The sequence below is a fragment of the Zea mays genome, chromosome 1 (genome assembly GCF_902167145.1).
Source record: "Zea mays cultivar B73 chromosome 1, Zm-B73-REFERENCE-NAM-5.0, whole genome shotgun sequence".
Classification (NCBI taxonomy): Eukaryota; Viridiplantae; Streptophyta; class Magnoliopsida; order Poales; family Poaceae; genus Zea; species Zea mays.
Genome location: NC_050096.1, coordinates 185,256,616 through 185,385,595, shown reverse-complemented (window position 1 = coordinate 185,385,595; position 128,980 = coordinate 185,256,616). Strand labels below are relative to the sequence as shown.

Sequence of the window (128,980 nt, the reverse complement as noted above, 5' to 3'; positions counted from 1 at the left end):
GTCTTGATAGAAGGTGAAAATTCGAGAGTGACGTGCGAGTGATTACAAGTCAGCGTGAACATACGGTGTTACTGTTCATCTATTTATAGACACAAGACGCAGCCCGTGTAAAATTACATCCATGCCCTTGACGTTTATTATTGACTAAGGGTAAACTATCGAGGACTAGATAGCCTTTTCCTCTCTAGGTCGGTTTCATCTTTCACTGCTAAGCCGAAGCTTCTCCACCCGTAGCTTCGGGACTGGTTCGTCCTTCTCCCAGATTGCGCCTTTCATATCATTCACACCTTCATCTCAAGGCCGAAGGTTCCTATGACAGTATATTATACTTGGAAAACATATTAGTCATGTTTTTGAGGATCTTCGGAAGATGAAGGCCCCCAACAGTAGCCCCTCGCAGTATTAATTTGTTCCTGCAATAACAAGTTCAGACTGCGATGCGAACGAAGGCCTTAAACCGAAGGTCCGAAAAAACACCTTCCCTTCGCTAGAATAGCGAAAATCAATGACAAATGGGACCCGCCAAATTGCAATGCTCTAGGCGTATAAATAGAAGCCCACAACGGCGGCATTTACTGCGCCATTTCTGTTCCTCGCGTTATTTTCACAAATTTTTAATTTCATTGCCCTCAGCTTTTGTTTGATTTTCAATCTTTCTAATATACTGGAATTTTGAAGAAATGTCTGAGGAGAAGAAGGTGTTTGAGTTGCCGAAGGTATCTGAAATGCCGAAGATGTCTGAAATGACGAAGGTGGTCGAGGAGAAGAAAGCTGTGGACCCTTTTATTGCTGTGTTTTACGAATCCATGGCAAAAACCAATATAGAAAAAATCACAAAAGAGATAATGGCAGATTTATCTGAAGATTCTGATGACAGTGATAAGTTTGATGTGGAAAGTGGAGATGAAGATTCTGAGGACCGGCCATGGTGACCAAGCCATACCATCTTCGGAAAATCAACTATTAAGCAAAGCCAAGTTGACGCCATGAGAGGAAGGTACTTTCGTGATACGTCTATTGTGAGGATTGGAGGAGATAGCACTGCCCCTGTTCCTGAAGAAAATAAAGTTGTTGTTTACCGAAGCTTTATGAAGGCAGGCCTTCGGTTCCCATTGAGTAAATTTGTGGTTTAAGTGTTGAAGATATTTCAGATATTTCTTCATCAAATTATTCCCAAAGCTATAATTAGGATGGGGATGTTTGTTTGGGCTGTAAGGAGCCAAGGGCTAGAACCAAGCGCAAAGTGCTTCTGCAATATGCACGAATTATTGTATGAGACGAAGGCTACCGGGAAAGAACAATATCACAACAACTTCGGTTGTTATAGATTTATTGCCCGTCCCAATGCAAGTTACCCTATTCCAACGTTTCGGATAAGTTGGCCCGGGACCTAGATGGAGGAATGGTTTTATGTGAAGAATAACTTGATTGAGAGGGAGGACACTAAGGAAATTATCCAGCACCCAATCTGGTCTCGCTTCGGCCTCGGAAGGCTGAGGGTGGCGATTAAAGATGATGACGAAGCATGCCAAAAAGCCTTCAGCACTGTCTGTGCTTTCATTGGCTCGAGGGACATAATTTAAGAGCATAGAGCCTATAGAGTGTGGCCACTTGTGGACAGCTGGGAGATGCCGAAGGAGACTACTGCTGAATCCAGCGAAGGTGGATTAGTTCGATTGAAATATACTTTCAGGTACAGAGAGAAGTTTGATGATCCAAATGATGACTGGTTGAACTGCATTGAAGCTACTAGCGACGAGTTGCTTGGGACATATACAAGGGCCGAAGATGATGCCTTGTCCTCAGCCTTCGGGGTTCGGGGCAAGAAAAGATTGAACAGGGTTTTTGATGCAATTGGCTTCATGTATCCTGACTACTGCTACCCCTTGAAAAAGCAAGGAAAAAAGAGAAAAAATGCCGCTTTGGCCACCCCAGCTGTGCCGAAGGGCAAGAAAATAAAGGTTTTGACCCACCGGCCTCGATATATTGAACCGGTTGTAGTGTCTGAATTTGGTAAAGGGACCTCCTCTACTGCCAAAGCAGAACAAGCTGCTCCCGCCGCCCAGAGTGCTGAAGGATCGATTGTGGTGCCGAAGGTGCCTACAGTCGGGCCAGACGAAGCCAAAGATGATGCGGCCAGAGAGCCAGAATTGGAAAAAATAGTGATGGTTCCAGAAATTCTGAGTCCACCGTCAGAGGTAGAATTGCTGAAGGTGCCAAAGGCTCCTACCGCAACTCCCAAGAGGAGGAGGATGGCTAGTGTACTAGACGCTATCATGGAGACCACAAAAGCCTTGACCCCTGCTCCTACTAAGAAAGTTGCCGAGGCTGTTACAATCCAGGCATAAGCCGAAGCTAGGACTTCAGTGCCTGCTGAGCCGAAGCCTGCCACAACTGAGCAGAGGGCCGAGGAATTTCCAGATACGTCATAGCTATGAAGGATATGGCCGAAAAAACCAGCTCCCCTGCTCCCGAAGCATCGTCTAAAGATCCTAACTATATCGTTCGACACGCTTCGGGGAAAAGATTGTGCAAAGAATAAATTTTTGAAGCCAAACACTGTGCCCGGGAGCTAAAATACCCGAAGGGGGCCTTAGTGTTTAACGGGACAGATGAAGATGATTTCTTGTACTGCCTCCCAGATAACAAAGAATTATCCGTCTGTCGGGAGATGGCCAGAAGCATGGGATTTCCGAAGCTTGAAGCTGGCCTCTGCGCCATGACGAAGGCTGACCTCGCGGACAGCCTCACATACAACAACCTGAAGGTATATAAGTGGAATTTGAAGTTTATGAACATGGGAACAAAGTCTTTTATTCTCACGCTAATCCTTTATTATTTCTTGTAGGGCTTGATCCTTAGCAATGCCCTAAGGGCGCAAAAGAATGTCGAAGACGAGAGCTGCTCTGCAGCTCTCAGCAACCTTTGATCAGAGGTCATTAGGCTGAGAAACGAAGCCACAGAGAAAGACAAAATTCTACTTTCATTGGTTAATGAAGCAAAGGAAGACGAAGCAAAATTCAAAATTCAAACTGAAGCATATAAAGCCGAAGCTGAAGATCTTCGTAAAAAAACTTGCCGAAGCCAATGAGAACTGCACGCTCGCACAGGCTAGCCAAGAGATTAGTGAATATTGGAAGAATAAGCTAGAGAAAAATGTTGAAGAGCTTTGCGAATCCAAGGAAAGATGTTTTGAAAAATCCTTGGATTGTGTGAAGAAATTAAAACTAGCTTTTCCAAAGTGGATGCTTATTCTTCCGAGGAAAATTTTATTCGAGGCGACCCTGAAGGCGTTACCGAGTGGATAGGCAGGGAAGCCGAAGCTTTCGAGGAAATCCTGAGCGATCGCGGGGACATTTGTGCTTTCTCCGGTGCTCGAGGGATTGCGGCTATTCTGGAGAAGGCTGGCTATGATCATGTCAAAGCTGCTGCCAAAGCTGAAGCTTCCTTTTCCATAGACAACATAAAGGATCCCTCGACCGAAGCTACTTCAGTGGGTGGAATATTTTATTCTGATGTTTGGGTGAACGGTGGCCGGGAATTGGCCAATGAAATAATAACGAAAAATGAAAAAGAAACCCATGAAGCCCGAGAAGAAGCTAAGCGAGCTGAAGAAGCTGCTGAACGCGAAAGACACATAGGTATTATTTTTGAACTTTAGCTTTGATGCTTATTTCGTGTCTTCAACCTAATAGTTTACCCATTACAGCTGAATTATCACTGTTGCCAGAGCCATACAACCCCCTGGCTGATCCGGTTATGAAAGAAGCATTAGATATAATGAGTGTTGCCAACTCCATTATTAACGAAGTTGTCGACAAACTGCTACACGAAGCTGCTGATAAAGTTCTCAAGGAAGATTAGGTTTTTATTGTAATAAAATTATGTATCGTTTGATGTATGGAACAATGAATTGAACATGTAAACTGTTGTAATATATTTCTTTGCGATGTATGAAATTTACGCACATACCACTTTTTGAGCCTTCAGTGAAAAAACACATTCCCTTCTTTTTATGCTTCGTAAAGAAAGAAGCCCCTTCTAGGGCAGATCTGATAGAATTGTCACCCGAAGTTTGCTTTGTGCCTTAGCATATTTTCATTCAACGAAGTGTTGCCGAAGATTTGCTTCGTGCCTTAGCATATTCTCATTCAACAAAGTGTTGCCGAAGATTTGCTTTGTATTCAATCTTTCTGTTGATGCGATATGATGTATGATGTGATGCTATGCTAAATGATACGATGATATAATGCAATGTGATGGTGATGTTTGAACACCCACACGTACGCCCACACTGGAACACGGAAGACTCTGCATCCCCTTAGGAACGTCTTTTGAGTCTTTAAACTCTGCATCCCCTTAGGAACGACTTTTGAGCTTCTTCACCTTCTATTTCGGTGGTATAAGTTCTGCATCCCCTTAGGAACAACTTTCGAACTTCTTCGCTTTATAGTTCGGCGGTATTTTGGCTCTGCATTCCCTTTAGAACGACTTTTGAGCAGAATACTTACTCTGCCCCGCCTTAGGAACGACTTTTTGTAGCTTCATCAATTTTTGGCTCTGCATTTCCTTAGGAACGACTTTTGAGCATAACACTTACTCTGCGCTCCCTTAGGAACGACTTTTGTAGTTTCGGAACTTTGCTTTGTTAAGAACAATTTTTGTAACTTCAGAACTTTTCTTCGCTTCCTTAAAAGCAATCTTTCGAGCTTCGGATATCTATGAGGAAGGCATATTTTTCTCACTTATGCCGGTACAATTATTAAAAGCAACTGAAATTAAGTCCATTACTTGTTTCTCATACAAAAAATAAAATGCATAAAGGGTAAAGATACATCAAAAGTAGGATATTTCTCAGTATATATGCTTCGATTCTGGCACAGTGCTGTTGACTGTACGAGCTTCAGACTCCTCTCGGAAGTCACGCTGTTGTTGAGCGTGCTGGTGCCCTTCTGGCTGCTGGCTTCGGGTGTGGGTAGGTGGCAATGGTGGCGGTAATAGGAGCTGAGGCCAGGAAGCTTGTGAATGACTTGTCAAAGCAACAGAAGCTATAGGTTGATTACCCATGTATTCTGGTATATAGGGAGAGTAGCATGAAGCAGTATGTAAGACCTGCTTCGGCTGATTCTACCGCGCCTCTGCTTTGGCAATCTCGTTCTACTTCTGAATGGTGACCTGGCATGTTCTTGTAGTGTGGCCCTTGTCTTCACCACAGAATAAACAATAGAGCTTTCTAGGTTGATCCCCATACCTTCCTCCGAAGCCCCTGCCGCCTCTGCCCCTTAGGGCTGGTGGCCTGAAAGAGCTTTGTTGTTGCCCTGAGGATTGTGAGGTATGTTGTGGCCTTTGAAGCTGGCTTCCTCTGTCATCACTCTGGCTAGAGTTGTGGATTGATCAGACATGCCTAGGGTGGATTCTGCCTCCGAAGCCCCTAGTCATCTCAGAAAACCTATAAGCTTCTTCCCTTCTCTGGCGGAAATCATTATAAGCCTGAATGTACTCATCCATCTTCTGAAGAAGCTTTTCCAGGGTCTGAGGGGGTTTCCTGGCAAAGTACTGAGCTGTAGGTCCTGGCCGAAGCCCTTTGATCATGGCCTCAATGACAATTTCATTGAGCACTGTGGGTGCTTGTGCTCTAAGACGCAAGAACCTTTGGACATACGCCTGAAGGTATTCCTCATGGTCTTGCGTGCACTGGAACAGAGCCTGGGCAGTAACTGGCTTTGTCTGAAACCCTTGAAAGCTAGTGATCAGCATGTCCTTCAGCTTCTGCCATGATGTGATTGTTCCTGGTTGGAGGGAAGAGTACCAAGTTTGTGCAACGTTTTTGACTACCATGACGAAGGATTTCACCATGACTACAGTGTTGCCCCCATATGAAGATATGGTTGCTTCGTAGCTCATTAAAAACTGCTTCGGGTCTGAGTGCCCATCATACATAGGGAGCTGGGGTGGCTTGTATGATGGGGGCCATGGTGTAGCCTGCAGTTCTGCTGACAGAGGAGAAGCATCATCAAAAGCCAAATTTCCATGATGGAAATCATCATACCATTCATCATCGTTGTAGGAATTGTCTTGACAAAGCTCTTTGTGTTGAGGTCTTCGGTCCTGGTCATCTTGGGTGAGATGACGCATTTCCTCAGCGACCTCATCAATATTCTTCTGAAGATCGGCTAGACGAAGCATCTTCTCCTTCTTCCTCTAGACCTGTTTATGAATGGCTTCGAGGTCCCTGATTTCTTGGTCTAGCTCCTCTTCCTGAGGTGTTGGACTTGCATCCTTCCTTTTTTGGCTTCTAGCTTCGCGTAGTGTTTCTTGGTTGACGTCCAGTGGCTGCAGTGCAGCCCCTGGCGCTAAAGACTTCTTCGGTGGCATGACGAAGGTCAAAGCTTGCTGAAGGTGGTCAAGTGAGTTCACCGGAGGTGGGCACCAATGTTGGCCACTTGTTCTCACTTGCTATGAATTAAGAACAAGGCAACACAAATGTTAATAATTAAAGACCTTCGTCCTTCGAAGCATTATCTCCGTTGGGATATAATGATCTTCAGACGAAGGTCATGAAGGACATACCTTCAGCATTTCAACATGTAATAACGAAATCATAAGCATATGAAAAATGGAAAGAACACAAATAATCATGTTAAATCATTATATTATTTATATTCTCATTATATAATCATAAACAGACATCAATGATATTGAATTACATTTGTACCTTCGTCTTGACAGAAGGTGAAAATTCGAGAGTGACGTGCGAGTGATTATAAGTCAGCGTGAACAGTACGGTGTTATTATTCATCTATTTATAGACACAGGACGCAGCCCGTGTAAAATTACATTCATGCCCATGACGTTTATTATTGACTAAGGGTAAACTATCGAGGACTAGACAACCTTTTCCTCTCTAGGTCGGTTTCATCTTTCACTGCTAAGCCGAAGCTTCTCCACCCGTAGCTTCGGGACTGGTTCGTCCTTGCAAGGAGAAAATTAGTGGCAATCTTAGCCTTGCAGCTCCTCCACTCCTATTCCCAACTATACCATTCTGATCCACCTGTACCTAGCTGCCTTTCTGTATATACACTACGTTGTAATTTACCATTATTAATACAAAATTTAAAGTAGGGGACCCCCTCCTGGTCTTTCAAAAAGGAGCGAGATGAGGCGGCGCTTGCGGGTGAGGCCGAGGTCGCGGCGGAAGTGGGAACGGAGGCAGCGCGCGCGGGTGGAGCGGGAAGGAGGCGCCGAGGAAGAGGGATTTGGGCAGCAGCCGTGGTGGATTAGGGTTCGGAAAATGGAGTCTCACTGCCACTCCCTATGTCATGGTTGGGGAAGACGAAAGAGAAGAAAGAGTCGTTTGATCCAGCTCGTGGATCGATCTGACGGCTCAGCGTTTCACCTACGACAGGCCCTACCTGTTTTCTTTATTATCCGAGGGGCTGACAAGGGGGACCTGCATGATCATTTAGGAGCTTGATTTGGGTGTTTGCTGCTGGAGTTGCTCTTAGACTATCTCTATTCCCTTATGAATGTCGCCTAGAGGGGGGTGAATAGGCGAAACCTGAAATTTATAACTTTAAGCAAGCACTAAGGTCGGGGGTTAGCGTTAGAATTTAATTCAAGTCGGAAAGAGAGGGAAAACAAATCAACCAATAAATATGGCGAGTGAACACGGTAATTTGTTTTACCGAGGTTCGGTTCTAAAGAACCTAGTCCCCGTTGAACAGGTCACAAAGACCAGGTCTATTTCAACCCTTTCCCTCTCTCAAACGGTCACTTAGACCGAGTGAGCCTTCTTCCTTAATGTCACGGGTCACTAAGACCACGCAAGGACCACCACACACTTGGTGTCTCTTGCCTCGCTTACAAAGCACTTGAGAGTAAGAGAAAGAAAATAAAAAAGGCCAAGCCAAGCAACAAGAGCAACAAAATAACACAAGAACACCCTCTCTCAAGTCCCTAATGGAATTGAGTTGATTTTGGAGACTAGGAGAGGATTCAATCTATTTGATGTGTCTTGGAGTGGAGTCTTTTGCTCTTGTATTGAATGCAATGTTTGGAATGCTTGGATGTATATGAATGAGGTGGTTGGGGTATTTATAGCCCCCAACCACTTCCATAGCCGTTGGGGAGGCTGTTGGCGATGGGCGTGCCGAACAGTCCAGTGCGCCACCGGACAGGTACTGTGCGTTGTCCGGTGCCCCGCCACGTCACCCAACCGTTAGACTTCGGAGCGAAGTCAACCGTTGGAGCTTTGTCTTCTTGCGGCACCGGACAGTCCGATGCCCCCTCTAACTTGCTGCTCTGACTTCTGCCGCAACACTATAGCTGCATGGTTCACTTGGCAGAGTCGACCGTTGCACGCAGATAGCCATTGCCCGCTAGCTCACCGGACAGTCCTGTGGCACAACGGACAGTCCGGTGAATTATATCGGAGCGTGCCTGTGTTTTCACGAGACCCAGCATTGATTTCAACGAAACTTATTCACCAGTTATGAGTGCAATAACATTCCGATATTTAATATCTTTGGCAGTACAAAATCGTTTATCTTTGCAGTTGATGGACGTAGTGACTACATATCTTTATGGGTCACTGGATTCTGATATATACTTGAAAGTTCCTGATGGAATAGATGTACCAAATCTAAAGGCAAAACGCAACATGTATTGCATTAAGTTGCAGAAGTCATTATATGGCTTAAAACAATCGGGCAGAATGTGGTACAACCGATTGAGTGAATTCCTTTTGCGTAAGGGATACACGAAAAATGATGATTGCTCGTGCATCTTCATCAAAAGATCCAAAGTGGGATGTCACACCCGGATTTAAGGGACAAAGCCGAATGCATCTCATACATGCGCCAAAAAAGACAACATATATAATAACAGAGTGTATAGAGATAAATGTCACAATATAATTAGAATACTTATTACATAGCGGAAGTCTACAAAATAAATATAACATTATATAAAATCCATCCTTGGCGCCAGAAAGTCAACTGGGAGATGCCACCTAGATCGAATCGAACTCCTCGATACGTGGCTCCACTTGAACCACCTGTTCTTCTCCTGTGGGGGGGTGTGAGACAGCAAGGGTGAGCTCATACATGTTCATCGTTCAACAAGTTGTGGGGAATAATGTGCATGAACTCACCAAAGGTGGGAGTTCATGTGATGTGTAAAGCTGATCAACAATAGAGGTTAAAGCTGAGCATTGATTTTAATAAGTTGGTCAATTTTTTGTTAGCAATTACTAAATGTAAGTAAATACCAAACCATAATAAATAATAATAGAACAAAATTAATAAATAACCCCATGCAAATGCAAATGACAAATTGAATTTAGGTTCCATAAATTAATCATGTGAGGGTCCGAGCCGCTCATGACCGTGAGCACGGCTAGTAACCAGTTTTACACTCTGCAGAGGTTACGCATCTTTACCCATAAGTCATGTTACCCATCTGCCAAGGGGTCATGAATCCCATACACCTCTACCGAGGAGGCGAGACAGGGTAACACTACGAGGCCTTTACAAAGTTCCACTAGCTTTAGAAAACCTGCTACAGTTTATAGGAAGCTCTAATGCAAGGATCACTCGCCTGACCGCCATCGCAGCAAAATCAACCCGTTTCTAAGGGGCAGAGCTGGGTGCATCGCATATGTGCGCCAGGATCTATTTCCACACATATGTTGACATCACAAGTGTAATATATCAAAAGAACAATGCATAAAAGTGTAAATAACGATTATATTAACATATTACACTTCGAACAGACATAATGTCTTAACCTTTATTCATCAAAGTACAGCAAAACATGGACATCCATCCATAGGAAGATGACCGGGGGTATCTGAAAGGGAATTAGGCTTACACCTATTTTCCTAATTGATTTTGGTGGTTGAATTGCCCAACACAAATAATTGGACTAACTAGTTTGCTCTAGTGTATAAGTTATACAGGTGTCAAAGGTTCACTCTTAGCCAATAAAAAGACCAAGTATTGGGTTCGACAAAAAGAGCAAAGGGACAACCAAAGGCACCTCTGGTCCGGCGCACCGGACTGTCCGGTGTGCCACCGGACAGTGTCCAGTGCACCAGAGGACTCCAAGTCAAACTCGTCACCTTCGGGAAAATCCGGAGGCGCTCCGCTATAATTCATCGGACTGTTCGGTGTACACCGGACAGTGTCCGGTGCTCCAAGGAACGGCACCTCAGGAACTCGCCAGCTTCGGGAATTCACAAAGGCTAGTCCGCTATAATTCACCGGACATGACCGGTGTGCACCGGACTGTCCGGTGTGAAAATGGAGCAACGGATATTTCGGCGCCAACGGCTACCTGCAGCGCATTAAATGCGCGCCAGCGCGCGTAGAAGTCAGGCACGCCCATACTGGCGCACCGGACAATCTACAGTACATGTCCGGTGCGCCACCGGACATCCAGGCGGGCCCAGAAGACAGAGCTCCAACGGTCAGAACCCAACGGCTTTGGTGACGTGGCTGGCGCACCGGACATGTCCGGTGTGCACCGGACTGTCCGGTGCACCATGCGACAGACAGCCGCACCAAACGGCTAGTTTGGTGGTTGGGGCTGTAAATACCCCCAACCACCCACCATTCATTGTATCCAAGTTTTCACACTTCCAACCACTTACAAGAGCTAGGCATTCAATTCTAGACACACTCAAGAGATCAAATCCTCTCCTAAATTCCACACAAAGTTTTAGTGACTAGTGAGAGAAGATTTGCTTGTGTTCTTTCGAGCTCTTGCGCTTGGATTGCTTTCTTCTTTCTTGATTCTTTCTTGCAATCAAACTCACTTGTAATTAAGGCAAGAGACACCAATCTTGTGGTGGTCCTTGTAGGAGCTGTGTGTTCCAAGTGATTGAGAAGAGAAAGCTCACTCGGTCCGAGGGACCGTTTGAGAGAGGGTAAGGGTTGAAAGAGACTCGGCCTTTGTGGCCTCCTCAACGGGGAGTAGGTTTGCGAGAACTGAACCTCGGTAAAACAAATCCGTGTGTCACACTCTTCATTCGCTTGCGATTTGTTTTGCGCCCTCTCTCTCGGACTTATTATTATTTCTAACGCTAACCCGGCTTGTAGTTGTGATTAATTTTGTAAAATTCAGTTTCACCCTATTCACCCCCCTCTAGGCGACTATCAATTGGTATCGGAGCCCGGTGCTTCATTAGAGCCTAACCTCTCGAAGTGATGTCGGGAGATCACGCCAAGAAGGAGATGGAGACCGGCGAAAAGCCCACTACAAGCCACGGGAAGACTTCATCGGAAGAGTCTCGCAACAAGAGGAAGGAGAAGAAAGACTCCTCCAAAGGGAAGGAGAAGAAGTCTTCTTCACACCACAAAGAGAAGAAGGAGAAATCCTCTTCCCACAAGCCGCATCGGAGTGGGGACAAGAAAAAAAGAATGAGGAAGGTGGTCTACTACGAGACCGATTCTTCATCGACATCCACCTCCGGCTCCAACGCGGCATCCGTCACTTCTAAGCGCCAAGAGCGCAAGAAGTATAGTAAGATCCCCCTACGCTACCCTCGCATTTCTAAACATACACCTTTACTTTCCGTCCCATTAGGCAAACCACCAACTTTTGATGGTGAGGATTACGCTAGGTGGAGTGATTTAATGCGATTTCATCTAACCTCGCTCCACAAAAGTATATGGGATGTTGTTGAGTTTGGTGCACAGGTACCATCCGTAGGGGATGAAGATTATGATGAGGATGAAGTGGCCCAAATCGAGCACTTCAACTCCCAAGCCACAACCATACTTCTCGCCTCTCTAAGTAGAGAGGAATATAACAAGGTGCAAGGGTTGAAGAGTGTGAAGGAGATTTGGGACTTACTCAAGACCGCACACGAAGGTGATGAACTCACCAAGATCACCAAGTGGGAAACGATCGAGGGGGAGCTCGGTCGCTTCCGTCTTCGCCAAGGGGAGGAGCCACAAGACATGTACAACCGGCTCAAAACCTTGGTGAACCAAGTGCGCAGCCTCGGGAGCAAAAAGTGGGATGACCACGAGGTGGTTAAGGTTATTCTAAGATCTCTTATTTTCCTTAACCCCACTCAAGTTCAATTAATTCGTGGCAACCCAAGATATACACTAATGACTCCCGAGGAAGTAATCGGGAATTTTGTGAGCTTTGAATTTATGATCAAGGGCTCATGGAAGATCAACGAGCTTGACGGCCCCTCCACGTCCGAAGCTCAACCGGTTGCATTCAAGGCGACGGAGGAGAAGAAGGAGGAGTCTACACCAAGTAGACAACCAATCGGCGCCTCCAAGCTCGACAATGAAGAGATGGCACTTGTCATCAAAAGCTTTCGCCAAATCCTCAAGCAAAGGAGGGGGAAGGATTACAAGCCCCGCTCCAAGAAGGTTTGCTACAAGTGTGGTAAGCACGGTCACTTTATAGCTAAATGTCCTATTTCTAGTGACAGTGACAGGGGTGACGACAAGAAAGGGAGAAGAAAGGAGAAGAAGAGATACTACAAGAAGAGGGGCGGCGATGCCCATGTTTGTCGGGAATGGGACTCCGACGAAAGCTCTAGCGACTCCTCCGACGACGAGGACGCCGCCAACATCGCCGTCACCAAGGGCCTTCTCTTCCCCAACGTCGACCACAAGTGCCTCATGGCAAAGGACGGCAAAAAGAAGGTTAAATCTAAATCCTCCACTAGATATGAATCCTCTAGTGATGAAAATGCTAGTGATGAGGAAGATAACTTGCGCACTCTCTTTGTCAACTTAAACATGCAACAAAAAGAGAAATTAAATGAATTAATTAGTGCTATCCATGAAAAGGATGATCTCTTGGACTCCCAAGAGGACTTCCTTATTAAAGAAAATAAGAAGCATGTTAAAGTTAAAAATGCTTATGCTCTAGAAGTTGAGAAATGTGAAAAATTATCTAGTGAGCTAAGCACTTGCCATGAGACAATAGATAACCTTAGAAATGAAAATGCTAGTTTAAATTCTAAGGTTGATTCTCATGTTTCTAATGTTTCAATTTCCAATCTTAGAAATAATAATGATGATTTGCTTGCTAAGATTGAAGAATTAAACATGTCTCTTGCTAGCCTTAGAAATGAGAATGAAAAATTGCTTGCTAAGGCTAAAGATTTTGATATTTGCAATGCTACTATTTCCGACCTTAGAACTAAGAATGATATATTGCATGCTAAGGTTGTAGAATTAAAATCTTGCAAACCCTCTACATCTACCGTTGAGCATACTACCATTTGTACTAGATGTAGAGATATTAACATTGATGCTATACATGATCACATGGCTTTAATTAAACAACAAAATGATCATATAGCAAAATTAGATGCTAAGATTGCTGAGCATAACTTAGAAAATGAAAATTTTAAATTTGCTAGAAGTATGCTCTATAGTGGGAGACGCCCTGGCATCAAGGATGGCATTGGTTTCCAACAGGGAGGCAATGTCAAACTTAGTGCCCCTCCTAAGAAATTGTCCAACTTTGTTAAGGGCAAGGCTCCCATGCCTCAGGATAATGAAGGTTACATTTTATACCCTGCCGGTTATCCCGAGGACAAAATTAGGAGAATTCATTCTAGGAAGTCTCACTCTGGCCCAAATCATGCTTTTATGTATGAGGGTGAGACATCTAGTTCTAGGCAACCAACCCGTGCTAAGTTGCCTAAGAAGAGAACTTCTAATGGATCAAATGATCATAACATTTCATTCAAAACTTTTGATGCATCCTATGTTTTGACTAACAAATCCGGCAAGGTAGTTGTTGTCACACCCGGATTTCGGGGCACCAAGACCCGGGCACGAACATAATCACCAGGTGTGCTGGGACCAAGTCTCACACATATGATGAATCATGGCACAGGATCGAATGTCACATCTTTACTACATAACAGGAGTTCTATACAAAATAAATAAATAATTACATTATAAGGAGACAACGGTCCAGCAACCCAAAGTTGACTGGGAGACGACGGCCTAGACCTCTCACGAACTCGTCACAGCATCCTCCATGCGCCACATCCTGCGGTACCTGTTCTTGACCTGTGGGGGGGTGAGACAGCAAGAGTGAGCTCACATACGTTCATTGCTCAACAAGTTGTGGGGAATAATGTGCATGAACTCGCCAAAGGTGGGAGCTCACGTGAAGTGTAAGGCTTACCAAAGAGGATGGTTAGAGATGAGCATTGCTTTTAAAGTTGGTCATAATTTTATTAGCAGTTACTAAGTATAAGTAAATACCAGCCCAATTAAGTAGTAGAACAAAAGTAACAACCTCACCTGCGATGCAATGCATATGACAAATTGAGTTTAGGTTCCATAATTTAATCATGTGAGTGTCCGAGCCGCTCATGACCGTGAGCACGGCTAGTATACCAGTTTTACACTCTGCAGAGGTTGCGCATCTTTACCCACAAGTCGTGTTACCCATTTGCCACGGAGTTGATCAGACTCCATACACCTCTACCGAGGAAGCGAGGCAGGGTACCACTACGAGGCCTTTACAAAGTTCCACTAGCTTCAGACTACCCGCTACAGTTTATAGGAAGCTCCAGTGCAGGGTTCTTGCCTGACCGCCATCGCAGCAAAATCAACCCAAGGACCTCCCTACACTGACCACTCCCCTACTGCCCTTGCCCCTTTCGGGTAAGGTAGTCCTCCACTAGCTTTCCTAGTTAATCAGCCAAGGGCGTCCCATTATACCCTTGTGGTAGCACTGTTTTCCCGGGTGGTTCTCCATGTTCCCATTAACATAATGATCTTATCATGAACATAAAATAATAAACAGATAATAACAAGTGTAATCATGAGTAGTAACTATCTCTATACCCAAATCCACATAAAGCAATAGCATGTACTACCCAAAAATGTAGTAGTAAAACCAGGGGTGAAACAAGGTATAAAGATAGTCAAAATCTAGGGTAACCTATTAGGTCCCATCAAAATTAACCTATGCAGATCATTATGATTAATAAGAACATGAATGGGTAAAAGAAGTGATAAGGGCACAACTTGCCTTCAATGAGCTCCTGCTCAGCTACTTCTACTTGTTGAACCTCAGGTTCCACAGTGGCTTGCTCGTCTACTCGCATCAACACAATACATACATAGCATAGCATAAATTAACATCACATCAAACATGCAAATGGAATATACAGTAATAAACTAGACATTAAAATATGATCACAGGAACTGGAATCATTAAATTTGGAGTTATAGATTTTAAGTTATGGATTTTCTAATGTTTTATGTGCTTAATGCAAGGTTAAGTGCTAGATAAATTTTAAATCATCTTTCATGTTAAAACAGAGACACTAATGGTTAGACAATAATATTATAAAAATTTAGGAACTGGAATGGACCAAATTGGAGTTCATATGAATTTTCTACAATTTAAACAAGTTCTTGCGATTAAATTTATACTAAAAACTATTTTCTAAATAGTTTTCCTGGTTTTATCAACTATCTGGACTGGGCCTCAAATACAGGGAAGCGCAGGGGTTTGCTCGCTAAATTCCCACAGACTCAGCCAGCCCCTGGATGGAGTGCGGGTTGATTCGTGTAAAGTTTGGGGTCTCTTTAGTAAAAGTGCAGGTCGAAGGGGTATCGCTTAATATCGGCCACCCGATCCACAACAGACGGCCCAGATTAGAAGTTGTATTCGCTGAACCGGTATGCAATCCAAGCCGCAGGATACGCGATCAACGGCCCAGATCCTCTCCTAATGTTATAAGCCGATAAGAGATCACGACCATTGAATCAAAGATCTAGGGTTCTCAACTTCTCTCAGCACAATTCGCCCCTGGCCGTTCATCTTGAGATTAGCGGCGCCAACACCTTCTTCTACCCTGAGCTCGCGCGACGATCAAGCCTTGGTCAGGCCCGACGAGCGGCAATCGGCGGAGCACTAAGCTACCGTTTGGAGCGCGACCCGAATCTACGCAGCATAGGAATGACGGCGAATTCCAAGGCCATAACCTTACCGCCGCAAGATGTGCAGGCCGAGTCGTCCACGGATGACCAGCGCGACGGAGGAGTCCGACCACGAGGAAGTACGACGCGGTGGTGAAGCACTCCCTCCGGCGAGCAATTGGCGGATTTCCTCGGCCCAAATCGCAACCCGCCGAAGACCCGAGCCGCTTACCCAGCTTCTGGTAGACCCACGCGGACACCCGCAGAGATCCGAGCAACGAAAACCACGACAAATCGCAGAGGCGGCTGCGAGACCGACGTGACTCGACCTACCCTCGGTTCAACGGCAATGAGGCTGGGCGACGAGGGATAGGAGGAACCGGTCCAAGGTCTTCCACTTTATAGTCACGGAGAGACGGTCCAAGGCGCCAGCAACGAACTCCACGATTGGCGCAGATGCTCCGAGCTCCGTGGAAGCCGTGACCGAGAAGAAGGAGACCGGCCGCTTGATGCCTGGCTACTGGGCCCCGCAAATCAGTGAGTCCGCGCGCCAGACTCGCAGTCCTCGCGCAGTTGGCTTAGCCCGCACGGATTTCGGCGGTCGTCGCAATTCGGTTGAGGTGAACGACGACTGGGTGGGATTGGGGATGACACTGCGGGTCCCACGCGGCAGTGAAATGAGCGAGGCGCGTGAAGAAATAGCGAACGATGGCTGACTGGGTGGACCACGATCCCAGTGAGGCGACCCAGTCGTAATGTGGGCGCGAGCAGACTGCTGCCAAGCGGGCCCCACGGTCAGGCGCACGCGACTTCCTCGGTTGGGCCGCGCGGCTGGCTTCATCTGGTGGGCCAAAAGATGAGGTATGGGCCCAGGTAAGCTTTCTTCTTTTTCTTTTGATTTTATTTTCTGTTTTCATTTGTTCTTAATTATTTTAAATCCAGATTTAGAATTCGAACTGAAGTGCAAATTTAAATTTATATTAACTATGCAATTTGGTCCTATCATCATGTGATGAAGTTATTTAATAATATTATTTTGTATTGTATCATCTTTCTTTCTTCCCTCCTTTCCTACCTTCATTTTCTTGGTTTCCAAAATTCATTCCTCACATTCATTGCTCAAGCATAAGTTGAGATGTTAGAATTTACTATTTCATTTCTTCATATATTTATTTTATTATTATTATTTTTCTTATACAGATTTTGGGTCTTACAGTTGTCAAGTTTGTTGGGGGCAAACACAAGGGCTCCAAGACTTGTGTTTGGGTACCCAAAGTTCTTGTTTCTAATGCCAAAGGACCCAAAACCGTTTGGGTACCTAAAGTCAAGAACTAAACTTGTTTTATAGGTTTATGCATCCGGGGGCTCAAGTTGGATACTCGACAGCGGGTGCACAAACCACATGACAGGGGAGAAAAAGATGTTCTCCTCATATGAGAAAAACCAAGATCCCCAACGAGCCATCACATTCGGGGATGGAAATCAAGGGTTGGTCAAAGGGTTGGGTAAAATTGCTATATCTCCTGACCATTCTATTTCCAATGTTTTTCTTGTAGATTCATTAGATTACAATTTGCTTTCAGTATCTCAATTATGCAAAATGGGTTACAACTGTCTTTTCACTGATATAGGTGTCACTGTCTTTAGAAGAAGTGATGATTCAATAGCATTTAAGGGAGTGTTGGAGGGTCAGCTATACTTGGTAGATTTTGATAGAGCTGAACTCGACACTTGCTTAATTGCTAAGACTAACATGGGTTGGCTCTGGCACCGCCGACTAGCCCATGTTGGGATGAAGAATCTTCACAAGCTTCTAAAGGGAGAACACATTTTAGGACTAACCAATGTTCATTTTGAGAAAGACAGGGTTTGTAGCGCATGCCAAGCAGGAAAGCAAGTTGGTGCTCATCATCCACACAAGAACGTCATGACGACCGATAGGCCACTGGAGCTCCTACACATGGATCTATTCGGCCCGATCGCTTACATAAGTATCGGCGGGAGTAAGTACTGTCTAGTTATTGTGGACGATTATTCTCGCTTCACTTGGGTATTCTTTTTGTAGGAAAAATCTCAAACCCAAGAGACCTTAAAGGGATTCTTGAGACGGGCTCAAAATGAGTTCGGCTTAAGGATCAAGAAAATAAGAAGCGACAACGGGACGGAGTTCAAGAACTCTCAAATTGAAGGCTTCCTTAAGGAGGAGGGCATCAAGCATGAGTTCTCCTCTCCCTACACGCCACAACAAAATGGTGTTGTAGAGAGAAAGAATAGAACTCTATTGGACATGGCAAGAACCATGCTTGATGAGTACAAGACTTCGAATCGGTTTTGGGCGAAGGCGGTCAACACAGCTTGCTATGCCATCAACCGGTTGTATCTACACCGAATCCTCAAGAAGACATCCTATGAACTCCTAACCGGTAAAAAGCCCAACATTTCATACTTTAGAGTCTTTGGTAGCAAATGCTTTATTCTTGTTAAAAGAGGTAGAAAATCTAAATTTGCTCCTAAGACCGTAGAAGGCTTTTTACTAGGATATGATTCAAACACAAGGGCATATAGAGTCTTTAACAAATCCTCCGGACAAGTTGAAGTTTCTTGTGACGTTGTGTTTGATGAGACTAACGACTCTCAAGTAGAGCAAGTTGATCTTGATGAGATAGGTATTGAACAGGCTTCGTGCATCGCACTAAGGAACATGTCCATTGGGGATGTGTGTCCTAAGTAATCCGAAGAGCCTCCACATGCACAAGATCAACCATCCTCCTCCACGCAAGCATCCCCACCAACTCAAAATGAGGATGAAGCTCAAGTTGATGAAGTAGAGGATCAAGCAAATGAGCCACCTCAAGATGACGTCAATGATCAAGGGGGAGATGCAAATGATCAAGACAAGGAGGATGAAGAACAAAGACCGTCACACCCAAGAGTCCACCAAGCAATCCAACGAGATCACCCCGTCGACACCATCCTCGGCGACATTCATAAGGGGGTAACCACTAGATCTCGTGTTGCACACTTTTGTGAGCATTACTCTTTTGTTTCCTCTATTGAGCCATACAGGATAGAGGAAGCACTTCAAGATTTGAATTGGGTGGTGGCGATGCAAGAGGAGCTCAACAACTTCACTAGGAATGAGGTATGACATTTAGTTCCACGTCCTAATCAAAATGTTGTAGGAACCAAATGGGTCTTCCGCAACAAACAAGACGAGCATGGTGTGGTGACAAGGAACAAAGCTCGACTTGTGGCCAAAGGATACTCCCAAGTCAAAGGTTTGGATTTCGGTGAAACCTATGCACCCGTAGCTAGGCTTGAGTCAATTCGAATATTATTGGCCTATGCTACTTACCATGGCTTCAAGCTTTACCAAATGGACGTGAAAAGTGCCTTCCTCAATGGACCAATCAAGGAAGAGGTCTATGTTGAGCAACCTCCCGACTTTGAAGATAATGAGTACCCTAACCATGTTTATAAACTCTCTAAGGCGCTTTATGGGCTCAAGCAAGCCCCAAGAGCATGGTATGAATGCCTTAGGGATTTTCTTTTAGATAATGGCTTCAAAGTCGGAAAGGCCGATCCTACTCTATTTACTAAAACTCTTGAGAATGACTTGTTTGTATGCCAAATTTATGTTGATGATATTATATTTGGGTCTACTAACGAGTCTACATGTGAAGAATTTAGTAGGATCATGACACGAAAATTCGAGATGTCAATGATGGGGGAGTTGAAGTATTTCTTAGGATTTCAAGTGAAGCAACTCCAAGAGGGCACCTTCCTTAGCCAAACGAAGTATACTCAAGACATTCTAAGCAAGTTCGGGATGAAGGATGCCAAACCCATCAAGACACCCATGGGAACCAATGGGCATCTCGACCTCGACGAAGGAGGTAAATCCGTTGATCAAAAGGTATACCGGTCGATGATTGGTTCTTTGCTATATTTATGTGCATCTCGACCGGATATTATGCTTTCCGTATGCATGTGTGCAAGATTCCAAGCCGACCCTAAGGAAGCTCACCTAAAGGTCGTAAAACGAATCTTGAGATATTTAGTTTACACTCCTAAGTTTGGGCTTTGGTATCCTAGGGGATCCACATTTGATTTGATTGGTTATTCGGATGCCGATTGGGCGGGGTGTAAAATCAATAGAAAGAGCACATCAGGGACTTGCCAGTTCTTAGGAAGATCCTTGGTGTCTTGGGCTTCAAAGAAGCAAAATTCCGTTGCTCTTTCTACCACCGAAGCCGAGTACATTGCCGCAGGACATTGTTGCGCGCAACTACTTTGGATGAGGCAAACCCTTAGGGACTACGGTTACAAATTAACCAAAGTTCCTCTTCTATGTGATAATGAGAGTGCAATCAAAATGGCGGATAATCCCGTCGAACATAGCCACACTAAACACATAGCCATTCGGTATCACTTTTTAAGGGATCACCAACAAAAGGGAGATATCGAGATTTCTTACATTAATACTAAAGATCAATTAGCCGATATCTTTACCAAGCCACTTAATGAACAAACTTTTAACAAACTTAGGCATGAGCTAAATATTCTTGATTCTAGGAACTTCTTTTGTTGATTTGCACACATAGCTCATTTATATACCTTTGATCATGTATCTTTCATATGCTATGACTAATATGTTTTCAAGTCTATTTCAAACCAAGTCATAGGTGTATTGAAAGGAAATTGGAGTCTTCGGCGAAGACAAAGGCTTCCACTCCGTAACTCATCCTTCGCCGTCACTCCGAGCAATTCTCCATCCTTGGGGGAGAGATCACTCTTCTACTTTGGTATATTCTTCACTTATTTATGACCAAAGGGGGAGAAAGTAATTCAAAGGGCTCTAATGACTCCGTTTTTGGTGATTCATGCCAAAGGGGGAGAAAGTATTAGCCCAAAGCAAAAGGACCGCACCACCACCTAATTTTAAAATGTTTTCAATTGGAAATTCCAAATTGGTACCCTATTGTGTTCAAAAGGGGGAGAAAGTAGTATTTCAAAATTGATATCTCAAAACCCTCTTGAACACTAAGAGGAGGATTTCATTTAGGGGGAGTTTTGTTTAAGTCAAAGGAAAAGCATTTGAAACAAGGGGAGAATTTCAAATCTTGAAAATGCTTCTCGAAATCTTATTCATTTACCTTTGACTATTTGCAAAAGAACTTTGAAAAGGATTTACAAAAGAATTTGCAAAAATAAAACTTGTGGTGCAAGCGTGGTCCAAAATATTAAAAATAAAGAAACAATCCATGCATATCTAGTAGGTAATATTTATTGGCTCAATTCTAAGTAACCTTTGCACTTACATTATGCAAGCTAGTTCAAATTATGCACTTCTATATTTGCTTTGGTTTGTGATGACATCAATCACCAAAAAGGGGGAGATTGAAAGGGAATTAGGCTTACACCTATTTTCCTAATTGATTTTGGTGGTTGAATTGCCCAACACAAATAATTGGACTAACTAGTTTGCTCTAGTGTATAAGTTATACAGGTGCCAAAGGTTCACTCTTAGCCAATAAAAAGACCAAGTATTGGGTTCGACAAAAAGAGCAAAGGGACAACCGAAGGCACCTCTGGTCCGGCGCACCGGACTGTCCGGTGCACCAGAGGACTCCAAGTCAAACTCGTCACCTTCGGGAAAATCCGGAGGCGCTCCGCTATAATTCACCGGACTGTCCGGTGTACACCGGATAGTGTCCGGTGCTCCAAGGAACGGCGCCTCAGGAACTCGCCAGCTTCGGGAATTCACAAAGGCTAGTCCGCTATAATTCACCGGACATGACCGGTGTGCACCGGACTGTCCGGTGTGACAACGGAGCAACAGATATTTCGGCGCCAACGGCTACCTGCAGCGCATTAAATGCGCGCCAGCGCGCATAGAACTCAGGCACGCCCATACTGGCGCACCGGACAATCTACAGTACATGTCCGGTGCGCCACCGGACATCCAGGCGGACCCAGAAGACAGAGCTCCAATGGTCAGAACCCAACAGCTTTGGTGATGTGGCTGGCGCACCGGACATGTCCGGTGTGCACCGGACTGTCCAGTGCACCATGCGACAGACAGCCCCACCAAACGGCTAGTTTGGTGGTTGGGGCTATAAATACCCCCAACCACCCACCATTCATTGTATCCAAGTTTTCACACTTCCAACCACTTACAAGAGCTAGGCATTCAATTCTAGACACACTTAAGAGATCAAATCCTCTCCTAAATTCCACACAAAGTTTTAGTGACTAGTGAGAGAAGATTTGCTTGTGTTCTTTCGAGCTCTTGCGCTTGGATTGCTTTCTTCTTTCTTGATTCTTTCTTGCAATCAAACTCACTTGTAATTGAGGCAAGAGACACCAATCTTGTGGTGGTCCTTGTAGGAGTTGTGTGTTCCAAGTGATTGAGAAGAGAAAGCTCACTCGGTCCGAGGGACCGTTTGAGAGAGGGTAAGGGTTGAAAGAGACCTGGCCTTTGTGGCCTCCTCAACGGGGAGTAGGTTTGCGAGAACCGAACCTCGGTAAAACAAATCCGCGTGTCACACTCTTCATTCGCTTGTGATTTGTTTTGCGCCCTCTCTCTCGGACTTATTATTATTTCTAACGCTAACCCGGCTTGTAGTTGTGATTAATTTTGTAAAATTCAGTTTCGCCCTATTCACCCCCTCTAGGCGACTATCAGTATCACTAGACTAGCATCCATGGAGTTCAGCATCATATCTTCATCTGCAAACTTCTGATCAAAATTAAGCAAGGGTGAGCTCACTTATGATTGGGGCTCAGCAAGTGGGGGAAAAACTAATGCAGGTTTAACAAGGCGAGGCTAAGGTTGAGCAGTAAGCATTTTAGTTGGTCAACATCTTATTAACAACACATGTCTTACTAATAAGTGTGAATCCCAATTATTCCCATTAAACAAAGGTATAAGAGTATATCAAAAACACTTAAGTGAAACCACTTAAGCAAACCATTAGCAGATCATTAGATCTCGATTTATTTCCATCTCCAAGTTCAATTATCATGTGAGGAGTCCAGGCTGCACATAACTGTGAGCACGACTGATATATCAGTTTTACACTTTGTAGAGGTGGCACATCTTTACCCATGAGTCGCGATTCCCTTCTAGCCCGGGTTAGCTAGACTCGTATTCACTTCCGAGGTGAATGGCCAGAGTCTCACTACGAGGCTTGTCCCTAGAGTCCTCATTACGCAAATGTTGGAAATGGTCAAACTGCATAAAGCACACCTAACGTACCAAACTATAGTCCAGACTGCAGGGTAAAGCTTTGGGAACTATGCCCGTATCCAATCTGACTGAGCCAGAACTATAAGCGCTTGCTAGATGCCCCCGTTCCGATCGACCACAACCAGCACCCAACATAAGACTTCCCTAGTTATTTAGCCAAGGGCGTCCCATACCACCCTCATGGTAGCACTGTTTTCCCGGGTGGTCACTCCATGTTCCAATTAATATGCAATAAACTTATTTAACCATCGGGTTAACAACAATAATGTGAACTTACCATTTGGAACATTAGTATCATAAACAGGAGTGACTGCATAAAGTTAAGTTGTAGCACTAGCATAGCTATGAAGGTAAAGTATAATACCCAAGTTTGATCAAGGAATATGGTAGAAAAGGTTAGGTGTATCCGAATAGGTAACCCATCAAATTATGCATATATATATGGAAGAATAAATTGTATTAAATGTATTGTTTGGGATCAAACAGAGTATGTAGAGGGATAAGTCCACTTGCCTTGTGTCGGCGTTTCGAGACCGGGGGGTCCCTAAGCCGACGAGTGAGTGTGCCGCGTGCCCCAGCCCAGATGGGTCGAGCGCGTGGGCGAGCGCGAAGGGGGGAAGCGAGGTGGCCGGAGACGGGCGTGAGAGAGGTGGAGATCCCGCGGCCTTCGTGTTCGTCCCGCGCCCATGTCGGGTGCGCTTGCAGTAGGGGGTTACAAGCGTCCACGCGGGTGAGGGAAGCGAGCGGCCCCAAGAGAGCGCCTGTCCCGTCCTCGTCCCCGCGCGGCCAACCTTCTCTAAGAAGGCCCTAGTCCTTCCTTTTATAGGCGTAAGGAGAGGATCCAGGTGTACAATGGGGGTGTAGCAGAGTGCTACGTGTCTAGCGGGGGAGAGCTAGTGCCCTAAGTACATGCCAATGTGGAAGCCGGAGAGATCTTGGCACCCAGCTGGTGTGGTGTCGTGGCTGTCGGAGGAGCAACGGAGCCTGGCGGAGGGACAGCTGTCGGAGCGGTTGGGTCCTTGCTGACGTCCCCCTGCTTCCGTAAGGAGTCTGAGAGCCGCCGTCGTCACAGGGCTAGCGGGGCGCCACCATTGCCTATCTGGCGGAGCTAGCCAGATGGGACACCAGTCTTGTTCTCTGCGGCCCGAGTCGGCTCGGGGTAGGGTGATGATGGCGCTTCCTGCTGACGTGGCGGGCCTATGCCCTAGGTCGGGCGATGTGGAGGCTCCTCCGAAGCCGAGGTCGAGTCTGTCTTCCATGGCCGAGGCCGAGCCCGAGCTCCTGGGTCGGGCGAGGCGGAGGTCGTTCGGCCGAGGCTAGGGCGGAGTCCGACCCCTGGGGTCGGGCGAAGCGGAGTTCGTCGTCTTCTGGGGCCTAGCCTGAGTCCGAGCCCCGGGTCGGGCGAAGCGGAGTTCGTCGTCTTCTGGGGCCTAGCCCGAGTCCGAGCCCTGGGTCGGGCGGAGCGGAGTTCGCCGTCTTCCGGGGCCTTAGCCCGAGTCCGAGCCCTGGGTCGGGCGGAGCGGAGTTCGTCGTCTTCCGGGGCCTTAGCCCGAGTCCGAGCCCTGGGTCGGGCGGAGCGGAGTTCGCCGTCTTCCGGGGCCTTAGCCCGAGTCCGAGCCCTGGGTCGGGCGGAGCGGAGTTCGCCGTCTTCCGGGGCCTTAGCCCGAGTCCGAGCCCTGGGTCGGGCGGAGCTTCCTATGGCGCCTTTGGCAAGGCCTGACTGCCTGTCAGTCTCACTCTGTCAAGTGGCACTGCAGTCGGAGTGGCGCAGGCGACGCTGTCCTTCTGTCAGACCGGTCAGTGGGGCGGCGAAGTGACGGCGGTCACTTCGGCTCTGCCGGAGGGCGCGCGTCAGGATAAAGGTGTCAGGCTACCTTTGCGTTAAATGCTCCTGCGACTCGGTCGGTCGGTGCGGCGATTTAGTCAGGGTTGCTTCTTAGCGAAGACAAGGCCTCGGGCGAGCCGGAGATGTGTCCGCCGTTAAAAGGGGGGCCTCGGGCGAGACGGAAACCCCTCGGGGTCGGCTGCCCTTGCCCGAGGCTAGGCTCGGGCGAGGCGTGATCGAGTCGCTCGTATGGACTGATCCCTGACTTAATCGGACCCATCAGGCCTCTGCAGCTTTATGCTGATGGGGGTTACCAGCTGAGAATTAGGCGTCTTGAGGGTACCCCTAATTATGGTCCCCGACAGTAGCCCCCGAGCCTCAAAGGGAGTGTTAGCACTCGCTTGGAGGCTTTCGTCGCACTTTTTTGCAAGGGGACCAGCCTTTCTCGGTTGCATTTTGTTCCGGTGGGTGCGCGCGAGCGCACCCGCCGGGTGTAGCCCCCGAGGCCTCGGAGGAGTGGTTTCACTCCTTCGAGGTCTTAATGCCTTGCGTAATGCTTCGGCTGGTCTGGTGGTTCCCTCATGCGAACTGGCCGTAGCCCGGGTGCACGGTCGGGGCCCAAGTTCTCGGGCTGGTATGTTGACGCTGTCAACGGTTCGGCCGGAGCCGGGTTTGCGAGAGCAGCCCCCGAGCCTCCGCACAGGGCGAGAGGGCGATCAGGGACAGACTCGGCTTTTTTACATACGCCCCTACGTCGCCTTTCTGCAAGGAGGAGGGGGGAGTGCGCCATGTTGCCCTCGATGGGCACCGAACATGGTGTCTCCGGTGAGCTGCAAGCGGGTAATCCGAGTGGACGTCCGTGCCCCGTTCGTTGGGGGTCGGCTAGGGGCCCAGAGGCACGCCCAAAAGTACCTGCGGGTGATCTGCCAGACCCGGTCCCCTGGCGACGGGGTCCGAGGGCTCGATGCCTCCCTCCGATGGGATTCCGTTACAAGATCGCTCCCGCTGGTCTCGGAAATGTCCTAGGGTACCTCGGGAGCGTAGCCCGAGCCTTGGTTATGTATCGAACGTACCCCTGGTCATCCCTCGCTCGGCGTCTGAGGCGACTGTGAACCCTTCGGGGGCCAGCCTTCGAACCCCTGATCAGTAATGGGCACGGAGCCCGAGTAGCCTGAGGCGGCCGTGGAACCCTTCGGGGGGCCGGCCTTCGAACCTCTGACCAGTAGTGGGTGTCGGGCCCACGTGATCTGAGGCGGCTGTTGAACCCCTCGGAGGGCCAGCCTTCGAACCTCTGATCAGTAGGGGGAGGCTCGGAGCCCGGTTCCTTCACAGGGAAGGATCCTTTTCGGGGTATCCCCCTTTCCCGGTCCCTGTTGCAGGAGATAGAGAAAGAGGAAAAAAGGAAAAGGATTCGAAATCGAACGATGTGGCATACCTTTTCTGGCGCGGTTGTTACGGCGAAGGCGAAGCGTCGCCCGCTGCTCCTGCCAGAAGCACCGCCTGTCCAGCCGCGGAGTTAATGCGACGGGGCGAGTAGTTGGCGGGGCGGCCGTTGCGCGTGCGCGAGCCGTTCGATGAACGGATCACGGGCGCGGTGTCTTCATGCCGTGAGAGGGGGTTCCCTTGCTGCCCCCGGATGGGACGTGAGCTTGGCTGACGACGTGACCGCTGCTCCCGCGCGCCTGCCACCGTCATTACTGTCGGCCCACTTTTGGCCGCGTTGGCCGCCGCGTCAGGCCGGCGCTACTGGGTCGCGCGTTGGGTCGCCTCGAGTCGCGGTATTGGTTCCGCAATCGAGGAGGCGCGGTGGTGGCGCAAGTGGCGGTGCAGTTGCTTGCATGCAGCATCCGGCGCGCCGGTTGCGCGACGCGTGGGCCTGGGCCTCCATGCTGGCGTGTCGGGAGTCGGAGAAGCGCATCCACTTGGCGCGGTTGCATGCCGCCTGCATGGCTGCTCGCCCCTTTCGCCCGTTGGTCTGGGCAAAAGTGGAGGGTCACTTGTAACCGCTGGGCGGTTGCGTGCACCACGCGCGGCGGTTTGGCTTCTTCTGCTCGGTGCCGGTCTGCATGACATGCGGGACCCAGCCCCCGCGCCGCAGGGGAGGGCTTTGGAGCGTGTTGGAGAAGACTCAGCCCATGACGGTTGGGGGCGCAAGCAGGGAGAGTTGCCTTTAAAAGGAGAGCGACCCCTTTCGGAAGGCGACCATGTCTTCTTCCTCCCTTATGCGTCGCGTCTTTCCACCTTCCAAGCCCCCGGATGGGGGGAACCCGCCGTCTTTTCGCCTCGTCGTCGGAGGGACGCAACTCCGTGGGAGTTGGTACCTTTCAGCCATCGTTCGGCTTCAAGGATTTTCATCATGCAGCCCGGCCGCACCCCTCCGCCGGCGGTCACCCAAGATGGTGACCTCCGGCTTGATGGTGGGGAAAGCGAGCCGGGCTGCGGCCTCTGCCCCTCCCTCGGCCTCAAGGATTTTCGTCATCCAGGCCAAGATGGAGGATGAGGCGAGTCGGAGTCGGCCCCTGCGTGGGCGGCGGCCCGCCCCTTCACTCAGTGGTCGGAGGGAAGGGGCGGTTGTCGTCCGTGGCGCTGGCAGCTGCACCGTGCCTGGCTCTCGGAGCGAGTGGCTTCGGAGCCGCTTGCGGCGCCGGCGTCTGCCACGGCAGCTGGAAGAGGTTCTTCCGCCGGCGAGATAGCCAAGGCAAGCCACGGACTGACCTCCAACTCTACGGCCTTCTGCCCGTCCTTGCCTCACAAGTTTTGGCATGGGCGGGGGCCTCCTGGCAGCAGCATCCGCCCTGAGGTCAGTGCTGCCGCTGTTCGGCCCCCCGGGGCAGAAGTCGTCGTCGCCGCCGCTGCTGGAGCAGGTGACGGCGTGCCGTTCGTCGGTCTTCTGTTGCTCCGCAGGCCCACCCCAATCGAGTGGGGTTGTTCGTACCTGCGGAGGGGGAACCGGAGTTCCGTTTGTAATGGCACTTCGAATGCCAGTGTTTTGTTCATTACGACTTTCGGGGCCTGAACATGTATGTAATTTTGGCACGGAGCCATGTTTTCTTATCATTTTTGAGCGCTAAGACTCGTCTATTGATTACCTGAACCGCTTCACCAAGCATGAGTCGCCCCGTGTCAAGGTGACGAGTGAGGTATCCGTATCCCGGAGGCGTAGGAGTCCCTCGGGTCGGTCGGCCTTGTTGTCCGAGGCTCCTCTAGCTTAGTTAAAGAGACCCCTCGGCCGCTCTTCGACGAGCCGAGGCCAGGGGTAGCGATATCAGTATGAACAGAGGCGGAGTCGGCTTGAAAATGAAACCTGGTTGGCCGGAGCCTAGCCGGGTTGTCCGTCAGCGGGACCGACGCCGGAGTTGATCAGCCGAGGCCTCAGGTCGGGCTGGCGCCCTTGGAAGATGGTCGACCGAGGCCCCAGGGGTGACCGACTGAGCCGCCTGCTCGGGCCGGATTCTCGGAGAAGTCCCTGGGGGCGATTGCCCGGGCGTGGTGATGACGTCGTCCTTCGGAGCGGAGAACCTCGGACCGCGTCGCCGTCCGAGGCTAGGTCGGGCCTCGCCGAAGGTGTCGTCGATGCCGAGGGTGTTGCAGCTCCCTTCCAGCGTGAAGACCCTTGCTTGCAGGATCAGATTGTCTTGTAGCGTGTGCCTTGTGCGGCCGCCGAGGCCAGAACACACACCCTCGCTGCGTTGTAAAGCTGCATCTCTTTTCCTCTTGTTTCGAGTATCTGGACTTTTTGTCGGTAACAGGGAGGTTTGTGCGAGCGAGAGTTGCTTCTCGCGGAAGGTGATGAGTGAGGTATCTGTATCCCGGAGGCGTGGGAGTCCCTCGGCTCGGTCGGCCTTGCCGCTTACGCGTACTTTCACCCGTCCATGAGGCCCTGTCACCGACTCGGTTGAGAAGGCTCGAAGGATCGCTTCGGCAGAAGGGCTTCCGAATGTAAAGACTTGTTCGATCCGCGGAGCCACTTTATCCGAACGCGAGTTACTTATCGCAGAAGGTGATGAGTGAGGTATCCGTATCCCGGAGGCGTAGGAGTCCCTCGGCTCGGTCAGCCTTGGCTGCTTACGTGTACTCCGTCGTTTCCAGGACCCACTTTTCGAAGTAGTCAAAAAGCACGAAAGATATTCTGGTAAAAGAGATCTTTTTTCGAGGAAAATTTTGACGCAGAGGGGGTTTCCCCCCTTTTAGCCCCCGAGGGAGGGTCGGGCTTTGCCGAGGCGAGGCCGACCCTTCCTTGATGACTAAACTTTGCGTGGGTGCGAGGTATATGAACAACTTGAAAACATCTTAAGGGTAAAAGCGACGTAGTTGTTGGATGTTCCAAGCGTTGCCGTAGACCTCGCCTTGACTGTTGGCCAGCTTGTACGTTCCGGGCTTCAGAACTTTGGCGATGACGAATGGCCCCTCCCAGGGGGGGCGTGAGCTTGTGCCTCCCTCGGGCGTCTTGCCGCAGCCGAAGCACCAGGTCGCCCACCTGGAGGTCTCGGGGTCGGACCCCTCGGGCGTGGTAGCGTCGCAGGGACTGCTGATACCGCGCCGAGTGTAGTAAGGCCCTGTCCCGAGCCTCTTCCAGCTGGTCCAGCGAGTCTTCTCGGCTAGCTTGGTTGCTTTGATCGTCGTATGCCCTCGTCCTCGGGGAGCCGTATTCCAGGTCAGTGGGCAAGACGGCCTCGGCCTCGTAGACCAGGAAGAACGGCGTGAAACCCTTGGCCCGGCTCGGCGTTGTCCTCAAGCTCCAGACCACCAAGGGGAGTTCCTTCATTCATCGCTTGCCGAACTTGTTGAGGTCGTTGTAAATCCGAGGCTTGAGCCCTTGCAGAATCATGTCGTTGGCACGCTCTACTTGCCCATTCGACATGGGATGAGCCACGGCGGCCCAGTCCACCTGGATGTGGTGATCCTCGCAAAAATCCAAGAATTTTCTGCCGGTGAACTGGGTGCCGTCGTCGGTGATGATGGAGTTTGGGACCCCGAAGCGATGGATGATGTTGGTGAAGAACGCCACCGCCTGCTCGGACCTGATGCTGTTCAGGGGTCGGACCTCGATCGACTTGGAGAATTTGTCGATGGCGACCAGCAGGTGCGTGTAGCCCCTGGGCGCCTTCTGCAGAGGGCCGACGAGGTCCAGACCCCACACAGCGAAGGGCCAGGTGGTGGGTATCGTCTGCAGAGCCTGAGCGGGCAGGTGGGTCTGCTTCGCATAGAATTGACACCCTTCGCAGGTGCGGACAATTCTAGTGGCATCGGCCACCGCCGTTGGCCAGTAGAAGCCTTGCCGGAAAGCATTCCCGACGAGGGCTCGGGGCGCTGCGTGATGGCCGCAAGCCCCCGAGTGTATCTCTTGCAGGAGTTCCTGACCTTCGGCGATGGAGATGCATCGCTGGAGGATGCCCGAGGGGCTGCGGTGGTAGAGCTCCTTCTCATCGCCCATCAAGACGAACGACTTGGCGCGTCGCGCTACCCACCGAGCCTCGGCTTAGTCGAGGGGTAGCTCTCCTTGGCGGAGATATTGCAGGTACGGGGTCTACCAATCTCGATCAGGCGTGGCCCCGCTCCGCTCTTCCTCGATGCGCAGCGCCTCGCCCTCAGGGGCCGAGGGTACCTCGGGCTGAACCGAGGACGCCTCGGGCTGGACCGAGGGTACCTCGAGCTGGACCGAGGGTGCCTCGGGTTCGGGCGTGTCGTTGATCTTGACGGAGAGTTGGTGCAGATCCTGGGCGAAGACGTCCGGGGGAACCGACGCTCGCCCCGAGGCTATTTTTGCCAGCTCGTCCGCAGTCTCGTTGTAGCGCCGAGCGATGTGGTTAAGCTCGAGCCCGTAGAACTTGTCTTCCAGGCGCCGAACCTCATCGCAGTAGGCCTCCATCTTCGGGTCGCGGCAGTGGGAGTTCTTCATGACTTGGTCGATGACGAGCTGCGAGTCGCCGCGAGCGTCGAGGCGTCGGACCCCTAGCTCGATGGCGATTCGCAATCCGTTGATCAGAGCTTCGTACTCAGCCACATTGTTGGACGCCGGGAAATGGAGGCGTAGCACGTAGCGTAGGTGTTTCCCGAGGGGCAAGATGAAGAGCAAGCCCGCGCCAGCTCCCGTCTTCATCAGCGACCCGTCGAAAAACATGGTCCAGAGCTCCGGTTGGATCGGAGCCGTCGGTAGCTGGGTGTCGACCCATTCGGCTACGAAGTCCGCCAATACCTGGGACTTGATGGCCTTCCGAGGCGCAAACGAGATGGTCTCGCCCATGATTTCCACCGCCCACTTCGCATTCCTGCCCGAGGCCTCTCGGCACTGGATGATCTCCCCCAGGGGGAAGGATGACACCACAGTTACCGGGTGAGACTCGAAGTAGTGTCGTAACTTCCGCCTCGTCAGGATCACTGCGTACAGCAGCTTCTGAACTTGTGGGTAGCGGATCTTGGTTTCGAACAGTACCTCGCTGACGAAGTAAACTGGCCTCTGAACGGGCAATGCATGCCCCTCTTCTTGCCTTTCGACCACAATCGCGGCGGTAACCACCTGAGTGGTCGCGGCGACGTAGACCAAGAGGGCTTCTCCATCAGCTGGGGGTACCAAGATAGGCGCCTTGGTGAGGAGCGCCTTCAGGTTCCCGAGAGCTTCCTTGGCCTCAGGGGTCCAAGTGAAGCACTCGGCCTTCCTTAAGAGGCGGTACAGAGGCAGGCCTCTTTCGCCGAGGCGTGAGATGAAACGGCTCAGGGCCGCGAGACATCCCATGACCCTCTGTACACCTTTTAAGTCCTTGATGGGCCCCATGCTGGTGATGGCTGCGATCTTCTCCGGGTTGGCTTCGATGCCCCGCTCGGAGACGATGAACCCCAGGAGCATGCCTCGGGGCACCCCGAAGACACACTTCTCGGGATTGAGCTTGACGCCCTTTGCCTTGAGACACCGGAATGTCACTTCAAGGTCGGAAAGGAGGTCGGAGGCTTTCCTTGTCTTGACTGCGATGTCATCGACGTAGGCCTCGACCGTACGACCGATGTGTTCGCCGAACACATGGTTCATGCACCGCTGGTACGTCGCACCCGCGTTCCTCAAACCGAACGGCATGGTGACATAGCAGTACATGCCGAAGGGCGTGATGAAAGAAGTCGCGAGCTGGTCGGACTCTTTCATCTTGATTTGATGATACCCTGAGTAGGCATCGAGGAAAGACAGGGTTTCGCACCCAGCAGTGGAATCCACGATTTGATCGATGCGAGGCAGAGGGTAGGGAACCTTCGGACATGCTTTGTTGAGACCAGTGTAGTCTACACACATCCGCCATTTCCCCCCTTTCTTTCTCACAAGCACCAGGTTGGCGAGCCATTCGGGATGGAACACCTCTTTGATGAACCCGGCTGCCATTAGCTTGTGGATCTCCTCGCCTATCGCTCTGCGCTTCTCCTCGTCGAATCGGCGCAGAGGCTGCCTGACGGGTCGGGCTCCGGCCCGAATATCCAACGAGTGCTCGGCGACATCCCTCGGTATGCCGGGCATGTCCGAGGGACTCCACGCAAAGACGTCGGCGTTTGCGCGGAGAAAGTCGACGAGCACTGCTTCCTATTTGGGGTCGAGCCCGGAACCGATCTGGATCTGCTTGGAGGTGTCGCCACTGTGGTCGAGGGGGACGGTCTTAGCCGTCTCCACTGGCTCGAAGTTGCCGGCATGGCGCTTCACGTCTGGCATCTCTTTGGAGAGGCTCTCCAGGTCGGCGAGGAGGGCCTCGGACTCGGCGAGGGCCTCGGCGTACTCCACGCACTCCACGTCGCATTCGAACGCGTGTTTGTATGTGGGGCCGACGGTGATGACCCCATTGGGTCCCGGCATCTTGAGCTTTAGGTAGGTGTAGTTGGGGACGGTCATGAACTTCGCGTAGCATGGCCTCCCCAATACCGCGTGGTAGGTTCCTCGGAACCCGACCACCTCGAATGTCAAAATCTCCCTTCGGAAGTTGGAGGGCGTCCCGAAGCAGACAGGAAGGTCGAGCCGTCCGAGGGGCTGGACGCGCTTCCCAGGAATGATCCCGTGGAAGGGCGCAGCGCCTGCTCGGACGGAGGACAGATCGACGCGCAGGAGCCTGAGGGTCTTGGCGTAGATGATGTTGAGGCAGCTGCCCCCATCCATCAGGACCTTGGTGAGCCTGACGTCGCCGACGATGGGGTCGACGACGAGCGGGTATTTCCCCGGGCTCGGCACGTGGTCGGGGTGGTCAGCTTGGTCGAAAGTGATGGGCTTGTCGGACCAGTCTAGGTAGACTGGCGCCGCCACCTTCACCGAGCAGACCTCCCGGCGCTCTTGCTTGCGATGCCGAGCCGAGGCATTCGCCGCATGCCCTCCGTAGATCATGAAGCAGTCGCGGACCTCGGGGAACTCTACTGCTTGGTGATCTTCCTTTTTGTCGTCGTCGCGGGCCCTGCCACCCTCTGCGGGTGGCCCGGCCTTGTGGAAGTGGCGCCGAAGCATGACGCACTCCTCGAGGGTGTGCTTGACGGGCCCCTGATGGTAGGGGCACGGCTCCTTGAGCATCTTGTCAAAGAGGTTAGCACCTCCGGGGGGCTTCCGAGGGTTCTTGTACTCGGCAGCGGCGACAAGGTCCGCGTCGGCGGTGTCGCGTTTCGCTTGCGACTTCTTCTTGCCTTTCTTCTTGGCGCCGCGCGGAGTAGACGCCTCGGGAGCCTCTTCCGACGGGCGGCCCTGGGGCTGCTTGTCCTTTCGGAAGATGGCCTCGACCGCCTCCTGGCCAGAGGAGAACTTGGTGGTGATGTCCATCAGCTCGCTCGCCCTGGTGGGGGTCTTGCGACCCAGCTTGCTCACCAGGTCGCAGCAGGTTGTGCCGGCAAGGAACGCGCTGATGACATCTGAGTCGGTGATGTTGGGCAGCTCGGTGCGCTGCTTCGAGAATCGCCGGATGTAGTCCCGAAGAGACTCTCCCGGCTGTTGCCGGCAGCTTCGGAGGTCCCAGGAATTCCCAGGGCGCACATACGTGCCCTAGAAATTGCCGGCGAAGGCTTGGGCTAAATCATCCCAGTTGGAGATCTGCCCCGGAGGCAGGTGCTCCAACCAGGCGCGAGCAGTATCGGAGAGGAACAGGGGGAGGTTGCGGATGATGAGGTTGTCGTCGTCCGTTCCACCCAGTTGGCAGGCCAGGCGGTAGTCCGCGAGCCACAATTCCGGCCTCGTTTCCCCCGAGTACTTTGTGATAGTAGCCGGGGGTCAGAAACGGGTCGGGAACGGTGCCCGCCGGATGGCCCGGCTGAAGGCCTGCGGACCGGGTGGTTCGGGCGAGGGACTCCGATCCTCCCCGCTGTCGTAGCGTCCCCCACGCCTGGGGTGGTAGCCTCGGCGCACCCTTTCGTCGAGGCGGGCTCGACGGTCGCGGTGATGGCGCTCGTTGCCGAGGTGGCCCGGGGCCGCAGGCGCGGTGTTGCGCGTGCGCCCGGTGTAGACCAAGGCTTCCCGCATGAATCGGGAAGTCGCGGCATGAGGTTCCGAGGGGTATCCCTGCCTTCGGGAGGCAGAGCTCTCGGCCCGTCGGGCCGCGGCGCCTTCCAGAAGATTCTTGAGCTCTCCCTGGATTCGCCGACCCTCGGTGGTGGATGGCTCTGGCATCGCGCGGAGGAGCATTGCTGCTGCAGCCAGGTTCTGGCCGACCCCACTAGATGTAGGTGGCGGCCTGACCCTGGCGACATCGGCGACGCGGTGCTGGAAACCCTGGGGCAGGTGACGTATTTCTCCGGCCGGGAGTTGGCCCGCCCATACCTGCCCGACGTCCCGGCGGATCGACTCGAGCGCTCCTGCTCCCTCGTCGAGCCTGGCCTGCGCCCCGCGGACTTGCTCGAGCTGTGGGTCGTGACCCCCCGCTGGAACGGGGACCACAGCTAGCTCCCGCGGGATGTCGGCGCGAGGCACCGGCCTAGGGAGATCACCGTCCTCCGGCATGCCGAGACGGTTGCCTTCGGAGGGATCCCCTAGCTTGACGTGGAAACATTCGCGGCCTGGGCCGCAGTCCTTGTCGTCAAGGCTGCGGCTACCGTCGGAACAGTCGGAGAGGCAGTAGTCACATGCGGTCATAAAGTCCCGCATGGCACTGGGGTTGCCAAATCCAGAGAAATCCCAGCAGATGTTGGGATCGTCATCTTCCTCGGACCCAGAGGGCCCGTAGGTCGAGACGTCCGTCAATCGGTCCCAAGGCGACCGCATACGAAACCCCAGAGGGGTTGCACTCGCCTCAACGAGAGCGCCCGCCAAAGCGAGGTCGCTAGGCGGGTTGAGGCCGAGTCGAAATAACGTAGGGTGGGAATTAGTCAGTACCTTTCGGTCGACGAGGAGCGACATAGTCACGTCGGGGGCTGATTGCGCCGTCGTCTTAGGTACGAGGGCGACGTCCTGCAGGCCCTCCGCGAGCGCGCTGGCGTCGTCCACTTGCTCGGGATTGGCGTGTCGCGGGGGGACGACGCTTGCCTCCGTCTCAAACGCGAGGTCGACGCCCGACGCGCCCCCCGTTGGGGCGCTGGGGACGTCGATTCGCTCGACAGCCGACGAAGCGCGGCCTCCCGCTCGGCCTTGGTTGCCCCGCCTCCTCCTCCGATGGCGGGGGAGAGGACGGGGCGAGCTCGAATGTTGTTCTTCCACCACACGGGGAAGATGTCGTCGATTCCGCCGCCGGCGGGCGGGTTGTCGGCCGCCATTGTCGTCGTCGCGCGGCGGTGGAAGGAGTATCATGTCGTAGCTGCCGTTGAGGGACATGAACTCAAGACTCCCGAAACGGAGCACCGTCCCAGGTTGGAGAGGTTGTTGGAGACTGCCCATCTGGAGCTTGACGGGAAACTGCTCGTCAACACGCAGCAGGCCCCTACCTGGCGCGCCAACTGTCGGCGTTTCGAGACCGGGGGGTCCCTAAGCCGACGAGTGAGTGTGTCGCGTGCCCCAGCCCAGATGGGTCGAGCGCGTGGGCAAGCGCGAAGGGGGGAAGCGAGGTGGCCGGAGACGGGGCGTGAGAGAGGTGGAGATCCCGCGGCCTTCGTGTTCGTCCCGCGCCCAGGTCGGGTGCGCTTGCAGTAGGGGGTTACAAGCGTCCACGCGGGTGAGGGAAGCGAGCGGCCCCAAGAGAGCGCCTGTCCCGTCCTCGTCTCCGCGCGGCCAACCTTCTCTAAGAAGGCCCTGGTCCTTCCTTTTATAGGCGTAAGGAGAGGATCCAGGTGTACAATGGGGGTGTAGCAGAGTGCTACGTGTCTAGCGGGGGAGAGCTAGTGCCCTAAGTACATGCCAATGTGGCAGCCGGAGAGATCTTGGCACCCAGCTGGTGTGGTGTCGTGGCTGTCGGAGGAGCAACGGAGCCTGGCGGAGGGACAGCTGTCGGAGCGGTTGGGTCCTTGCTGGCGTCCCCCTGCTTCCGTAAGGAGTCTGAGAGCCGTCGTCGTCACAGGGCTAGCGGGGCGCCACCATTGCCTATCTGGCGGAGCTAGCCAGATGGGACACCAGTCTTGTTCTCTGCGGCCCGAGTCGGCTCGGGGTAGGGTGATGATGGCGCTTCCTGCTGACGTGGCGGGCCTGTGCCCTAGGTCGGGCGACGTGGAGGCTCCTCCGAAGCCGAGGTCGAGTCTGTCTTCCATGGCCGAGGCCGAGCCCGAGCTCCTGGGTCGGGCGAGGCGGAGGTCGTTCGGCCGAGGCCAGGGCGGAGTCCGACCCCTGGGGTCGGGCGAAGCGGAGTTCGTCGTCTTCTGGGGCCTAGCCCGAGTCCGAGCCCCGGGTCGGGCGGAGCGGAGTTCGTCGTCTTCTGGGGCCTAGCCCGAGTCCGAGCCCTGGGTCGGGCGGAGCGGAGTTCGCCGTCTTCCGGGGCCTTAGCCCGAGTCCGAGCCCTGGGTCGGGCGGAGCGGAGTTCGTCGTCTTCCGGGGCCTTAGCCCGAGTCCGAGCCCTGGGTCGTGCGGAGCGGAGTTCGCCGTCTTCCGGGGCCTTAGCCCGAGTCCGAGCCCTGGGTCGGGCGGAGCGGAGTTCGCCGTCTTCCGGGGCCTTAGCCCGAGTCCGAGCCCTGGGTCGGGCGGAGCTTCCTATGGTGCCTTTAGCAAGGCCTGACTGCCTGTCAGTCTCACTCTGTCAAGTGGCACTGCAGTCGGAGTGGCGCAGGCGGCGCTGTCCTTCTGTCAGACCGGTCAGTGGGGCGGCGAAGTGACGGCGGTCACTTCGGCTCTGCCGGAGGGCGCGCGTCAGGATAAAGGTGTCAGGCTACCTTTGCGTTAAATGCTCCTGCGACTCGGTCGGTCGGTGCGGCGATTTAGTCAGGGTTGCTTCTTAGCAAAGACAAGGCCTCGGGCGAGCCGGAGATGTGTCCGCCGTTAAAAGGGGGGCCTCGGGCGAGACGGAAACCCCTCGGGGTCGGCTGCCCTTGCCCGAGGCTAGGCTCGGGCGAGGCGTGATCGAGTCGCTCGTATGGACTGATCCCTGACTTAATCGGACCCATCAGGCCTCTGCAGCTTTATGCTGATGGGGGTTACCAGCTGAGAATTAGGCGTCTTGAGGGTACCCCTAATTATGGTCCCCGGCACCTTGCTTATTGAAAACTTGGGATTCTTCCACGAAAAAGATCTTGATTCTTAACTACTGGATCAATCACTGAACATCACATAAACAAACAAGAAGAAACAAACAACACTCAATAACATACAACATTCACCATAGACAAAGCTAAAAAAACCATAATAAAAGAGCATTTGCTTTTCAAAAACATTACTTGCACGGGTTATAATAAAAAGGTATTCTTTAAAAATGTGTGATCTATACTTTATAAAACAAGACATGAGCTTAAAATATCTTAATTAAAATATACAAATATTTGATTCACCAATTTAATCTTTTATAAAACGTCATATGTGAAATGTCTAAGATTAAGGGTTTATAAGACGATAAAACACGTTATAACGATATTGAACCTTTTAGAAGAGATATAAGTTATATATCTAAGGTTAATGCGTTACGAAATACATTATTAATTTTAGAAGCATTATGGAACGTATTATAGATATTGTTAACCACTCACTTATGATAAATTAAGATATAAGTCTAAATAGGTTTTATGTGAAAAGGTCATTATTATTATTAAACACCTATTTATGGAAAGTTATGTTATATGCCTTAAATGAACTTTTATGTAAAAGACAATGAACAAACAACTATCTTTTAATTTCATTTGAAAACACATAGCCTATATTATTATATTCAAAGTCCATATATAAGGTAACATTTTAAGTTATAAAAGAACATAAACTCTTATTACTTTATTTTATCCTTTAGAAAAAACCAAGTGACTCGTATGTAATGTGGACTGAATTCTATGAAATCATTAATCATGCCATAAATCTAGTTAAGACAAATTGACTATAGGTTTGATAAATAAATTATGATAAAGGATAATTAATTTATTAATTATCTTTGATTCTATTATAGGAACAAATGATCTAATTCATTAGAAAGGAAGTTATGTATAAACTATCATTTTAGTTTATAAAAGCATTGACCCTTGTTATCTTTTAATTAAGGAAAATATAAATAATCTATTAATTGGACTTCTATTTTTTATTAAGAAACATATGGTCTACATATTCTTTTAAGTTTCTATTTAATACGGATATATTTAAACATCTATAACGAACCTTATTAAAAACATGATATCTATTAAAAAGGTCATTTTAAACTAGAAACAAATTGTCTAATTCTTTAGTAAGAAACCTATATTTATCAACATACTATCATTTTCTTTATTAGAAAAGTATGAGTGTCTAGTTAAGTCATTTTAATATTATTATAAATTCTACTTTTTCCTAGTGCGAATAACAATATATTTATGCATATAATCCTATAAAACTTTGATTATAAAACTAAATTATGAAGATAACTAAATAAATGTCTTTGTACTATTTTAACTAAAAAAGTGTGGTCTACTTTTCTTTTGATTTCTTATTTAGAAAAATTATATTCAAAGCAACTAAATTAACCATAATTTAAATCAAATTACAAGAATATAAAAATTATAGCAAACACTAATTCAAACTGCGCATCACATAATTTTTGAAGCTAATAAAAATATTCTTATTTCATTGAATTACAAATATTCAGTTAAACAAAATACAAACGCCACAGGATCTACGCGATATTAACTATAGACATCGAGGGGTAGCTCGCAAAATTAGAAGTTGTCTTCTACTAGCAGGGGCGCAGGCTTCCGGTGTTGTGGAGCGAGGAGTCGACGATGTTCGACGTCGCAGCAGGGGATCCCTGGTGCTGGCACGAGCGGGTCGAGGCGTGGGATATATCACAATCTAGTGACCCATAAAGATATACAGTCACTACGTCCATCAACTACAAAGATAAACGATTTTGTACTGCCAAAGATATTAAATATCGGAATGTTATTGCACTCATAAATGATGAATAAGTTTTGTTGAAATCAACGCTGGGTCTCGGGAAAACGCAGGCGCGCTCCGCTATAATTCACCAGACTGTCCGGTGTGCCACCGGACTGTCCTGTGAGCCAGCGGGCAACGGCTATCCGCGTGCAACGATCGACTCTGCCAAGTGAACAGTGCAGCTACAGTGTTGCGGCAGAGCAGCAAGTTAGAGGGGCACCGGACTGTCCGGTGTCGCAAGAAGACAAAGCTCCAACGGTCGACTTCGCTCTGAACCCTATCGGTTGGGTGACATGGCGGGGCACCGGACAGCGCACAGTACCTGTCCGGTGGCGCACTGGACTGTCCGGTGCGCCCATCGCCAGCAGCCTCCCCAACGACTATGGAAGTTGTAGGGGGCTATAAATACCCCCAACCACCTCATTCATATACATCCAAGCATTCCAAACATTGCATTCAATACAAGAGCAAAAGACTCCACTCCAAGACACATCAAATAGATTGAATCCTCTCATAGTCTTCAAAATCAACTCAATTCCATTAGGGACTTGAGAGAGGGTGTTCATGTGTTCTTTTGTTGCTCTTGTTGCTTGGCTTGGCCTTTTTTATTTTCTTTCTCTTACTCTCAAGTGCTTTGTAAGAGAGGCAAGAGACACCAAGTGTGTGGTGGTCCTTGCGGGGTCTTAGTGACCCGTGACATTAAGGAAGAAGGCTCACTCGGTCTAAGTGACCGTTTGAGAGAGGGAAAGGGTTGAAATAGACCCGGTCTTTGTGGCCTGCTCAACGGGGACTAGGTTCTTTGGAACCGAACCACGGTAAAACAAATCACCGTGTTCACTCGCCTTATTTCTTGGTTGATTTGTTTTCCCTTTCTTTCCGACTTGAATTAAATTCTAACGCTAACCCCCAACCTTAGTGCTTGCTTAAAGTTATAAATTTCAGGTTTCGCCTATTCACCCCCTCTAGGCGACTTTCATAAGGGAATAGAGATAGTCTAAGAGCAACTCCAGCAGCAAACACCCAAATCAAGCTCCTAAATGATCATGCAGGTCCCCCTTATCAGCCCCTCGGATAATAAAGAAAACAGGTAGGGCCTGTCGTAGGTGAAACGCTGAGCCGTCAGATTGATCCACGAGCTGGATCGAACGACTCTTTCTTCTCTTTCGTCTTCCCCAACCACGGCACAGGGAGTGGCAGCGAGACTCCATTTTTCGAACCCTAATCCACCACGGCTGCCGCCCAAATCCCTCTTCCTCGGCGCCTCCTTCCCGCTCCACCCGTGCGCGCCGCCTCCGTTCCCGCTTCTGCGACCTCGACCTCACCTGCAAGCGCCGCCTCATCGCTCTATTTTTTTGAAAGACCAGGAGGGGGGTCCCCTACTATAAATTTTATATTAATAATGGTAAATTACAACATATTGTATATACAGAAAGGCGGCTAGGTACAGGTGGATCAGAATGGTATAGTTGGGAATAGGAGTGGAGGAGCTGCAGGGCTAAGACTGCCACTGATTGAGCCAGTCTGAGATTGAATTGTCGTATTTCCCCTTGCTCTATGAATAACCAGAAGTAGTCCTTTGTGAATTCATTTTTGCATTGTTGAATTGTTGGGTTTTGGTTTTCAAATATCCATGCATTTCGACATTTCTAGATACTCCATGTCATGAGGATGATTATTTCCATGAAGAAAGGAACGTTAAGTTGTTGCTTGAGGTTAGCAGACGATTCTTCTGGTTGAGCAATTCTACGGGGGTTCATGCCAATGAAATTCCAACATGCTTTTGCAAAGTTACACCTAAGAAAAAGGTAGTAGAGAGTTTCCTCCTTTGCCAAATGTAGTTTCACATGTGTATGACTCTAGTTCTATGTTCTTCCGCCTCACCATATTCCTTGTGTTAAGTCTGTTTTTGAGTCACAACCAGTAAAAAAACTTTGTGCTTTGGCTGGCATTTGTTTTTCCATAGCCACTTATAAACAATATAAACATTGGAATGTCCCATTAAATGTCTGTAGGTCTTATGCGTTGAGTAAATATATGAACCCCATATGTATCGCCATCTATCCTTTGAGTTATTTATGGTGATCGGGTCCCATGTTTCGCTTAAGTCCAGATATTGCTCATAAGCTTGTTCAAAGAGGGGTAATTGAAATATTTGGAATAGGTGCTCTTTTTGTTTGACCTCCCCAATAGAGAGTTTTGTGTTGTTCGCGAAGGAGAATAATTCAGGGTATTGCTGATTAGGGATTCCACTAATCCATAGGTCATCCTAGAAGAGAATGGTTCTACCATTACCGATAATTGGATAGGCTAATCTCTTGTAATTATGTAGAAGATTTAGCAGACTTTTCCACCAAAAAGAGCCTATTCTCCTATGATCAGGTAATCTGCCAGACAAATAGTAATTATTCTAAATGATATTAACCCAAGGCAAATCATGATTGTTGTAGAACTTGTGGAGGTATTTAAGGAGAAGCGCTTCGTTCTGAGTTTCCAGCTTGAGAACTCCTAATCCTCCATTGCATTTCGGCTTAGTAATCATGAACCAAGCAATTAGAGTTTTTTTAGTTTGTGTCATTTCCTCTCTAAAGGCAATGTTTTTTGTAAATGTCAATCTGTTTGATGATAGAAGCTGGAATCTTGAGTGTACATATAAAGAAGGTTGGCAATGCTGAAAAAACTGAGTTTACCAACTACAGTCGTCCAGCTTGAGATAAGAATTTAGAGGAACAAGTTAATCTCCTTTCGATTCTGTGTATCAGGGGAAGAAAATGATGAAGTCCTGGCTTTGAAAGACCTAAAGGTAGACCAAGGTAGGTGAATGACATTGATCTGATCTGACAATTGAACGTTTTTAAGGGAATCTCCATTTTTTCAGAGTTAACGTTAATTGGATAGATGCTTGATTTGCTATAGTTCACTCTGAGACCTGATGATGCTGCAAATGTATTGAGGATGCCTTTTAGGAAAAATAAAAGCTCTGCATATTGGACAAAAATCTTCTCATCGCGCTCCTCAAGCGCTTTCCTGGCGTCTTCGAGGTTGTCGAGGAGGGCGTCTACTCCCCGCTGTCGTCGCTCCCCGCCTTGCTCTGCCGCGGCCGTGCCTCGCCGCCACAGGTCCACCGCTCGAGATCCCGGTCGACGCTCCGGCCTGATCTCCATTTTTGGCCTTCGGTTGGAGATCGGCACTTCTCGGTGATGTCCCTTTGGCTGCACGGCCACCCAATCGGGTGTTTGGGTCTTCGATTTGGGTCTGTAGCGTTGGAGATACCCCCTTCAAACTGCTGCCGGTCCGGAAGCCGTGCCTCCTAGCCGCCCACGCTCGCCGTCCGTGATCCGTTCTCGACTGTTGGTGCTCCGGACTCACAGGTCAGCCCGCGCCGCCCTCTTCTCTACATCCCCACCTTCGAGTTCCAGACTGCAGATTGATTTTCGTTGACACGTTGTTTGGTGCTTCATCTGCATCCTTTTTTTTTGCTGTTCTCTAGTCCATATTGATGGCTACATTATCATGGTGGATGGAATGGTCGGTGGAGAATGTTCGTGAGGCATTTTTCTCCTATTTCGGGGAAAATCAGCACGTGAGGTTGCCATCTACCCCAGTGATCCCCGTTCTAGTTTGAGAACACTTGTTTTTCAAAAAAGGGATTTGGCTCAGGATTGCCCATTTTTCATTCCAGGGTTTCTCTGAATTTGGAAGTTACCACTTAGCAGGTTTCCATACCAAGGCTCAATACAATCAAGTCCGTAGCGTCTACCGATTTCGCCATATCCCCATTTTACTTTTCTTTGAAACCAGGATTCCTTGTATAATTTGTTGATGATCCGAAGGTGCCCCTTCTTCATACATGTTTGCACCGGTTCAAGGGGACCCTTGGTGGCAGAGAGAGGCATCGCACCTGCTTTTCGCTGAGGTGCATTATTGCAAGTGGTGACGAAGATTTGATTGACCGCTTCAGAATTGACGCTACTTTCCATCGATTCACGGAGATCCTTGGGAGTTGGTCTCATGGGTACTATTTCAAGGAGGAAGCTATCGGCTTGTTATTCAGTCTTCTCACCGAGGTAACAGCGAAACAACTTATGCTTCCCCATTGTTTCTGTGTATTCTTGTTTTATAAGTTGTGTCAGTAGTGAAAGGCTTGGGTATAGTTTATGAAGTAAGAATTGTAACACAGTCTATGGATCATTTCAAACTTAGTGTTAGCTCCAGGGTCAACTTTTTATTTGATATGATGGAAACCTGCTTAAAAGATGACACACCTCTGCAATTCGAGGGAGCAGCGTTAAGACATGCTTAAAAGTTCCTTTGTGTGTCCGCACGTGAGTTGCTCCATTAAGCTACTGCATGGAAAAATTAGTGTACAGTATTGTTCTGATGTTCTATTTAAGGCCACCTTCTCATTACCTATTGATGGCTCATTCTTCAATATGCAGAAATACAAGTTACCTCAGTCTAGAATATATGCCTCATACTTTAGTGGTGATATGTCCTCTTGTTTGAGTTCGGACGACGAGTCAAGAAATACCTTGCAGAAATATATAGGAGCAGAAAGAATCTTGCCTTCCATGTCCAAGGTACTTGTTATGTCTTATCAATTTTGCTTTGAATTTATGTGGACATTTATCGACTGAGTGCTTCAATAGGTTGATTTTTGGATGCCCGGTGAAACTGGTCCTTGTGGGCCATGTATTGGTTTTTTCCTTGATTGTTCGGACAACAATGATGGTGTTGATTCCGTAAGGAACATAACGGATGGCAAGCTTGTCGAGATATGCCGTCTTGTGTTTGTTGAGGTTGGTTTTCTGTTCTTTTAAGATCTTTTGCATGCGAAACTTCTCAGCTGTTAAGTTCTATTGCTACACAATGTCTCTGCTTTACTCATATCTTTCCTTCATTTTTAGTTCGATCGGCAAGCAGATGGCGTCTTGGAGCCTTTCCAAGCTAAGCATGTCTTAACAGGGATTAATCTTGAATGTTTAGCTGCCATTCTTCAAAAGAAAGAAAGCCACTATGACTTAGATGTATACGCTTATGTAATTCGTCAAGTCTACTGGGTAAGTTTTCCGTGTCCACTTCAAATTACAATAGCTGGCTGTGTAATATTATTGATTTCCATGGTCAATGACATTTAATAATATGAAGCGTACTGGTAAAGGTTTCAAGGATTACACAGGTAAGGTTGGTGCTGCTGATACAGATGGAGTTGATACGGCATACCGCCTAGTCGCAGATCACATGAGAATGATCGCTGTTACTAATGCACCCGGTTCTCAACTTGGTTAGAGCGTTATGTTTCTGTTGGTCACGAATGTTAATATAGTTACGACATCAATGTATGGGTTTGTCATGAGCACGAGTACAATTATTGGTCATTTTCAAGGAACAATCAGACCAATCTGATTGTTGGATGACTTATTACATGAATACATTTTTTTGTCATTACATTGTTCTTATTGTGTTAAAATTGGCTTTCATCTTTATGAATACCAGGGTTAGGAAATGAAGGTCGCGAGTATTTCCTGAAGTGTGCTGATAAACAGGCTGTGAAGTATGGCTATCAAGTACTTAAGATAAATGAAGAGGATTACGACATGTAAGAACAATCACTTTTATTTGAATCTGTGCTTTATTTTACATGTATTTGTACAAAAACAGTTTTCCCTGTTTACAAGTCATATTTTTGGATAATGTATTCTCACGCATTATAAACTTTGAATTTCAATAAAAACCTTTGTATGGCAGGATGTCTTCTTCAATGCACCGGTGCAAATAACAGAGCATCCAGTTAGGTCACCTGTCAGTCTTCATGATTTTCAGTATGAGTCGTCGTTAGCAAATTTTGTATTTTTGCTCCCTGCTGTATTGAGTTTTCGCTTTGTCTTTCCTCCAGAAGTATCTTGCCAGGAACACCTTGAAACTACTTATGCTTGGTGTTGCTGCATATATGTCATTTTGCACCCTGCTGTATTGTGTTTCTGCTTTGTCTTTCCTACAACAGTTATCTTGCCAAGAATTGTATGTTAGGCTACTTATGGTTGGAGTTGCTGCATGCTGTCATCTCACAGTGTGCAGTTACCACTTCTATCTTTTGCTGTGCACTTCTTTACTGAAAGTAAAAATAACATTCAAGATGAAACCTGCTCAGGATATTGATTCTATGACTGGGTTAGTTCTTGCCAGCCTGTCATGCAACTTCTATTCCGAGTAGGTTAAACATACTCACAGTGGGTATATAGAAAGAATACATGCCATCTATGATTACTGCATGTGAGCTTGTACTCAAATGATTTTTTTTCCTTGAACAGTGTTGTTGATGCAATTCTTCTAAATGAACCTGATTTATGTACCGAGCTTGAAAGAGAAATAATCGACAGAATAGTCAAAGATGAAGTGATGATCTACAAAAAGACTAAAGCAGAGGTAATATTGGTTTCAAGGTGATCCACTGAAGTTTGTATAGTTAAAATTCATTATTAAAGCGTTTTTAATAATTAATTATGAAGTTCAGTGTGAAGAAGTCGTTGTGCATACTTTAAGGAAACACATGAAACAAGAACCCATCTAGGACAAAATTTCACTCTTGGGCTATAAGATCATATCGATGTACCTGTGTTTCAAGTTTGTCTTTGAGCTGTATTCCCTTATTTGAAACTAAAATACGATATAGCATTTATTATAGGCATGAAGTATTGTCATCTTTCATACTAGGTAAATGCCCGTGCGTTGCAACGGGAACATATAATACACGATAACATATGTTCAAATGTGTGTTATATTGTTATGTAAAAAGGTTTCGTAATCAATTTGTGATCGAAATCATACATAAATTTTGTTATTTTAATTTAGTTATTTCATCATTACATTGCAACCATCAATACCATGCAGACTTCTATATATCATAGTAGGGTGTCCGTACGTTGCGACAGAACACAAATTATTTAATAAAACATTAGTACACAACGATTATAGTTTGCCCGCTTCTGAATATCACAACATTTATAAGGTCAAATTAAGTTATGCTCTTTTGTACTTTGTTAAAAAAACAAGACGAATTACAAACCAAATTTTACGCACACCATCCGATCATGAAGTTGAACAGAATTAATCAATCTTAAACCTGGATCAAGCAATCTCCACATTTCTAAAGATGGTCTCTTTCAGCTATTGTACACGCAGACTTCAAAACGTTTGCGGCCTCTGGCAATTAAGTAGCTGCAAAGATCCTCCCACGTTGGCCTTAAACGTACAAGTGCACTGGTATCCCTAATCTGCAGAAAGCAGAACAAAATTAGAATTCCCAAAAGTGTTTCCCCATCACCCATCAAGTATGTGCTGAAGTTTCTTGCCAGTGATACATACATGATTCATTCAAGTAATGATAGAGCATAACAAAAAAGTAATTACAGACCTCATATAGTCCACCTTTCACAGGAACCCCAACCAACTCTTCCTCAACCTTAATTACAGACCTCATATGTAGAAACATCGCTTTCAACCAATGATCCTCTTTCCACCAGTACGCAAGCAGCTCTTCCCCCCTCTACATACAGTAACCAATAACATGAACTTCGAGAAAGCTAATAAAAATGGATAAACATATAGACAATTTTATAATTTACTACAGGTGTGAAATCTCTAATAATAGCTTCTCGCCATTTTGGCATCCAGAAGGAAGCTAGCTAATTGAATGTTAATCCAAGAATTATTTATTTGTTCCACACTAATATGCACAACAATATAACCCATGTAATCATCAGCATTGGAAATGGTCCAATAGAAGAACCTTATATAAGAAAATAAAGAATTTTTACATGTTATTCATTTCAACAATGTTCCTCTTAAAAGAAAATGGGAACAATTCTAGCACCCAGTAATCATTAGGTAAAACATACTTACTCTGTCTCAAAATAGTAGTCATTTTTGCTCTTGTTTTTTATGTCCATATTCAAATGGATGAAGATAAACCTAAATAAATATATATAAAACACATACTTTAAGTATTGTATGAACCTAGTAATTAACTAAAACGAATTTTAATTTTCGACAGAGGGAGTATACAGGAAAACATAATCATAATTATGGCTCAAGGACTGAGTTACCACAGCAGAAGAGACATTAAGTGCAAAAATCAGGTGAGTTATTCAGCAATGCATTTATGCATACACGACAGGATTAGACGACACAGGTCAGGGTGCTACATCAAACTCATGTTGCAATCTTACAGCCCCAGACGATGAATCAATACAATGCTCTGAAACCAAGAAGCCCACAATTCAGCTGAAACCAAGAGGGAAGCTGCAATCCCTGTCCGTAAAAAGCATGGTGTTAACAACAGAAACATATGCGATTCTGTATCGGTAATAATTAAGAAAAGTGGATCCGATGCAAAATATCACTATAACGCAAAACGTCAAATGTGAGACACAAGTGACTGCAAAGCAACATCAACATGTAGAATAGAGATAATAAGTTTAGAATCTCGTGAATGCAAAGCCACATCAATATGTAGAGTAGAGACAATTTAGAATCTGTTAACTTGGTATAAACATAACAAAGGATCCATACTCACAGAAACTAAAGAAGGTACACTTCAATCAAGTGACTTCTGGATGAATGACTCAGGGCCATGACCAAGCAGTATGCTATCATTAGAAAAAGAAGAAAGAAAGCATTTATCTACAACAGAAGAGAAACTGTTAGATCACGGTGGTCAGCCTTCAGACCAACTCCGACCGTTCAGCAAGTAACAATGCCTCAAGTTCTTCTCTCCGTTTCTCCAACTCCTGAAACACCATACGAATTGAGACCATGCCATACATATAACAATTCAAGCACTTGAAGAAATGGAGTCTCCTACTACTGAATATGATATATTGTAGCTAAAAATATGTTGTAGCAAGGTGAAAATCTATTGTCAAATATGTGTTGTGTAGCTGCAGCAATTGAAGTAAAAGCAAATATAAAATAATACTCGATTTCTCAAATCCCAAACACCGATTCAACATTTCCTCGTTATGTATGTGTTGTGTAGCTGCAGCAATTGAAGTAAAATACTACAGAAGGTTGCAGCAGTAGCTCCAGCAAACATGCCTCATTGGGTGAAGCACAGGTAAAAGAGGGTTGTGATCTATGACTCTCCCTACTGCTCCTTTTTCAAAAAAAAAGTATTACAAAAACAGATACTGAAAAAAGATAAACATCAATATGATCTATGATTGTAGAAATGATGTGTATATACTGCTGAAAATAGTACATCTATGGAAGAGAAGGATGCACTAAAAACCTATAATATACAATAAAACATTGCGATGTATAAGTTGTCAACCAAATGCGAGTAAATTAAGTCGGTTGTACGATCGTCTGTAAATACAAGGTCAATTTTCAGTCTGCTGCAATAGTGTAATCCATGGGTACTATATTTTTCAGAAATCAGGAAAACCATTTCAAACATCAACTTGAATCACAATTGTTGTGAAATGGCTCATAGGGTCCAAGGATCTTCTTACATGACATAAGTTAGAAAGAAAAGAACAAGAAACATTACCTGATCAGGATCTCTCTAAGGTTTCCATAGAATTGCCCATCAATGTACTCCTCGGTGTAGGCAAGCTACACAGTACAAAAAAGAAGTGTGTGAATTTTGTATGTCATTTAGTACCCAATTGATGATTAGTTATTCATCTTTGTATGTCATTTAGTACCCAATTTATGATTAGCTATTCATCTAAAATGTATTCAATAGACGATCACTCTATTAGTACCACAGGCAAACTGTCAAATTAGTACCTGGAGATTCATATAGGACTTCGTCAAAACAAGATAACCTGATATGTACTTGTTAGAGTTTCAGTTTGATTAAAAGCAGTAGTAGTATCTGGTAAATAAAATGTTCCAGTTCAAACTGGATACAAAAAGAAACCATAAATTATAAAAATTTTGGAAACATGAGGACAAATGGACAATATATATTGTCTACAGCTGCCTAGTGTTCTGTTGTTAATTAAAAAATCTTGCGAAGTAGTGGCATATAAAACTTGTGGTTATGAAAATTGCCCCAAAAAATCTTTTAGGAAGAAAGGTCACCGTCTCGAATAGGTCACTGAAATCTTGCCAAAACAGAAGCAACAGTATGTCAGACGCCTAATAGAATAGGTAGGTAATCAGTAAAAATGGACAAGATACAAAATGATCATCTACATTCAAGAATTAAATAACAATAATGGATTGGACACGGTAGAGTAGAATGGTAACTCACTTGTTGAGTCGTAAAGTACATCGACTCCAAGAATAGTGTCAGGATTTAAATCAAATACGGTTCATCCCGGTCTCCCCATGTAAGTTCTAAAACCGACGTGGTTATGGAATAATCCTAAGCTCTCTAAATTCAATAGAATGCAACATGTAGAGCTCCGTACATGAAATCAAACCATACTGTACAATTGGCGTCATTGAGAGCACATATGCTTCTGATGATGTTTAGTACCTACATTTAGTAAAAACAAGGACGAAATTAACCATGCTGAAACTCTGACAAAGATAAAAAATGATTCCAAAGACAAATTGATAACTATTGATGGACCCTTACTTCTAGAGTTGCACTAAAGTTTCTTTTCTCTGTTGTTCTGTTCTTAGGACCACTAACCTGCGCAAGCTTCATGTAATCCATACGATAGAGCTGATCTCCTCACAAAATCAAAAAATGTTCTATAGCTTTATGCTTGTAAGTCTTAAAGAAGTATGCACAACACAAGATGCATTGGTCTAGGGATGGAAATAAGTTAGACACCAGGTACCATCAGCCACTACACATGATTGTTACCTCAAGTACCTAGATAAATTTTCTAACTATATTTATTGTGTCCTGGAACCAACCAGCAGCTCCCCAGGCATTTGTGTTGCAGAGCATTTGACCTTCAATTACACATGTTACCGCTCATCTTGATAAATAGTTCTTCATTTTGTAAATTATACTACTGAATGACATTCCCAGTTATAAACTCATATTAACTGAATTAACCAAAATTGTGGATGGAGTGGAAGTGCAAATTATCAAACATACAATAGAAATAGGTAATTCTGAAAGTTGGGGAGGAGGAACCCAAACAATTTCAAACAAAGCAGAAAAAATGAGTGATGTGCTAAACTAATCCATGACTTGATTATCAAAAGGGGCAGTGAAAACATCACAAATTCTTGAGTATTTCTGTGTTCACAGGAGTTACAACTTACATGCAAAATGGTAGAAAAATGGTCCAAAACAGGAATAACAAAATACTTGCAACACTAACAACCACACAAACTGCTTTGAGTTTAAAAAGTTCTGATTTCATATATAATATAGCACCAAAAAATCATGAAGAATAAAGTGTGTTAGGAGTAAACAAGAATACCATCCGAGCTGGTAGCATTTGGCAAAACATAAATTCTTGTCAAGAAAAATGCATGTTCACGATGAAGTTGTGAAGCCATTTTTTCACGTTAGTTGGGCTTACCAAAATTCTTTTGGTTGGTATGTGAGATGAACTGAGGGTGTTGCTGTTTTATTACCTCTTCTAGCTTGTACGTAGATTCATCTTTTTTGCATAATAGGCTGTAGATCTAGAGATGAGACAAAATAACAACAAATCATCTAGATTTAAAAGTCATCTGGGGCTTTGGCAAACTGGGACAAGTGCTTAGACAAAACGACAAACATTCATTTGGAGTTAAAAATCATCTGGGGCTTTAGGCGATCTAGGACATTCACTACAGTCTATGGTGCAGAAAAATCTGCGTACAAACTCAAGATTACTAATTCTAACAAAAAAAGAATATTAAAGCACAGTGCTATTTTGTCTCAAGGAACTTCACAGAAGGAACAAGATAATAACATATTAAGTCACAGAAGGAACAAGATTTCACGTCCGCAGAATCCACGCCATGCTCCTCCTCTGCCTCATGCTTGCTGGTGGTCTGGTTCTCTCTCTCCCTCTCTCTCTCTCTCTCCCACCAAGGAGGTAGAGGTGGAGTCGAGGCGAGCGGGGCGATGGGATCCGAAGTCCGAAGGAGCAGCACGAGATGGAGGAGGGATGGAGGGCGGGAGCAGGGGCAGTGGTCACGGGATTGAAGGCCGTCTCTTTTGGCGTGGATGGAAGGAGACGTCAATGTATACGTGACGATGGAAAGAGCTGCTGAGGTTGGAAGGCGGGAGCTCGATCCTTGCTTTGTCATAGGCGAGATTCGTGGCCGCGGGCGTGGTCGTCGAGGACGACAGAGGCAAGGATGGAAGGGTGCGGCATGCGCGGCGGCGAAAATGGTGGAAGTGCGGGCTGGCGCGTGGTGCAAGAGGTCGCGGGCGAGAGGCGGTGGCGGGGGCAAGAAGGTGTGGATCCTCCCTGGGAGGTGGTGTCGCGAGTGCGGCGGCGAAAATGGTGGAGGTGCGGCGCGAAAATCTTGGGAGGCGGAGGCGCGACCACCATCCGGGATCGAAGCGAGCGGAGGATGTCAGGGTGGAGGCAGAACACCTGGTGTGGACGCCTACGCTCCTTTCTTAAGGAGTAGTAGAGAAAATGGACCATTACGTAGATGACTTTGACAAACTTTATTTAAACCACCAGGTCCAAATCTATCTTTTAGTGCATCTGACCAGGCTCGTGCATGGTGTCTGCAGAACCTGGTCCCAATCACTGCACCCCGTATATATGCTCCTCACTTTCATGGGCTATATAATCGAGCGGCGGCAGCCAGCTAGCTAGCATGATTCCACCCCTCAATGTGTCCACACCATCCATAATTCTGTCGGTCCAAACTTTTGCTTGGTATACGCTCGGTGGGTGATGCATGCATCTCCCACCAAGCCATTCCTTGTGCACCGTGGACAGCCACTTCGGTACTGAAATAAAAAAACATGGACTATAGATACCGAGCTGAGGAAGGTATGTGTGATCGATTGAGAAAAAAGATCCAAACATGTGCCTATTGGTAGCTAGTTGTGGGGTTGGGATGACCACTGCTAAAGGCTAAAGCTTTCTCCCACATTTAGAATCTGATCCCAGACCAACAGCACTTGACTCACCCCCATTAATTCCACTGGTCATTATTCAGCAGAGCAACAACTAATGTAACCCACAAGCATCCAGAGAGGAGATTAGGATGACATAAGTCTGCCAGCACTAAACCAATAAACCATGAAGTTTCTTTATTTCATAACTGCTGGGCGCATCAATCACAAAGGCCCGCCAAAAGAAATATAATTGAAGACATTGAGGAATACCTTAATAGAAGAAATAAGAAGATGAATTCATTGTTGTTGTATTCTCTTAGGCATGAAGCCTGTCCAAGAAACCAGGTTGTATTCTAGCATTCGTTCAAACACATCCCTTGCATCCATGGATCCACCATCACCTGGCTATGGCAGTAGCCAGTAAGCATTGTGTTCCATGACAAGAATTTCTGATCAGCATTGCATCGAACAACTTGCTAGGGTGATGTCCCCGTTCTGGACAGTGGACATAGTAGCTTGCTAGGGTGATGTCCCACGCACTCAACAGCGGGCAATGGGCGGTGGAGCTACAGCCTGGCCCTTGGCAGCCAACAGGGGCGGAAGTGAGGTCGTGTGGAGCCAGGTCCGTGGAGTGGAGGTCAGTGGGCCATTGTGAAGCTAGCTGCTCAACAAACAATAGACGATGGGAAGAGTCAGGGGCTCAACACTAATGGCGCATGGCCAAAGCGGAGGTAGGCCACCGGCTTGGTCACGCGGGCGCAGCAAGCAAGAGGCAGCAGAGAAGTGGATACCCTTCTAGGCAACCGAGCGGAAGGCGGCGAAGCGGAGTAGTACAAGGAGCAGCCTCGAGGTCGGACTCACCCATGGCAAGGAGGAGCTTGTCCGGTCGATTTGCGGGGACGAATCGGCGCTGGGTGTCCTCGCCACCGGGGGATCGAACCTGGATTAGGATTCGGGTAGGGGTGGAGGCGCGATTGCTAGGGTTTTTAGATGGGCGGGGACTGGAGGCGGAGGAGGGGGCTGCGGCTGAGGGGAGATCCGGGTCGAGGCCAAGGCTGAGGCCCCTGAGCTGCTTGATGGAGAAGAGGTGGTAGTGGTGGTGCGGGCACGCCCATGGATGGCAGCGTGATGCCTCCCCCGCCGTCGGGCCGACGCCGCCTGACATGGGCTGAGGCGCTCGGAGCGGGAGCGGGAGCGGCGTGCGGCTCGCGGGCTTGGCTGGATGCTGGAAGCGGCGGGATCCGCATCTGGCGGCGGACGGGGGTATGCGGGGCGGCTGCGGGATGCGACGGGCGGGCGCGGAGGGAGCGCTGAGATCCGCGAGGATGGGGGATCCGCGGAGGATGGAAAGATGGAAGGAGGGCAGAGGATGGAAGCCGCGGCTTGCGGGGCGGGGCGGGGCGCGGGTGCAAGATGCGGACGGCAGAACGTGAGGGTGTGCACGCCTACACTACTAACATAATTAGTAGTAGAGATTTGTCTGTGTTCTTTGACAAGGAAATTAGCATAATTTTTTGTGCCTCTTGGATATTGTGGATATTCATTGTTTCATTTGAATAATGTTTTGCCAACTCTGCACCGTCCTCCGCAGTTGCGGAATCAGGAACAGCCGTTTGATATGGGGAAAAAGAAGAAAAGGAACAAAAATGTCCCTGCTGTTGTGTGGTATCCGACAAGGGTTATCGAATTTCTTGGTCGGCGCACACCCATTATCCTCAAGGAAAAGGATACACGGTGCTCCCTAGTAGCAATATGTAAGTCAATGTGGTTGCATTTTTAGTTTTTTTTTCTTCTCTGTATATCTACTTTAGTGGCTTGGCCGGTTACCCGGAATTTGCGTTGTTTACTTACTTTTACATGCGTGTGTACAACCAAACAAGTTAATAGATCGGCATTGAATATCATTTGTAGTGTATTTGCCCTCTCAAAAAAAGGTTTCACCCTCACTTCATGGAGCTTATTGGAAATGCCTAGGACAGAGTTCATTCACTTCTTGTTCCTGTGCCACTGCAGGCAACGTTCTCCTGCTTGGAGAGAAAATAACCCTCGATTTAGATATCAAGAAAGTGTTGGAGAGCCATCTCATCCATCTTTTCCAGAGGCCTCTTTTGTGTGGCAATACACAAATGCAGGCATGCAACTGTATATATGCAAGTGTTTTGAAAATGAATGTCCATTAACTCAAAAGCTAAGCTACTGTCCACTTATACTGCAGTTGGAACAGAACTTGGAACTATCAGAGTTCAATAAACAAGTTCTTGGTGTATTGCCGAAGCTTACATGCAGCTTATACTTTGATGTGACATTTTCTAGGTAATTGTGATACTGATTTAATTGTGAGTATGTGCGATTGCCCTTCTCAGAGTATAATGTTTATGATGTCCATTTTTCAGCTCTTGTGGCTTAGAGAAGACCTTTGAAACTGCACTGTTTGGTTTTCTTGGTGTCCCTCTACGCCATGGCTGGTTGGTAGATCCCCAGGTACCCATTATACATAGGCTTATTTAAATATTAGTTGATTCAAGGCATCTGCATTTCTGTAAGCTTTGATATCTTTATTGGGGTATTTCAAGGCTGATACTTTGATATTTCATTAGGATGCTGAGTTGGACTCCTCAATACGTGGAAGCTCCTACTCCAAACTTTCGTATAATCTTGCTATCTATGAATCAATTCGACCCAAGACAAATTCAGGGCCTCAAAAGCATGGTCGATATGAAGATGATATGTTCTATTCAGCGCTTGCATTCTCTAAAACTGGATCAGAAAAAGAACTTGATTCTACTTCTTGTAAATCTCGACAACACAAGTGTTCAATTTTTCTGCACAAAACTATATTTGCAAGTTCCCGATACTTCGTTTCTTTGTTCACTATTTTTAGGTGCAACAATTTCAACATTTTTGCAGGGCCCTCAGCTAACCCGATATGGGTAAATGGAAGTTTATATATGTTCAAGTGTTACCTCTTTTGTTGCTTTTAAAACTCTGTTTATATTATTGGGTGCAGATTCTCTTCCTTACATAATGACCTCAGAGCGTTACAACCTACTGTCCTGATCTGGAATGAAAACTTAATTACAATATCTAAGGTGAGCTATTGATTTGTTCTGAGATATTGACCATTCCGGTCATAAAGTGAGTGAATATTTGCTCCTAATATATTTCTTCTATTTTATAGTTTGAAGACAAAATATATGTGTTGCTGAACGATTTGTCCTTGTTGAGAACTGAAACCGATGCTGTGTGGGAAAGGTTAACACAGGTATGTTAGTTGATCTTTTTATGTTGAATGTAACTATAATATGCTAGCTGTTTTTCTTTTGCATGGTTAATTAGGCAAATAGTAAACAGGGGGAAACTAATACACTGGTTCTACATATCCGACGCTGTCGGGTATGTTTGTCGGACAACAGTTTCTTGCGCATGGTCTCGTTGGACATGCCCGACACTGACCTAGCCGACGCCATCGGGCTTTCTGGCGGGTAACAGTTTGCTGCACAAAGTCCCGTTGGGCATGACCGGACGTTGGTCAAGCTTGTCGGCACCAGTTTGCGGCACACCTCCTTTTGTCGGACATGCTAGTTGATTTTTTATGTTGCATGTGACTATAATATGCTAATTGTTTTTTTGCATGGTTTATTAGGCAAATGGTGATGGAGTTTTTGTTGATTGTAACTTTGTGCCTACAGATTCTAAGATTCAATCAGTACTGGTAAGAGCAGAATGTTGAAGTGCTACTATAAGTTCTTGCTCTATTTGATTTTTAGGCATGTTTTGCTAACTCAATGAAAATGCATTTGATTTAGCCACTGACGAAAACTGAAAGAAAGAAAAGGATAAAAGAGAAGATGGATCTGAAGAAGAAAGAGAAGGATAGTAACAAGGACAAAGATGATGAGGATACCAAGGATAAAGATGATGGGAAAGAAGAGGATAGTAACGAGGACAGAGATGATGAGGAGACCGAGGAGAAAGATGATGGGAATGCTGCCCCTCAAACCTATTTCTTGCAGGGCAGGCATATCAACTTGAATGCTAGGCCTATCAATTTTCTTGGACTATCTACCCATGTTATCCACCAGATAAATGATGGCCCATGCGCCCTTATTGCAGTCTATAAGTGAAATTGACTTTACTTTCAATTTTTTTATTTAATTTCCTCATGATTTGGATTTATTATGTTTTTTTTACCACATGCAATGTTCTATTCTCAGGGGGGACATCTCTTTTGAACCACATGAAACTGTGGTGTCAATGGAGTATCTACTTGGCCTTGTCCTCGCTCTTCTTGGAGGAAGTGTGAAAATGCAGGTTTGCAACTCTTGCAAACTTGATTTCGGTTGCCTTCATGGCCTTCAGCCTAAGATTGTGGATATATTTATTCCAATAGGACTATTCTGATGAAAGAAAAAGTCAGATATTGAATGTGGTGAAGAGTCTGGCCGGAGGGTTTGATATGGATGTTATCTTCACCAGGTGATTGTAGTTCTAGCTTTATAAACTGGTTTTCTCTTTGCTTTGTTGTTTGCGCTGGCTGCTGACGTTCTGATATTTGCAATTTTGACATTGCAGAACGGATGGTTTTACAATGACTCCAGAGTGGTTGCTTCTGGATTGCTTAGATCTCAACCTTCGACATGGTTGGATTGCTGCTAGGGTAAGCAAGTTTATCATGAGCATTGATTATGTCGTTAGTGCAAATTTTCGAATTCAGTGCGCAAGCATCTTATATGATGTCGTTCATGATACTAATTATTAGGATTTGTTGACCGGACCCGAAGTATCATTTGAAAGTCTTACGTTGGCTTCTAATGAACCTGGTTTTCCACATGGTTAGTTTTATTTTTCAGCTACACATTGCACAACCTTTTTCATCACTCTTATTGATTTTGTTCAATGTTTTTAGCGGAGGAGATCAAGAATTTTCTAAGGGGACCTCAACTTACTCCCATTGGGTAAAATACCTAGTTTTCCTTTTTCTATGTGCAGTCTTTTTTGTTTGGAAACTATTTGTTGTTTGCCATTGGTTAATATTTTAACTAACCATGTGCCAATGCTACAGCTTGGTTTCGCTGCAAGAGGACTTTGTTGAGAATGTTCCGTGCATTCTGTTCTGGAACAAGCATTACCATACTATAGTTATGGTGAAAACTCAACTTTTGCTGTATTTTATTACTTTAGGAGATATGTTAGCTGCCTTCTATTTTTCCTTTTTGACCTGTTTTGATCTTATGCAGATCAATGGAGTATTAAATTCTCTAGTCACTGATTCTAATTTCCTATATATGAAACGCGGTTCAAAACGGCCTCGATGAGACCATCCACGTCGCCCTTCGATTCATCAGCCGTCGGATCACGCTTCAACGGTTCGGTGAAACCTCCCTGCCTGCACTACTAATCGACCTCTGCGATGCTTCCAGACGAGCCGAAAGTGCGGTAAAGAAGGGAAAACTATGCGTCTTCCTCCCAGGCTGTAGCTACGGCCCATTCTCTTCTTTCCCAGATCCTTCCATCCTCCGTCCAATCTGCTCGTCTATTCTTTGACTTCCCAAGGCCAGAACCGGTGACAATGTCGTGAGCCGCCCCTTCTCAAGAACGAGCTGGACGCCACCCCATCGCTCAAGAAGGCCATTACAAGGATGGCCACAGCGCTGTGGCACAGGACGAGGGAGGTTGCCGCTCTGTTGGACGAAATTCGGACGCCGAAGAAGCCTTCCAGACGAGCCGAAAGTGCGGTAAAGAAGGGAAAACTATGCGTCTTCCTCCCAGGCTGTAGCTACGGCCCATTCTCTTCTTCCCCAGATCCTTCCATCCTCCGTCCAATCTGCTCGTCTATTCTTTGACTTCCCAAGGCCAGAACCGGTGACAATGTCGTGAGCCGCCCCTTCTCAAGAACGAGCTGCCCCTTCTCAAGAACGAGCTGGACGCCACCCCATCGCTCAAGAAGGCCATTACAAGGATGGCCACAGCGCTGTGGCACAGGACGAGGGAGGTTGCCGCTCTGTTGGACGAAATTCGGACGCCGAAGAAGCCCATAGAGGAGCTAGCGACGGACGTGAAGCTGATCCCGACGCCGGAGAAGTTGGAGGAGACGCTGAAAGCGCACGGCCGTAGCCGGCGGCGTAGGCTGAGGCGGCGACGGTGGCGACGGATGACCTCATGTCCGTTGAACGAGAGCTCAACATTGGCATCGAGCCACCGAGGCTGGGCGGAACCCTGTCAAGCGCAAGGCGGAGGTCAAGCTGCCAGAGAGGTAAAGATCCATGTCCCCCGATGTGATTTCAGATTTTGCTTCACGGTTCGAAATCGAGCTGCTTTCCACCGCCCCATCGCTGCCGCTTGCTCCACCGCCTCCGCCACCTCCTCATGCTCTGGCGCCGCCTCCCCTTGGGCTCCAGTTACGCTTCGTCGTCCTTGTCCTTCCCGTCCCTCGTCGTGTTCGATTGGGTCTCGTGTGCATCATCTTCCACCGCTTGTTTCGACCTAGGTTACATGTTTCACCTTCTGATTGGTAGGGCATCATCTTCCACTGCTTCTATACACAAGAGTGTTCTGTTGGGGAGAAACAACATGGATCAGAATTTTGGATTCGCCAAATCCGGATGTACCCAATTGCAACTTATCATGGCCATACTAATAGAAGAACATAAGAAAGAAACAACTAACTTGATGGGAACAGGTACAGGTGGGTATCTAAAGACGGTACAAAATACATATGACACATGTTGTTAGCTCTCTTTTGACAATACTAAATCAATATTAATTTGATTTCACTTGGTTTGTTTAACATAGTGATTCTGGTAAGTCCGGTACCACACTACACGCATAGTTAATTTGTGAAAGATGCCTACCATTATTTACCAGGCTATTTCTGATAATTGTTCCATGACACAATGTTTAATAGTCTATGCATCCATGCAGCATTTAGCAATGCTAGATCTTGATAGCGAGACAATGTTCTTTGATATTTTTAAAAGGTCATTGAGGTAATCAGGAGGGATGCCGTTATGCTTACCATACAATTAAAATTGGTCCACTAAATCCATTGTTTTGTTTATAACTCTTGTTGTCTTGTAAATCTGAAACCTGAGGCGATAGATTATTCTACCAAGGTAGTAGCTGTAGGCCGTTGCTTTGAATCAGATTTTGTTATGGCTGCAAGTGAATATTTTTACCAGGTGGTCAGATAAACTGGATTGCAGTGGTCTCTATTACGCTTCATGTACAACCACTAAGGTACTTAGCCTTGTTGTATTTTCTTTTTTTAACTGCCGCATGAATATGATGTACTTAGCCTTGTTATATTTGGCATGGCAACTGACAGCCTCTCCATTTAACCTGGTTAGGCTAGATTTGTAGGGCCATAAGCTGCTATGACAGGAACATGAGAACTCTGTACCTGCGGTTTAATCTTCTATGTGGAATTCTAAACTATTTGAGGACATAATAGTGTGGATCTGTCTTTGGGTGTTGAAGTCCTTGTTAATGCTGTTAATACCAAATGAATCAGATAACAATTGACATACAAGACTGGTATGCATATACGATGAAGCATATGTGTGTGCATACAGATTTCTATCAAGCAAGAAATTTATGTGCTCATTTCATTATTTTCAGCATATAGCTGCTTCCAGACGCGACGAACAATGTGTCGAGCTTCTTCTATGTTACTAACCTTGGGATTGATAATTGATAATCGGTCCCTAAGGGCTGTAGGTAATATATATAGCCAGTAGACCTGGGCCTAATGGGTCTTAATACCCCTCCTCAAACTCAAGGTGGAAATGGAGGATCTGAAGCTGAGTTTGATCAAGTGAAACTGATGTTGTGCTCTTGTTTGTGCTTTGGTGAAGAAATCTGCCAATTGATATTCTGAGGGCACATATTGAAGATCAATAGTCTTCTGCTGACAATGGGATCGAGTAAAGGATGCATCAACACCTATGTGTTTAGTAAGTTCATGCTTCACTGGATCATGAGCAATCTGTATAGCGCTCAAGTTATCACATAACAGAGGTGTAGAAGTGTCACAAGAGACCAAGATCAGCCAAGAGCCAGCGCAACCAAATAATTTCAGCAGTGGTAGTAGCAAGTGCCCGAAGTTCGGCTTCAGCACTAGAACGAGATATGGCCGCTTGCTTCTTGGATTTCCATGCAATGGGAGATGACCCAAGGAGAATACAGTAACCTGTAGTAGAACAACGGTCAACAGGATCACTTGCCCAAGTAGCATCTGAATATGCATGAAGCTGAAGTGGGCTATCTGAAGCATAAAGTAAACATCTGGATCTTGTTCCACGTAAATACCGAAGCACACGAAGCAAATGACCATAATGAACTGAAGTAGGTGTTGATACAAATTGGCTCAACATATGGACAACATGAGCAATATCAGGTCTGGTGATAGTGAGATAAACAAGACTACCCACAATATGACGATACTGAGTTGGATCTGCTAGTGGGGTCCCATCCTTCGGACGAAGTTTTAAATGAATATCCATCGGTGTTGCAACAGTGCGTGTATCAGTAAGTCCAGAGCGATCAAGAAGATCTTGTATATATTTCGACTGAGACAGATAAAAGCCTTTTTGAGTCTGCTGAACTTCAATGCCCAAGAAATAGCTAAGCGGTCCCAAGTCAGACATCTGAAATTCCTTACTAAGATGTTGCTTGACATGAGAAATATGTTCTGAGTTGTCACCTGTAATCAGCATATCATCCACATATAATAGTAGTAAGGTACGACCTTTTGGAGAGACATGAACAAACAAGGCAGGATCATGTTCACTAGAAGAAAAACCAGCAGCTGCGATGACAGAGATGAATCGCTCAAACCAAGCACGAGGAGCTTGTTTCAGCCCATACAATGCACGACGAAGACGACAAACATGCCCTAAGGGAGTATCAACCCTTGGAGGAGGATGCATATAAACTTCTTCTTGTAGATTGCCATTAAGAAAAGCATTCTTGACATCCATCTGGGATATAGTCCAAGAAGATGAGGCTGCAACTGCAATCAAGGTTCGAACAGTAGTCATATGCGCAACAGGTGCAAAAGTCTCATCATAATCAAGTCCTTGAGTCTGTTGAAAACCACGGGCCACAAGACGAGCTTTATACCTCTCAATGGAACCATCTGATTTTGTCTTAACTTTGAAGACCCATTTACATGTGATAGGAACAACATGCGAGGGTAAAGGAACAATATCCCATGTACCAGTGCGTTCAAGAGCAGCCAATTCATCAATCATAGCTAGCTGCCACTCAAGAATCCCAGAAGCTTCCTGATATGTAGTGGGTTCAACAATTGCCACACCAGCCCGTGGAAAACCATAGCGATCTGGAGCTTCAATGGTACCACGGTCACGGAGACGGTATCCCTGATTAAAAACATCATTAAACTCATTATTGTTAGTACAAGAATCGGGTACAGGATCAGTATCAGGACCAGCCGTAGGAATAGAGCGGGAACGACGAATGTAGGTTTGGATGATAGGTGGTTTGGAAGAGTAAGAGGTGGATGGCGTGGAGGTGGAAGGTGGTGTTATGGGAATGAGAACATCAGATGTGGATGTAGAAGATGATGGTTCAGATGCAGGAATGGAAGGAAGACACATGAAAGAAGTAGATTCTGTGGGATAATAGGTGGAGTGAGTAGATTGGTTGTGAAAGAAGGGGCGATTTTCATTGAAACTCACATCTCTAGAAATTCGAATACGACGAGTAGATGGATCATAACAACGATAGCCTTTGTGTTCAGGACTGTATCCAAGGAATACACACTCTACAGATTGAGCAGTCAATTTAGTCCGTGTTGGGGACTTGTTCTCAAATGCTATGAGTTAAGAACAAGGCAACACAGAAAATGTTAAACATTAAGATCCTTCGTCCTTCGAAGCATTATTTCCCTTAGGATATAACGATTCCCGGACGAAGGTCATGAAGGATTAACCTTCATCACTATAATATACATTAGTAAAAGACGAAGCATATGAAACATAAAAGATAGCGTGAATAATCGCATAACATTATTCATTTAACTTTATTAACTCATCATAAAGGAATAGAAACAATATTGAATTATAAAGGTACCTTCGGCTTGGAAGGAAATGAAAATACAAGTGCGACGCAAAAGCAAATGCCAAGTCCGCGTGAACAGTACGGGGGTACTGTTCACCTATTTATAGGCACGGGGTACAACCCGTACAAAATTACATACATGCCCTTTACATTTGGTGATAATTCTATAGCATTCTATCGAGGTCTAAATGGCCTTTTCATCTTTAAGTCGGTTCCCCTTTCTGCGAACATGCCGAAGCTTTCCTGCTTCACAGCTTCGGCACTGTGTCAACCTTCGTATCTTTTGAGCTTCTCCCTTTCTGATTCAAGTCCGAAGATACCTGTTCACACATTATACTCCAGAAACATTGTTAAATCATGTTTTTGAGGACCTTCGGAAGCCGAAGGCCCCCAACAGTAGCCCCTCGCAATATTAATTTGTTTGAAATAATAAATTCAGATTGCGATATGAACGAAGGCTTTATGCCGAAGGTCCGAAAAAACACCTTCCCTTTGCTAGAATAGCAACATTCAATGACAAGTGGGGTCTTTCAACTTTCAACGCATCAAGCGTATAAATACGGCCATACCGCAAACTTATTTTGCACGCTTTCTGGCCAACCACTCCTGCTCACTCATTTTTTAGCTCTTGTGCACTGTGATCTGCTAAGTTTTTAGCTTTGAAGCTTCGGCTTTTAGAAACAGTTTTTTAGCGCTTCCGAAGATGTCTGAAGCTGCTAAGAAGGCTGCTGCTGAGATGAAGCTGAGTCTTGATGAAGAGAAGAACCTAGGGTTTCTTATAGCGATGTCGAAGTCCAACACAGAAAAGATTACCAAGGAAATTCTGGAGGGGCTGTCTGAAGATACTGGTGACAGTGAAAGTTATGATATGGACAGCGGTGGCGAAGACTCCGAAGATCGCCCCTGGCGACCAAGCCATTCAGTTTATGGTAAATCAACTATCAAAGAGAATCATCTTGTTAATATGAGAGGAAGGTATTTCCGGGATCTGTCCATTGTGAGGGCGGACGAAGGGGAAAAAACTTGTCCACACCCTGAAGAAAATGAAGTTGTGGTGTACCGAAGCTTTTTGAAAGCTGGATTGCGATTCCCCTTGAGCAGCTTCGTCGTGGAGGTGTTGAAAATCTTCGAAGTCTATCTTCATCAACTTACTCCCGAGGCAATTATAAGGCTAAATATCTTCGTGTGGGCCGCGAGGAGTCAAGGTCTGGAGCCTGACGCAAGAAGCTTTTGTAATGTTCATGAATTATTATATGAAACAAAGCCTTGGGGCAAAGAACAGTACCATAACAACTTTGGCTGCTACAGCTTCGTTTCTCGGTCCGGGGCAAGCTGTCCCGTACCAACCTTTCGGAAGAGATGGCCCGGGGATTGGATGACAGAATGGTTTTATGTGAAGAATGACTTATCAGCACGAGAAGACATCAAAGGTATAATTATGCGTCCTATTTGGCAAAGCTTCGGCCTTCGGAGGCCGAAGGTTGAAATGAACGAAGCCGCCGAAGAGTGCCAAAGAGCCTTCGGCGTTGTCTGCTCTTTTATAGGAACAAGGGACTTAGTACAAGAACATATCGCCTTCAGGGTGTGGCCGCTTGCTGAGAAATGGGAAATGCCACAAGAAACCATAAAAGAGGCCGACGAAGGTGAGCTTGTGAGACTGAAGTACACCTTCAAATTTGGAGATAAATTTATTGAGCCAGATGATGAGTGGTTGAAAAGCATTGACAATTTAAGTGATGAGCTACTCGGGACCTACTCGAAGGCTGAAGATAACGCAATGTCAGCAGCCTTCGGAGGCCGAAAAAAGAAGAGACTGAATCGGGTATTTGATGCCATTGGGTTTGTCTACCCTGATTACTGCTATCCCATTCGAAGGCAGAAGAGAAAAAACACAATCTCTGCAAAAGAAGAAGCTGCAGCTGCTCCTAGCGAGCCAGAACCGAAAAGGAAAAAGATAAAGGTTCTTACGCAACGGCCGCGTTATATTGAACCAGCTTCGGTGTCGGAGTTTACCGGGAAAACTTCTTCAGCCACCGAAGCTGAAAAACTAATCGAGCCAGCCTTGTTGCCAGAGATCGCAGAAACGGCCGAAGTGCCACCGAAGATAGAATCAGAACAATCAAACATTTTGTTGTCAGAAACAAAAGAGAAAACCGAAGCGCCGCTCACAGAAAAAATTGAGGAGGTAAGAGAAGCAACTGAGGGCTCCAAAACATCAGAAGTTTTGAGTCCTACAGCAATCATTGGGACAGCAAAAAACCAAAAGGGGCCATCAGTGACCCCGAAAAGGAAAAGAATGGTAAATGTACTAGACGTCTTGGAGACAATTAAGTCTTCAAGCACAATTCCAAAAAAGAGTGTTGAAGTTGCTGAAGCTTCTACTGAAGCTTCGGCTCAACAAGCTGAAGCTGAAGCTGGGCCTTCAGAGCCCTTCAAAGAACATCCTTTTGAAGCCGAAGCAGTAAAAATTCCGGAACCAATATTAGTTGAAGAAACGGACACCGTCATCCCCGAAGCACCTACCGGCATGCATGATTACATCATACGACATGCTTCGGGGAAAAAGCTATCTGAGGAAGAAACTCATGAGGCCAACCATTATGCAAAGGAGCTGAAATATCCGAAGGGGGCAGTAATATTCAATGGAACAAATGAAGATGACTTCTTATACTGCCTGCCTGATAACAAAGAGCTATCCGTCTGCCGAGAGATGGCGAGAAGCATAGGCTTTCCGAAGCTTGAAGCTGGGTTAAGTGCCATGACGAAAGAGGATCTCGCAGACAGCCTCGCGTACAACAGCCTGAAGGTACGGGAATTAAACACTTGAGAAAAAACCCCCTATTTTTTTTTACGCAACTCATTCCTTTTTTCTTATATGAATTCTTTTTTCATATAGGGCCTGATCCTAAGCAACGCGTTAAGAGCGCAAAAGAGCGCCGAAGATGAAAGTTATGAAATTGCGTTTAATAATTTACGCTCCGAAGTTATCAAACTGAGAAACGAAGCTTTGGAAAAAGATAAAATTCTACTTACACTGGTAGATAAAGTGAAAAAAGACGAAGCTGCTTCAAAGGCCCAGGCCGAAGCTCAAAAACGCGAGATTAAAGATCTTCAGAAACAGCTGGCTAGAGCTAAAGAGGAGCGCGCGCTTGAGGAAACGAAACGAGAACTTAGTGATTTTATGGTCAACAAATTGGAATCAAAAGTTAAGGAGCTTCGCACATCTCAGGGGAAATGCTATGTCAAATCTGTAGAATGTGTGAATAAAATTAAATCCAGCTTCGCCAGCGTAGGCGCCTTTTCCAGCGAAGAGAATTTCTCTCGAGGCAATCCCGAAGGTCCGCTGGAATGGATTAGCCACGAAGCAGAGGCCTTCGAAGAGATTCTGAACAGTCGTGGCGACATATGTGCTTTTTCGGGCGCCAGAGGAATTGCTTCCGTCTTAGAGAAGAAAGGTTGCGAACATGTAAAATTTTTAGCTCAATCCGAAGCTACCTTATCTACCGAAGACATCAAGGACCCCTCGGCCGAAGCGAGCGTGGTTGGTGGCAAATTTTTTACTGATATCTGGAACGACGGCGGCCGAGGAATGGCGCGAGAGATCATTGAAAGAAGCGAAAAAGGCATTCACGATGCTAGAAGAGTAGCAGACGCTGCCGAAAGGAGTAGGGAGCCCGAAGGACAGTTAGGTACCAACTAGTCGTTCTTGTTGCGTTGTAATTTTCATTTTAAACTTTGCTCATGATTTGTAAAAGTACTGAAGAAGTGTTCTCTTCGCTCAGAAACTGTTGGACGATCTGCCGACCCCCACACAAAAGGGGATGAAGAAATTAATCAAATGGCTGAAACTATCATGGACAAGGTTGTTGACCAACTTCTGAATGAAGCCGCCGAAGCAGTATTGAGGGAAGATTAGGTGCTATTTGGAAAAAAACATTTAAAGTGTAATCTATGCAACACTTTGTACATTTGAATGTAATATACAAGTCTCTTTTCATTATTGAATTCTTTATGATGCATGAAACTTTAAATACATACCACTTTTGAGCCTTCGGCGAAAAAACACCTTCCCTTCTTTTCATGCGTCGTGAAGAAGATAGCCTTCGTCAAAATTATTCTGATGAATGACATCGATGCCTCGTGAAAACATTTTCCGAAGCTATTTTCCGAAGCTATGCAACTTTGATATTGATCTGATAAAGTTCGCCCATGTTTCGTGAAAATATTCCCCGAAACTGTATTCCGAAGCTATACAATTTCAATGTCACTTTTTCAAAGCATCCCTTCGAAGGTTGAGAGTGTCCCCTTCTCTTGCCAAATGCGATATGATGTATGATGCTTATGCTATGCAAAATGATGTGATGATGTTATGTTATGCATGTGACATTTGTTCCGAAGATACACATAAAATATATTCGTAAGCTCTGCATTCCCTTAGGAACGTCTTTGGAGCTTCTTCGTCTTTTACTTAGACGGCATCAGCGTTGACTTTTCGCTGTAAGCCTCCCTTAGGAGCTTCTTCGTCTTTTACTTAGACGGTATCAGCGTTGACTTTTCGCTGTAAGCCTCCCTTAGGAGCTTCTTCGTCTTTTACTTAGACGGTATCAGCGTTGATTTTTCGCTGTAGGCTCTGCATTCCTTTAGGAACGACTTCTGAGCAGAAAACTTACGCTGCGCTCCCTTTGGAACGACTTTTTGTGACTTTATAAACTTACTCTGCGTTCCTTAGAACGACTTTTTGTTACTCCGAAGGATTTTTAGTCCGAAGGTCCTTCTTGGTAACGGAAGAAATTTTAGGCTTCGGCAACTTAGGCCTGTGAATCAAATAAATTTTTCTCGTGGAAACAACGAAATTATTACATGGAAACTATCAATGTTTTTTGCTTCACAGAAAATAAAACTGAATAGAAAAGACTGCTATCAAAGGTAGGATATGTCAATAAATGTGCTTCGACTCTGGCACAGTGCTGTTGACTGTGCGAGCTTCGGACTGTTCTCTGAAGTCCCTCTGCTGTGGAGCGTATTGACTCCCTTCTGGCTGTTGACCTTGCTGCAATGGAGGTGGAGGCGGAAGCTGCTGCCAGGAAGCTTGAGGTTGACTTGCCGAAGCTACAGAAGCCGCAGGGTGGTTGTCTATGTATTGTGGGACATAAGGCGGATGAAACGAAGCAGTATGCATAACCTGCTTCGACTGAGCTTGTTGAGATGCAGCTTCGGCTAGTTCCTTTTGCTTCTGGATTGTAACATGGCACGTCCTAGTGGTGTGGCCCTTGCCCTCTCCACAGAATAGGCAAAACAGTCTCCTTGGCTGATCTCCGAATCTTCCGCCGAAGCCCCTGGCGCCTCTGCCTCTTGGAGCTGGTGGCCGAAAGGAAGTTTGTTGTTGCCCCGAAGCCTGTGAGGAGCACTGCGGCCTGTTTTGCTGACTCCCCTTATCATCATTCTGAGTGCTGTGAATGGAACGGACATGCCTCGGGTAGTATCTTCCTCCGAAGCCCCTGGTCATCTCAGAAAATCTGAAGGCCTCCTCCCTTCTTTGGCGAAAGTCATTGTCGGCACGAATGTACTCATCCATCTTTTGGAGCAATTTCTCCAAGGTCTGAGGAGGCTTCCGAGCAAAGTATTGAGCTGCAGGTCCAGGACGAAGCCCCTTGATCATGGCTTCGATAACGATTTCATTGGGCACCGTTGGTGCCTGCGCCCTCAATCGTAAGAACCTTCGGACATACGCCTGAAGGTATTCTTCGTGATCCTGAATACACTGGAAGAGGGCTTGAGCTGTAACCGGCTTCGTTTGAAATCCTTGAAAGCTGGTCAGTAACATATCCTTCAGCTTCTGCCATGAAGTGATTGTTCCTGGCCGAAGGGAGGAATACCAGGTCTGAGCAACATTCCTGACGGCCATGACGAAAGACTTCGCCATGACTGCAGCGTTGCCCCCGTACGAAGACACTGTTGCTTCGTAGCTCATCAAGAATTGCTTCGGGTCGGAGTGGCCGTCAAACATGGGGAGCTGGGGTGGCTTATAGGATGGAGGCCAAGGAGTAGCCTGCAGCTCAGCAGACAGAGGAGAAGCATCATCAAAAACAAAATTTCCCTGATGGAAATTATCATACCAGTCGTCTTCGTTGACGAAGCCCTCCTGATGAAGGTCTTTCTGATGAGGCCTTCTGTTCTGCTCATCGTGAGTGAGATGGCGAACTTCCTCAGAAGCTTCGTCAATTTGCCTTTGCAACTCAGCTAGGCGGGCCATCTTCTCCTTCTTCCTCTGCACTTGTTGATGTAGCATCTCCATCTCTCTGATTTCTTGGTCTAGCTCTTCTTCCTCAAGCGTCGGGCTAACAGCTTTTCTCTTCTGGCTTCTGGCCTCCCGAAGAGAGACGGTCTCCTGGTTGTGGTCCAGCGGTTGTAGTGCTGCAGCCCCAGCCGCTGAAGCTTTCTTCGGCGCCATAGCGAAGGTCTATAGCTTCCGAAGGTGTTCACGAAGACTCGAAGTGGAAGTGAGTTCACCGGAGGTGGGCGCCAATGTTGGGGACTTGTTCTCAAATGCTATGAGTTAAGAACAAGGCAACACAGAAAATGTTAAACATTAAGATCCTTCGTCCTTCGAAGCATTATTTCCCTTAGGATATAACGATTCCCGGACGAAGGTCATGAAGGATTAACCTTCATCACTATAATATACATTAGTAAAAGACGAAGCATATGAAACATAAAAGATAGCGTGAATAATCGCATAACATTATTCATTTAACTTTATTAACTCATCATAAAGGAATAGAAACAATATTGAATTATAAAGGTACCTTCGGCTTGGAAGGAAATGAAAATACAAGTGCGAGCCAGCTAACAAAAAGCAGAAGAAGGAGGCTCAGAGAAGGGTGCAGCATGTTGGAGTGCAGGGACCCTTCATTAAGTCAAAATGGTCTCACATTCCAATTACCTTCTCTCAGGAAGATCTTCAGCTCAAGGACTATCCTCACAATGATGCTATGGTCATTTCTTGTGTGATCAAAGGGTTTCTGGTTCACAATGTCCTAGTTGACACAGGCAGTGCAGCTGACATTATATTTGCCAAAGCCTTCAGACAGATGCAAGAGCCTGAAGACAAGATTCATGATGCTACGCACCCTCTTTGTGGCTTCGGAGGGCGGCAGATTGTGGCACTCGGGAAGATTACCATGCCGGTAACCTTCGGATTTGTTAATAACACAAGGACTGAGCAAATTGTGTTTGATATTGTTGACATGGAATACCCCTACAACGCCATCATTGGTCGTGGTACCCTAAATGCTTTTGAAGCAATTCTTCACCCAGCTTATCTCTGCATGAAGATACCTTCGGACCAAGGGCCTATTGCTATTCATGGGAGTCAGGAAGCTGCCAGAAGGGCCGAAGGAAGCTGGACTGATTCCAAGGCAATCCATAATATAGATGGAGTTGAAGCTTGTGAACAGTACAAGTTCAGGAGGGAAAAAGCAGCTTCGGCTGATCAGCCGAAGCCCATGCTGCTGTGTGAGGATATAGCAGAGCAGAAGGTGCTATTGGGCTCGCAATTATCTGAAGATCAAGAGAAAACCTTGATAAGGTTTTTATTCAACAATAAAGATGTTTTTGCATGGTCAGCCAATGATCTTTGTGGAGTGAATCGGGATGTTATTGAACATTCGCTCAATGTTGACCCATCCTTCAGACCCCGCAAGCAGAGGCTTCGGAAAATGTCTGATGACAAGGCCGAAGGGGCTCGCAACGAAGTAAAAAGACTCCTAAGTGCAGGAGTTATCAGAGAAGTGAAGTATCCAGAATGGCTAGCTAACACTGTTATGGTGAAGAAGGCCAATGGAAAGTGGAGAATGTGTATTGATTTCACAGATCTCAACAAGGCTTGTCCGAAGGATGAGTTCCCGCTGCCAAGGATAGACTCTTTAGTTGATGCAGCAGCTTCTTCGGAACTCATGAGTCTCCTGGATTGTTACTCAGGCTATCATCAAATCTGGATGAAAAAGGAGGATGAGCCGAAGACTAGTTTCATAACCCCAAGTGGTACATATTGCTATCTTCGGATGCCTGAGGGGCTTAAGAATGCTGGAGGGAGTTTCAGCAGGATGACTGCGAAGGTTCTCCAATCTCAGATAGGCAGAAATGTGTTGACCTATGTTGATGACATTATTGTAAAAAGCACGAAGCAAGAAGACCATATTGCTGATCTGCAGGAGACCTTCGCCAGCTTCAGACAAGCTGGTCTGAAGCTGAATCCAGAAAAATGTGTCTTCGGAGTAAAGAAGGGTAAGTTCCTTGGATGCTTGGTTTCAACAAAGGGAATTGAAGCTAACCCAAATAAAATCGAAGCTATACTTCGAATGGAGCCACCAACCACAAGAAAGGGGGCCCAAAGATTGACAGGAAGACTGGCATCTCTTAACAGATTTATATCCAGATCAGCGGAAAGAAATCTACCCTTCTTCGAGGTGCTAAAATCAGCTGAAGTCTTTCAATGGGGCCCAGCTCATCAAAAAGCTTTCGAAGAACTCAAGCAATACCTGATAGATCTAACAACATTAACTCCACCAATGCCAGGGGCTCCTCTGTTGTTGTATGTGGCAGCTTCGCACTCAGCAGTAAGTGCGGCACTTGTGCAGGAGAAGTTTGATGGACAAATCAAGAAGCAGGTCCCAGTATATTTTGTATCTGAGGTCCTTAGTGTCTCAAAGAAAAATTATACAGAACTGGAGAAGGTGTTGTATGCCGTTCTAATGGCATCCAGGAAGCTTCGGCATTATTTTCAGGCATATAATATTATTGTTCCTTCTTCGCAGCCGTTGAAAGATATCATGAGAAATAAAGAAGCTACTGGCCGAATTGGAAAATGGGCTGCGGAGCTTAATGAATTTTACATTGATTATGTGCACAGATCCTCGATCCAGTCTCAAGCATTGGCAGATTTTATTGCCGACTGGACGCCAGGGGCTCAGGGCGAAGAAGCGAATAAAGATGCCGAAGCATGGACAGTGTTTTGTGATGGCTCCTGGGGAACCTTCGGAGCAGGAGCAGCTGCTGTTTTGGTTTCACCGTCCAAGGTTAAAACTTGCTATGCAGCAAGACTGGACTTCAGCTGCACAAATAATATTGCTGAGTACGAAGCCTTGCTCCTGGGTCTTCGGAAACTAAAGGCGATGGGGATCAGGAGGGCGATCCTTAAAACTGATTCTCAGATTGTTTCGGGTCATATTGACAAAAGTTGCAAGGCTAAAGACCCGAAGCTTGAAAAATACCTAGACACAGTCCGAAGGATCGAAGCTTCCTTCGAAGGATTTTCTGTTAAGAATATCCCTCGAGGGCAAAATGAACATGCTGATTTGTTAGCCAGGTCTGCAGCACAGGGGCTGCCGCTACCTTCGGATGTATTCTTCGAAACAATAAAGGCACCTTCAGTGGAGTTACTTGAAAGAGCAGTTCTTACTATTTCTCCTGTGTACAGTGAAGATTGGAGAACTGAAATAATTTCTTACCTTCAGGGCAACTTCCTATCAGATGACGAAGCTTATAATAAAAGAATAGAGGCAAGAGCTCGTCCGTATATCATTATAGAAGGGGAGTTGTACAAGCATGGAGTTTGTGCCCCGCTGCTCAAGTGCTTGTCTAGAGCCGAAGGTATAGAGTTGATGAAGGAGATACATGCAGGCCTTTGTGGATCCCACATCGGATCCAGGCCGTTACTTGGAAAAGTGTTCCGTCAAGGATTTTATTGGCCGAAGGCAGCTTCGGATGCAGCTGAGTTAGTTCAAAAGTGCGAAGGCTGTCAGAAATGTGCAAAAGATCAAAAACAACCTTCGTCTTTGACACAGCTAATACAACCCATCTGGCCATTGCAAAGGTGGGGCCTCGATTTGCTGGGCCCATTACCACCGGCTCAAGGCAATCTGAAATATGTTGTAGTTGCTGTGGAATATTTTTCCAAGTGGATTGAGGCGAAGCCATTAGCTACAATAACTTCGGCCACTGTCCAAAAATTTTTCTGGCAGAATATTGTCTGTCGCTTCGGAGTGCCGAAGGCTATAACTGTAGATAATGGAACACAATTTGACTCCGAAGAATTCAGAAATTTTTGTGATCAAATTGGCACGAAGATCCACTTTGCGTCAGTCAGGCACCCGGAGTCGAATGGGCTTGTTGAAAGGGCCAACGGCATCATAATGACAGGAATAATGAAGCTAATCTTTAATCAACCAAGGGGAAAGTGGCCAGATCAGCTTACCAAAGTGGTATGGAGCCATAACACAACAACATCAAGATCTACAGGCTTTACCCCATTTAAGTTGTTATTTGGTGACGAAGCAATAACCCCGGAAGAAGCCAAAGCTGGATCAATAAGAGTGGTAGCTTCGGCAGAATCAGGTCCCGAAGATACTTGTCTCGTGGAAAAAGATGCCTTAGAAGGGATCAGGCTTCAGGCCGTGGAGAATATCAATAAGTACCAGGCTGAAACAGTTAAATGGCGAGATAGAAAGGTCCGGCTAAAAAATATTGAGCCAGGACACTTGGTGCTTCGGAGAGTGGCCAATCCGGATACAGTGGGCAAATTGCAACTGAAATGGGAAGGGCCTTTCTTAGTAGCATCTTCGTCAAGGCCTGGTTCGTACAGACTGAAGGACATGGATGGCAATGAAATTCCAAGATCTTGGAATGCGGATGAGCTTCGGCGGTTTTATGTATAACTCGATGTAATTTTGACTTTTCTTTTCTTTTTCATGGCACCCTTTTCCTTTCTAAAGGGGGAGAAAGGTTTTTAATGGGGCCATCTTATGTAATTTCCTTTTTAGTTTTATAAGAGCAAAATCCCCCAAAGAATGTAAATGTAAAAGCTGAGAGCGCACCATCGAGTGCCGAAACTAAAAAAGAGAAGAAGCTCCAAAGACGTCCCTAAGGGGATGCAGAGCTCACAGCGAAAAGTCAACGCTGATTCCGCCGAAAGTAAAAGGCGAAGAAGCTCCAAAGTCGTTCCTAAGGGAATGCAGAGCTTATACCGTCTAAGTAAAAGACGAAGAAGCTCCAAAGACGTCCCTAGGGGGATGCAGAGCTTACAGCGAAAAGTCAACGCTGATAATGCCTAAGTAAAAGGCAAAGATGCTCCAAAGTCGTTCCTAAGGGAATGCAGAGCTGACGTGTGTTTGCTCCTAAGAAAATGATGGATGAGTGTGGCTTCGGACATACGCTTCGGACATTCATTTGCACATTACATTACATCATGGCATTTGCATACATAAGCATTCATTCATAGCATTTATGTACCAAAGTGGTTGCTTCGGCAAAAAAGAGAATTGGTTTTTTGTGAATCGTTGTGTAAAAGTAAAAGCTTTGGCAGAAAGAAGAAGTAGTCTTTCATGTTTTGCTATGTAAAAGCTTCGGCAGAAGGAAGAAGTAGTCTTTTATGTTTTGCTATGTAAAAGCTTCGGCAGAAGGAAGAAGTAGTCTTTTATGTTTTGCTATGTAAAAGCTTCGGCAGAAGGAAGAAGTAGTCTTTTATGTTTTGCTATCTAAAAGCTTCGGCAGAAGGAAGAAGTAGTTTTTTATGTTTTGCTATGTAAAAGCTTCGGCGGAAAGAAGTAGTTTTTTATGTTTTGCTATGTGAAGAAAAGCTTTGGCAAAAAGAGGAAGCGGCAGTTTAGGCTTCGTTGTGTACGAAAAGAAGGGAAGGTGTTTTTTCGCCTTCGGCTCAAAATACTGATTTCGTCCACATCAAAGCGACTCAATCGAAGGGTAAGAATATATTACAAGGTATGTACAAAGTTCCTTGAGGACAGTTCAATTGTATTTACAAAACTTGTTACAAAAGTATCCTGAGTTTTTTCCTATAGTACATTTCTACTGATCTTCATTAAGCTTCAGCTTCGGCGACAGTTTCGGCGACATAACTTAGGCATCATCTTCACCTTCGTCATCCTACATAAATCAAGGAATCGTGAGTAAAAATCAAGTGCAAAGAAAAAGGTAAGTACAAAGTATTATCTCTTACTGGTTCAAGATGACTTCGTGCTTCATCTCCAGCCTTCTCCCGCCCGCCTTTTGTCCATATCATTTTTATAAATCTATTGGAGATACTTCGGGCGAGGTCAGGCATATCATCCAGGATTGATGGAGATAAGGTGAAGTTGGGCCTGTTGACAACTTTTCCATGTTCGCAGCCGGCCTTCAGAAATGCAGCAGCCGTACCCCGAGAAGCTACCCAGGCACAGAAGTCGCCATGCCCGGCTATAACTTCGTCAAGCTCTTCGATTTCAGCTTCAATATGATCGAAGGCCTGGGGTAAATTTTCCGCCGAAGGGTTAAATTTCCCACTGCTGGCTCCAACAGAGTAAAATATCTTCTTTAATCGTCCAATACAATTATTGCCAAAGTTCAAGCATTTGTCTTGAAGGCTTGTTAATGCTTTCTTCAATTCTGAGCTGGTCTGGACTTCGGCTTTAAGCTTCGAATTCAGTTCTAGCTTCTCCTGATCAAATTGTTTTGATTGATTGATAAGCTTCGAATTTAACTCTAATATTTTAGCCTCAGTTTCAGCCAGCAAGCCTTCGGTCGATTGGAGCTCGAAGTCTTTCTTTTCAATGATGGCAGTTTGCTCTTTTATTTTGCTTTCCAAGTTTTCAATTATAGCTTCGTGCTTTTTGTCCTCCAAGTCTTGTTGCATCTTCAGAGCTTTGCTCAGTAGCATGCTCTGAACAGAAACAACTTATGTTAAGTAATATTTTCATTATTAACGGCAATAAAAACCAGAGAAAAAGGTTGTTTACCTTGAAGTTAGAATAAAACAAGCTGCCGACGATATGTTGTCGTCGGTAGCGGCTGATGTCTGTCTCTAGCTTCGGAAAACCGATACTCTTCGATAGAGTACCGATTACCTTAGCCCCAGTCTGGTCTCGAATACAGCCTAGTTCTTCATCATCTACACCCCCAAATAGGAGGGCACCTGACTTGTAGCCGCAAGACTTGGCGTAGTCTTTAAGCTCTTCTATTTCGTCCTTCGTCAGTTTTTGCCCAACTAAGTTCTGAAAAGAGTAGGCCTCGTCGTCCGAAGGGTCTTCGGCTATTTCTTTTCCTTTCTCAGGCACTGTAGCCATGGTTTTTTCAGTAATAGCACCAGCTTCTTCCGCAGCCATGTCTTCCAAAATCTTGTTGATATTTTCAATCATGGGTTCTAAGTTTGTATCTTCGGCTGTAGCGGCTTCGGTAGCCGCGACCTCCGAAGCTACGCCTTCGACGATTGCTGTACCTTCGGCAGCTGCCGTTTTTTGGATTGATGCCCTTGGCGGCGTCTTGTCGATAACCTCAGTTACCGCAATGATTCTTTGCCGTTTGGGTTTGTTTATCTTCGATTGATCCGGCTCGTCCACCTTTTCAAAAAGCTTCGTCAGTTGGAGCCCTAATGGACTTAGCTTCGCAGGCATGGGTTCAGTCATTACCTTTAAAATTTCCTCCACGTCGCTGGTAGAAGGCGGTGTGGGGGTCCCCTCTTCTTCGGGTGATTTGCGCTTCGGAGCAGATATTTTTCCTTTTTTGAGAATTTTCTTCTCCTGTGCTGGTCTTTCTTCATCCGTGATCGGAGTTTCGGCTATTCTTTTTCTTTTAAGGCCCTCGGCACCCTTGTTCAATTGTTCATAGTCTGGGTATTCGAAGCCTAAGGCGTCAAGCACTCGGTTCAACCTTCGTTTCGGTCGGGCACCGAAGGCTGCTGTCATTAGTTGATCCTCTTTTTTGGAGTAGTTCCCCAGGATTTCGTTGCACATCACTTCAACAGTCTCTAACCATTCTTTGCAGGGTTTTTTGAAGAATTTCTTGAACTTGAAATAATAGGGAAGCCGGACAAGCTCCCCCTCCTTCTTCTCTCCCTCCAGCTTCGGCATTTCCCACTATTTTAGAGTAGGGAAAACTCTGAATGCCAAGAATTCCTGAACCAGATCCCTGGTGCCAATATGTTTTGAGATAATTTCAAATTCACCCAGAGCAGCCCAGGTGGGACCTTTTAGGTCGCCAATGTGGCATCGTGGCCTTGTCTCTCCGAAGATTAACTCCAAAGGGCTTTGTACCAGTTTTTCTTTGTCTTCGTCAACTTTTACATAAAACCACTCAGATTTCCAACCTGCTGGCCATTTGCTTCGGTAGCTGATGACAGGACACTTTGTTGTCTTCCGGTAGGCAAAATTATAGCAACCGAAATTATCATGTAGCCCATCTTTTCTGGCCTTTGTTTGGTAATGTAATTCGTGAGCTCGGCAGAAGCTGTCAGCAAATGGTTCCACAGCTTGGCTTCGGAGGGCCCAGATATAAACATTGAGCCTAACGATGGCGTTAGGAGTCAATTGATGAAAATAGATACCAAACCTCCTTAGTATCTCCGCAACAATACCGTGGAGAGGGAATCTAAGCCCGGCTTTTAAAAAAACTCTTGAAAATAACAATCTCATCCTTCCTTGGCTTCGGGGTGGTTTCTTCTTCCCCGAAGCGGAGTAGCTTCTTCTGGTCCTCATTGAAATAACCTGCTTTCACCATCTTCGAAAGGTCAGCTTTTGAAACAGTTGATTTCCCAAAATCCAGGTGACTGGGCTTGCTGGGCATAGCAAGGTCATAGTCATCTTCGGAGTCAGTCCCTTCAATGTTTTCTTTTCCTTCGGCAGTTGTTGGGCCTGCTTCAGCAGCAGGCATTTCTTCTGTAGTCAGTAGACCGGAACGCTGCATTGCTTCGGAGATGGGCACAGTGTCTGAACCTTCGGCTTCGTCTCCCTCACGTACAACTTTGGCAGTAGATCGTATTCTCGCCATTTGATTCTAAGTTTGGGAAGTCAAAAACTTTTTACTTTTTTCTTTTCTCCGAAGCTCTTCTTTTTGACGAAGCGGACGTTGAGAAGCACCTTCGTTCGATTTTGGGACTTAAGCTTCGGCTATGATGGAAAATTTCGGCAGCAAAACAGTGCAAATAGCAATGAATGCTGTGGTAACTTCACAACTACTTGTCAGTTTATATAGTGCTGCAGGTAAGAAGGCGAAGCGGCGGAATTGTTACACCAGGCGCGCAGTAACTTGTACCCGCTGCGCAGTGGACCGCAAGGATCAAATAGTAACTCTGCAAGGTGGGACCGACACGCGCTCGGAAGTCGGATCGTTTCTCCGCAACGAGCTCAGGGAAGGTGTTTTTTGGACCTTCGGCTTCCCGAAGCTGAAGAGGCTTTTTTCACGGGTCAAGCTCGTTACGAAGAACGATCTAGCACCGCGAAAGGGGCTACTGTTGGGGTCGTGCTTCGGTGCGCCGAAGGTCTCACACGAAGAAGCAGCTTCGGCTGAAGTCGTCTCCAAGAGATGGCCGAAGGTCCCTTTTCATGGAGCTTCGGCGTTTTAAACCGACATAGAGATAGAATGACCTTTTTATACATATAGGTCTGAGTCAATGCTGTAAACTTTCGCAAGGGGCATAATTGTAATTTGTCACAGGCTGCGACCTGTGCCTATAAATAGATGAACAGTACCTCTGTACTGTTCACGTGAATCTGTCATTTGCTTTCACATCACGCTTGTACTTTTGCCTTCCGCAGGACCGAAGGTACATTTGTAATTCAAAGTCATTTATATTCATTAATACAAGTAGAGATAATTCTATGACAATATTTAAATGTTTATTTCATATTCTATGATTTATGTGAATGCTTCATTCTTCGTTGTTATGCTTACGAAGGTATGTCCTTCGTAACCTTCGTCCGAGATGCTTTATATCCCGAAGGGATATATCGTTATGGAGGACGAAGGACCTTAACACTTAACATTTTCTGTGTTGCCTTGTTCTTAATTCTTAGCATTTGAGAACAAGTTCCCAACATTGCCAATGTTGGGGACTTGTTCTCAAATGCTATGAGTTAAGAACAAGGCAACACAGAAAATGTTAAACATTAAGATCCTTCGTCCTTCGAAGCATTATTTCCCTTAGGATATAACGATTCCCGGACGAAGGTCATGAAGGATTAACCTTCATCACTATAATATACATTAGTAAAAGACGAAGCATATGAAACATAAAAGATAGCGTGAATAATCGCATAACATTATTCATTTAACTTTATTAACTCATCATAAAGGAATAGAAACAATATTGAATTATAAAGGTACCTTCGGCTTGGAAGGAAATGAAAATACAAGTGCGACGCAAAAGCAAATGCCAAGTCCGCGTGAACAGTACGGGGGTACTGTTCACCTATTTATAGGCACGGGGTACAACCCGTACAAAATTACATACATGCCTTTTACATTTGGTGATAATTCTATAGCATTCTATCGAGGTCTAAATGGCCTTTTCATCTTTAAGTCGGTTCCCCTTTCTGCGAACATGCCGAAGCTTTCCTGCTTCACAGCTTCGGCACTGTGTCAACCTTCGTATCTTTTGAGCTTCTCCCTTTCTGATTCAAGTCCGAAGATACCTGTTCACACATTATACTCCAGAAACATTGTTAAATCATGTTTTTGAGGACCTTCGGAAGCCGAAGGCCCCCAACAGTCCGCTCACGTGGTGGTAACAAGACATAACATATACATCCAAACACACGAAGATGATCATATCGTGGAGAAGTCCCAAAAAGAAATTCACCCGGTGATTTACCAGAAAGTTTAGATGAAGGTTGTCTATTAATGAGATACACGGCAGTGGAAACGGCTTCACTCCAAAAGTGTGAAGGTACAAAAGAAGAGATCAAAAGAGTACGAGCACTCTCAATAATATGACAGGGTTTGCGTTCAGCAACACCATTTTGGGTATGAGCACCAGGACAAGAAAGTTGAGCTAGAGTACCCTCTATGGTCAATATCTGGTGAAAATTATCAGATAGGAATTCACCACCAGAATCTGAACGAAAAATTTTAATAGTAGCAGAAAACTGGGTGTGAACCATGCGAATGAAGGACTTGTAAATAGAAGGCAATTCCGAGCGGCGTTTCATGAAGTAAATCCAAGTATAACGAGAATGATCATCAATAAAAATGACATAATATTTATGACCACCTTTAGAAACAAACAGAGCTGGACCCCAAACATCAGAGTGAATTAGATCAAAAGGTTTAGCAGAATGGGAAGTACTAGTAAAATATGGAAGCTGTATTTGTTTTCCAAGATGACAACCTTTACAATGAAAACTAGACTCAACATGAGTAGAGCCTAAACATCCAGACTTTATTAGAGTAGATAGACGGGATCCACATAAGTGACCCAGACGATGATGCCACTGGGCGAATGACGTCGTGGGGCCCGAAGCAGCGAGCACATGAGGTGTAGTTGTAGGGGATGAAGGAAGACGCAAAGTGTCCAAGATGTAGAGGCGAGGCGAAGATTTACGGCGACGGCCAGTCCCAATCACATCCCCTGTTTTGCGATCCTGTACAAAACAAGATGAGTCATCAAATCCAACAAAACAATTGTGATCGGTAATTTGACCAACTGATAGTAGATCCATGGATAACTGAGGTACAAAAAATATATTTGGGACATTAAAAGTTGGATCAAAAAGAGAACCCTTGTGGGTGACATGACATAATGTACCATCAGCAGTCTGAACAGAAGTACCCTCGGTGACAGGTGTAGTAGACGCCAGCCGTGACTGATCAGATGTCACATGAAAGGAAGCTCCAGAATCAAGAACCTAGGATGATGACAAAGCACCAGCAGATGAAGTAGCAGCAATCGCGACTGAGCCTCTAGGAGATGGTCCTGTACCACGACCACGAGTAGCACGACGGACACGAAAATCAGCCAGCTTCTCTGGAAACTTAGCAAAGCAGTTCTCAGACCGATGTGTGGTCTTTTTGCAGTGTTCACAAGGCTGAAAGGAGGTGTTCCTAGATCTCTGAGCATCAGCCAACACACTGTGAGAACTCAGACCAGTAATAGAGGACATAGACTTCAGACGAGTCTCTTCAGCAAGCAATTCTGACAATGCCTGAGACATGGTGAGAGTATCCGAACTGTGAAGCAGCCTTGCACGAAGGGAATCAAATTCAGATCGAACTCCCATAACAAATCTGTAGGTAAAGAATTTCTCAATGAACTTGTGGGCTGGACAAGGCACAACAGTACAAGCAGGCACCATGGAGGTCAATGCACTCATAAGACGATCAAAGGCTGAATAATATTCATCAATGGACATATCATGTTGCTCAATGACATGAGTCTGTTGCATGAGGGTATGTAAAAGAGCATCGCTGTCCTGAACAAACCGGTCCTTCAGATGTGACCAGATAGCCTTAGCAGTGGTGAATTTAGACAGACTCATAATCATAGTTGGTTTAGTGCTATTGACCATAGCAGCCATTACCTTGCTGTCATTGATCTGCCAAGTCTTGATTGCAGCAGCATTGCTTCTATCGGCTGCTAGGACTAGTGAATCTTCAGTCAAATGAAATAGTAAACCATGACCTCGTAATGCAGTCTGAACACAGAAAGCCCATTCGGGATAATTCTGACCATCGAGCACAATATTGACAACAATAGCATTGGTCGACATATTGAAGAACAAGAGAACAGTCAGAGAGTACCAAAATTCCAGGCAGGTAGACTGACTCCAAGCAGATCAGCACAAGAGGCAGGCGAATTCTTGACTGATTGGAGAGGACCACGTCGCCGAAACAGATCTGGACGAGGTGACCGCGATGGTGCATATGACAGTAGCCAGACAGCGTCCCTGTTGTTGGAGAGGTAGAGCAGACAAATCTGCGCAGAGACCCAGGGTCAGCAGGAACGCAGAGCGCGCGACACCTCGCGCGCAGGAGCAGAGGAGAGCACGCTGCGCATAGGGACGACAGGATCCGCGGCCGGATCGGCGAGCGCGCCGCGCACAGGAGAGCGCCGCCGGATTCGCGGCTGCGCAGAACAGGGCGGCCGGATCCGCGCGCACAGGCCGCGCACAGGGAAGGCCGGATCCGTGGCGCCCTGCGGGCAGGAGCTGAGGTAGGGGCGGATCGGCGATGCCTCGCGCGCAGGAGCTGAGGGGACGACAACCGGATCCGCGCAGGACTGAGGGGACGGCGGCCGGATCCGCGCAGGACTGAGGGAACGGCGGCCGGATCGGCGGCGCCCCGCGCGCAGGAGCTGAGGTAGGGGCGGATCCGCGACTGCGGCAATCCGCGACGGAGCAGAGGTGGGGGCAGCCACCGGATCGAGCAAAAGCAGGGAAAGCTGGATCCGCGACTGCGGCGGCTAGAAGAGCCGCGACAGCGGCTGGGTGGGGAAGGGCCGCGACGGCGGCTGGGCGGGAAACAGCCGCGACGGCGGCTGAGAAAAAAAAATTAGGGTTTCGTAACCTGCTCTGTTACCATGTTACTAACTTTGGGATTGATAATTGATAATCGGTCTCTAAGGACTGTAGGTAATATATATAGCCAGTAGACCTGGGCCTAATGGGCCTTAACATTCTAGATTATGGAGCTAATCCAAATGCTACAAGTACACATAAAACTAGAACTGTGATACATTCTTGCCACCAAAAATAATATTGAAATACAAATTTGACGCAATATTAAATTGGGCACTATTCAACCTGTAGCGGCCACATATATTTTAGTTTGTTCTGGACAGGATTTTTTTAGAATACTTGATTGGACTGAAACTCATCGGCGTGTCCTAGATTTTTGAATGTTAAATGTTGCAGGCATTTTATCATGACCTGCACACAGATCACATACAGACTTCCCACAAAGAAGTATCGCAAAAGAAATAAGATGAACAAACCTTATGTTCTCCTCTGATGGATATTGCATCATAGCAAGGCCCCGATGTAAATGTCTCCCTTCCAGTAAGTGCTCCTTCCGAGATTACTCAGTTAATAGTTTAGCTCCACTTCAGATTCTAAATCTAACTGATCATATATATGGCGAACCGTTTCAGCTCCGTAAATTAAGTTAGAAGAGGGAAGGTTTATTTAAATTCTATTGGTTTAGTGACTTATTATGATCCTAAACTTAACAGCTTTGTCTAACAAATCAACAACACAATTGTAGTGCTTCTTTTCAGGTTCCAGCCCGTAACTTTTGTTTGTTGCATTGAGGGATCTCAGTTGGAGGCTTGGAGCTCAATTTCCCCCACGTGTCAGTAAGCGGTGAATACACAAATGAATGCAACATTAGTCTTGCTTTAGCCAGACACTGCAGGTATCCTCAACAGGTATCCTCAAACTGGACAAACACTTACACAAGTTGAACAACATATTTACTCAGTGTTATGGTCTGAAGAACCTATAAGTTCAACAACTACAGGCAGAAATACAGGTAAGAAAAATGATGTCCATTTTGACATGTGTTGGCATGCATAGAATGTAAGGCCTTGCGACTGATTATCATATGTTTTTTCCTATTAAGGCATCATCGTTTAACAATTTATGATTGTTTTAGTATGTAAGCTGCAGCTAATGATCCATAGTTGCTTAGAACAACTTTTTTCATGTGAGAATGTTAGAATTGATATATCTATTATTGATTAAAATGAACTATACATCCAACTTTAAATAGTTCAAACAGGTGATGCTTCCATTACTTTTAACACAAGTTAATGATACAATTTATTACAACAAATATATCTACTATCATTCAAAAGACTTACAAACTAGCTCAAGCGCGCGCCCCATATACTAGTTATTTAGAAACTCGTGTAGTTTAGCAGACGCTTGACGGGGCATGCTATTCTGTATTTTTCATAATATCTTTGTGTGATTGTGAACTTGTGGCCATTCTTAGCTTTGGCTTGTCAGGTCAACGGTGATGGAGTATATTTGGACAGCAATTTCACACCAATTTATATAGGGCTAGATGCAGCTGCTTCTGTATATGTAACGTGACCCAAATTAAATTAATTTTCTGTATCTGCAATGCATTGTTATTATGGTCTGATCTTTTCCTTTTCCATTTCTATTTCTATATGTGATATATTAGTGCTGTAGATATAGTCAAATGCAATTTATTCTCCACATACATTTTTTTAAAGCGCAGGAGAGCTGCGTTTCATTAAAATTAGAGAGAAATAGATGGGTCCCCTACATGATCATCACTCATATGAGGACCAGAACATGAGTGAGGCAGTTACACATAAGTTGGAGCAGATCCATAACTGAAACAAAAACACACACACAATCTAGAGACTTAGCTTGCTGATGAAGTAAGCACGAGATTAAGCTCTCGTAACCTCTTAGCCCTGGCCAAACCCCAAAGACTAAGATCATCCTTTATGGCATCTCGAATTGTGTTAATAGAAGGAGAAACTCCTTTCAAAACATAGTCATTTCGATGCTTCCAGATAGACCAAGCAGCAAGAATGCTGAGGGAATTTGCTCCTTTTTTCTGCTGCTTCCTTACTCTTTTCATTATTCTGCGCCACCAGTCAGCAAAGCTGCGTTCATTTTGCTGAGGCACTGAAATTATGAGCTGCAACAGGTTTAACAAGATGAACCATACTTGTCTTGCCGCCAGACAAGATGTTAGAAGATGTTGTGCTGTTTCCTCTTCTTGATCACATAGTGGACATTTGTCTGGATGATCGGGCCCTCTCTTAGCGAGTGTGTCAGCTGTCCAACATCTGTTTTTTGATGGCCAACAATAGGAACATTTTGCATTTAGAAGGTGCCAAAGTCTTCCAGAGTTGGTGTCAAGGCTCCTCTCCCCATATAAATGAAATTTTATCTTCCATGGAAGTCATGTTTTCTTTGTTCTTATTTGAAAATTCATTTTGCATTAAAAAATATTAGCGTTATTACAATTGATGGTAGCAATAAAAACAACAACAACCAAGCGTGTCAGTCGCAAGCAAGTTGGGGTAGGCTAGAGTTGAAACCCAACAAGCACCCGCAGTCACGGTTGAGGCACATCAATAGCCGTTTTCCAAGCACACCTATTCAGACATAGATCTCTAGGTATATCCCGTTCTTTCACATCTTTTTTTATTTCTTCCCCTTATATCAACTTCGGTCTACCTCTGCCTCTCCTCACATTATTATCTTGACTTAGAACTCCACAATGGTAGCAATAAACATATTGATGATTAAATTGTGTGCTTCTCACTTTAGGGTTCTTACTTTGTTCCTGAAACAAGTATCTCGAGAGCATCTACTTTATTCATGAAGCCAAATTCTAAATGGATTACACCACATGGTGACAGATTATATTCAGACTGCAGCCTGACACAGTTGTGTTCGGGACCCGATGCAGCTCTTTTGGTATGCTTAGCATTAACCATAAAATGGACCTTGCTTTGTTACAATTTTTTTACTGGTTTGTGAAATCAAATATATCTTTAATTGCAATGACTTTGTGTCTCATTTTGTACTATGTTACCCTTCACATTTGATTTATAACAGATCTTCCTTTTTTATATTTCTATTTCTACCGGTAATATCTGAATGCTTTGTACATACTATTAATATATGAAATTTTATCTTTCTTGCAAGTCATGTTGCGTTTTGTTTGAAAGTGCCATCTTACATTGAAGAAAATTAATGTACAATCAGTTGTGACAATAAGCAATGCATGTCCTCATTGTTGTGTTATGCGAACTGCAAAAGCTGAAATTGTGTTTATTTTTCAGAGAAATGATTATGGTTCTCACTTTGTTCCTACAGAAGAAGATACATCGCATCAGAAGTCTGTGCTTGGTCCACAATTTGTTCATGAAACATGGGAAACATCACTTGAAGATTTTTTTCGGATACCTGGTAATGAGTTCTCTGAAGCTATAATTATATTTGCTGATGGTACTTTCTTATAGGTTGCTGATACTACAAAGATAGGAAGAGTTTTTAGACTGGATCTGTTGCAAGAAATGATTTTTTTTCTAATAACGTGGGATTAAGTTGGAATGGACAGTTTGACGTTAGTACAATAGTTGTCATTGATGGGGTCCGTGCTGAAATCCGCGCACTCTATTGTGACAAGTTCTCTGAAAAGGCGAAATTCAATAACTACTTCAGTTACATTCACAATATTATTGAGCTATATAGAATAAAAGGGGTTGGTCTGCCGTCATTTTTTACCTACTTGACCAATAAGTTGTCAGAATCTCCCTGCAGACCTTTTGTGTGTAGCCCACAACAACTTAAGGGCTACCGACGTCGACTTTATGGATTCTGTGATTGTGTATTGAGTATCTTGGCGCTGAGGTCCTCATTGGCTAGAGCTGGATTATATTCTGAAATTCATAGGATACGCCGCTTGCCACCATCAGATGTGAGAAATGCTTTGAAATCAGTGCTGTCAAGTACTCCTCTTAAATATGATTGGAGAGAGTAAATTTAACAACATGGACATCCAGTTCTCAAAAAGGTTTTAAGGCACATCCCCGTTGAAGATAAAAGTAACAAAAAGGTTCAGGAGAATGAAGACGCACGCGCACGGGGGTATGAGTTGTATAAACCTGATGCTGGTAGCTTGTCTATTTTTACAAGACAAATAAGCGAACATGGAAAACAAAAGCCTAAAGTGAATATTTGTTTCTTTTTTTTTTTCTATTTTTTGTTTGTTTCACTGATTTTTATACCAGAATTATTGCTCTGTATGAAGAAGGATGAATGTCAACAAGAGGAGGAAGAACCTTTTAAAAAAACTAACAGAATTGGATCTTCTGAATCTTCTGAGCTCAATGTATCTCGAAGACCTTACAACTGTATGCTGTGACCATCTTATGACAGATGAATTGTGGAAATGGTAAGGACAATAAATTTTTATGGCACTGTCTTAGCATTTAGTTTATGTTAGGATTACTCAGCCTCTTCACTTTTGCTTGCTGCAGCCGTTTGGCCCAGATCTGCTGGTCTAAGCAGCTGCAGCCTTATATCCTTCAATATTTTTTTGATAGCTCAACTGCTTTGCGGGCGCGTTTGCTTTGAAGCCTGAGAAAGCTGCCTGCGCCAGGCAGCACCAGACAGTATCAAGAAAGCACAATCAGATCCCAGATGATGCTGCCTAGCGTAGGCAGCTTTCTCAGGCTTCAAAGCAAACACGCCTGCAAAGCAGTTGAGCTATAAAAAAAATATTGAAAGATATGAGGCTGCAGCTGCTTAGACCAGCAGATCTGGGCCAAGCAACTACAACAAGCAAAAGTGAAGAGGCTGATTAATCCTAACATAAACTAAATGCTAAGAGAGTGCCATAAAAATTTATTACCCTTATCATTCCCACAATTCATGTGTCATAAGATGGTCACAACATAGCAAGTTTTCCAGGACAACTGTAATGTCTTTGAGATACTTTGAGCTCAGAAGATCCAATTCTGAAAGTTTGTTAAAAGGTTCTTCCTCCTCTTATTGACATTCATCCTCCTTTATACAGAGCAATAATTCTGGTATAAAAATCAGTGAAACAAACAAAAATAGAAAAAAACAAATATTCACCTTAAGCTTTTGCTTTCCATGTTCGCTTATTTGTCTTGCAAAAATAGACAAGCTACCAGCATCAGGTTTTTACAACCCATACTCTCGTGCGCATGCGCCTTCATTCTCCTGAACCTTTTTGTTGATTTTATCTTCAACAGGGATGTGCCTTAAAACCTTTTTGAGGACTGGATGTCCATGTTGTGAAATTGACTCTCTCCAATCACATTTAAGACGAGTACTTGACAGTACTGATTTCAAAGCATCTCACATCCGATGGTGCCAAGCGGCGTATCCTATGAATTTCAGAATATAATCCAGCTCTAGCCAATGAGGACCTCAGCGTCAGGGTACTCAATACACAATCCCAGAATCCATGAAGTCGACGTCGGTAGCCCTCAAGTTGTTGTGGGCTACACAATAAAGGTCTGCAGGGAGGTTCTGACAACTTATAGGCCAAGTGGGTAAAAAATGCCGGCAGACCAACCCATTTTATTCTATATAGCTCAATAATATTGTGAATGTAACTGGAGTAGTCATTGAATTTTGCCTTTTCAGAGAACTTGTCACAATAGGGTGCGCGGATTTCAGCACGGACCCCATCAATGACAACTATTGTACTAATGTCAAACTGTCCATTCCAACTTAATCCCGTGTTATGAGAAAAAATCATTTCTTGCAATAGATCCAGTCAAAAAACTCTTCCTATCTTTGTGGTATCAGCAATCTCTAAGGAAGTACCATCAACAAATATAGTTTTAGCTTCAGAGAACTCATTGCCAGGTACCTGAAAAAAATCCTCAAATGATGTTTCTCATGTTTCATGAATAAATTGAGGACCAGGCACAGACTTCTCATGCGATGTATCCTCTTCTGTAGGAATAAAGTGAGAACCATAACCATCTCTCTGAAAAATAAACACAATTTCAGTCTTCGCAGTTCGCATAATACAACAATGAGGACAACATGCATTGCTTATTGCCACAACTGATTGTACACTAATTTTCTTCAATGTAAGATGTCACTTTTTAAACAAAACGCAACATTACTTACAAGAAAGATAAGATTTCATGTATTAATAGTATGTATAAAGCATTCAGATATTACCGGTAGATATAGAAATATAAAAAAGGAAGACCTATTATAAATCAAATGTGAAGGGTAACATAGTACAAAATGAGACACAAAGTCATTGCAATTACAGATATATTTGATTTCGCAAACCAGTAAAAAAAATTGTAACAAAGCAAGGTCCATTTTATGGTTTATGCTAAGCATACCAAAAGAGCTGCATCGGGTCCTGAACACAATTGTGTCAGCCTGCAGTCTGAATATAATCCGTCATCATGTGGTGTAATCCCTTTAGAATTTGGCTTCATGAATGAGGTAGATGCTCACGAGGTACTTGTTTCAGGAACAAGTAAGAACCCTGAAGTGAGAAGCACACAATTTAATCCTCAATATGGTTATTGCTACCATTGTGGAGTTCTAAGTCAAGATAATAATGTGAGTTGAGGCAGAGGAACACCGAAGTTGACATGAGGGGAAGCAATAAAAAGAGATGTGAAAGAATGAGATATACCTAGAGATCTGTGTCTGAATAAGAGTGCTTGGAAAACGGCTATCGATGTGCCAGAACCTTGACTGCGGGTGTTTGTTGTGTTTCAACTCTAGCCTACTCCAACTTTCTTGGGACTGACACACTTGGTTGTTGTTGTGTTTATTGCTACCATTAATTGTAATAACACTAATATTTTTCAATGTAAAATGAATTTTCAAACAAGAACAAAAACAATATGACTTCCATGGAAGATTAAATTTCATGTATATGGGGAGAGGAGCCTTGACACCAACTCTGTAAGATTTGGGCACCTTCTAAATGCAAAATGTTTCTATGGTTGGCTATGAAAAAACAGATGCTGGACAGGTGACAGACTCGCTAAGAGAGGGCCCGATCATCCGGACAAATGTCCACTATGTGATCAAGAAGAGGAAACAGCACAACATCTTCTAATATCTTGTCTGACGGTAAGACAAGTATGGTTTATCTTGCTAAACTTGCTGCAGCTCACAGATTCAGTGCCTCAGCAAAATGAACGTAGCTTTGCTGACTGGTGGTGCAGAATAATGAAAAGAGTAAGGAAGCGGCAGAAAAAAGGAATAAATTCCCTCAGCATTCTTGTTGTTTGGTCTATCTGGAAGCATCGAAATGACTATGTTTTGAAAGGAGTTTCTCCTTCTATTAACACAATTCTAGGTGCCATCAAGGATGATCTTAGTCTTTGGGGTTTGGCAAGTGCTAAGAGGTTACAAGAGCTTAATCTTGTGCTTTCTTCATCAGCAAGCTAAGCCTCTAGGTTGTGTGTGTTTTTGTTTCAGTCATGTATCTGCTCCAACTTGTGTGTAGCTACCTTACTCATGTTCTGGTCCCCATATGAGTGATGATCATGTAGGGGACCCACCTATTTCTCTCTAATTTCAATGAAACGCAGCTCTCCTGCGCTTTAAAAAAATGTATATGTGGAGAGTAAATTGTATTTGACTACATCTACAACATAAATATATCACATATAGAAATAGAAATGAAAAAGAAAAAAATCATACCATAATAACAAAGCATTGTAGATACAGAAAATTAATTTATTTTGGGCCACATTAAATATATAGAAGCAGCTGCATCTAGCCCCATATAAATTGGTGTGAAGTTGCTGTCCAAATATACTCCATCACCATTGACCTGACAAGCCAAAGCTAAGAATGACCATAAGTTCACAATCACACAAAGAAATTATGAAAAATACAGAATAGCATACCCCGTCAAGCGTCTGCCAAACTACACGAGTTTCTAAATAATTAGAATCAGTGACTAGAGAATTTAATACTCCATTGATCTGCATAAGATCAAAACGGGTCAAAAAGGAAAAATAGAAGGCAACTAACATATCTTCTAAAGTAATAAAATACAACAAAAGTTGAGTTTTCACCATAACTATAGTATGGTAATGCTTGTTCCAGAACAGAATGCACGGAACATTCTCAACAAAGTCCTCTTGCAGCGAAACCAAGCTGTAGCATTGGCACATGGTTAGTTAAAATATTAACCAATGGCAAACAACAAATAGTTTCCAAACAAAAAAGACTGCACATAGAAAAAGGAAAACTAGGTATTTTACCCAATGGGAGTAAGTTGAGGTCCCCTTAGAAAATTCTTGATCTCCTCCGCTAAAAACATTGAACAAAATCAATAAGAGTGATGAAAAAGGTTGTGCAATGTGTAGCTGAAAAATAAAACTAACCATGTGGAAATCCAGGTTCATTAGAAGCCAACGTAAGACTTTCAAATGATACTTCGGGTCCGGTCAACAAATCCTAATAATTAGTATCATGAACGACATCATATAAGATGCTTGCGCACTGAATTCGAAAATTTGCACTAACGACATAATCAATGCTCATGATAAACTTGCTTACCCTAGCAGCAATCCAACCATGTCGAAGGTTGAGATCTAAGCAATCCAGAAGCAACCACTCTGGAGTCATTGTAAAACCATCCGTTCTGCAATGTCAAAATTGCAAATATTAGAACGTCAGCAGCCAGCGCAAACAACAAAGCAAAGAGAAAACCAGTTTATAAAGCTAGAACTACAATCACCTGGTGAAGATAACATCCATATCAAACCCTCCGGCCAGACTCTTCACCACATTCAATATCTGACTTTTTCTTTCATCAGAATAGTCCTATTGGAATAAATATATCCACAATCTTAGGCTGAAGGCCATGAAGGCAACCGAAATCAAGTTTTCAAGAGTTGCAAACCTGCATTTTCACACTTCCTCCAAGAAGAGCGAGGACAAGGCCAAGTAGATACTCCATTGACACCACAGTTTCATGTGGTTCAAAAGAGATGTCCCCCTGAGAATAGAACATTGCCTGTGGTAAAAAACATAATAAATCCAAATCATGAGGAAATTAAATAAAAAAATTGAAAGTAAAGTCAATTTCACTTACAGACTGCAATAAGGGCGCATGGGCCATCATTTATCTGGTGGATAACATGGGTAGATAGTCCAAGAAAATTGATAGGCCTAACATTCAAGTTGATATGCCTGCCCTGCAAGAAATAGGTTTGAGGGGCAACATTCCCATCATCTTTCTCCTCGGTCTCCTCATCATCTCTGTCCTCGTTACTATCCTCTTCTTTCCCATCATCTTTATCCTTGGTATCCTCATCATCTTTGTCCTTGTTACTATCCTTCTCTTTCTTCTTCAGATCCATCTTCTCTTTTATCCTTTTCTTTCTTTCAGTTTTCGTCAGTGGCTAAATCAAATGCATTTTCATTGAGTTAGCAAAACATGCCTAAAAATCAAATAGAGCAAGAACTTATAGTAGCACTTCAACATTCTGCTCTTACCAGTACTGATTGAATCTTAGAATCTGTAGGCACAAAGTTACAATCAACAAAAACTCCATCACCATTTGCCTAATAAACAACAACAACAACAACAACAAAGCCTTTTTGTCCCAAGCACGTTGGGGTGGGCTAGAGATGAAACCCCGTATGAAAACCTCAGAGCTCAACCCCCAAAGAGAAAAAAGGGGAAACAAAGGCAAAGGAGAACCGAAAAACGACGAAACGGGGAAACACATAAAAGAGATAAAACCCACAAGAACCAGCAAGATCTAAATGGGCACAAGAAAAGGTCAAACGATTAAAGAGGAAAAGCGAAACTATAAATCAAGGTTCTGGCACATGAATTGCACACTTCCACCCCTTCCTATCCACGGCGAGCTCTTTATCAATATTCCACTCCTTCAGGTCCCTCTTCACAGCCTCTGTCCACGTCAAGGTTGGTCGACCTCTACCTCTCTTCACATTCTCGGGACGCCTAATTATTCCGATATGCACTGGTGCCTCTTCAGATCTTCGTTGGATATGTCCAAACCATCTCAAACGATGTTGCATAAGCTTCTCCTCAATTGGTGCCACTCCTATTAGCATATTATAGTCACATGCAACATAAAAAATCAACTAGCATGTCCGACAAAAGGAGGTGTGCCGCAAACTGGTGCCGACAAGCTTGACCGACGTCCGGTCATGCCCAACAGGACTTTGTGCAGCAAACTGTTACCCGCCAGAAAGCCCGATGGCGTCGGCTAGGTCAGTGTCGGGCATGTCCAACGAGACCATGCGCAAGAAACTGTTGTCCGACAAACATACCCGACAACGTCGGATATGTAGAACCAGTGTATTAGTTTCCCCCTGTTTACTATTTGCCTAATTAACCATGCAAAAGAAAAACAGCTAGCATATTATAGTTACATTCAACATTAAAAGATCAACTAACATACCTGCGTTAACCTTTCCCACACAGCATCGGTTTCAGTTCTCAACAAGGACAAATCGTTCAGCAACACATATATTTTGTCTTCAAACTATAAAATAAAGAAATATATTAGGAGCAAATATTCACTCACTTTATGACCGGAAGGGTCAATATCTCGGAACAAATCAATAGCTCACCTTAGATATTGTAATTAAGTTTTCATTCCAGATCAGGACAGTAGGTTGTAACGCTCTGAGGTCATTATGTAAGGAAGAGAATCTGCACCCAATAATATAAACAGTTTTAAAAGCAACAAAAGAGGTAACACTTGAACATATATAAACTTCCATTTACCCATATCGGGTTAGCTGAGGGCCCTGCAAAAATGTTGAGATTGTTGCACCTAAAAATAGTGAACAAAGAAACGAAGTATCGGGAACTTGCAAATATAGTTTTGTGCAGAAAAATTGAACACTTGTGTTGTCGAGATTTACAAGAAGTAGAATCAAGTTCTTTTTCTGATCCAGTTTTAGAGAATGCAAGCGCTGTATAGAACATATCATCTTCATATCGACCATGCTTTTGAGGCCCTGAATTTGTCTTGGGGTCGAATTGATTCATAGATAGCAAGATTATACGAAAGTTTGGAGTAGGAGCTTCCACATATCGAGGAGTCCAACTCAGCATCCTAATGAAATATCAAAGTATCAGCCTTGAAATACCCCAATAAAGATATCAAAGCTTACAGAAATGCAGATGCCTTGAATCAACTAATATTTAAATAAGCCTATGTATAATGGGTACCTGGGGATCTACCAACCAGCCATGGCGTAGAGGGACACCAAGAAAACCAAACAGTGCAGTTTCAAAGGTCTTCTCTAAGCCACAAGAGCTGAAAAATGGACATCATAAACATTATACTCTGAGAAGGGCAATCACACATACTCACAATTAAATCAGTATCACAATTACCTAGAAAATGTCACATCAAAGTATAAGCTGCATGTAAGCTTCGGCAATACACCAAGAACTTGTTTATTGAACTCTGATAGTTCCAAGTTCTGTTCCAACTGCAGTATAAGTGGACAATAGCTTAGCTTTTGAGTTAATGGACATTCATTTTCAAAACACTTGCATATATACAGTTGCATGCCTGCATTTGTGTATTGCCACACAAAAGAGGCCTCTGGACAAGATGGATGAGATGGCTCTCCAACACTTTCTTGATATCTAAATCGAGGGTTATTTTCTCTCCAAGCAGGAGAACGTTGCCTGCAGTGGCACAGGAACAAGAAGTGAATGAACTCTGTCCTAGGCATTTCCAATAAGCTCCATGAAGTGAGGGTGAAACCTTTTTTTGAGAGGGCAAATACACTACAAATGATATTCAATGCCGATCTATTAACTTGTTTGGTTGTACACGCGCATGTAAAAGTAAGTAAACAACGCAAATTCCGGGTAACTGGCCAAGCCACTAAAGTAGATATACAGAGAAGAAAAAAAAACTAAAAATGCAACCACATTGACTTACATATTGCTACTAGGGAGCACCGTGTATCCTTTTCCTTGAGGATAATGGGTGTGCGCCGACCAAGAAATTCGATAACCCTTGTCGGATACCACACAACAGCAGGGACATTTTTGTTCCTTTTCTTCTTTTTCCCCATATCAAACGGCTGTTCCTGATTCCGCAACTGCGGAGGACGGTGCAGAGTTGGCAAAACATTATCCAAATGAAACAATGAATATCCACAATATCCAAGAGGCACAAAAAATTATGCTAATTTCCTTGTCAAAGAACACAGACAAATATGAAAGATGACAATACTTCATGCCTATAATAAATGCCATATCGTATTTTAGTTTCAAATAAGGGAATACAGCTCAAAGACAAACTTGAAACACAGGTACATCGATATGATCTTATAGCCCAAGAGTGAAATTTTGTCCTAGATGGGTTCTTGTTTCATGTGTTTCCTTAAAGTATGCACAACGACTTCTTCACACTGAACTTCATAATTAATTATTAAAAACGCTTTAATAATGAATTTTAACTATACAAACTTCAGTGGATCACCTTGAAACCAATATTACCTCTGCTTTAGTCTTTTTGTAGATCATCACTTCATCTTTGACTATTCTGTCGATTATTTCTTTTTCAAGCTCGGTACATAAATCAGGTTCATTTAGAAGAATTGCATCAACAACACTGTTCAAGGAAAAAAAATCATTTGAGTACAAGCTCACATGCAGTAATCATAGATGGCATGTATTCTTTCTATATACCCACTGTGAGTATGTTTAACCTACTCGGAATAGAAGTTGCATGACAGGCTGGCAAGAACTAAACCAGTCATAGAATCAATATCCTGAGCAGGTTTCATCTTGAATGTTATTTTTACTTTCAGTAAAGAAGCGCACAGCAAAAGATAGAAGTGGTAACTGCACACTGTGAGATGACAGCATGCAGCAACTCCAACCATAAGTAGCCTAACATACAATTCTTGGCAAGATAACTGTTGTAGGAAAGACAAGCAGAAACACAATACAGCAGGGTGCAAAATGACATATATGCAGCAACACCAAGCATAAGTAGTTTCAAGGTGTTCCTGGCAAGATACTTCTGGAGGAAAGACAAAGCGAAAACTCAATACAGCAGGGAGCAAAAATACAAAATTTGCTAACGACGACTCATACTGAAAATCATGAAGACTGACAGGTGACCTAACTGGATGCTCTGTTATTTGCACCGGTGCATTGAAGAAGACATCCTGCCATACAAAGGTTTTTATTGAAATTCAAAGTTTATAATGCGTGAGAATACATTATCCAAAAATATGACTTGTAAACAGGGAAAACTGTTTTTGTACAAATACATGTAAAATAAAGCACAGATTCAAATAAAAGTGATTGTTCTTACATGTCGTAATCCTCTTCATTTATCTTAAGTACTTGATAGCCATACTTCACAGCCTGTTTATCAGCACACTTCAGGAAATACTCGCGACCTTCATTTCCTAACCCTGGTATTCATACAGATGAAAGCCAATTTTAACACAATAAGAACAATATAATGACAAAAAAATGTATTCATGTAATAAGTCATCCAACAATCAGATTGGTCTGATTGTTCCTTGAAAATGACCAATAATTGTACTCGTGCTCATGACAAACCCCTACATTGATGTCGTAACTATATTAACATTCGTGACCAACAGAAACATAACGCTCTAACCAAGTTGAGAACCGGGTGCATTAGTAACAGCGATCATTCTCATGTGATCTGCGACTAGGCGGTATGCCGTATCAACTCCATCTGTATCAGCAGCACCAACCTTACCTGTGTAATCCTTGAAACCTTTACAAGTACGATGCATATTATTAAATGTCATTGACCATGGAAATCAATAATATTACACAGCCAGCTATTGTAACTTGAAGTGGACACGGAAAACTTACCCAATAGACTTGACGAATTACATAAGCGTATACATCCAAGTCATAGTGGCTTTCTTTCTTTTGAAGAATGGCAGCTAAACATTCAAGATTAATCCCTGTTAAGACATGCTTAGCTTGGAAAGGCTCCAAGACGCCATCTGCTTGCCGATCGAACTAAAAATGAAGGAAAGATATGAGTAAAGTAGAGACATTGTGTAGCAATAGAACTTAACAGCTGAGAAGTTTCGCATGCAAAAGATCTAAAAAGAACAGAAAACCAACCTCAACAAACACAAGACGGCATATGTCAACAAGCTTGCCATCCGTTATGTTCCTTACGGAATCAACACCATCATTGTTGTCCGAACAATCAAGGAAAAAAACCAATACATGGCCCACAAGGACCAGTTTCACCGGGCATCCAAAAATCAACCTATTGAAGCACTCAGTCGATAAATGTCCACATAAATTCAAAGCAAAATTGATAAGACATAACAAGTACCTTGGACATGGAAGGCAAGATTTTTCTGCTCCTATATATTTCTGCAAGGTATTTCTTGACTCGTCGACCGAACTCAAACAAGAGGACATATCACCACTAAAGTATGAGGCATATATTCTAGACTGAGGTAACTTGTATTTCTGCATATTGAAGAACGAGCCATCAATAGGTAATGAGAAGGTGGCCTTAAATAGAACATCACTAGGAGATGGCAACCTCACGTGCTGATTTTCCCCGAAATAGGAGAAAAATGCCTCACGAACATTCTCCACCGACCATTCCATCCACCATGATAATGTAGCCATCAATATGGACTAGAGAACAGCAAAAAAAAGGATGCAGATGAAGCACCAAACAACGTGTCAACGAAAATCAATCTGCAGCCTGGAACTCGAAGGTGGGGATGTAGAGAAGAGGGCGGCACGGGTTGACCTGTGAGTCCGGAGCACCAACAGTCGAGAACGGATCACGGACGGCGAGCGTGGGCGGCTAGGAGGCACGACTTCCGGACCGACAGCAGTTTGAAGGGGGGTATCTCCAACGCTACAGACCCAAATCAAAGACCCAAACACCCGATCGGGTGGCCGTGCAGCCAAAGGGACATCACCGAGAAGTGCCGATCTCCAACCGAAGGCCAAAAATGGAGATCAGGCCGGAGCGTCGACCGGGATCTCGGGCGGTGGACGTGTGGCGGCGAGGCACGGCCGCGATAGAGCAAGGCGGGGAGCGACGACAGCGGGGAGTAGACGCCCTCCTCGACAACCTCGAAGACGCTAGGGAAGCGCTTGAGGAGCGCGATGAGAAGATTTTCCTATTGTCCAATATGCAGATGACACCCTTTTGATAATGGAAGCATGTCCAAATCTTTTATTTTTCCTAAAAGGCATCCTCAATACATTTGCAGCATCATCAGGTCTCAGAGTGAACCACAACAAATCAAGCATCTATCCAATTAATGTTAACTCTGAAAAAATGGAGATTCTCTCAAGAACGTTCAATTGTCAGACCGGATCAATGTCATTTACCTACCTTGGTCTACCTTTGGGTTTTTCAAAGCCAAGACTTCAGCATTTTCTTCCACTGATACACAGAATCGAAAGGAGATTAACCTGTTCCTCTAAATTCTTATCTAAAGCTGGACGACTGTAGTTGGTAAACTCAGTTTTTTCAGCATTGCCAACCTTCTTTATGTGTACACTCAAGATTCCAGCTTCTATCATCAAAAAGATTGACATTTACAGGAAACATTGCCTTTGGAGAGGGAATGACACAAACTCAAAAAAAAACTCTAGTTGCGACGTTCGCCGTCGGGGACTTCAAACTGTGAAGAAATGGAAGTGCAGGGATTTTTCTGCAAGTGTCAGCGACTCACAGAAATAGTGCAGGGAACTCAGATCGAGTTATTCAAAACGCAGGGGGTCTATTCGCAAAGTTTGCACGCGGGCGCGCGCGTGGGCGCGCTTCTGCCCTAGCTGGCCGGTTCGGGTCGGATTCAGCCCAGAACTGTTCCTTTTTCTTTTTCTATTGGACTTTGGAAATCTATAAGAAATTGTAGAAAAATCCTAAAAATACCAGACCAATTTTGCTAGACTTCTAATTTACTATAGAATTTAATAAAAATAGTTTCATGATTTTTAGTCCAAAAAGGAAATTATAGAGTATTTAAAATAGCCAAAAACCTTGCTTCTGGATTTTTAGAGGATAAATAATAAATCCAAAATTTACTAAACTTTTAGGGTAAACTCTAAATAATATTTAGAAGCCTTGGGTAAAGTTTGGTATGATTTGGACCATGTTTGATACTTAGAACCCAAAACCCTATCCCCTGCCCTATGAACCTCACTATTAACTCCGAAAACACTAAGTTCTCGGAGATCCGTAAAGGAAAGTTGTATTCAAGACTTTAGATAATAAACTTTTATTATCTTTGCACTCTCATGAGCATTACATGGGCATTCATTATTATGTATGGCTATATTTAGAAAACGAAGAGTAAGTAGAAGTCGAAGAAGCGAAGACTTCACCACCACCTGAGGAACATCAGGCAGGCAACTGCTTTTATTTTGATATCTGTGGAACAGAGCCTGATTCACCAGTAACACAAGGCAAGCCCCGGTGCATTTGCCACCTCCTTGTTGCTTTTAAAATCTTTCTCACTTACTTGATGCATTAGGTAATAGGAGTTGTGTGCTAAACCAATTCCTGCATTTCCTTCCTTGGATTTGATTACCTCTTAAATCCCTGTTTCACAAAAGGTTTTTCTTATGCTTAGCCTTGCTTTAGAAAAACAAAATAATTTGTTTTCACAAAGGATGGTGCTTCAAAGGGGTTGGGATGTTTTCGAAAATAAAACTTGATGGTGGATCCATGATGGGTTCAACATCGGAAAAGATGTACCTCTGCCAGGTACCAAACTTTGGGCTGAAATGATAAAGCTGAGACCGGGCGGGTGACTTGCACGAGAAGAGAGTCTCGGTGTAGTGTCTCCGTCTGAGTCGATTAAGTACCGTCTCGATGTAGGCTTGCTGACCGAGGACCCTTTAACTGGTCATATGCCTCGTCATGGGTAAGCTTTGCCTCGGGCAGACTAATACCAGATTAAGATAACACGCAATGGGAGTGGAGAGATGGCGAGAGTAGCGTGTACCCTCCGTGGCAATAGGCTGGACGGTGGTGTATCTGTGCTCTCGGTTGGCGTGAACCTGATCTGGTCTTAAGAACCCCGGTGGCGAGTTGACATATGCAAGGGTTAAGTGCTACATATGTCGTGTGATTGGAGATCTTCAGCTGAGTATAATCGATTTGGATCGTCGTAACTTCGCGGATATGAAGACTTGGTCACTGCCCTATACGTAGAACTCCAGTGAAGATGAAGGGTTGTTAAGAAATTGGCTAGTGCAGGTCAAGTGATTGAACTAGGGTAGAAAGAACTCTAGTTGCAGGTAATTTTACTTAACCTGACAAATAAAACTGGATTTTTAAGGATCCACTATTTGTAAGCATTTCTGCAAACAGAGTCATTGATTATTAATAAGCCTTACCTTGACTTCCTTAAAGCCAGCATATCCTTGAGAGTCTTTTACTTTGTCGGGTAAGTCTTGCGAAAGTACACTTCGTACTCAGGGCTTTGTCCCATGTGGTTTTAGGTGAGGAAGCGGCAAACTTTTGCTGCTTTTGTTCAAAGGTGGTTCCCAAAGAAGAAAGCCAGGAGTGAAGCTTCAGGAGGAAAGGATCCTCCGTTCAAACTTTTGTTTAATGTCTATCGGGAGGGGTTTTTGCCTCCCAGTGATGTAATAATAATACTCAGCACTCTTATATTTATTTCTGGTCTATAATAAACCAACTCTTTCTTACTTTTAATATATGGTAAGTTATTGTAATTGCTTCCGCATTTTCGTACCTCCGATGTATTGTAATATCTGCGTGACGGGTGAAACGCTCTTGGAAAAGGTAAGGAATACAGATACCGAACTTGTCAAGTGATTCAGGGGCACCTGCAGGGTTGTCTGAGGTCTGTTGGACAAGGAAAACTGTAGGTGGGCCTAATGACTTGCTAGGTTCTGTCACACTAATCCTAGCCCTTCGATCGGGATCTGACCGCCCCCCTCTCTCCCCCTCACCCGCGCCTCTGCCTCTGGGCCCGACCGGTCAGCCCACCCTGACCCGCTGACGCCCTAGCCCCGCTTATCAGCCGTGCCCGCGCGCCCGCCCGCACGATCTAATCTCAGCCGTCGGTTTCTGATCCAACGGTTGAGTGAGCCCGATACCCCTTCGCGTGGTTGTTTTGCTTAAGAACCCCCCTGGTTTTTGGAAATCAACCTGCCGTCCTCTGTTTTAACGCATAGGTCCGTGGTTTGTTTTAATTAGACCCCTAGACTTTTATTTAATCACAGATTTAGCCCTAATTTCATATTTCAAACTTCAAAACTTGTTTATTTCATATCTTTTTCATATGAACTCCAAATTTAGTGGTTCAAATTGCAAAATGTTCACCAAATTATTCTTTGTTCAAATAAAATATGACCAACTGTAATCTGTATACTTTAATTTTTACACTTAGAATATAGAATTAAAGTATAAGTTGATTTATTTATTTAATGAAATAAATAAAAGGAGAACCCTAGGAATAAAGTATATTCAATCTTGTGAGATTAGTGTTATGCATTACTTGGATTTAGTGTTGGCTTAACCTTTAGGCCTTAATGACATAAATAGAATTAGGAATGTAATTATGGATAATACTTAAAAGATAATCAAATTCCTAAATGAGAGTAGTTTATATTATAATTCTAGCTTTCCTTTGTTTTAATCACTACTTAACCTTTTTGAGCTATGTTCCAAACATTTAGAGAGTAATCAATTTCCCAATTAGGATTAGTCCATTTTTATAACTTGATATCATTCTCCTACACTTAATATTATACCTTTTTGAGTTATGTGCCAATGTTTGTACATGTTTGATGTGCTGTTCATTTATACTTTTCTAAATGTATTGAATGTATGCTCGCTTTACTTAGACAACGAACAATTCGAGGTTCCTGAGTGTGTTGTTGGAGACCTCCCTGAACAACAAGCTGGTGAAGGCAAGTGTCCTCAGACCTATCATGTCCTACTTTACTTTATAATCCACTGTCCCGCATTACATTATTGAAACTTAAGGATTCACTAGTCTGTATTTACCTTACCCTTGTTTACCTTTTTGGGCTAATCATGGTTAGCTTATGCTATTGCTTTAACTTAATCAATGAACATGATATGATCTTTTATGATACGATGATGTTATCCCGATGGGGTCCTTATGATTACTTTAGGGGACTCAGGCTGTTTGGGGAGTGACAACCCGGGATAACAGTGCAACCATGAGGGTGGAATGAGACAGCTGAGACGCCTTTAGCTGATTAATTAGAGGAACCAGATGAGTAGTTGGCTTCGCCGTAGGGCCGTCAATGGGGTCCGGGCACAATACTTGCTCTGCCGAGGCTGGTTGCAGAGGTTCTTTGATTTGGTTTTGTTAGTCACCCTTCCTCTAGGGAGATGTACTGTGTTTATCAAACTGGAGAAACCTAACGGGCGACTATGACCTCTGGGAAATCTTTGTAAAGGCTACGTAGTGAGACCCTGCTAGGTCACCTTGGTAGTGATCAATGGAGAGGCTAGAACCCCGGGCAGAATGGGAATCATGACTTGTGGGTAAAGTGTGCGACCTCTGCAGAGTGTTAGAAACTGGTATATCAGCCGTGCTCACGGTTATGAGCAGCCTTGGGATCCTCTTCGATTAGAAGAACAATGGTTACTTTTGTGATGATGATTAACAATGGTGATTATAATTCTGATCTCTGGTATTTCCTCTTGGAGGGAGTGCCTCTGGGTAATAACTGGGTTATTACTAAAACTTGGCTCTACTTATAGTAATAAAACTTGACTAACTAAAAGCAACTGCTTAACCTTAAACTCCACATACAGCTAGTCCACTTTAGCCAAACGGGACATTTGCTGAGTACGTTGAAGTGTACTCACCCTTGCTTTACAAACCACCCCACCCCAGGTTGTCCCCACTGTTCTCAGTGCTCAGGAGGTGAAGCTGGTAACATGGAGGACTTTGAGGAGTTCTAGGACTACGACGGGTTCTAGTTTATTTTAGTGGCAAACCCCCAGTCAGCTGCCTGTGTAGGCTTACATTCTACGTTTCGTTACTCCACACTTTGATGTTATTGTTAAACACTATGTTTATGTAATAGACTCTATGGATGTCTCCGATATCTTGATGTAACTAAGTACCTTTCCGCTATTTAATTCAAGCATTGTGTGATGATGTCCAATTATATAATCGTTGTGTACGTGAGTTCTGATCCTGGCACGTACATAGTTCGCATTCGGTTTACCTTCCAAAACCGGGTGTGACACACGTCGTATAGTCGTATCCCTTTTCCCCGCCTCCATGGCTTCCACCACCTCGAGCTCGAGGTGGATTCCGGTTATTGGTGTGTGTCACTGAACTAACGAGGGCTGGGTCGATTCAGGCGCGCGCGGAAGTGCTACCGTTCGTGGAGGTGGACCTCAAGCGCACGACGCTGAGCGTCATGGAGAAAGCCAAGGAGCTCCGCATGCAGGTACACGCTCCGCTCAATCCACATGCTAACGCCCAATCTAAATCACGAACATGAGTCCAGATCGTTTCCTTTCTTTTGATTTTTTCTCTTAATCGCAACAAGGTTTGGGCGTGCTGAACTGATGCAAGTGTTTGGCGATGACCACCTCGTAGCTTCCGACCTCAGATCCAGACTTCTTCTCAGGTAATCCACCTCCTTCCCTTCTTGATTTGTTGGTTGGGCGGCCTGCCTCCCCGTTCTTCTCCCCCATTCTATTATTCTTGCACAGGGCCGATGGACTGTGGATCTTCGATCTAGAGACCCGCGACGGGTTGGGTGCTGCCTGGACGCCGTCAAGCGTCATGGCGCGGGGCGAGCTCAGCCGCGGTGGCCTCCATGGCACGGTGAAAGCTCCGATGGCGGCGACACAACAAGTGGGCGACGAGGAACGGCGGCGGTGGCTTGCGGGATTTTTTATTTGGTGTTGGGTGTTTTAGCACCGGATGATATCACTGGTCGGTGCTATTTGTCATTTCTAGCCTCGGTTGTAGCAGCTGGTGCTAGAAGTTGTGAGATTTAGCGACGCTTTCTTAGCACCGGTTGCAAAAAGGCGGTGTATCTCTGCTAGTGACTATAAATATAACATGATCGACCTCCTTGAGTGATACGAAGCTTCCATAATTCTTTCATGGTAATCAGAGCCACCTCTTCCATATGCATCTAGTTTGGTTAGAATTGCTTGACGGTGAGCTTCTCTACTTCGTCGACGATGCTGCCGGCGCTTGGACCTCCGGTTTCAGAGAAACTTGCGAGGGATAACTTCCTCTTATGGAGAGCCCAATTCATGCCTGTTCTCAGGGGTGCACAATTGATGCGCTATCTGGATGAGAAGATAGAGATTCCGCCAGAAAAGATCACCATCTTGGGAGACGACAAGAAACCAGCGATTGTCCCCAACCCAGAATACTTGGTATGGGTGGCACAGGACCAACAAGTGGTAGCCTATCTTCTGAACTCGCTTACGAAGGGAACTCTCGGACATGTTGCTACCGTAGAGACCTCGACTGAAGCATGGAAGGCTCTCAGCGAGTCGTTTGCTGCGCAATCCAAGGCCAAAGTTGCAAACTTGAGATATGCGCTGAGAAACACAAAGAAAGGTTCGATGACAATGTCACAGTACTTCAGCAAGATGAAGAAGTTTGCTGATGAACTTGCCTCGGCTGGAAAAGTACTTGAAGATGAAGAGATTGTGTCCTATATTCTCAATGCACTAGACTCGACATATACTCCATTGGTGTCATCTGTCATATCGAGGATGGATGCAATCTCTGTAAATGACCTATATTCCCAAGCACATGGATATGAACATCGCCAGGATATGTTGCGTAGAGATGAAGATGGCTTTTCGTCAGCCAATGTCGCTATGCGCGGGTGTGGCCACGACAGAAGTGGTTCCCGTGGAGGTCGAAATCCTGGACGTGGACAGAACCAAGGCAATGGTCGTCGTGGTAGTTTTGGAAGGTTAGGACAAAGCAACTCCAGCAACAACAAAACAATCTGCCAGATCTGTGGCAGATCGAATCACACCGCGTTGGACTGTTGGTACCGATATGATGAAGATGATCCAAAGAGTGAAGATAAATTTGCTGGTGTTATTGCTCCCTCCTACGACGTGGACACTAATTGGTACATGGATACCGGTGCCATAGATCACATCACAGGAGAAGTTGACAGTTCGTGACAAATATCAGGGGCAAGATCAAATTCACGCGGCTAACGGAAAAGGTATGCAAATTAGCCATATTGGCAGTACTTTGATTCGTTCCCCTATTTGTCCACTCAAACTCAATAATGTTCTCTATGTTCCTAGCTCTAAGTTAAATATTTGCTCGGTTCACAAAATATCTAGAGATGATAATGTGTTTTTTGAATACCATCCATGGTATTTCTTCATCAAGGACCGAGCAACGAGGAACACAATTCTTGAAGGAAAATGCGAGGGAGGTCTTTATCCTATCAAGTCTCCAAACGAAGTTAGATTCAAACAAGTATTCTCCGCCATCAAGCCCTCAGTGGATGCGTGACATAGTCGTCTTGGTCATCCTTCCTATGTCATAGTAGATCATGTCATCAAAAATAATAGTCTACCCCTTTCTAATAAGTCTCATAGTGGAGTAGTTTGTGATTCATGTCAAAAGGCCAAGAGCCATCAACTTCCTTACCCAATGTCAAAAAGTGAATCTTCTCGTCCTCTTGAGTTAGTTTACTCTCATGTATGGGGGCCTGCTCCCAAATCCATTGGACGTAATAAATATTATGTGAGTTTTATAGATGATTTCAGTAAGTATACATGGATTTTCATGCTCAAAAACAAATCTGATGTCTTTCAAGTCTTTCGTAATTTTCAAAACCTTATTGAGAGACAATTCGATCAAAAGATTCTTACAATGCAAACTGATTGGGGTGGTGAGTATGAGAAATTAAACTCCTTTTTTCAAAAAAATTGGGATTACCCACCATGTCTCTTGTCCACATGCCCATCAACAAAACAGTTCTGCTGAAAGAAAACATCGCCATATCGTTGAAGTTGGCCTTGCTGTTCTTGCAAACGCTTCCATGCCTTTAAAGTTTTGGGACGAGGCTTTCATAACCGCTATACATCTCATCAACCTTCTCCCATCTCGAGTAATTCAAATGAAAACTCCTACTGAACTCCTCCTTGGGCACAAACCTGTCTACTCTCACTTAAGAATCTTTGGTTCGGCTTGCTGGCCAAATCTTCGTCCATACATCACTCACAAGTTAGCTTTCTGCTCTACTAAATGTGTGTTCATTGGCTATAGTCCCTTGCATAAAGGGTTCAAGTGTCTAGAACCAAAAACAGGAAGAGTCTATATTTCTCGGGTTGTTGTGTTTGATGAGCAAATTTTTCCCTTCTCTGAACTTCATGAAAATGCAGGGGCTAGGCTTAGAAAAGAAATTCTCCTCCTACCACATCACCTTCAACCAAACTCTCATTCCATAGGGGACAAATCGAGTAATGCTCAATTGGTTAATGCTACTGATTCTATGTTAAGCTGCGATGATGTGCAGGAATCTGGAAGTAATAATGGTGTTGAAGAAATTGGCTGACCAGATGATGAATCGGCTCCGGCATATACACCAATGCAAACTGGTGTGCATTTGGCACTGAAGAGCAAGATCAATCCCAAGGTCAGAGGCAGCCTCAATCGACTACTCAGTATTCATAACGACTGTGGCTGTCATCGGCATGGAACCCGTTCTTCTTAGGCATGTTCATGAACAGTCCCATCGATGGATGGTAAAGGTCAGAGTAACATGGATAACAACACATTTGGACAGCCGCGATCCTACGAACATAATCAGGCTTAACTTTGTCATGCTCGATGAAGAGGTAATCACACTTTTCAAAATCTGTTTCCATCATTAAAGTTCTGTATTCAAATTTGTCACTGATTATGCCTTCTCCACAGTCTGATACAATGGAATGGATGCTGAGATTCAGCAAGAGTGGATTCCTGCTTTCATGCCGAAAATACGAGAATATTACATAAGATATTTCCGTGTCGTTGCTCAAGCACGAGATACATATCATGCTATGGACAAACCCATAATGGCAAGGTATACTAATGTTACTGAGATATCACCGTTACCCTTGGATTTCCCTAGGTATGCATGCAGTTTGGTGCCATTCCAAACATTGAGAGAAAGGGACAAAGACAACACGGTCTGTTCAGGTACATTATGATTTGGGTGCAAATCATAATCTGATCTTAAATGATTTGGGTGCAGTGAAACAGCATCCGTTGCATTATGGGGCTCCCACGCTGACGATTTCAATGCTGACGAATACATGCAGACAAGAGCCACTGGTTTTCCTTTTTCGTTGGTTTGACAAGTCGTATATTTAAGGGTGCGTCCTTTTCCTTTGTAACACACGAAAATGTATCCTTAATTTCAAAATACATGTTGTGTCTATGTTCGCCTCTGTCATTATTGCTCTTTGTTTCAGACTCCATATCTCTTCAAGGATCTTTGATCTGCAAGTGGTTTGCTGAACCAGATCTTCCAGAAGCCCATTCGCTACGCGAGAGATACATAGCGTAAGCGTATTTCTAGATTACGTGCTTTACATTGTGTATCAGGAAAAAAAAATTGTGTTGTGAAAGCTGCGTGGTGACCGGGAGCGGCAGAGGAGGTAGATATTTCCTGAAGAATTCAGATGGCCAGTGGTAGGTAGCCATGTGGACGTTTGTGATCTGTTGACGGTAAAAAAAAATGGACGGTTGGAATTAAACGGTGACGTAGACCATCCGGATGGCCAGCTTGGCCGGCTGCTTTAATATAGGTAATAATAATGTTGTTAAACAAAATCTGCCTGCAGGTGAAGGTGGAGGAGATGGGGGTGGACCCAAGGTGCTGAAAAAAACACCTTTTATTAAGATGGTGGAGGCGTGGAGCTAACGAGTGAGAGCGACATATATCTTATTATTAGAACAACTTCAATAGTTCTCTAAAATTTAGTTCCCTAAATTTTTTTAGAGAGTTGGTAAACAAGTTTTGGAAGTTAAAGCTGTGTATCTCCAACAGTTCTTAATATTAATGGAGCAAATCTTTTTTTGAATCAATCTTGTGGGCCAGCTTCACTAATTTTACCGATCCCTAGTTGCAAGTTCCAATCGCCAGTTCCATCTCCTGTACTGTCAGAATCATCTGCAAGGTCACTGCTTCGCCGTCAGACAGATTGACTCCTAGTTCTGCATGACACATATTTGTCAACTAAAATATCACTTTCCTTTACGCCCCGTTTGGATCATTGGAATTGAATTCCATTCTAATAATAGTAATTTAGGCATAAATCAATTAAGCTAATTCGATTTTATGTAAAATATATTTATATACTACTATTAGCAAGATGTGAGAGATATTTATGTGCTACATTTTTACTATAGAGGAGTGAGACAAAGAGTGTTATATAAGTTACACAGTTGAAACAAATTCTACTAATGCACAAAATCATTTCCCACCCTCCACCCCATGAATTTGAGATAGACTTATATCTTAACTTTGGAAAGTGGTGGAATCACAAATTCCAAACTAAATAAGTTACTTTATTGAGTGAATTCCAATTCCTCTAAAATGAAGGGATCCAAACGCCCCGTTAAGGATAACTCCTAGTTCTGCATGGCACATATTTGTCAACTGGAATATCACTTTCCCTTAAGGACAACAGCCGCAGTATCCAAAGCCAACGGGGGAGCGGGCTGCTAGCGTCAACGGAGCCGGGTCCGGGTTGTGCATCTTCTTTTTTGGAATTATATCTTGAAAGTATCAAGTTAAACGTGCTTGACTTGAAGTAATTTGGGATATATGACCAATCGGGAAGTTTTCTCGGGTGCGCATGAGTGAGGACAAATTACGCATAAAAGACTCGTGTTGACCTGTGGATACAATATATGATCCTAGCGAGCTGCCATGAGTAAGTAGCGCTAGTTCAGGGATTGGACGGAGTGTTACAAGTGGTATCAGAGCCGATCCTCGAGGTTTCACAGGCGTGTGTGGGCTAGGGGGTTCGGGTATATGGCGCATGTAGGCCCGGAGTGGTCACATGGCATGGCATATGACGACACTAGACACACAAACGTGGCTAAGAGGGGAGGTTTCTGGATTAGGGTTGACCGACAAAGACATCAGTCTTCTAAGGGGGTGAATTGTGATATTCTGGCCCCTGGGATTGTGATTTCCTGTCCAAGGCTTAATAAAATTAATAGAGTATCGATACCAATAAGGTACATCTTCTTTTTCGAAAGCCTATCTCGAAAGAACCTCCAAGTTAAGCGTGTTTGACTTGGAGCAATTTAGGATATGTAACCGACCAGGAAGTTTTCTCGGGTGTGCATAAGTGAGGATAAAGTTCGCACAAAAAACTTGTGTTGGTCTGTGGGGACAATATATGATCCTAGCGAGCTGTCAGGAGTAAGTACCGCTAGTCAAGAGATTTGACGGGGTGTTACATGTTTTCAGGCAAACTCTCAAAATTACTGATTTGAGAGTTTTTTAGGAACTACCGAAGTTACTCTTACTCACCTATCTAAATATGTGATCATGTTGATGCTGTGAAATGGTATAAAAAGCATTGTTTCTTGATAAAAAATTAGTGCACGTGTTAAATTGGAATTCCATATTTGTAAAATTGCCGTGCTTTCTAGCAGTTGAGACGCTCAACTTACGTACCCATGCCCGGCTCATTGGCTCAACATTCTTTAAAAACAATCGAATAACTTGACCATTCAAAACTAATTGAGACCGAAATTGGATAGAGAAAAAAGGAAAGGAATACCCAATCAATGAAAGAACATAAATACACAATAAGCGGTTGGGGGCAATAAAGTAGGCCAAGCGCTGGATGGGACTCCAAGAGCCGAACGTTAATGAATACTACCACACAAGATCGGGCTCCTACCGTCGAACAGGGAAGCAAAATAAATAGGTTCGGTAAGACAAACGTTTCACAAAGAAACAAGACATCAAGATGACTGTAGTTTACCTTAGTATTTACACACATTTATTAAGTAAAATCTAAGGTGGAGCACAAGGCCACACAAATTTGAACAAGGGAAAATTTATGTACAGGAAAATGTAGACAACCATATAACAAATCCCTAGCTCAAACAAACTACTGGGCAGAAAAACTAATTTTCCTTTCAATTATTATGCGTGTCAAACTAACTTTTTTTTACTAGTATGCATTTTTTGTTTGCATATTCAGAAATTTCAAAAAGAAAACAAAAATTCATGACATACCTTTCTACTCATGCATTCTTTAGCACTTTCACAAGTGCTTTGAATGCGGTTGTACTGTACCTTCTTGATTGGTGAGTACTTGTCCGGTTAACCCAACATGATTCATAGGAGAAGACCAATTGCTCATTCTCTTACGAAGTAGTTCAACATCAAGCACCATATTCTCATCTGGTGCTGCATAGGATGGATACACCCTCACATTACCCCGAGCCCCTAATACTGATCTCCAGAATGGGAAAAAAACTTCTCTTTGTGCATGTTGGATCCCATCCTCCAGTTACTTTCTTTCTCAGAACCTGATCAATAAAAATTGTGTTGTGAAACCCAAGAGCATTCATGTTTCAGCATGATCAGTCTGAGAACTTGATTCACTCATTGCTCATGGATGATGTGATATTTAAGCCACTACTCACAATCAACATGATGAGCAGCTGAACCATTAAGGTTCATGGCAAAAACAGAGCAAACACTAGAAGAGTATAAAAAGATTGTGCTAGTTGCATAACAATAATAAGTCAAGGGATGTTACTTGGTGATCTACATTATTTTTCAGTGTCATTAAGCAAACTTCAACAAAAGGATTGTTAACGAGCAATAGTTATCCATATTCTTTAACTTTCATTCTATCTTTTTGTCCAATAGCATAAGGAACAATGTCCAAAAAATGAAGGAAAATAGAAATGTTTCTAGAACATGCAAAATAAGAGACCTAGCGGTGTTGTTTATTGTTTATTAAATTCTCACAGCAACTTGAACTGAATTATATCATTCTAACATCTCACAACAACTTGACCTAGAAGTTTGGCTTAGGAAAGTAAAATCTAATACATTTTCGGAATAGAGGGAGTATGGCACTGACACAATACCCCATGTGCATAAGTAACAAGGCACTATGGAAAACTAAAAAGAAAGTGAACATAAAGACTCGTCGGTAACAAGTGAATACATTTACCTTTTCCTCAGCAACATCCATACATGACATTTCTGTAAGCTCCTTGGTTGCATGCACAAGCCCTAATGTCCATGAAGAAAAAGTAGTCAGGGCTCATGTTCTTTCAAATTCAGAAACAGTTAACGGAATGATCAACCTACATACCTTTCTCATGAAAACCCTTAGGTCCCGTTTGTTTCCTTTCATTTTGAGGAATTGAAATCTTACTAATGGAATATGCTATTTTTTTAGAATATGACATTCCACCACTTTTCAAAGTTATCATATAAGCCTATCTCAAATTCATTAGGTGAGAGATGGAAATTGATTCTATATATTTACATGCTATTTTTCTGATGTACAACTTATAACACTCTTCTACTTGCTTCGCTATAACTTAAATGTAGTATGTAACTATCTCTCTCATATGATTTAGGATAATATACAAATATATTACATATATAAATATATGAACTTAATTAGTTTTGTCTAAATTATAATTATTAAAATAGAATTCAATTCCAACGAAACAAACGAGGCCTTAATAGAAATCTTGCAGTTATAAGGGCGGCTTCAAAAACATTTTTTAGAAATGATTAAATAATCAACAAATTAACCATGTAATTGTAATTTTGCAAATAATATTATTATATTGAAACAAAGCAAAAGGAGCAGTACAGGTTTCTGATGTCGATGTAGTCTGTTTTAGGGGAAAGTCCAAATTCCTTAAGAATAGATGAGACATGTTGAAGGACCTCCACATGAGGCACCTGAATGAAAGCTATCAGATAAATGAAAAGAAAAATAAAACATAAAAAATATTAACGGTTATGTAGCACAAAATCATATAATAAATGACGGCAAAGATAAACTTAGGAGACATTTTACCATATATGACCTGGGGAAAAAATAGAGCAGTTTGCAGCCGAAACGAATACAAGTGTACTAGGTTTTTTAAAGTACATATGCAAATGTATTCTAATTTACTAAACTGCTGTCTTGGTTTCCTAACTGGAAGCTCTAAATTTATGTAGGTTAGAATAAACTAGACGCTTCAAAATGAACAAGGCATGACTTCCAGCAATTGTGCATTTTTAACTCAATTGTATAAAAATACATGGACAAAGGTATTCATGGCCTTCTGACAGAAAAACAGACTTCACGGTACAACATGGGTCATGTACTCGTGTGTGTGGAATGGAACTGAGCCAAAACATCCTCTAAGACATACAGTAAGGTTCAGGTATATAGCAAAATCTATTAGCTCAGACCAAGAACCAATGACGAGGGTGCTTTCTTTTTTGCCATTTCTATTCCGTGCATGGCTATTTTTACATAATCGTTAGATGTTAGCTTTCGTTATTATTGAAAATTATCGTTTATGGCTATTTTCGATAAAAATAAGGTTGTATGACCATTGATCACCAAGAATCAGATGCTCGTTCACGTCACCTCACATATGTTTCCTTGCTATAGATCACATTATTGAATTTCTGGTGGAGACCGATTCTTAGTCAAAAATCCATATGTGTTAGTCTCCCGTTTTATTGAAAATAGTCATTCATGACAATTATTGACAAAATGGGGTTGTCTGGCAATTGATCATCGACCTGAGGCACATACACCACACCCCACATATGTTTTCTTTGCCATATGTCACATTCTTGGATTTCTAGTGGAGACCGATTCTTGGTAAAAAAATCCATAGATGTTAGAGTTCCATGTAATTGAAAATGGTCATTTATGGCTATTATTGACAGAAATGGGGATTGTGTGGCCATTGATAATGGGCCAGAGGATCTGACACCACATCCCACACATATTTCCTTGCCATAGGTCACATTCTTAGATTTTTTCTAGAGACTAATTCTTGGTCAAAATCTGTAGGTGTTAGCCTTCGATATTATTGAAAATGGTCGTTCATGGCTATTTTCGACAAAAATGGGGGTTGAATGGACATTCATCATGGACCAGAGGCTCGTTCACCTCACCCCACATATGTTTCCTTGCCATAGGTCACATTCTTGAATTTCTGGTGGAGACCATTTCTTGTTAAAAAATCCGTAGGTGTTAGCCTTCGATATTTTTGAAAATTGTCGTTTATGGCTATTTTTGACAAGAATAGGGGTTGTGTGGCCATTGATCATCAACTAGAGACTTGTACACGTAACTCCACATATGTTTCCTTGCCATAAGTCACATTGTTGGATTTCTGGTGGAGGCCATTTCTTGGTCAAAAATCCGTAGGTATTAGCCTTGGGTATTATTGAAAATGACCATTCATCATGGACCAGAGGCTCGTACACCTCACCCCACATATGTTTCCTGCCATAGGTCACATTATTGGATTTCTGGTGGAGACCAGTTCTTTGTCAAAAGTCTGTAGGTGTTAGCCTTCGTTATTATTGAAAATTATCATTCATGGCTATTTTCGACAAAAAATGGGGTTGTGTTGCCATTGATCATTAACCAGAAGCTTGTACACCTCACCCCACATATGTTTCCTTGCCATAGGCCACATTCTTGGATTCTGGCTGGAGACCATTTATTGGTCAAAAATCCCTAGGTGTTAGCCTTCGATATTATTCAAAATGTTTGTTCATGGCTATTTTCGACAAAAATATGAGTTGTGTGGCCATTGATCATTGACCAGAGGCTTGTTCACATCACCCCACATATGTTTCCTTATCATTAGTCACATTCTTGGATTTTGGCTGGAGACCAATACCTGGCCAAAAATCCATAGGTGTTAGCCTTCGGTATTATTGAAAACGGTCATTTATGGCTATTTTCGACAAAAAATAGGGATTGAATGGCCATTCATCTTGGACCAGAGGATCGTATACCTCTCCCCACATATGTTTCCTTGCCATAGGTCACATTATTGGATTTCTGGTGTAGACCAGTTCTTTGTCAAAAATCTATAGGTGTTAGCCTTCGGTAATATTGAAAATTATCGTTCATGGCTATTTTCGACAAAAAATTGGGTTGTGTTGCCATTGATCATCGACCAGAGGCTCGTACACCTCACCCCACATATGTTTCCTTGCCATAGGTCACATTCTTGGATTCTGGCTGGAGACCATTTATTGGTCAAAAATTCCTAGGTGTTAGCCTTCGGTATTATTTAAAATGTTCGTTCATGGCTATTTTCGACAAAAATAGGAGTTGTGTGGCCATTGATCATTGACCAGAGGCTTGTTCACATCACCCCACATATATTTCCTTATCATTGGTCACATTCTTCGATTTTGGCTGGAGACTAATACTTGGCCAAAAATCCATAGGTGTTAGCCTTCGATATTATTGAAAATGGTCATTCATGGCTATTTTCGACAAAAATAGGGATTGAATGGCCATTCATCTTGGACCAGAGGATCGTATACCTCTCCCCACATATGTTTCCTTGCCATAGGTCACATTATTGGATTACTGGTGTAGACCAGTTCTTTGTCAAAAATCTATAGGTGTTAGCCTTCGGTAATATTGAAAATAATCGTTCATGGCTATTTTCGACAAAAAATTGGGTTGTGTTGCCATTGATCATCGACCAGAGGCTCGTACACCTCACCCCACAAATGTTTCCTTGCCATCGGTCAAATTCTTGGATTTCTGGTGGATAACATTTTTTGGTCAAAAATCCGTAGATGTTAGCCTTCGTTATTATTGAAAATGGCCGTTCATGGCAATTTTCGTCAAAAATGGGGGTTGTGTGGTCAATAATCTTCGACCAGAGACACCTACATCTCACACCAAATATGTTTTCTTGTAATAGGTCACATTATTGGATTTCTAGTGGCGACCGATTCGTAGTCATAAATCCGTAGGTGTTAGCCTTTGGTATTATTCAAAATGGTTGTTCATGGCTATTTTCGACAAAAAATGGGGGTTGTGTGGCCATTGATCATTGACTAGAGGCTCGTATACTTCACCCCACATATGTTTCCTTGCCATAGGTCACATTCTTGGATTTCTGGTGGAGACCATTTCTTAGTAAAAAAATCCATAGATGTTAGCCTTCGATATTATTGAAAATGGTCGTTCATGGCAATCTTCGTAAAAAAATGGGGGTTGTGTGACCATTGATCATCGACCAGAGGCACGTACACCTCACCCAACATATGTTTCCTTGCCATAGGTCACATTATTGGTTTTCTGGTGGAGACTAATTCTTAGTCAAAAATCTGTAGGCATTAGTCTTCGGTATTATTGAAAATGGTCATTTATGGCTATTATTGACAGAAATGGGGGTTGTGTGGCTATTGATCATCGACCAGAGGCTCTTACACCTCATTCCACACATATTTCCTTGCCATAGGTCACATTCCTGGATTTTTTGAAGACCAATTATTGGTCAAAATCCGTAGGTGTTAACCTTCGGTATTATTGAAAATAGTCGTCAAGGCTATTTACGACAAAAATGGGGGATGAATGGCCATTAATCATGAACTAGAGGCTCGTACACCTCACCCACATATGTTTTCATGTCATAGGTCACATTCCTAGATTTCTTGGTTAAACCATTTCTTGGCCAAAAGTCAGTAGATGTTAGCCTTCGGTATTATTGAAAATTGTTGTTCATGGCTATTTTCGACAAGAATGGGGGTTGTGTGGCCATTGATCATCGACCAGAGGCTCGTACACGTCACCGCACATATGTTTCCTAGCCTTGGTCACATTCTTGGATTTCTACTGGAGACCATTTCTTTATCAAAAATCTGTAGGTGTTAGCCTTTGGTGTTACTGAAAATGGTCATTCATGGCTATTTTCGACAAAATGGGGGATGAATGGCCATTCATCATAGATCATAGACTCATACACCTCACCTCACATATATTTCCTTGCCATAGGCCACATTATTCGATTCCTGGTGGAGACCAGTTCTTTGTCAAAAATCTGTAGGTGTTAGCCTTCGGTATTATTGAAAATGACCGTTCATGGCTATTTTTGACAAAAATGGGGATGTGTTGCCATTAAACATGGACCATTGGCTCATACACCTCATCCCACATATGTTTCTCTACCATAGGTCACATTCTTGCATTCTGGCTGGAGACCATTTTGTGGTAAAAAACCCATAGATGTTAGCCTTCAGTATTATTCAAAATGGTCGTTCATGGTGTCGGCGTTTCGAACCCGGGGGGTCCCTGGACCGACGAGTAAATTGTCGCCGCGTGTCCCAGCCCAGATGGGTCGGCGCGAGACGGAGCACGAAGGGGGAAGAAACAGGCAAAGGGGAAACCCGCGACCTTCGTGTTGCCCTGCGCCTAGGTCGGGTGCGCTTGCAGTAGGGGGTTACAAGCGTTCGCGTGGGAGAGATAGAGAGAGCGAGAGCCTTACGCGTCGGCCCGTTCTCCCGCGCGGCCAACCTTCTCGTACGAGAGCCCTGGACCTTCCTTTTATAGGCGTAAGGAGAGGGTCCAGGTGTATAATGGGGGGTGTAGCAGTGTGCTAACGTGTCTAGCAGAGAGGAGCTAGGGCCCTAAGTACATGCCGTCGTGGCAGTCAGAGAGGTTTTGGCACCCTGTTCATGTGATGTCGTGGCCATCGGAGGAGAGCTGGAGCCCTGCGGAAGGATAGCTGTCGGGGCTGTCGAATCCTTACTGACGTCTCCTTGCTTCCGTAAGGGGCTGAGAGCCGCCGTCGTCATGGAGCACGCGGGGCGCCATCATTATTTGTTTACCGGGGCGAGCCAGATGGGACGCCGGTCTTGTACCCCGTAGCCTGAGCTAGCTAGGGGTAGGGTAATGATGGCCCCCCCTGTGACGTGGTCGGTCCGAGCCCTAGGTCGGGCGAGGCGGAGGCTCCTCCGAGGTTGAGGTTGAGTCCCAGCCCTAGGGTCGGGCGAGGCGGAGTCCATCGTCTTCCGGAGCCGAGGCTGAGTCCGAGCCCTGGGGTCGGGCGAGGCGGAGTTCGTCGTCTTCCGGAGCCGAGGCTGAGTCCGAGCCCTGGGGTCGGGCGAGGCGGAGTTTGTTGTCTTCTAAGTCGTGGTTGAGTCCGAGCCCTAGGGTCGGGCGAGGCGAAGTCCATCTTCCGAGGCCGAGACGGGGGCCGAGCCCTGGGGTCGGGCGAGGTGGAGCTTCCTATGGCGCCCGAGGTTGGACTTAGCTGCTATCAGCCTCACTCTGTCAAGTGGCACAGCAGTCGGAGCAACGCAGGCGACGCTGTTTTCTTGTCAGGTCGGTCAGTGGAGCGGCGAAGTGACTGCGGTCACTTCGGCTCTATCGATTGAAGAGCGCGCATCAGGATAAGGTGTCAGGCGATCCTTGCATTAAATGCTCCTGCGATACGGTCGGTTGGCGTGGCAATCTGGCCAAGGTTGCTTCTCTGCGAAGACTGGGCCTCGGGCGAGCCGAAGGTGTGTCCGTTGCTTGAGGGGGCCCTCGGGCGAGACGTGAATCCTCTAGGGTCAGCTGTCTTTGCCCGAGGCTGGGCTCGGGCGAGGCGAGATCGTGTCCCTTGAGTGGACTGAGCCTTGACCTTAATCGCGCCCATCAGGCCTTTGCAGCTTTGTGCTGATGGGGGTTACCAGCTGAGATTAGGAGTCTTGGAGGTACCCCTAATTATGGTCCCCGACAGTAGCCCCCCGAGCCTCGAAGGGAGTGTTGATACTCGCTTGGAGGCTTTTGTCGCACTTTTTTGCAAGGGGACCGGCCTTTCTCGGTTGCGTTTCGTTCCGGTGGGTGCGCGCGAGCGCACTCGCCGGGTGTAGTCCCTGAGGCCTCGGAGGAGTGGTTTGACTCCTTCGAGGTCTTAGCGTGTTTCGTGATGCTTCGGCCGGTCTGGTTGTTCCCTCATGCGAACTGGCCGTAGCCCGGGTGCATAGTCGAGTCCCAAGTTCTCGGGCTGGTATGTTGACTCTATCAACGGTTTGGCCGGAGCCGGGTTTGCGAGAGCAGCCCCCGAGCCTCCGCACAAAGCGAGAGGACGGTCAAGGACAAACTCGGCTTTTTTCATACGCCCCTGCGTCGCCTTTCCGCAAGGAGGGGGGGAAAGCGCCATGTTGCCCTCGGAGGGCGCCGAACATGGTGTCTCCAGTGAGTTGCTAACGGGTGATCCGAGTGGACGCCCGTGCCCCATTCGTTAGGGGTCGGCTAGTGGCCCGGAGGTGCGCTCCAAAAGTACCTGCGGGTGATTCGCCGGACCCAGTCCCCTTTTGATGGGGTCCGAGGGCTCGATGCCTCCCTCTGGTGGGATTCCGTTACAAAATCGTTCCCGTCGGCCTCGGAAATGTCCCAGGGTACCTCGGGAGCGTAGCCCGAGCCTTGGTTATGTATCGAACGTACCCAGGGTCATCCCTCGCTCTGCGTGCTCTGAGGCGGCTGTCGAACCCTTCGGGGGCCAGCCTACGAACCCCTGATCAGTAGTGGGCGCGGAGCCCGAGTGGCATGAGGCGGCTGTTGAACCCTTCCGAGGGGCCAGCCTTCGAACCTCTGACCAGTAGTGGGCGCGGAGCCCGAGTGCTCTGAGGCGGCTATTGAACCCTTCCGAGGGGCCAGCCTTCGAACCTCTGATCAGTAGGGGGGCTCGGGGCCTGCTTCCTTCGTGGAGAAGGATCCCTTTCGGAGTATCCCCTTTCCCGGTCCCTGTAGCAAGAGAGAGAAAGAGGAAGTGGAAAAGGATACGAAATCGAATGATGTGGCACACCTTTTTTGACGCGGTCATCATGGCGGAGGTGAAGCGTCGTCTGCTTTGCCTGTCAAAGGTGCCGCCTGTCCTGCCACAGAGTTAATGCGACGGGACGAGTGGTTCGCGGGGCAGCCGTTGTGCGTGCGCGAGCCGTTCGAGGAACGGAACACGGGCGCGTCGTCTTCACGCCATGGGAGAGGGTTCTCTCGCTGTCCTAGGAGGGGGCGTGAGCTTGCTGACGACTTGACCGCTGCTTCCGCCCGCCTGCCACCGCCATTACTGCCGGCCCATTTCTGGCTGTATCGACCATCGCGCCTTCTCCCGCGGCTGACTGACCCATGACCGATGTGCTCGGTTGGCACCGTCGGGTCATGCGCAGGGTCGCCTCGAGTCGCGGCACCGGTTCCGCAGTCGAGGGGGCGCGGTACTGGCGCGAGTGGCGGTGCAGTTTCTCACACGTAGTAACCAGCGCGCCGGTTACATGACGTGTGGGCTCGGGCCTCCATGCTGGACGCGTCGAAGTCGAAAGGGTGCGCCCCCTTGGTGCGGTTGCATGCCGCCTGCATGGCGGTCCGCCCTTTCACCCGCTAGTCCGGGCGATAGTGGAGGAATGCTTGTAACCGCTGGGCTGTTGTGCGCTCCGCGCGCGGCGGTTCAGCTTCTTCTGTCATGGGCCAGCTTGCATGACGCGTGGGACCCAGCCCCCGTGTCGTAGGGGGAGGACCTTGGAGCGTGTTGGAGAAGACTCAGTCCGCGACGGCTGAGGACGCAAGTGGGGAGAGTCGCCTTTAAAAGGAGGGTGACCCCTTGGATGGCAACCATGTCTTCGCACTCTCCTCATGCATCGCGCCCTTCCACCTTCCGAGCCCCCGGATGGGGAGCACTCGCGTCGCCTTTGTCTTGTTGTCGTTGGGGGAACGCAACTTCGCAGAAGTTGGTACCTTTCAACCATCGTTCGGCTTCAAGGATTTTCATCAGGCAGCCCGACTGCATCCCCTCGCCGGTGGTCACCCAAGACGGTGACCACCAGTTTGATGGTGGGGAGAAGCAAGCCGGGCTGCGACCTCTGCCCCGCCCTCAGCTCAAGGATCTTCATCATCCTGGCTGGGGCTAAGGCCGGACTGAGCCGGAGCTCTACCTCCCACGCGGGTTTTGGGTCACCTTCTCCCTCAGCATTCAAGGGAGAGGGCGCTCACTGGCCTAGCGGGAGGGTCGGACTTCGACAACGCGGGGCTGGTCGGTGGCGAGCGTCGTCAGCTTCAGCGCGTTGGGCTCGCTGGCTCTGGCTCGGCTCCCGGTGCCCCCTCCCGCCGCGAGAGCGATTGTCGCGCTGCGCGCATCAGAGGACCGCCCAAGACGTCGCGCGCTGCTAGGGCGACGTTCGTGTTCTTGGGCTGTCCTGCCTTTGCTCTGGTACGACGCCTCTGCGCGGAGGTCGGTGCTCGCCCGTCCGGGAGGATCCGAGTGGGGATCTGCCGGTGGGCAGATGGCTTCCATCGTCGGCGCGGAGGTGGTGGTGGCTGAAGAAGTCCTCGTCGCCGACGGGATCACCGCCACCATCCGCGCTCCGGGCCTCCGGCTCTTTGGCTTTGATAGCTTGTCCTCGCCCCTCGAGTGGGTACGTGGGCGAGGGCCTTGTTGCAGCAGTGTCCGCCCTGAGGCCATTGCTGCTGCTGTTTGGCCACCTAGAGCGGAGGTCGTTGTCGCTGCTGCCGGAGCGGGCGGCGGTGAGCCACCTGGGGTTTCGTCACCTCGCAGGCCCTCCAATGTGGGGGGTTGTTTGTACCTGCGGGGGTGGAACCCAAGTTCCATTTGTAATGGCACCTTGAGTGCCGGTGTCTGTTCATTGTGGCTGTCGGGGCCTGAACATGTAGGTATTTTTGGTGTAATACCATGTTTTTTCCTCATTTCGAGCACTAGGACTCGCCTGTCGGCTAACTGAACCGCTTAACCAAGTGTGAGTTGCCTCGTGCGAAGGTGACGAGTGAGGTATCCGTATCCCGGAGGCGTAGGAGTCCCTTGGCTCGGTCGGCCTTGCCGCCTGAGGCTTCTCTTGCTTAGTTAAAGGAACTCTCGGCCGCTCTGCGATGAGCCGGAGCCGGAGGCAGCGGTGTCAGCATGGACAGAGGCAGAGTTGGCTCGAAAAGAAGACTTCATCGGCCGGAGCCTGGCCGGGCCGTCCACTAGCGGGACCAGCGCCGGAGTCGGGTTGCTGAGGCCATGAGCCGGGCTGGTGTCCTCGGGGGACAGCTGGCTGAGGCTTCGGGGCGGCAGGCCGAGCCGTCTGCTCGGGCCGGGTTCCTGGAGGAGACCCTGGCGGCGATGGCCCGGGCGTGGTGCTGACGTCGTCCTTCAGAGCGGAGATCCTTCGTCCGTGTTGCCGTCCGAGGCTCGGTCGGACTTCACCGAAGGTGGAGTTGACGCCGAGGGTGCTGCTGCTCCCCCTCCATCGACGTCTGAGCGTGCAGGATCGGTTCACCTGTAGTATGCATATGTTTTTTGCGGCCGCCGAGGCCCAAACATACTGTCGTCGCGTTGTAAAGCTGCGTTTCTTTTCCTCTTGTTTCGAGTATCAGGGCTTACTCGTCGGTAGCAGAATCGTTTATCCGAGCTAGAGTTACTTCTCACGGAAGGTGATGAGTGAGGTATCCGTATCCTGGAGGCGTAGGAATCCCTCGGCTCGGTCGGCCTTGCTGCTTACGTGTACTCTTGCTCGTCCGCGGGATTCTATTATCGACGTAGCCGAGAAAACCCAAAAAACCGTTTTGGCAGAAAGTCTTTTGAGCGTTAAGGCTTGTTCGGTCAGCAGGATCGCTCATCCGAACGCGAGTTACTTCTCACAGAAGGCGAGGAGTGAGGTATCCGTATCCCGGAGGCATAGGAGTCGCTCGGCTCGGTCGGCCTTGCCTGCTTACGTGTACTCCGTCGTTTTCATGATCCCACTACCAAAGTAGTCGAAAAGCACGAAAGATATTCTGGCAGAAAGACTTTTTCCGAGGAAAATTTTGACGCGGAGGGGGTTCCCCCCTTCTAGCCCCCGAGGGAGGGTCGGGCTTTGCCGAGGCAAGGCTGACCCTTCCTTGATGGTTAGACTTTATATGTAAACGAGGTATATGAACGACTTGAAAACATCTTAAGGGTAGAAGCGACGTAGATGTCGGATGTTCCAAGCGTTGCTGTAGACCTCGCCTTAACTGTTGGCCAGCTTGTACGTCCCGGGCTTCAGAACCTTGGCGATGACGAACGACCCTTCCTAGGGAGGCGTGAGCTTGTGCCACCCTCGGGCGTCTTGTCGTAGTCGAAGCACCAAGTCGCCCACCTGGAGGTCTCGGGACCGAACCCCTCGGCCGTGGTAGCGTCGCAGGGACTGCTGATACCGCGCCGAGTGTAGTAAGGCCATGTCCTGAGCCTCTTCCAGCTGGTCCAGTGAGTCTTCTCGGTTGGTCTGGTTGCGTCGGTCGTCGTAGGCCCTCGTCCTTGGGGAACCGTATTCTAAGTCTATGGGCAAGATGGCCTCGGCTCCATAGACTAGAAAGAACGGCATGAAACCCGTGGCTCAACTTGGCGTCGTCCTCAGGCTCCAGACCACCAAGGGGAGTTCCTTCATCCATCGCCTGCCGAACTTGTGGAGGTCGTTGTAGATCCTCGACTTGAGTCCTTGCAGAATCATGCCGTTGGCACGTTCTACCTGCCCATTCGTCATGGGGTGAGCCACGGCGGCCTAGTCCACCCGGATGTGGTGATCCTCGCAGAAGTCCAGGAACTTTCTGCCGGTGAACTGGGTGCCATTGTCGGTGATGATAGAGTTCGGGACCCCAAAGCGATGGATGATGTTGGTGAAGAACGCCACCGCCTGTTCGGACCTGATGCTGTTTAGGGGTCAGAACTCGATCCACTTGGAGAATTTGTCGATGGCGACCAGCAGGTGCGTGTAGCCCCCGGGCGCCTTCTGCAAGGGACCGACGAGGTCCAGACCCCACACAGCAAACAACCAGGTGATGAGTATTGTCTGTAGAGCTTGAGCGGGTAGGTGTGTATGCCTTGCATAGAATTGACACCCTTGGCAGGTGCGGACAATTCTAGTGGCGTCGGCCACCACGATCGGCCAGTAGAAACCTTGTCGGAAAGCGTTTCCAACAAGGGCTCGAGGCGCTGCGTGATGACCGCAAGCCCCCGAGTGTATTTCTCGTAAGAGCTCCTGGCCTTCGGCGATGGATATGCATCGCTGGAGGATGCCAGAGGGGCTGCGGTGGTAGAGCTCCTTCCCGTCACCCAGCAAGACGAATGACTTGGCGCGCCGCGCCAGTCGCCGAGCTTCGGCTCTGTCGAGGGGTAGCTCTCCTCGGTGGAGATATTGCAGGTACGGGGTCTGCCAGTTTCGATTAGGCGTGACCCCATTCCGCTCTTCCTCGATGCGCAGAGCCTCACCCTCGGGGGCCGAGGGTGCCTCGGGCTGAGCCGAGGGCACCTCGGGCAGGGCCGAGACCTTCTCGGGCTCGGGCGTGTCGTTTGTCTTGACTGAGGGTTGATGTAGGTCCCGGGAGAAGACGTTCGGGGGAACCGTTGTTCGCGCCGAAGCTATCTTCGCTAGCTCGTTCGCAGTCTCGTTGTACCGCCGGGCGACGTGGTTGACCTCGAGCCCGTAGAACTTGTCTTCCAGGCGCCGAACCTCGTCGCAGTAGGCTTCCATCTTCGGGTCGCGGCAGTGGGAGTTCTTCATGACTTGGTCGATGACAAGCTGCGAGTCACCGCGAGCGTCGAGGCGTCGGACCCCTAGCTCGATGGCGATGCGCAACCCGTTGACCAGAGCCTCGTACTCAGCCACGTTGTTGGACGCCGGGAAATGGAGGCGCAGCACATAGCGGAGGTGCTTCCTGAGGGGCGAGATGAAGAGCAGGCCCGCGCCTGCCCCTGTTTTCATCAGCGACCCGTCGAAAAACATGGTCCAGAGTTCCGGCTGGATCGGAGCTGCCGGGAGCTAGGTGTCGACCCATTCAGCCACAAAGTCCGCCAAGACTTGGGACTTGATGGCCTTCCGAGGGGCGAACGAGATTGTCTCGCCCATGATTTCCACCGCCAACTTTGCAATCCTACCCGAGGCCTCTCAGCACTGGATGATCTCCCCCAGGGGGAAGGTTGACACCACAGTCACCGGATGAGACTCGAAGTAGTGTCGCAACTTCCGCCGCGTCAGAATCACCGCGTACAGCAGCTTCTGAATTTGTGGGTAGCGGATCTTGGTCTCGGACAGTACCTCACTGATGAAGTAGACCGACATCTGGACGAGCAATGCATGCCCTTCTTCTCGTCTCTCAACCACGATCGCGGCGCTGACCACCTGAGTGGTAGCGGCGACGTAGATCAAGAGGGCTTCTCCGGCAGCGGGGGGCACCAAGATGGGCGCGTTCGTAAGGAGCGCCTTCAGGTTCCCGAGGGCTTCCTCGGCCTTGGGGGTCCAAGTGAAGCACTCGGTCTTTCTTAAGAGGCGGTACAGAGGTAGGCCTCTTTCGCCGAGGCGCGAGATGAAGCGGCTCAGAGCCACAAGACATCCCATGACCCTCTGTACGCCTTTCAAGTCCTTGATGGGCCCCATGTTGGTGATGGCCGCGATTTTCTCCGGGTTGGCCTCGATGCCCCGCTCGGAGACGATGAACCCCAAGAGCATGCCTCGGGGGACTCCGAAGACGCACTTCTCGGGATTGAGTTTTACGCCTTTCGCCTTGAGACACCAGAATGTCGTTTCAAGGTCGGAGAGGTGGTCAGAGGCTTTCCTCGTCTTGACTACGATGTCATCGACGTAAGCCTCAACGGTCCGACCAATGTGTTCGCCAAACACGTGGTTCATGCACCTTTGGTATGTCGCACCCGCATTCCTCAAACCAAATGGCATAGTAACGTAGCAGTACATGCCAAAAGGTGTGATGAAAGAAGTCGCGAGCTGGTCGGACTCTTTCATCTTGATTTGGTGATACCCTGAGTAGGCGTCATGTTGGTGATGGCCGCGATTTTCTCCGGGTTGGCTTCGATGCACCGCTCGGAGACGATGAACCCTAGGAGCATGCCTCGGGGGACTCCGAAGACACACTTCTCGGGATTGAGTTTCACGCCTTTCACCTTGAGACACTTGAATGTTGTTTCAAGGTCAGTGAGGAGGTCGGAGGCTTTCCTCGTCTTGACTACGATGTCATCGACGTAAGCCTCGACTGTTCGGCCGATGTGCTCTCCGAACACATGGTTCATGCACCTTTGGTATGTCGCGCCTACATTCCTTAAACCGAATGGCATAGTAATATAGTAGTACATGCCAAAAGGTGTGATGAAAGAAGTCGCGAGCTGATCGGACTCTTTCATCCTGATTTGGTGATACCCTGAGTAGGCATCGAGGAATGACAAGGTTTCGCACCCAGCAGTGGAATCCACGATTTGATCGATGCGAGGCAGAGGGTAGGGAACCTTCGGACATGCTTTGTTTAGACCAGTGTAGTCTACACACATCCGCCATTTCCCTCCTTTCTTTCTCACAAGCACAGGGTTGGCAAGCCATTCGGGATGGAATACCTCTTTGATGAACCCTGCGGCCATCAGCTTGTGGATCTCCTCGCCTATGGCTCTGTGCTTTTCTTCGTTGAATCGGCCCAGAGGCTGCTTCACGGGTCGGGCTCCAGCTCAGATATCCAGCGAGTGCTCGGCGACATCCCTCAGTATGCCAGGCATGTCCGAGGGACTCCACGCAAAGACTTCAACGTTCGCGCAGAGAAAGTCGACGAGCACTGCTTCGTATTTGGGCTCGGAGCCGATCCGTATCTGCTTGGAGGCATCGTTGCTGGGGTCGAGAGGGACGGATTTGACCGTCTCAGCTAGCTCGAAGTTGCCGGCGTGGCGCTTCGCATCTGGCGCCTCCTTGGAGAGGCTCTCCAGGTCGGCGATGAGGGCCTCGGATTCGGCGAGGGCCTTGGTGTACTCCACACACTCCACGTCGCATTCGTACGCGTGTCGATACGTGGGGCCGACGGTGATGACCCCGTTGGGGCCCGACATCTTGAACTTGAGGTAGGTGTAGTTGGGGACGGCCATGAACTTGGCGTAGCATGGCCTCCCTAGTACTGCATGGTAGGTTCCTCGGAACCCGACCACCTCGAACATGAGGGTTTCCCTTGAGAAGTTGGAGGGAGTCCCGAAGCAGACGGGCAGATCGAGTTGTCCGAGGGGTTGGACACATTTCCCGGGGATGATCCCGTGAAAAGGCGCCACACCTGTCCGGATCGAGGACAGATCAATCTGCAGGAGCTCGAGGGTATCGGCGTAGATGATGTTGAGGCTGCTGCCTCCGTCCATGAGGACCTTGGTGAGCCTGACGTTGCCGATGATGGGGTCGACAACGAGCGGATATTTCCCCGGGCTTGGCACGCGGTCGGGGTGGTCGCCCTGGTCGAAGGTGATGGGCTTGTCGGACCAGTCTAGGTAGACTGGCGCCGCCACCTTTACCGAGTAGACCTCCCGACGCTCTTGCTTGCGGTGCCGAGCCGAGGCGTTCGCCACTGGCCCACCGTAGATCATGAAGCAGTCGTGGACCTCGGGGAACTCCTCTGCCTTGTGATTCTCCTTCTTGTCGTTGTTGTGGGCCCTGCCACCTTCCGCCGGTGGCCCGGCCTTGTGAAAGTGGCGCCGAAGCATGACGCACTCCTCAAGGGTGTGCTTGACGGGCCCCTGATGATAGGGGCACGACTCCTTGAGCATCTTGTCGAACAGGTTGGCGCCTCCGGGAGGCTTCCAAGGGTTCTTGTACTCAGTGGCGGCGACAAGGTCCGCGTCGGTGGCGTCGCGTTTCGCTTGCGACTTCTTCTTGTTCTTCTTCTTGGTACCGCGCTGAGTGGACGCCTCGGGGACGTCTTCCGGCTGGCGGCCCTGGGGCTGCTTGTCCTTTCGGAAGATGGCCTCAACCGCCTCCTGGCCAGAGGCGAACTTGGTGGCGATGTTCATCAGCTCGCTCGCCCTGGTGGGGGTCTTGCGACCCAGCTTGCTCACCAGGTCGCGGCAGGTGGTGCCGGCGAGGAACGTGCCGATGACGTCCGAGTCGGTGATGTTGGGCAGCTCGGTGCGCTGCTTCGAGAATCGCCGGATGTAGTCCCGGAGAGACTCTCCCGGCTGCTGGCGTCAGCTTTGGAGATCCCAGGAGTTCCCAGGGCGCACATACGTGCCCTGGAAGTTGCAGGCGAAGGCTTGGACCAGGTCGTCCTAGTTGGAGATCTTCCCCGGAGGCAGATGCTCTAGCCAGGCTCGAGCGGTGTTGGAGAGGAACAGGGGGAGGTTGCGGATGATGAGGTTGTCATCGTCCGTTCCACCCAGCTGACAGGCTAGTTGGTAGTCCGCGAGCCACAGTTCCGGCCTCGTCTCCCCCGAGTACTTTGTGATGGTAGTTGGGGTTCGGAACCGGGTCAGGAACGGCGCCCGTCGTATGGCCCGGCTGAAAGCCTGCGGACCGGGTGGTTCGAGCGAGGGGCTCCGATCCTCCCCGCTGTCGTAGCGTCCCCCACGCATGGGGTGGTAGCCTCGGCGCACCCTCTCGTCGAGGTGGGCTCGACGGTTGCGGTGGTGGTGCTTGTTGCCGACGCGACCCGGGGCCGCAGGCGCCGTGTTGCGCGTGCGCCCGGTGTGGACCGAGGCTTCCCGCACGAATCGGGAAGTCACGGCGCGATGCTCCGAGGGGTACCCCTGCCTTCGGGAGGCAGAGCTTTCGGCCCGTCGGACCGCGGCATCCTCCAGGAGATTCTTGAGCTCTCCCTGGATACGCCGCCCTTCGGTGGTCGATGGTTCCGGCATCGCACGGAGTAGTATTGCTGCTGCAGCCAGGTTCTGGCCAACCCCACTGGAAGCCGGTGGCGGCCTTGCCCTGACGTCGTCGGCAATGCGGTGCTGGATGCCCTGGGGTAGATGACGCGCTTCTCCAGCCCAAGCTTGGTCTGCCCATTCCTGCCCGATGTTCCACCGGAACTGCTCAATTGTTCCTGCTCCCTCGTCGAGCCTGGCCTGCATCTCGCGGATTTGCTCGAGCTGTGCGTCCTGACCCCCCGCAGGGACTGGGACCACAGCTAGCTCCCGAAGGATGTCAACGCGAGGCGCATGCCTAGGGGGATCGCCGTTTTCCAGCATACCAAGATGGTTGCCTTCACCGGGACCCCCTAGATCGACGTGGAAACATTCACGACTTGGGCCGCAGTCCTCGTCGCCGAAGCTACGGCTACCATCGGAACAATCGGAGAGGCAGTAGTCGCATGCGGTCATGAAGTCCTGCATGGCACTGGGGTTACCGAGCCCAGAGAAATCCCAACAAAAGTCGGGCTCGTCATCTTCCTCGGAACTCGAGGGTCCGTAGGTCGAGACGACCGTCAGTATGTCCCAGGGCGACCGCATATGGTACCCTGGAGGGTTGGTACATGCCTCTATGAAGGCTTCCACCGAAGCGAGGTCGCTTGGTGGGTCGAAGCTGAACCCAAAAGGCACGAGATGGGAATCGGTCGGTACCTCTTGGTCGACGGGCGGTGACGAAGTCGCGTCAGGGGCAGACTGCACCGTTGTCTCAGGTACGAGGGCAACGCCCAACAAGTCCTTGGCGAGCGTGCTGGCGTCGTCTGTCTGCTTGGGGTTGGCGTGTTGCGGGGAAATGACGTTCGTCTTCGTCTCAGATGCAAGGTCGAAGCCCGACGTGTCCCCCGCTGGGGCGCCAGCGTCATCGACTTGCTCGACAGCCGACGAGGTGCCGCCTCCTGCTTGGCCATGGTTGCTCTGCCTCCTCCTCCGTCGGTGGGGGAGGTGACGGGACAAACCCGGATGTTGTTCTTCCGCCATGTGGGGAAGACGTCGTTGACTTCGCCGCAGGCGGGCGGGCTGACGACCGCCATTGTCGCTGTCGCGCGGCGGAGGAAGGAGTATCATGTCGTAGCTGCCGTCGAGGGACATGAACTCAAGACTCCCGACACGGAGCATCGTCCCGGGTTGGAAAGGTCGCTGGAGACTACCCATCTGGAGCTTGACGGGAAGTTGTTCGTCAACCCGCAGCAGGCCCCTACCTGGCGTGCCAACTATCGGCGTTTCAACCCCGGGGGGTCCCTGGACCGACGAGTAAATTGTCGCCGCGTGTCCTAGCCCAGATGGGTCGGCGCGAGACAGAGCATGAAGGGGGGAAGAAACAGGCAAAGGGGAAACCCGCAGCCTTCGTGTTGCCCTGCGCCCAGGTCGAGTGCGCTTGCAGTAGGGGGTTACAAGCGTTCACGTGGGAGAGAGAGAGAGCGAGAGCCTTACGCGTCGGCCCGTTCTCCCGCGCGGCCAACCTTCTCGTACGAGAGCCCTGGACCTTCCTTTTATAGGCGTAAGGAGAGGGTCCAGGTGTACAATGGGGGGTGTAGCAGTGTGCTAATGTGTCTAGCAGAGAGGAGCTAGGGCCCTAAGTACATGCCGTCGTGGCAGTCGGAGAGGTTTTGGCACCCTGTTCATGTGATGTCGTGGCCGTCGGAGGAGAGCTGGAGCCCTGCGGAAGGACAGCTGTCGGGGCTGTCGAATCCTTGCTGACGTCTCCTTGCTTCCGTAAGGGGCTGAGAGCCACCGTCGTCATGGAGCACGCGGGGCGCCATCATTATTTGTTTACCGGGGCGAGCCAGATGGGACGCCGGTCTTGTTCCCCATAGCCTGAGCTAGCTAGGGGTAGGGTAATGATGGCCCCCCCTGTGACGTGGTTGGTCCGAGCCCTAGGTCGAGCGAGGCGGAGGCTCCTCCGAGGTCGAGGTTGAGTCCGAGCCCTGGGGTCGGGCGAGGCGGAGTCCATCGTCTTCCGAAGCCAAGGCTAAGTCCGAGCCCTAGGGTCGGGCGAGGAGGAGTTCATCGTCTTCCAGAGCCGAGGCTGAGTCCGAGCCCTGGGGTCGGGCGAGGCGGAGTTCGTCGTCTTCTAAGTCGTGGTTGAGTCCGAGCCCTGGGGTCGGGCGAGGCGAAGTCCATCTTCCGAGGCCGAGACGGGGACCGAGCCCTAGGGTCGGGCGAGGCGGAGCTTCCTATGGCGCCCGAGGCTAGACTTAGCTGCTGTCAGCCTCACTCTGTCGAGTGGCACAACAGTCGGAGCGACGCATGCGGCGCTGTTTTCTTGTTAGGTCGGTCAGTGGAGCGGCGAAGTGACTGCGGTCACTTCGGCTCTGTCGACTGAAGAGCGCGCGTCAGGTTAAGGTGTCAGACGATCCTTGCATTAAATGCTCCTGCGATACGGTCGGTTGGCGTGGCGATCTGGCCAAGGTTGCTTCTCTGCGAAGACTGGGCCTCGGGCGAGCCGAAGGTGTGTCCGTTGCTTGAGGGGGCCCTCGGGCGAGACGTGAATCCTCCGGGGTCGGCTGCCTTTGCCCGAGGTTGGGCTC

The 128,980-nt window shown here is 46.5% G+C and overlaps 2 protein-coding genes and 1 long non-coding RNA gene across 33 annotated transcripts; 1 reads left to right on the top strand and 2 right to left on the bottom strand.

Moving 5' to 3' along the window:
• The first annotated feature begins 42,310 nt into the window (after positions 1–42,310).
• On the top strand, positions 42,311–106,847 carry LOC103641258 (ubiquitin carboxyl-terminal hydrolase MINDY-2). 28 transcript variants are annotated; one of them, XM_035964169.1, is made up of 30 exons: positions 42,311–42,772; positions 42,892–42,989; positions 43,084–43,468; positions 43,841–43,981; positions 44,051–44,200; positions 44,309–44,461; positions 44,898–45,000; positions 45,150–45,611; positions 45,713–45,827; positions 53,981–54,143; positions 54,403–54,521; positions 54,605–54,702; positions 54,783–54,870; positions 54,987–55,179; positions 55,271–55,319; positions 55,397–55,478; positions 55,568–55,651; positions 56,033–56,101; positions 56,196–56,509; positions 56,604–56,700; positions 56,780–56,865; positions 56,962–57,046; positions 57,149–57,221; positions 57,296–57,344; positions 57,452–57,755; positions 105,292–105,613; positions 105,693–105,840; positions 106,012–106,132; positions 106,232–106,322; positions 106,604–106,847. In XM_035964169.1, the coding sequence occupies exons 8-25, from the start codon at positions 45,331–45,333 to the stop codon at positions 57,702–57,704; spliced, it is 2,298 nt and encodes a 765-aa protein (XP_035820062.1). In that variant the 5' UTR covers positions 42,311–42,772; positions 42,892–42,989; positions 43,084–43,468; positions 43,841–43,981; positions 44,051–44,200; positions 44,309–44,461; positions 44,898–45,000; positions 45,150–45,330; the 3' UTR covers positions 57,705–57,755; positions 105,292–105,613; positions 105,693–105,840; positions 106,012–106,132; positions 106,232–106,322; positions 106,604–106,847. The 28 variants fall into 28 exon arrangements, with proteins under 28 accessions (XP_035820062.1, XP_035820061.1, XP_035820064.1 ...); XM_035964168.1 differs by having other exon boundaries at positions 105,693–105,956; positions 106,079–106,132; positions 106,232–106,847; XM_035964171.1 differs by having other exon boundaries at positions 43,084–43,117; positions 43,203–43,468; positions 105,693–106,847.
• LOC103641239 (uncharacterized) lies at positions 86,872–93,239 on the bottom strand. 3 transcript variants are annotated; one of them, XM_035964180.1, is made up of 14 exons: positions 93,142–93,239; positions 92,974–93,061; positions 92,664–92,857; positions 92,524–92,572; positions 92,367–92,448; positions 91,257–92,278; positions 90,853–91,162; positions 90,661–90,756; positions 90,496–90,581; positions 90,315–90,399; positions 90,140–90,212; positions 90,017–90,065; positions 89,828–89,909; positions 86,872–89,734 (listed from the first exon to the last, which is right to left on the bottom strand). In XM_035964180.1, the coding sequence occupies exons 7-14, from the start codon at positions 90,880–90,882 to the stop codon at positions 89,570–89,572; spliced, it is 666 nt and encodes a 221-aa protein (XP_035820073.1). In that variant the 5' UTR covers positions 90,883–91,162; positions 91,257–92,278; positions 92,367–92,448; positions 92,524–92,572; positions 92,664–92,857; positions 92,974–93,061; positions 93,142–93,239; the 3' UTR covers positions 86,872–89,569. The 3 variants fall into 3 exon arrangements, with proteins under 3 accessions (XP_035820073.1, XP_023157081.1, XP_035820072.1); XM_023301313.2 differs by having other exon boundaries at positions 86,872–89,909; positions 92,524–92,857; XM_035964179.1 differs by lacking the exon at positions 93,142–93,239 and having other exon boundaries at positions 86,872–89,909; positions 92,974–93,071.
• LOC118476086 (uncharacterized) lies at positions 93,354–102,878 on the bottom strand. 2 transcript variants are annotated; one of them, XR_004855411.1, is made up of 8 exons: positions 96,542–102,878; positions 96,110–96,423; positions 95,890–96,040; positions 95,090–95,781; positions 94,899–94,940; positions 94,264–94,378; positions 93,701–93,863; positions 93,354–93,441 (listed from the first exon to the last, which is right to left on the bottom strand). It is a non-coding gene; the product is annotated as an uncharacterized lncRNA (long non-coding RNA). The 2 variants fall into 2 exon arrangements; XR_004855412.1 differs by lacking the exon at positions 94,899–94,940.
• Positions 106,848–128,980: the final 22,133 nt, after the last annotated feature.

Coding starts and splice junctions, on each gene's coding strand:
- LOC103641258 (XM_035964171.1), top strand. CDS start 45,331: ATGCTTGGTGTTGCTGCATATATGTCATTTTGCACCCTGCTGTATTGT. Junction 45,828..53,980: donor ACAAAAAGACTAAAGCAGAG/GTAATATTGGTT, acceptor CGTCCTCCGCAG/TTGCGGAATCAGGAACAGCC. Junction 54,703..54,782: donor TTTGATGTGACATTTTCTAG/GTAATTGTGATA, acceptor TCCATTTTTCAG/CTCTTGTGGCTTAGAGAAGA.
- LOC103641239 (XM_023301313.2), bottom strand. CDS start 90,882: ATGATGGCCCATGCGCCCTTATTGCAGTCT. Junction 90,582..90,660: donor GAGGAAGTGTGAAAATGCAG/GTTTGCAACTCT, acceptor TTATTCCAATAG/GACTATTCTGATGAAAGAAA. Junction 89,910..90,016: donor CCTCAACTTACTCCCATTGG/GTAAAATACCTA, acceptor CCAATGCTACAG/CTTGGTTTCGCTGCAAGAGG.